Raw genomic sequence first — 132,573 nt, forward strand, 5'->3', positions numbered from 1 at the left:
TGTTGGCTGCTTTTGGCTAGTTTCGTGCAGTGCTGGAAAGACCACCCTGACTGTAACAAAGATGTGATATGCAATAAGATTCAGTGCTCATTCATCTAAAGAGTTATACTCTCATCAAGAACTCTCGTGACAAGAATAAAACTTCATCCTTCATCCAGCTTGATCCTTTCTTGTATTTCCTGTCATATATACATTGTGAGAATGGTGGATGCCAACATTCCAGACAGTGAAGCCAGTTTATGCTCCCTGCTAATCCCTGCAAATCAAAAGTTAAGGCTTCAGACTGCTCTAAAAATTTTGAAGCAGTTTTTCCCCCTTCACTTGGCTCCATGTGATGTCAAAAAGAGCAGATATCCTTAATGTGGTCATCTAAGCCCCGCAGTTCCTGTTGTGAGCACACAAGTCCCACCCACCCGCTTCCTGAGTGAGGGGCAGCCAGTCAGAAGAAAGATGCCCTAAAGAGTTGAGGAGCTAAAAGGTCTTTTGTCAGGCAGAGGATAACTGAGGTCCTGTAAGGTAAAAAAAAAAGAAAAAAAAAAAAGAAAAGCCAAGCTACTCTAGTAGAGTCCAAGATTTTTTTAAAAAAAAGCTTGACGAATAATAGCTCCCTTTAATGACACTGCACTCTGGTGGAAAGTTTTAAAGTCTGTCACCCTTTTCACCACACTTGGCATCACTGTGAATTATGCACCACGAAGACTGCAAGACAAGAAACTAAGCCAGGAGAAAACAGGCTTTCCAGTTGCTGTTAAATTGTTTCTTTTTCTGGCATATCCATACCTTGGCATCATTTTGATAATAGAAACAGACAAAAACAGTAACTAACTAACTAAAAAGAGTCGATACGGACATTAAGATCCAACTTTTAACTGTAACTACTTATATGCAAGCATTAATAAGTATATGTTAATGAGAGGGGTTTTGGGAAATCAATCTGAGAAACTTGTAATGTGGTAATAAGTTATGAGAATCTGAATCAGATTACTTTGTTAATTCTGATTCTGATTAATTATAGAATTTTAATAATCTTAACAAAAAAAAAAAATATTCTCCTGAAAATAATCCGGTACAAGGACTGGAATGAAAATGGGTAAAAAAACCAAAAAAACCCAGCTAATTCCAAAGGGGGAAAAAAGACCTTCAGGAACCTGGAGAACTACTTCTCAAGACCTCTTTTTAAAAAATTACAAGAAAGCCTCATAATGAGGGGTGACATATAGTATGTGAGAGCAACTAGAAGAAGTCTGGAAAGCTGGAAATCAGGAGTCACTCAGAAACTCAATGACACCAAAAATAAGTGAAACGGCACTCAGAGAAAACATCCTCTACCAAGGTCGAGAGATGCAGCCACATTTTTATGAAGTTTTTTTTTCTTTGCCTCTACCTCTTGAACAAGTTTAATGAAAAGACTTATGGACTGAGCATGGCAAAGCCAAAAGTAAAGCAATCCTGGGTGGATTTGTCCGTCTGTCTACACATGCTGTGTGGTATTTTGTGTTTCCTCCAAAACTGAGCCAGCATTCACCCGCAGACAGATCTCAGACAGCAGGAGAAATGTTAACGCTACTGTAGGATGGAATAACACCCGACACATAGACACACATGCAGACACACACTCAGCTGTGTAATGTATCTGCAGACAGACCTCTAATATGTCTGCATTATCTCGCTTGATTTTAATTCTATGTTGAATTATTGAAAATTTGCCAGCTCACAGTAGCTCTCTTTTGGCCCATTCCAGAGGCTGTCACTCAGTAGTCAGTCAGCAAAGGCTTTGTGACTGTGAGCTTCAGGTTTATTGGTTGTAAAGGTCTCTCTGTGGCTGCTTGGAAGGAACTGGGAGCATTCGGCCGCCTGTCTTGGGGCTTGTGAAAGCAGCACAATGAGGGTTCAGTGGGGACTTGCAACGGTTCTGCCTGTTTGACCGTGCTTCACGTCAGAGCAGTGGAAAGTTGAGAAAAAATAAGCAATGAGGTAGTTGGTGCTTGACAGATGTGAGTTTATGATACGAAAGCTCATGTTGTTTGGCTGAAATTGTATCGTGCCTGGCTTTCCTAACCTAAAAAATATATATATATATATATATGAGAAGCTGCATTTAGATACTTCAGGAGTAAATATTTTTGTGTTTGTGTGATGTATTGATATAGTTGGACCTCAAATTAAAGTTTGCACTATGTCATTTAGCATTTGCTAATTAGTGAAAGGCACAAAATAAGGCTGAGGCTATTTGTAATTACATTTGCAGTTATTTAGTCATGAAACTGAGTACTGTGTCATTTTTATTTAGACCTGAATTAACTGAATTACATAACAAGTCAGTGTAACAAAAATGTTGCCGCAATTCACCCCGAGGAGAACATAAATGTCTGTCAGTCTGTCTATAAAAGAAGACTGTGGCCAGTGTGGTGTTACAGTTTGGTTTGGGAGTACAGCTTTGAAGCCTGAGAGTTTTGCTTTTTGCACGTCCTCATGTTGATTTTTAGAGGCAGATATGTCTGCATTTAAATAATAAAAATGGGTACTGAATTATCTGCTAGCTTGGAAGGCAGGAAACATCTGTAGACTGTGTAGACTTGTGTGTTTTGCTGCTAATTAGCCCTCACTTATGAGTGAAATAATAATATGATGTCATTTATCAAAATAACTGGTGCATGATACCCTATTCAGTAAGTATCAGTCCAACAATGTTTGATCCCCTTCAAAGAAAGTTTCGATAATGCTGCTTAACAACAGCTAACAGAGGCTAACAATTGCAACAGCGCTTACCAACAGAAAAGTACTGTATACACAATAACTTTACTTCAACAGGCAACAGTTCAAACAAAGCTGAGAGGTCCAGTTTAGCGTGTTTTAGCCTAACAGCCAGTCCCTGAAGTGCCTTGTGTGTGGACCATAGATAAGTAAAAGTTAATACAATTTGAATTATATAGAATTCACTCTTGTGGTCATAAAGTAGGATTTAGTGATAGAGATCAAAACAGTTTAACTACACATGGCTACAAACTGTATTCCTGCTGTAAAGTTGTTCATTTTAACACAGAGATCAATTGGGAGCCAGCCTTAAGTGACCATTTGAGGGACTGTTGGGCATGATTCAAAGTTACAGATGGCACACAAACACATTTACAGGCAGACACGTGCACAGTGCAGACAATATAACAGTTTTGCTGAAAGAAAAGTCTTCATTCAACATTCATTTTTTCACAAATGAAGAACCTTTTGAGATGAATGATTCATACTTTCTACTCGCTGTCTGAAGTTATTTTAGCTCTAAACACATTTATGTGACCAGACACAGAGGGTCTTTCATTCCTCAGTGAGCATTTCTAAGTGATACTGCAGACTCATGATGGCCTATTTCCATTTTAGCTGATGCAATAAATAAAAGTGCTGGATATAATGAATAACACGGAGTATATGTGTACAGTCTGGGGGGGAAACGCAGCGGCATATAGAGGCATAATTAAATCCTCAATTCACTCTAACACTTGTGTCACCACTTCATATGTATTTCTGGTCATAAGATTTTAAAAGTGTGTGTCATTTTATATCCCGTTTTACCTGACTTGTGAACAATAAATAATGCAAAAATTGTAAAAAGGCTATGAGCATGTACACAAATGCGATTACAATGTTGGCTGTTCTTCAGGTAACGATGACCCCCTTGTTTCTGCTGTGTGTGTCCTTACCACTCATCTGGGCAACAATATCTTCTGAAGACCATGATAGTAAGTGGCCAAAATTTAATTGCTCCTCTTAATGCCTCTTACAAACTTTTTTTTTTTTTTTCCCCAATTTTGACCCCTTAAAGATACTTTTTGTAAATACCCTCTGAAGAACTTTCACCACCAGGGGGAAGCATTTTACCAGCAGTTATATTAAGAGTTATGACTGTTAATGTTGAATGGGAGGAAAGTCCATGACAATTTGCACTGTTTAGGGTTCAGTTGTATTTGACCAGACATTTGAAATTTGAATTCAAAATAAAAAGTAAATAATATTTTTTGTTAAATACTGGTATGTCTTTGCCCACCCTAAGAAAATAATTTATTTTGTACCAGATAGTCTACTAGTCAGCCTTCTTTGGGCAAGACGTTTGCTAATTTATAGTCATGTTGTACTTATCTACCAACTTTGCGATCTTTAAAAACCTTGATATATTAATCTTCTGATGGTCATTTTTGATTTCAGAGAGTGTCGTGTACTGTTCGCCTTAGAGACCTTCAGTTTTTAAAATGAAATATTGATTTGCTTTTAGAACAAAGGGAAACTGTCTTATACAACACACCACAAACATACAATATTTCCCGAGAACATTACCCCAAACCTAAACCCTACAAGTCCCTTTTCTCCCCCTCCACACCCCCCGCCCTCCCTACCAACACATATCACCTTTGCAGCACAACCATAACATTCCAATGACACTACAGGTTAACATAATGAGCAAGGAGGAAGGTACAGAGACCTTCAGTTTTGTTTTAGATTCCTGATACCTTTACCTATTTGTGATGACACTTCACCCCCTTTCCCCACTGGTCCTTAATAAGCAGTATCATTATTACGCTCTCGTAGAGCTGGGCGATATGAGATTTTTTCATATCATGTTAAGAGATTTTCTACATTATACATTATAACCAAATCTCTATAATACAATATAATCAAGTGTGCCTTATATTTTGTGTGTTCATATATTTTCACATAACCAAGCTTATTGTTAAAGAGAACATAATGCATTCCTTACCTCAGTGTGTGATGTCAGATAAGCATGATATACTTCTGCATTGTTATTTTCAGTGTATGTGTGCAAGGTCAGATAAGCTGAGATAATGCCTGACCTCTCCCTTTTCAGTTAAAAGAGGAAGTACTATGTAACTTACTTTCACTATAAATAAAGCAAGCAAGCCTGCACTCGGTGTGTGTGTCTTCTCAGAGGCATTCACCCGTGCGCACGTCTTCTAATACTTTCTGAGTCGGTCTGCAGTTGTCTCATTTCTCTTATCTGTGTTTGAACAAATGTCAAACCCCTGACATATCACGATATGTTTTTTTCATTTCAGTCGATAACGATATCTATCACGATATAAGCCAAATAACTATATTTGTAAGATTTAAATGTGCCGTTGCTCTCAAGTAAAATGTGAAATAATCAGCAGCCTGTTTTGATTTAAATATTTATTTCTCATAATAAGTTCAACAGGGTAGATGTACTTAAGGAACATGAGACTTTTTCAGATAAATAAAGGCAAATATTGCAAACTACACAAAAGGCAGCCGCTAAAGCGTTTAAGTTTCAAAATAGAACAAACGAAACAGACTAAATTGTCAATTCCACTTAGAAACAAAATATTAATTCTAAAAATAAATCTTAGTTTGTTTTACAGAAGAACAGACAAAACTGACTAACTTTTGTCAATATCAAATAAACTGAGAACTAAAAGGAAATACTCAATCTCTCCTTGTTGTATAGCTTAGCTTTTCAAACAGTTTTAACAGTTACTTTAGTCTGACAAAAGCCGAATGACGAATTAGCGCTTCCAGTCAGAGACTGAGGCTACGTCCACACATACACGGGTATTTTTGAAAACTGAGATTTTCCGTTTTCGTTTTAAAAAATAATCCCGTCCACACATAAAGGGAGAAATGAAGGAAAACGCTGCTATGAACATGCCAAAGCAGCAGGTGGCGCTAGATTCCTAACCGTGCAGAAATATTGGCCAATCAGAAGTCTAGAAGCCTCGGTGGGAAAAAGTAAACAAAGCTGGGGCATAGAAGCAGAACAGAGTCGTATGTGTGGACGGACAGTAACTGTGTGTATATGTAAGCATTTAAACACTGCAGAGAGTAGAATTAACAGTATTGTAGAAATTCATTTCACCGAAACAATAACGTGGCGCACAGTGTGACGCATGCACCAGTTTATTGTATTTCCAGACTTGTTTTCGGCACAATTTACAGTGCACGCTACTCTGTTTTTTGTCAGACTTGAAATAGCCGAAATACCTTCACACTACGGAACTTCTATGGCTCTTCCGTTCGACAATCTCTCCGGCATTGGAACCATCATCTGTTTTCTCTTAAGGTCACGCTCGGTTGATTTTTCTAGTCGGCGCACTCATTTCCTCCATTACCCGCTGGCTGCTTCCCAAACAAACACACGTGCGGCTTGGCACTTGTGCTGTACGTAACAAGTCACGCGACGTGACGCTGCGGCTGTGATTGGTTCGGCTCTGCGCTACTTAGTTTGGATTGGCTAAACTTTTATTTTTTTTATTTTTTTTTATTTTAAGAGGACAAGAGCGGCGAGGTCTATCGCGATAGCTTAATTTCTCTATCGAGTAAAAGTTATATCGCGATACATATCGTTATCGTTCTATCGCCCAGCTCTACGCTCTCGTGAGGTTTCAACCTTGTCAGTGCCACAAATTGGTTAATATTGATTCGTGGTCTGTGTTGTCTTATGTTTTGAAATGTCTCTTGTTGCTTCATCTGTCTTACTATTTCACACTTTGCATGAAATTTAACAGATGTTTATTGTGGTCCCAGATTTTTTGACCTGACTGCATCTCTGCACAGTATATTAAATTGCACCTCGAACAATTGTGCCTATCTTTATCCCAGATGTTGAAAGCACATTACATGTCAGCATCCCTGTGGAGATGCCTCTTCGTCCTCTCCTGGGGGGAAAGGTGGAGGTGCCATGTTACTTCTTGGATAAGAGCCTCAATGACACTGGAGCCCTGACCGTCGCTACACTCTCCCACCGCATTAAATGGACCTACATCACCAAGGACAAAGTCGACACCATCTTAGTGGCATCGCAGGGCAAAGTTGAGGTCAAGCAAGATTATTTGGACAGAGCGATGTTGGCTAACTATCCGCTGTTTCCCACTGATGCCACCCTGGAAATGACAGAGCTTAGGTCCAAAGATTCTGGCATCTACCGCTGTGAGGTGACACATGGCATCGAGCACAACTACGATACTGTGGAAATGCAAGTTCAGGGTACGATACGAAACCACTAACAGCTTTCTTCACTTTAAAAGGGTGTAAAGCAGTAACCAATCATTGTTTGTGCCTGTTTCACTCAAAGTGAAAGTTGCCAACAATACACTTTGTTTTTATCTGAGAACTGCCCTCTGCTAACTTTATGTGTCTCATAGGTATTGTGTTCCACTACCGTGCCATCTCCACGCGTTACACCATGACATTTGAGAAGGCCAAGGCAGCCTGTATCCAGAACAGTGCCACCATTGCTACCCTAGCCCAACTGCAGGCTGCATATGATGATGGATTCCACCAGTGTGATGCTGGATGGCTTTCTGATCAGACGGTCAGGTAGTGTTTACCCTTTTTAACCATCAAATGTTGAAAATACTTATCACAGTTGCAGAAGATTGAAGAATAGCCAAGCACTCAATGCAGAGAGAGTACAAGAGTACAAATAGAGCAGGTCCATGATAAGATTCTGTCTCTGTACCTGTCCAAAATTATAAATCCTGATTCACTTTGATGTTAGAAAAGTCCAGTAAGAGGTTTAATGCTTTTATCCTTAACAGCTTCAGAAGAAGTCATGTTGAACCATTGCCTAAGATTTCAATGTGCAAATAAGGCAATGAAATCGAGAAAAGTATTTTGTATGTGGAGGTAAAATTCCATAGCAGTCATCATAAATGTTCAAATATTGGACTTTAACATTTTTATCCAAATCAGAGATGATAAAGCAGAACATGTTGTAAGATTTGCTGCTTTGAGGTGGAATTAGCCTCAGGCAGCTCTATAGTTCAACAACACAGGTTTTGGCATGAATGACTACGGTCAATTTAGAATCACCAGTTTACCTACCACAAATGTCTTTTAGTTTAAAACTGAAAGCAGGAAATATGTGGATGGATAGTTAAATTTAAAAAGTGTCTACTTTGCTGGGGACAAAACCACTTAGAATATTTACCTGCAATACGTTTCTCAGTTATTTCTTTTCTTTCCTCAAGGTACCCCATCCATCATCCACGAGAACCCTGCTACGGAGACAAGAGAGAACTTCCTGGTGTCAGGACCTATGGGGTGAGAGACGTCAACGAGACCTATGACGTGTATTGTTTTGCTGAAAAGATGCCAGGTAGGCTAAGCAAACAAGGGCAAGTTTTCAAAGCTCCCCATGATTCACAGAAAACCTCATAGCATAAATAACTCCATCCGTTCACATCACTGTGCTTTCCTCTCTTCTTCTACCCTCCTTGCTTCCAGGCAGAGTCTTCTACTCTATGTCTGTAGAGAAGTTTAGCTTTTACGAGGCAAAAGATCAGTGTGCTAAACTTGGTGCCAGACTTGCCACCACAGGAGAGCTTTACCTCGCCTGGAAGAATGGTATGGACGTGTGTAATGCTGGCTGGCTGGCAGACAGGAGTGTACGATACCCTATCAACATCGCCAGGCCTCAGTGCGGAGGGGGCCTCCTGGGAGTGAGAACCGTCTACCTGTTCCCCAACCAGACTGGGTACCCCTATCCAGACGATCGCCATGATGCCATTTGCTTCCAAGGCAAGTACTCTAGGAACTCTAGTACCCTACGCTGGTATCATGTTCTTTTCATTGAATGGTGTCTGTGGTCTGCTCCAAGCATATCAACCTGTACTGTGGCCAAACAACCCTACGTCTGATTCAAATCTCTAGAGCCCATAATTCCAAGAGGCCTGGTCATGGATGATTTTTGTTTTTTTTGTTTTTTTTCTTTAGCTGTTGAGTTATTTTTGGAATTCAATAACTTTGCCTCTAAAACAGGTCACATTTGTATTATCGCTGTCAGTAGATGTGAAAGTCAAAGGCACATCCCATTATTATATTTTGGGTACTTGGAGACAGACCTTTCCATCAAGTGGTATGCTCTTGGGTTGAACTTGCAGAGGTGGCCAATCAAGCTACTTTTATATTGGTTTCCTTAGAGTTATGGTGTTTAAATCTATTCACTAACAGCAAAGAGACCCTAATACCTAGGTTTGAAACAGGTTTCACATCTCTTGCTTTAGGTTGTGATCACTAGCACTTAAAATGGCACTGCTCATTCTAATTTTGTCAAAATTTTATGTTTAAATACTTCTATAATAGCTCCTTTATGTTTTAGACACAGTTCCAAATACAGAGCACTGCTTGCTTATTTAAATGCAAATTATGAGAACATCAGTATTTCCCTGCCCTTATTCTTTTACTTGACTATATTGCTCTTATAAATTTAATAAATATGTGAGGTGTTTTTCTAACTGGATGTGTAAATGTCTAGATGTGCTGACTACTAAGGCTATAATAATTTGTCAGTAATGCAATTTTATTTCCTTAGCCGATGAAGACAAAGATGCCGTGCCTGGGCAGACCACTCCATTCCCATACATTGTTACCGTGGCGCCTCCTGCTCAGGTGCCGGGCATCATCCCTTCATCTGAAAAAGAAGAGTCCAAAACTGGGGAAGTAGTTACTCTGCCTCCACTACCTATACCTCCAAGTATGACAGATGTAGATGCCCCTATGGCTCCGACTGGTACGCACTTACACGTTATAATCAATAACAGAATCCTCTGGAACATTTTTCCCTACATTTTAATAGGAAATTTCAGAGGACTACAATACAAGTACAAAAAAGTGAGGTTGCCACTGTAATCCTGTAATCTTGTCCCAGGTGTGGTGTTCCACTATCGACCCATTACCGGTCGGTATACTCTAACGTTTTTGAAGGCTCAGCAGGCTTGCCAGAACATTGGGGCAGTCATTGCCAGTCCTCAGCAGCTGCAGGCAGCCTTTGAGAAAGGTCTACATCAATGTGACGCCGGCTGGTTAAGCGACCAAACTGTCCGGTGAGACATGTAGCATAGATATATATCAAAATATACATTATCTTTGTCATACAGTACAGTGAGTTTTAGTTTGAAATGTTTTACTTTGAACTCTGGATTGCAGCCCTCATAGTGACATCAAAAGAAATAAAAAAATATTTCATATCATAATTTTTATTGTACAGCAAACCATGTCCTTATTAAACTGCACTTACACTCTCTTTCTTCCTCAGGTATCCAATTGTGTCACCCAGAGAAAACTGTGCTGGTAACCTTCTAGACCTCAAAGGAGTCAGATCCTATGGCCTGAGACCAGCCACTGAACTCTATGATGTATACTGCTATGTTGAACGTTTGACAGGTGAGGAGCTTTAATCACTCTGAGGACATCAAACTTCCACTTCTGTGTCCTCTACAACACTCTAAACAAAACTGTAACATCTTTCTAACAGACTGTTTAACCACTTCTGCCTGTTTGTACTTTCTGTTAGGTGTGGTCTTCTTCACCACTGACTATGGCAGATTCACTTATGAGGAGGCTGTGCATCACTGTGAGAAACTTAACGCCACCCTGGCCACTCCTGGGGAGCTCTATGCTGCCTGGAATCAAGGACTTGACCAGTGCAGTCCCGGCTGGTTAATGGACCGCAGTGTCCGCTTCCCTATCACAACCCCCAGGTCTCACTGTGGAGGCAACCAGGTGGGAGTCCACACCATCTACACCTACCCCAACCAGACAGGCTTCCCCAGTGAGGACTTGCAATATGATGCCTACTGTTTTAGAGGTAGGAATGGGTTAAGTGTGGATTCATTTATGTGCAAAAAAAAAGCATTAATTTCATTATTTTCGTAAATAAACCATTGATTTTATATATTTCAGTTGCATTTTTTCTCAGAATGATTGCTTCATGTTTATTGAGGGTGAAGAATCTTTTTTATTGCATGGAAAGACAGATTTCACTGAGGCTCGTTTGAATAGAAAGATGCATTGTTAATCAGATGTTGAGTTGGCAATAAACCCTGAACATTGCCACTGTGAATCTTGACGTGTGCTATTATACACTGGGAAGTTATTTAAAAGTAAGAGATACATGGTTTGAATCAATTAAGGTAGGGATCAGTTGTTGATGGATACCTTAAAGATTGGAAAAGTAAAACATAATTGATAAAGAGGTAAACACGTGAAACAATATAGATGTGATCTTGTTGTATAGTCTGCAATGTTGATATTTGATGTTTTACATTTTTATTATAATGATACTGATACAACGTTTTATCTGCATGTTTTAACCATCCCAGAAAACTTCATCTGCTCACTGCAATTTGTTTCTTTCAGCTGAAGTTCCCGTTGTTTATGTTAACAATGAAACCAGTGTAAATTTGACCACAGTGACTGAGGATGTTATCAACAAGACAATAGCTATCACTGATAGCACTGGTAAGACACATGCATGCAAATAGCACTTTAAAATCCCTGCTCTTTTCTTGGCTTATTATTACAGTTGTAATGTTTGGTAAACAAAACAAAAACTCACAAAAATAAATGTAATATGGCCTTGCTTTCTACTGTGAATGCAGGTAAAAATTTCTGATTTTAAACCTTATTTTGTTTGCTTTTAGTTGCAACTACTGTAGACTACAATGAAACTGAAACCAGTACAAACATTACTGATATTGACTTTGTCAATGAGACCATCATCACACCTCAAAAAGTTATTCCTACAGGTAAGACAGCCATAAACAACTTTGTCAATCAATTAAATCAACTGACTTAATGTTTAATTCTACCTATTAATGTCTTGTGTCAAAATTTTGATGTAATAATTTAATACCAGGACTCACTTTTAAAGTCGTGAAGAGTTTGAGATACTTATTTGAGTTTTTTAAATACAAACAATTAATATATTAGGTTTTTTTTTCTTGAATGTCACATATATGTGTTACTAAATTGTCTAGTAATCACTTCTAAAGCCATTAGAGTATAAGCCTTATATAAAATATTTCTTATTAGAAAGTAATACAATAGGTTTTGTCAAACTAAACACAACAGGTAACTTTTCTCACTAAGCTATAATAAACTAATTCTTGGATTCTTGTCTGGATTCTTACGATTCCCCACAGTCAAAACCATTCCGGTACCAGTTGATTTTTCGGGCTCTGGTTCAGCTGAACATTCAGCCAATGGAGATTTCTCTGGAGAGTCTGGCACCTCCACCTCCAGCGGTGATGGATCTGGGTCAGATGTGGAAGTCAAGTTTAGCGGAGACAGTGATGTCTTCTCTGGAGACCAGTCTACCTCTGGAGAACAACAGGAGGCAGAAAGGGGAAGTGTTGACATCTTCACATCTGGAGAACCTGGTAGTGCATCTGGAGATCTGGGTAGTGCATCTGGATATCTGGGTAGTGCATCTGGATATCTGGGTAGTGCGTCTGGAGATCTTGGTAGTGCATCTGGAGATCTTGGTAGTGCATCTGGATATCTGGGTAGTGCATCTGGAGATCTTGGAAGTGCATCTGGAGATCTTGGAAGCGCATCTGGAGATCTTGGAAGTGCCTCTGGAGATCCTGGTAGTCCATCTGGAGATCCTGGAAGTGCATCTGGAGATCTTGGTAGTGCATCTGGAGAAACTGGCACGGTATCTGGATCTGGGGAGGGGTTTGACAAAGAATACTCTGGTTTTATTACATCTGGATCAGATTTTCCCAGTGGAAGTGGGGACACCAGTGGCAGCAGCGGAAACTCCATAATAATCATGTTAGATGGAAAGATGGTGGAAGTTTTACAAACCCAGCAAAAGGCCACCGAGCAGGAACTAGGCCGAGCAGGATTTGATATCTTGGAATCAAGTGCATCTGGGTCAGGAGGTATGTCTGCATCAGGTTCCCAAGAGTTTTCAGGTCGCATTGACTTGACGGTCCTACCATCTCTGGAGAAAGAGTTGTCTGGATATCCCATTGGATCAGGGTTTCACAGTGGCTTTTCCAGTGGTTTTCCATCTGGTTTTTCTGGCAGTGGCTCTGCCTCTGGACACTCTTTGCAGCATCACGATGATGTTATCTACTTAACAGATGATGAAATGGTAGAAATGACTCTACCAACACTGGCACAACATCCTGAGCAGGGCAGGGGTGTGGTGGAGATAAGTGGGCAAGGAAGTGGTTCAGGGAACAGAATTTTAGATCAAATCTTGCAGCCATCAGGAAGTGGCACCACTCTGAATTTGGAGGAACTGCAGATTTATTCAGCTTATGATCAATCGGGACATGAGGAAAAAGTCCAGGAGGGGAGCACACCCTACATCAGCCCAACCACGGTACCATCTGTGTCTTTAGTCACTCCTGCTGTTGTGGAGGAGCCAGAAGTGAAGAAAGGTATGTTCTTTTTGTCTGTTGACATAGCCAACATTTTGGGAAAGAACCTTATTTATCAAGCAAAGTGACTGCATAATCACTCATGTTAAAATGAATGCCTATTGTTCCTCGCTATAAACTTATGTAGACACCAGTGATCCAAACCCATGGAGCTTAGGATCTGAGTCACTGAACAACAGCACGCAAAACTGAAAAAGTTGAAGAAGCCAGATATCTTTAGTGAGACGTATATTTGTTTATTTGTTTTTAAGATTTTTGTCCAAATGTGTGTAGCTGTGCAGGACTGTCCCGATGACTGGGTGAAGTTTATGGGCAGCTGTTACCGGCACTTTACAGGGAGAGACACTTGGGCTGAAGCTGAGAAACACTGTCAGGAACTCAATGCCCACCTGGTCAGCATCAGCTCCCAGGAGGAGCAGCAGTTCCTCATCTGTAAGTAACTGTTGGAAAGATGAGTGACCAGCCTTCGACATTATACAGGGTGGGCCATTTATATGGATACACCGTAATAACATGGGAATGGTTGGTGATATTAAAGTCCTGTTTGTGGCACATTAGTATATGTGAGGGGGCAAACTCCTCAAGATGGGTGGTGACCATGGTGGCCATTTAGAAGGCGGCCATCTTGGATACAACTTTTGTTTTTTCAATAGGAAGAGGGCCATGTGACACATCAAACTTATTGGTAATGTCACAAGAAAAACAATGGTGTGCTTGGTTTCAACGTAACTTTATTCTTTCATGACTTATTTACTTATTTGCAATCACCTGAACGATTGTCATTATTGATTAATTCTGCTGTCTACCAGAAAATCCTGAAATCAAGTCAAGTTAATTTATTTGCATAGCACATTGAAGTATAGTAGAACAAAGTGCTGCAGAGCAAGTAAGAAGTAAAGAAACAGTACAAATGATTTAATTTGTGCCCTGATGCTCAAGTGCATTTGTGATATAAATATCAAGTATCCAAATACGTTTTCACAGGACTGTATTTGCTGTGAGCCAAAAGTGGTAAACCACTGCATCACGTCACATCAAAGGGCTATCGACATAAAACATGGGAAGGTTAAGTCATATTTGTTTGAAAGGCTAAATTGACGTTGTCACTTCCCAACAGCTAACGGTGAGGAATACCAGTGGATTGGACTCAGTGACAAAGATATGCAGAATGTGTTCCACTGGACAGACGGGAGTCCCCTGGTGAGTTTGGTTAGAGATTCAGTTGTGTACTCAGGAAGCCATAGCACCTTCTGGACAAACCTGATCTTTCTCAATCATATATTTTTTTTTTATGAATTTTATGAAGATTTTGTATAGTTAGAGAATTCTTACTTTTTACTTAATTTTAAAGTTTTGTATTGGCAAAATATTGTTCTGTAATCCTTTTAGACCTTTGAGAACTGGAGGCCCAACCAACCAGATAACTACTTTGACTCTGGAGAAGATTGTGTGGTTATGATCTGGCATGAGGGTGGACAGTGGAATGACGTGCCCTGCAACTACTACCTTCCCTTCACCTGCAAGACTGGACCCGGTCAGTTTACTTGATTAAACATCTCGATTACTAAAACGTTTAGCTTTCTGTTTTTAGAGGTAATGTCAGTGAGGTAGCTTTATTTCGGCCAATCATAGCACAGAAATCATAACTGAAAAACATTGCAAGCACAAAACTCTTGATGGGGATGGGAATTGATAAGTATTTAGTGAATCTGATTCCATTATTGATATAACTTTTTCTTAAAAATAATGCAGGAGTCCAAGGAGAAAGCAATTCCTCATACGTTTCTCCGTAAAATGACCCGAAACACACTGTCTCACAATTACCATTTAACAATATAAAGCTGAGGCTATGGTCCAACACACCAGCACAAATCTCTACTCCAATGAGGACACACACACAATCTTTTTCTTAGCATTTAGATACAAACACAAAACTGACACAACAAAGCGAATATGAAAAGCTGAAGTTGTGTTAGCAGCATAATGCAGTTGTTTCTGTCCTGAAAGCAGTCTCCACTGTACCATCTCACTCTTGTCATTTTGTGCAATAAAAATAAAAGTATCCACGTTGGAGACTGCACCACTACCTCAGGCACACAAAATCAAATGAGCTGACTGCAAGTGCAAGTGGACTCAATAAGCGGGATCTGTAGGCAGGCACGCAAGCGATTCCAAGGAATTAGACTACTGGGAACCAATTGTGTATACAAGAACTGTTCTCGATTGTCATCCGTAATCAGTCATGTTAGCCATGTTTTAGAGTGAACCAGGAGCCTCGATTACACTATGATAACACCAGACTTTATTTTAAATTGTCAGCTCATTGAAATATTGTTTTTGTTTTCATTGTTTATTTATCTCTGTCAGTCATGTGTGGCCCTCCCCCTGAGGTGGAACATGCCCAGCCGATGGGCAACATCACGCCACGCAGCCCTGTCAACTCTATAGTCCGCTACCAGTGTGACGCAGGCTACAAACAGCGCCACCTGCCTGTCATACGCTGTATGGATGACAGACAATGGACAGAGCCGCAAGTGGAATGTACAGAAGGTGATTTATCATTCGTTTCTAACTTGAACCTAAAAGAGTTGGGCCTTACAGTCACAAAAAGAAAAACAAACCTGGCAGACTAACATAAAAAAGACAAAGGCCTAAACATCATAAAACAATGCATTATAATAAAATTAAAATTAGTTTTTTGTAAGACCCCTGATTGAAGACACTTGAACAAGGAACCTTTACAGTTCTCTGGATCTGGCTGAGTTTGTAGTTGTGTGTTAAATAGTTATGGCACCGTTTCAGGAAGCTGCTCTGGCTATGGCAGCAAAGTGATAATGGAAGTGATGCAGCTCTTAAGGATAGGCCAGAGTCACTTGTTTTTCTTGAAACATATAATTATACAAAATAATTAAAAGACCACAAAAAAAATGTTTGAAGTCTAAATAAAAAGCAAGCGATGGCAAGTTTAGTTAGAAAATTGCAATCCCAGACTATGGGTGCATCAGACTAACACACATGCCTGCTAGTTAGTTACTGTATCCAGTAATAAAATACTTAATTTTGACAACTTTCAATACTTAAATTGTACAGCTACACAGAAAAACATATTATTAGTTAGATATGTGTAACTATAATTCCCCAACAGTGCAATCACTGTGGAAAGACCAAGGTCAGTTACTACAATTGGAATTTGTGCCGTGACAGCCCTTACACTAAACAAAGTTTAAAAGTGTGAGTTGCTAATTAGCTGCAGTCACCAAAATCGCTTTTGTATCAGGGTGTTAGCAAGTTTATTTTTGGATTAATGGTTGCATTTGAACATGTGGATTTATGGGAAGTGACTGTTTTTTAAAGCCGGCTTCAAAATCTAATATGCATCTGTGCCAAGATATTAATTAATCTCTTGCATGAAGCATAGCCTGAAATCTGTATTTTAAATCTTTATGCAGTACTTTCTAAATGTAGACAATACACACCACCCTTGTAAGAATCATAGTTTGTAAGTTACAGGGCTGATTGTCCATTTCAACCAAAAAAAAAAACACTAAACTGACCTTGAAAACCTTGTTGGACGTAAGACAAATTTTAACATATTGTTAACATGACCCCACTCTACACCCCTACCAACAAATTCATTCAAAACTTTTTGAGCTATCATGTTTACAGATGCATGGAATGAGATATGGAATCAAACTGAATTAAACCTCTAGCTCTGGGTGTTCCTAGTGTTTTAACTAGGAATGCAAAACCAAGGCAAACAGAGAATGTATATCTCGAGTGAGGCAGGAGTAATGTTTTGTGCACAAAAAGTGTACCTCCAGTAACACTGACACTCTACCATTACACCGATAAAGATTTTCTGAAATGCATTCCTTAACCACACCACTGACTGCACGATAATTCTTAAAGTCTTCTGGCAGCTCACATTTATATGATGAGCATGTGTACCTTTTCTTCTGCTCAGCTGGTGCCAGCCATAACAGGCTAAACAAAAGATCCCTCAGGAGAAGAAGTAAAGGAGTGAGCACCCCGTGGGAGCAGAAACTGCCCTGAGCAGCACTGAAAGGACATACAACAGAGAGCCACAAAGGACCCCTCGTGTAAAGAAGCATGGACACCAATGCAAATGCCTGACCAAAACGATAACATGCCCTCCCCCTACCATGGATATCCACCAACTGAAGCACATTTAGACTGATAGTGTAACTAACTGATGTTTTGGGTCTTTAACAGTCACTCGTCAACTTCTTAAGGCACTTTTCTTTGTATTTATAACATTTAATTTATAGCTATTATCCGGTATTTTAAAAAAAAATCTTAACGCAAAATATTTTCTGCAATGTGCTGCCAGCACTGCAGACAAGGTCAGTCAGATGAAACTGTCCGTCAGTCAAGAGAGGCTGAAGAGTAACATGTGAAGTCCAAAACAGCCCAGTACATGTGGTTGACTCTCTGAAGTCAGATTCATTGCTAGTATAGGGTAAGTGTTTTCCAAGATCTGTGTTTCTTTCCTTTTTCTTTCTTTTTTTGTCTTTGGATCTAAAGACCGAATCTGAGTGATTCTGAGAACTGAAACAAACCTTTTTTTTTCTTTCAATCTACATATACCAGCAGAGTGATGATTAAATCATCTGGTCGTGACAGCTGTTCAGAATGCAGTAAAGTCATTTCATCTGAATTGAGGAGGCTTTGAAAATTAGAATTTTTTTTTCTTAAATATAAGTAAAGTCCTGGCAACACATTGGTACAAAAGAACTCAATTCTTTAATCCTGTAGACCTGTGGTTCTCAAACTGGAAAACACCTTCTTTAGAAGCCAACAAAGGTTCCACCCCCCCCCCCCCCCCCCCCCCCAAAAAAAGTCAGGATTATCACACCAGCTAACTCTTGTCTCATTTTTTCCACACTAATATTTTTTAAAAACATTTTAAAATCAAAACAAACAAACAAAAACAATAAACAATAAAAAAAACATTCTTTCATTTTAGTTTAAATTCAGTTTGACTATAGTTTGTCATCCATCCAGTGCTGCCATAATTTGAAATCATCTTTCAAGCCTTAAATGATTTTGTCACAACCTCCTCAGTGCTAACACATCACCACAGCTTCAGATATACTGAAATGAATGTGCTGTTGTATTTGGTAACGAGAAAGTTCATGATTGAAGTGCAACAATCCTGGACTGAAACAGCAGGCACTCATGCACTTTGGAAGTTTTTGCTCATTTCTTTGCTTATCATTTGAATCCAGTGCGCCTTAAATTTAAAAAAAAAAGAAAAAAAAAGTCACCTCAACAACAGTGTGACCTGCCATCTGCTGGTGGAAAAGATGCTCTCATTGTCTTTAAAGTTGGGTAGATTTCTTAAAGGCAGTCCTTAACTTCTGTTGTTTTTTTTTAAAATATATTTCTTACTGTAAATATTCTCAGCAGAATTCTCTGAACAGCAGGATCTGTCATAACTTACAACGCGCACGCAGTTTAATTGTTTTGATTTATTCATCATCTACTTTTTTGTCAGGTTGTTAGTTAGTTAACTGGAAAGTTACACATATGCATCACCAAACACATGGGCGTTTGACAGCCACCAGTACAGAGGAAGAAACAGGCTGGGTTTTTTTTCTTTGGTTTGTTTATTTTGTGGAGGTTTCTGGCTGTGTGTCAAGTAACAGGGTATTATCGACAGACATTCTTAAAAAGAATAAATTAGAAGCAGCAGAAATTAGGAAAAATAATGACATGTAGGGTTCGTTTTGGGGTGGATGAAACGATTCTGAAATGTTGACCATGACCTGTGAAGGTCAAGATTTGCTTCACCTCTGAGACATTGCAGTTATTTTAGTGCATATGTGACCTTTTACAGACCAGCTCACAAACACTGAAACCTCTTAGTCGCTCATGGACAGGCATACAAAAGTAGATCATGGAACTCACAAAGCAAACGCTTACACATTTTTAGGTTTTTTTTAATAACATTCAATTATATGAATGAAATCCATTGATGCTCCCTCTGTACTGCAGTACTGTACATAATATGTGCAAAGCTCAACCTGAAGAGTGAGTCTGTTTCAGTGTTTGTGAACTACTGGTTCTTCCAACAACTAAAATATCTTAAGAAATAAAGCAAAATGATCACATAGATGTAAATTCTGCTGTAACTGTTCAGATCCCAACTTCTGATGTGAACATACAGTATACCGTAATGTGCTGTACTGAATAAAACTTGGAATCATCTGTCTCCTGGAATTTTTGTCCTATTCTTAACGATTCAAGAGTCATCAACATTTTCTGTTTGAAAAATTTTTTTTTTCTTTTGGTCGTTTTTATGGAAGCATCTTTCCCTTAAGCGGTCGAATTTGAGGTAAAGTCTCTGGAGCCAGAGGCACAACCTGGCATACAGTTTGTTTTTACCTTCCTGTGGAAATACACTGTGAAAAAAAGCACACGATAAATAGCTCCTTCATCGGCCACTACAGCAGCTACCTTCATCACTGTAGTCACAGCAAACAGATCTGCTCTGTGTATTTCTACCAGGCAGTGTAGCTGTGTGTATATTTCAGGCATGTATACACATCCGTGTGGTGAGTCTGCCTTCGTGGTTACACGACACATATGTGTGCAGTGATCTGAGGTGTATGTTCCAACCTGTGCAGGCATGAAATCTGTATGTGTCCACTCAGGTAAATAGGATGTGTTTCTAAAATCCAGTGGCAGCATAGTCACTAGAACGTCTGTTCCCACCCACATGCAGGAGGGCGTAGCGACATGTTTGACTCCACTCATCTAAAAGCACATAGTGCCCAGACAGAGTGGCGCATGTTAGCTTTACATAAGGTGCCTGTTTTGTACGGCTCAGGAACCTATTTCAACTCTCCCGTTTGAAGAGTAAAGTGAAACTAAATCAGTACCTAGTGAGCAGACTTCTTAGTGGTTGTTTGCAATCTACAACAAACAGGAAATTCAATGAACAAATCATAGAAGGTGTTTCAGAGTTGCAAATCACACAATATTAAAGGATATCCAAAATATTGAAACATAACTAAGAACCACTCATTGCCTTTCACACTTTCCGTATTTTTTGATAGATAGACATATATATATACACACACATATATATATACACACATATATATATATATACAGCAGCTGGATAGCGTAGTGGTTAGACTACACGCCTTTGGAACAGAGGATCACAAGTTCGATTCCTGCCTATCGAAGCAAGCCTACCGCAGACATGAGCGACACAGATAAATATGAAGGCATGCCGGCTCGGATGTCGCCCGGATCAACAAGGTCCGCATCAGGTGTTGAGGAACCAGGACACCCTGACGAAAAGTGGGCTACTGGAACAAGAAGGCATCGATGGGCGTTGTTGGAATGCTACTACGCAAGTAACCCCGCCGGAAGGGGCTACATGAATAGGATGAGGGACCTATGGATTCTTCGATACCCAACATTCACAATGACGGCAAAAAAGGGCTCAGAGAAGAGCTCGAGAGGATGTGGAGGGTGAAGGGAGTGGAGGATGTGGAGGGTGAAGGTATATATATATATATGAAATAGGGGAAATGATTACTTGGTCCCCTGCTGAATTTCTAAGATTGCGTCATTGATTTGCTCAATTACAATGAAAAAAATTTAATCAGATTTTTATGGTAGTTACAATTTAATAAAGAAAGATAAAATACTTACTCAAAAATCCAGAAAAAAAATGTGTTACATAAAAGTTAATACATTTATTCACATGTCACTGAGTGAAACAAGTATTTGAACCTTACAATCCAGACAGAGTTCAGTCTCCCACCTATTGGCTGTGTCTCACATCACAATCAATAAATCATCAAGTATAGATAAAGCACAACTGTCCACAGAAAAATCCTGAGTATGATCCAAAGAACACCATCCCCTCAGTCAAGCACAGAGGTGGAAACATTATCCTTTGTGGCTGTTTTTCTGCTAATAGTACAGGACGACTTCATCACATTCAGGAGCCAAAGTTGGGACCACATACTGTAAAATCTTGGCCGAGAACCTCCTTCCTTCAGAGGTCTAAAGATGGATGCGTCTTCCAGCATGAAAATGAACCAAAACATACTGCCAACAAAGAAGTGGTTAAAGAAGGACAAGTTAAGGTCATGGAGTGGCATAGTCACCAGACACTCGGCCTCAATCTTACAGAAAATCTATGATGCGTATGCAAACCTGGTGAACACCTATAAAAAACGTCTTCCTACTTCCAGCAGTTGCCATCAAGGGTTTCTGCACCAAGTACTAAGTCGAGTTTTCCGTTGGGGATCAAATACCTTTTTCTCTTAATGACATGCAAATAAATTTATAACTTTTATATATTTTGTGTTTTTTCTTGATTGTCTATCTCTCTCTCTTAAAATGAAACTACCATAAAAATGAGAGAATGTTCATTTCTTTAGAAGTGAGCAAACTTATTTCCCCTTCTGTATATTCCTTTACAGCACTAGATGCTCATAATAAATAAAGCCAAAGTTTCAAATGATGATATGAGTATGTGTAAAGGTAATCTGTGAGTCAAAGACCTATGAGCTGCTTCACACTATCCTAAATGTTCAGCTTCTGACACTCTTTTTCTATTTTGTATACCCCTGCGTGAATCAACACCGCATCACGGTGGAGGGTTTTGTGCAAGATTTCATGAGCTATGGCCAACTTGCCCCTGATACGGTCTCCCATGTCTCCCTGGTGGTGGGGCCAAACAAAGAGTGGTTCAGCAAATCCGGGTGAGTGGAACAAATCAAGGGTCCAGTGTACCCTGCCTGAGCATGGTTACTGAGGTCCTACCATCAGGGGAAGTGGTATTCTACATACACCGTTGACAGTGGAGATGGGACACTCCTGACTTCGACCGAGAATATAGTTAGGAAGAACACCTTTAGGAGATCCTCAGTACCATGCCTTCTTTACTGTAAGCATAGTCTGGGGAGGAAGTGGAAAAATCACCCATCACTGGTGTTGAAGTCGCTGATGTAGTTAAACAATTGAAAATGTTAACGTAGGTTTTTTAACAGCAGGATTTAAAGGAATTTGTTTAAGTAACACCACCCACATAAAAAAAAATGTTACTCAAATGAAAGTGTATTCACAGCAGTATTTTTATTAGTTTGTAGAAAGTAGTACAAATGCACAGACATAATGAAAACAAAAAAGGTATGTTTGTATGTAAATATTCTTTGACAATGAACATAAATAGGGTAGTGTAATACCGAGAACCAGAACTTCCTCCTCCAACAGAGAACACAATTCCTAATCAGCCTTTAAAAATAAAAAGAAACACATTATATTTGTATAAAATGTTCAAATGTAAGACAGAAAACTGCAGACCAGCTGGAAAGATCTTAGAGGGAAATAAAATCTACTCCCTTAACCATTAAGATGCTCCACAAAAGCCTGTGGTTGTGGTATAAAGCTATTACAACTGATTATTTTTTTAATCTTTGTATTGTTTTGGTTAAAGGGTCAGTGCAAACTTCTGAATTATATGGTTGAGAAATATAAACGAAAGCTATGATTGGACACCAGTGAAATACTTTGGATGGGAAGAGGACTTTTCTGAGTCTGTACACCTTCCCTGAGCTTGAAATGAGTCATCAAATGAATCAGTATTAGTGGTGGATCAATGTCAAAAACCTTCAACCAAATTTCAAAATAGCTGCAGAAAGTTTAAAGTTAAATTAGCAGAGATGGAAACTGACAGCACAAATCATTTAATTGCAGGAATAAACAATGGCCTTGTGCATTTTACTGCAAGATTTTGCTGTGATTGAGACATGTTGCACTTAGCGGCAAACAGTATATGAACATTTGCTTGTCTGGGTACTTTCATGTTGTTTGGTGTCAGGCTGAGTTTATGGTCAAACTTACTCTCTGCAGGTCAAATAAATGGTGCCTCCAACTCTAATGATATATGTACACATCTACTTTTTTGTGCTAGGTATTGCCAAAGTCCCAGTGCTGGGACTTTGGCAATACCTAGCACAATGGGTGAGCCTTGAGACAGTGATGATAACCCCAACTAACACCTCTGAGATAAACTGGAAACCCAGCTGTGACCACAGACATATCAGCATCTGTTGTGTACCAAACAGGAACAACTGTCAAATGGATAGTGACAGGTGTGAAGGGAAAAGCGTGATGGAACAAAGAGTGAATGCTCTTGCAGCAACATAATAACACCCATGATTTTGGATTTACATGTTTAACAATGACATGTCGGCAAGACTGATGTCCACAGTTAGTTTAACAGTTGCTTCATAGTCAATTGTGTCATTGGTCTATTTGAGATGGAGAGAGATAAACCAAATTCCATTACTTTAAAATAGCTCAGAGAGGAATAAACTGGCTAACTGCTAATTTGCATCCAGGCTATATCTAATGCTAACCTCTCAAGCAGAGCTTTAACCTGCTTCACTATTAGTATGGTTTAATTTGTCCCGCGTTAAAACAGAGCATCGACCGATAACAGTAGACACCGAATTTCAGGTACTGAGGGGGGAACCCAAAACTACGCACACCTGGTTGTGATGGACCACAGTTAGCCCGGGCCTTTGTGATAGGATAACGGACACTTCCATCAGCCAACCAGCCTGCATCACAGTGGTCCAATCCCATCAGTTTCCATGCAGCATACAGCTGGCCCACTTTGGCAATCTGACTTCCATCACTGGAACAAGCCTGGATTGCTTCAGTGAAGTTGAGCTTGGTTGTGTTCTCTAAGAAGTAAACTGTCCCTATCCAGAAGAGAATAATCATTGAAGAAACTGTAATGACCTGGAATTTTTAGATGTAAAAAAATGAACTCAAACATGCTCATACTCACCCTTAACAGACGCAGCGAAGCAGAAAGCGTCATATCGGTGAAGGACACGGTCTCGTTGTCCATAGCTCCGTAGACCAGGAGCCAAGTTCTTGCCCCCACAACCATCACGTGGGATTGTGATTGGATACTGCACTGTACCATCAGCCAACCAGCCAGCATTACACCAGTCTAGCCCCTCCTCCCATGCTGTAAAGAGCTGCTCAAATGTAGCCAAAGTAGCATCCTGATCCTGGCACTCTTTTTGGGCCCTGAAGAAGTTATAATGGTAGCGTCCTTTCTGAGAGTAGTAAGGAAACACCACACCTGTATGTGAAGGAACAATGTATTACAACAGTTTCTCAATGAGTACATTTCTTTTTTAATTCAACATGATCAGAAAACCCCAAAATACAACTCAAATAATGCTCATGTCAAATCTTAAGTATATTCTGAAATGTAGAGTTCAGAAAATCCTCTTTTTTTTCATTTATGACTGGTAAAAAAATAAAGTCAGCATTTTTCATTTTTGTTTTGCAAATTTAAAAAAAAGAAGATTGTTGGATGGAAATAGGTTACATTTGACTCCCATTTATAAAGTGCCATTTCACATGAAAACACCTCCAAGTAGGGTAGTAGTCCCCCACAGCAGTCATCAACAACACAGAGTGGGCATATTTCACCCTGGCCTCAGATGTGGAAGTGCTATTTCTCCCCCACACACAGCTCAAGCTGGAGCCTATCATTTGATTATGCTAAAAAAAAAAATCATATCATCTATAAAAAGTAGAACTAAGATCCTGAGACAAGACACCCTCCGCAGCATGACTGTGCCTTGACAATGTGACAAAGGACAGGTCTTGTGGAGTCCAACATGCACACAGCTATACCACAAGTTTCACGGGAAATGTAGGGTCACCAAAATACATTATTATATTCTTAAAATACATCTACAAACAAGAGCACCTTATAGCCTATAAAGCTGCTATGAAAAATAAATCCACTTATTCATTGTCCTTTTACAGTGAATCCTCTCTTAAGCTTTCACTTTGTTTAACAAGTTAACGTTTATCACAAACTTTGTCTGCATAAAAATAACAAAACTGCAAGTCCAATCTGATACTAGATACTAGATGAAACTAGATACTGTTATTGTTAATCTATTTGATGATTTCAAATACTATGATGTCTCTGGTACTCAGGGCTGTTGAAGGCCCTAAAATAATATGCATAATCTGCTATTCTATGGTAATGTGATTAATTAAATATTTGTTTTGCAATATGTACTGTTGGAGATCAAACAGAACTTGATACTGGGCTCAGATTTTAAACCCATTTATTGAAAATTGCTCATTCAGCATATAAGACTTGGGCTTCATTTCACTTATTTTGTACATTTTATATGGTCCTATGGAAATGTTTTCAAATATAAAATCAATTCATAATTTAGGAAACAAATAATAATTTACTTTTTTGCTATTAGAAGTACCATTATTATTTGGAAGCGTAGAGCCTAATCCAGCTATACGGTAGGGTGAAACCATAGAGAGGTCTCCATTCTAACACAGATGATTGATTTGATTGATTTATGATTTTATTGAGTTCAGCTCCCTCTTGCTCTTGGAACCAAAAGTCCACAGCATTTTTTGTGGCCCCCACAAGAATTAATCCAACCTGACTCACGTTGAGGCCCAAACTCAAAAACAAAAATCTTACCCCGTAGCTCCAGATCCACCGTCACACTGTCATCCTCCAGGCCATCAATCACTTCACAGCGATATCTTCCTGTGTCGTTGACCTGTAGCTCATTGATTACTAGAGACATGTCCCCTGGCGCTGAGCGTCGCAGGCGCACGCGGCCACGGAAGCTGCCGTAGCTGCGGTGGCGGCTTCCCATGGCAACCATAACCTCAGTCTCCTTGAAGAAGGCATCAGCAGAAACTTGTGGAGTCATGGTGTTGGCAGGCAACCAGGACCATTTGACACGGGTCTTGCGTGGTATAGTCAGTTCAGGCTCATAGTGGTAGTGACACGGAAGGGTGACAGTGCTCCCCCTAGTGGCTGACACTGAAGACTGAGGGGATTCCACGTGGAGACGAATCCCATTAAAATAAACTAGAAAAGTCAGAAGAAAGACAACATGTTAAAAGGCCGAATTAAAGCAAACAGAGCCAGTCTAAATGGAAGGTTTTTATCGAAATTTACCACCATCACAGCAAAATAAACTTGTACCTTCCCCCGTTGTCCTCCTGTATGAAGTCTATGAAGGTCAATTGTGCCTTCACCCAAATGGTTTATATTATTAGCCTGTATTTTACAGATAAAAACTATGATAATCAGTGCACAGTCGGCATGCATGTTTACCATTTGCCAAATTATTTTGAGTTTCATAGTAACAATGCAAATCTGATTAGACGATACTCAAGTCTGTAAAGTCTGTTTAGAGTTACAGAAACATGGATGTGTTTACCGAAATGTGGAGAAAAGAAGATAAAAGAATATCCCAAAAACACATGTTACATGTAACACAAACACACATCGCTCACTACTAACAGTATTTGTTTTGTTAGCCCTGGATGACTGCCTGTAAATTCATAAATTACACCTGCTTTCCCACATCCTAATTAGTTCCGACCAGCTGTGTGTTGATGCATGTACCACAGAATGTGTTAATCATGTCCACACAAACACACGGACAACCTACTCTCTCCGTGTCCATTCCCGTTGCTGATGTCCTGGTAGTGAAAACCATTGGTGTAGCCGAGGATCCTGCCCTGACAGCCCGGCAGCAGCAGGAGATACACGCAGGTGACCAGAAGGGGGCGCGGTAGACTGAGCATGGCTGCAGCAAAGCTCATTCAGCTCCTTCAGCTTAAAAGCTGTCGAAAATACCCAACAGGACTATCACAATTAAGCTGAGCGCCACAGATTAAACGCTCTCGAACGATCTATATGTGTCTGTGCTTGAGAAAGTTACACACTATCGGTTAAAACGCAAGTCAGAATAAATAAATAAGATTTATTAGGAAAAAAAACTGTCTGCGAAACACTTTCAATGAATTTGTGTAAAAGTACTCTCATTGATCCTTTCACATTTCTTGGCGTCAAATAAAGCAAATGCACAGACTGAAGAGACGGAAGAAACTTTCCCTAACAGCTCGGTCGTTAGACAAATGCCGACAAATCTCTCATCGTATTAGCTTAAACTTTCCTGAGTAACAGAAAACTATAAGCCTTCTTTTATCTTCACGAAAACATTAAAAGGTTTCAGCTCTGAAACCGGCTATGTCACCTTTATAAGTAAAGCCTTCTGTTTTACCACCTGAATAAAAGATAATGTTCATGGGACCAGTTATAAAATACAAAAATAATCCAAATCTCACTCACAGAAAAGCAGTTGTCCGCTGAACGTGTCTTCGCTTCACTTACTCCTCATCCTCTGTCTCTGCTCACCGGACCGTCCTACCAGCCAACCAGTCAGGGGGAGCGCGCGCCAACGTCACGAGCTGAGGCATCTCGAGCAAAGACCTCATCACCGATGAACCAATGAGATCGTCCTGCAATGGAGACACCGCCGCCGCAGCACGTCATAACTTTTTCTACCGACTCTGATGCGTCAACACAAGAGTGCCAAACTAATGCTAGTGCATGCAGCCTAGTTTGCCTTTGCAAGTGAGCCAAACTGCTAAATCCAATGCTCAAAAGCCTTTATTATAAAAGAGAATATCTCTGTGTGTAAGTATAGAGAAACTGTTTTCATATTAAATGGAAAATACATTTGGAAAGTTGGGTCAACTCAAGTGAAGTAATCGATTTTAAAATAAAACACGAATAAACATGTAAAAGCAATCAGAAGACTTCCTGGTTTAAAGCACAGAGAACAAAAACGGGTTTTAAAAAGGTTGGGATGTGATCGTGATTTACTACTGCAAAGGCCTGATCTTCACCATGTTTTAACTTGGACACCGTGAAAACTATGAGCATCTGTTTTGCAGACTTCAGTGATCTAATGGGAGTGTCCAGAGTTAAAAGACCAGGGCGTTGACGGGGTATCAGCCTCGCATGTTGTAATAAATGTGATAATATCCAACATTTTTTGATTGTAATCCCTTCATTGCACCTCTTAACTGCCCAGATTTCCTTCGGGGGTTTCAGTTTAGCTTCCACATAACTCCTTTCCTCCACTTTAAGTTTAATTTCGCCTATTTTATGTCCTAAAAGTAACAACTAGGCCACATTAATATTGTTAAAAAGAAATTTAAAAAAACAACCTTAGCTTTCTAAACTGCCTTGGATTAGGAGCAATATTGTAGCCTACTATTATAATATTTCTTTTTCAACTTAATTACTTTTAAATCAAGCTTCTTGCTTTATTTTTATTTTATTTTGTAGCATTTTATCTGTCTAACCTTAAGTAAACCTGAGTAGTGAAGCAGTTTTGCTTGAGAAAAGTTATCCAGTGAGCAGTTCAAACATTTTGACCATCTCACACAATTTCAATAGTAAAAGGTTGCATTAAACATTCTTATGTTTATGATGCCACATGGAATAAGATCCTAAACAGTAAATATGACTGCAGCACACACGTAGTGTACTACATCTTGCATACAGATGGAGCCTGCTATTTGAAAAAAATTTATAGGGGTCAGTTCAGTCCAGTCAACCTCTTTAAGACCTCACAAAAATGTGCTCAAATCCAACCAGACAAACCCAAAATTTAAAATAAAACCAAAACCTGATCTGTTATTACACAAATGTAGCTGTGTAATAACAGATAACAACTATGTTATCTGTTATTTCGCAGAGTTTAAGTATAGCTTGAAGACATTGTAGCTTCATGTAAGCATTCATTCACATAATCACAGCTAAAGTTTAGAGCAAATTCAAAACAGAGAAAAATCCTCAAAGCCTAATTAAAATTTAACAGTGCAGGTAGATTATATTTGTAGTAGTCAGTGCAAGCTCTAAAGAAAAAAATCCTCAAAATCTGGTGCCTTTAAAGAAGAGCAAAACAAATAAGTTATTTATATCTTATTAACACCTACAGACATGTAAAAGCTGCCTAGTCTCTGCAGTATTGTAAAATTAGTCATTGTCAGCTTGTGGATTCGTGTATAATGAGGCTGACAGAAAATATTCCATGCCATGTTTGGCCCTGACCTCAAGTAAGATGGAAAAAATATTGCCATATGAACTCATATTTCAGTCACTAGCTGAAACAAAAGGAGACATTGTGGGAAACAAGAGCAATTCCAGTTCTCCACTGAGGCCTGTAAAATGTGCCGCCTGAATATCTGAGTGAGGGCTGAAGGTGCATATGGAAGCTGCCCTCTTGACACTGCTACACGGTGAACCTTAAAACTGCCCTGGCACGACAGCACCATCCTCCAAATGATCATCCTCCAACAGAGTCCCTTCAAAAAAATAATCTTCTGCACGCAATGCTTTCCTCTGTGGGCAGCCCTCTGCAGCCACTGATGTTTTTCTAGTGACTTCACTAACACCCAGCCAGCATAACAGAAACCCAAGCCCGCCACTATTCCTGCAGATGGTGGGGGGGTGTGGTAGTGGATTTGGGGATGTTGAGGAAAAAGTTGACCCAAATCCCTGGAAAACATTAAAAGAATGGATTTTAATGAGTAAACAATGTACATGCTAGTCATACAATTTGTTTGTTTTTCCACAGTCGCCACACTGAGAATGACACCGAGGGCCAGACATATGTAGTTTAAACACACGCTTTCATTTTAGTCAAAAATGTATGTCTCAAAACTTTTTCACATGTAATTTGGTTCACATGAAATGCCCAGTACAAAAAATTTATCAGCTTTTGTGAAATACGGTTACTGTATGGAGAATGTAACCAAACCATATCCATTCAGATTTAAAAGCAATATAATTCAATTCAGTTTTTTTATACAGCTCCAAATTACAACAACAGTTACCTCAAGCTGCTTTATATTGTAAGTTAAAGACCTGACAATAATACAGAGAAACCTCAAAACAATCAATCAGATGACCCTGTGTGAGCAAGCAAATGGCGATTGTGGGAAGGAAAAAAGCCCTTTTAACAGGAAGAAACCTCTGGCAGAACCAGCTCAGGGAGGGGCGGCCATCTGCATTAATGTTTTTTATGTTCTTGTACGTGTATTTATTTCTAAAGTTTACATAGTTTAACTGTTATTGTACATACCAGCCACATAAGTTGTGACTTCATCAGTCTGAGATTGATTGTTGATGGCTTTCTGAAGCCTCTACACACCAATATCATTACAAAGTGTCAGAGATTTACAGTTAACAAACAGTCAGGTGAGTAAACAACACTGAGACACTTAAGATTGACAACGTGTGGCACGGGTGAAAAGCTCAGAGCAAATCACACCGAACTGCAGTATTCGTTTATTTTTATAGGTTACATCGTCAATATGCAAATATAATCACATTTCCTGTTACGCAGGTCCTGATGTCTGTCTGCATGCAAGCTGTGTGTGTGTGTGTGTGTCACAGAGTATGTGTGTTGCAGGTCAATTTCTAAGAATAATATAATGCAAGTCAACTTCTGCGGATATGTATTTCTGTGCTGGTCTCTTGTCAGTGTCACAGGGTCAGCTTCCTGTTTCTACAGAAAACTGTCTGGTGAAATATGTATAACATAACTTTTGAAGCATAAGCAAATAAAACAATAAAAACTCCCTAACACAAAGGTTCCCAGCTCTCTCAAAAATGCCTCCAGAATCAACCCCTTTTTTGCATTACTGCTTAAAGCTAACTAGTATACAAGTAAATGGTATACTTAACTGGTAAGATAAGAAAGTTACCATTAAGAAAGTGCACTTTTGTAAGTGGAGGAACATTAACTGGACAAATCAGAGTTTTGACTTGATAATGGACCCCCCAGGTCTGTTTGATGGCCATATTAGGCCCATATATACACTAAAAGGAGATAATATACTTTTGGAGTCCAAATGTTGTATATGAATTATCAGTTCATTCCCGCAATAAATTTTTTGTAATTAAGGTAATACGCACACACACACACAAATCGGTGTTATGGTCTCAGTGATGGAGAAAACAGAAGAAAGGAGGAGGTATTCTTTATTACCTCTAAATGGTACCATTTGTGTGTGTGCATGTAATCATTCTGTCTGTAAACATGATAGCTCGAAAAGTTTTGAATAAATTCTGATAAAACTTTATAGAGGTGTAGGGCAGAGTCATGTAGACAATCCATTAAAATTTGTTTTACATCCATCAATGTTTTTAAGGTCAAGCTAACGATTTATTGGTTGAAAATCGACATTGTCAACAAATAGAAAGTACAGTGTAGGCATTTAAAATATCATCACATTTGACCCTTGACCTTTAGTTCAGGATCAATAAATTGATCTGAAGGTCAACCTGATAATAATGATATATGGAGCTATTTAAGACTCTGCTTTTTACTACCATTGTTTGCATTGACAGCTTAAAATTATTTAGTACATGATAAATGACGATTCTATGCATCATGTTATTTTACAATGACATTATAGTTGATGTATGACATCAAATTACGGTAAGAAGTTATAACTGTTTCAGTAAATAATAATTTGACAATGTTAAAAACAGAATAAACTTGTGATGAAAAGCTTTTTTGACTTGATATTTATTACTGGACATTTAAACAAATTAACTTAACAATGAAATAAGTGTTACACATTCACTACATCCACATAAAATAACAAATAATTGTAATCAAAATTATGTGAAGTATATTAAAATGGGTTAGAACAGGCAAAATAACAAAAGCCTGCATTTTGTGCTTGTTTTAACTGGACTACAAACTTTTTTAAAAGTATATTTGATTACAACGCTCCTCCCTTAAAAGGAAATTCTTCCCAGAGAGCGAGCTAGCTTGGCAGATGTTTGTGCTCTCCAGGTGCTGGATGTTTTCTCAAGTCTTCAGAGTCTGACATTGATGTAACTGCTAATTTCTAAATTTTGCAATAATGTTGCGTCTTCTTCTCTTTTTCATGTAGCAACATAACTGAGATCAACGAGATTAATAATGGATTGCATTTATATAGCGCTTTTCTAGGCACCTAAAGCGCTTTACAATTCCACTATTCATTCACTCACTGGTGCAGGCAAACCACAGTTGCAGCCACAGCTGCCCTGGGGCAGACTGACAGAAGCGAGGGTGCCATATCATGCCATCAGCCCCTCTGACCAACACCAGTAGGCGGTAGGGTAAAGCGTCTTGCCCAAGGACACAACTACCAGGACAAAGAGAGCTGGGGGATCGAACCGGCAACGTTCCGGTTACAGATGAACTTCCCAATCCCCTGAACCACGGTCGCCCATAGACAAGACTTCTAAAAATCATGCAAAACCACAGATCTGTGTGACAGGGAAGTTTGACAAAAATGTTTTGTCACAAGTAACAGTCAGGAATTATGAAATATATTTTACATACTTTTACAAAACCCTCTTTAACTGCCCTTTTAGAACTTTCAGAATGTCTACTGTACATAAAAGAAATGGTTTAGGTGCACAAAATACAAATGGAGGCATTAAAAGGTATTCCTGTATAAAACATAATGGCAACATTAATGACCTTAACCTTCAAGCTCAGTTGCTTTAGTGTTATTGATCCATTCTGTGAGAATCCCAGCATGTTAGCAAACCACTTAATTGCTTTGAGACATTTGCATCGAGATATTTCATTTCAAACCACAAAGGGCAGAGAATAACCAGAGTCACACTTATTGTCTGGGAAAAGAAAAGTGAAAGGTTTGCCACCAGTATTAGGATATATGGAGAACTGTGCCGGAGAACAACACACAGCAATCCATGAAGTTTTCAAGAAGCATACATTTTCACTTTGCGACTTTCTAAGAACTCACAGACATTTCAATGTCAGTAGTGAATTTATGTATCTTTGCTAGCTATTCAACTGCAATAATATCACAGTCATGGCTGATAATCATCTAATGGCAGAAATCCCAGATCCGGATCACCAGGAACATTTCCTGTGGTTTGCCCACATGCCAGTAAACCCTCATCCTGTTCCTCCTCCTCCTCCCTTCTTTCCAGCCACAAACCAAACTACTGCTTGTTGTATTTGAGACAGTTATGTTATTACTCACGTTACATTCACATTATTGCCCAATGTCATGAAATACTTTTTTTTTCTAAATTTTCACAGGTTTTTCATATTTGTATGTTCCCCCCTATAATAGGGCTTTTTTGTACTTATTTCAAGCTCGCACCGTCCTGATTTTTCTACCATTGCCTTCACTATGTTCATTACCATCAGAAATATACTCTGGTTTCAACGTAAATATTTATCTTGGGCTCAAAAGCGGGGATCGGTTTCTTTATTGGGACTGCCGTTTTATAGTGTGCAATAACAAAAAGTGAATTTCTACCTCATCTGTGAGGCTCCACAGTGGGCTGCTTCAAGGAACAGCACACAAACATGAACTGAATGACAGCAAGCAAGCAGATGTTAATAAGCCTCAGGTAGAGGGCACAAGCTTGAAGGACAAAGACCACCCACAAATATATGACATTAAATAAGGTGACCTTAAAGGGATTGTGAAAGCTACTACAAAATGTGCAAACAATGCCACGGTATACTCTGTCAACGATGTTACAACATCTCACACAACAACTCATGTTGAGCAAGAGTCATTCATCTTTTATAGAGCGTGAACATACATACTTGCAATTGTTGGGATTCTTTCAGTCTGGACCAAAAAACACAGAATGAAACTGACTAACACTGGCACCCAAAAGCAGCTCCAGTGGTGTTTCCAGATAAGTGTTTTGAGATCCAGGCTCAGTATTTTCTCAGAATGACATTTCTGGATTCGTGTTAAGCAATAAACTTACTTAGCTCCCAAATTAAATCGAAGCTCCTTCAGTTTTTAGCAGCAGTCCAAACAGTCATCAATAAGCTCCTACAATCCAGCAAACCTCTCCTCAGTGTCATGCTAGCTCATGCAGCCCCCACTCTCAGCCAGTGTGACAGACGTTTCCCCTCGTTCTATGTGTCTCTAAGTCATTATCTCAGTGTGTTTGAAGAAACCAAAACAGTGCTCTTCCTTAAAAAAAAAAGATGAAAGGTTTTAGCCTGGGGCCCCAAATGCCATCAGCCCCTGTGAAATGCTGGGAGACTAAGGCTTTTTCTGGGGTATAATTTCAGCAAGGCATCAACATTCAGGCCCAGAGGTGAGCAAAGCTTGGACCCAGAGCTCCGGGAAACAACATGAAAGAGAAAAGGACGGCTGTGTGGGTTTAAGTTTGTGGTGTTCGATGGAAGAGCCAAGGAGATGATGGTGTCAGTATGAGCAGTCACGCACTGTCATTAACAGTGACTGCTCACAGAAAGGGACCGTTAGTCACAAGAGACGTGTGTGAGAGACGGTTTCAGTGTGACTGTAGTGATTAGAGACGAAGGCTTCAGTAAAAGGTCTGACAGGAGACTGAAGCGCAGGGCTTAAAGTGAGTTTCCAACTTAATTAATAGATAGAGGATAAAATGAACGGCAATAACAAATAAACACTACAATTTCTTATGTTTTTATACACACAAATGCAAAATCAGCGCCAATTAAACATAAAATGCCAAAATAAGGGGAACATCCCTGTATAAAAGCCCTTCATCACATGCCAAATAAATACCTTCTAAGATTTATTTTAGAAGAAACAACAAAGCTTTTCCACTCTTTATAGATAACACTCCCAGAGAAGTTGTCTGTGTTGTTACAGACCTGATTTAAAATAGCTGTTGTTTTCCAGGAGTGGATCCTTCCTCTTCAAACCAAATGCGGTGCCTCCAGTTTCCTACCAGCTTTGGCCCGATGCCATACTCAGCTTTTCATACCAGGAAACCAAACAGAGGGAAGTGGCAGCACAGATGCTGATGGGGAAGCTGCTAAGTGCTTGTATTTTCCAAGACAACTCAGGAAGATATAATTTACTTTCATTCCTAAAAAGTTGATTCTGTTCATCTGGACGTAGCGTTTCCTGATGAACAGAATCGACTTTTTGGGATTTCTTTATCTCCGTGATTGACCATGCATCAGGACAATGGACTTTCAGGTGTAGAGGATCTTGTGTTTTATGACCATGATAATGAGGATGTATGATGTTTTCTAATACTAAGGGGATAATCAAGACAACAACAAGAAATGCAGGTGATTTTAGAAAAGACCATCTTAAAAAAAAATAGGATGACATTAATAAAGGATATCGTCACACATGGAATTATCGCTTCACTGTCACTTCAGCAATTAAGATGTTTTGTTCAATGATGGTTCAAATATATAAATGCACCTTCAGGAATATTTGGTTAAAGGCCCGTTACCAAGTTTCACATTGACCAGCTGATTTGGTACCCATCAACAACCATCTGCCATAATACTGTCTGGATATTTGACCACTTCTCTTGACTTTTCTTGACCTTGAACTGTCATGGACCTGGTTTTCAAGCAAAACCAAGAGTTTTCAGTAGGGTTGAGGTCTGGGCTTATTCCACTTAGGGCCATTCCAGAATTTTATCATTAGCTTGCATTCCAAAACTAGATTTGATATGTGTTTGGGACCATTGAGTTGGAACACCCAACTGTGTGCAAATTTCAACTGTCTAGCTGTTGTTGAGGAATTTGGAGACAGTCCGTCTACACTATTCCATCCACTTTGTCCAGTGATGACCATCATGCTACCACCACCATGCTGGTACAGCTGATGCAGTCTTCTTAAATTTGAAAGTTTCACCGTTTTACTCCTCCAAAGATACCTCTTGTCATTGTGGCCAATTACCTAGATATTTGTTCTTCTCCTGAAGGCATTTGGCTTGTTCATGTGGGGAGCTGAAAAGCAAAAAGGTGTTGATTTTGGAGGAGTCTTGGTCAGCACCGACTCAGTCAGTAGTGATGTAAAAGTCACTTTAGTCTGGACAATGACAATGGCATTCGAGATGTTTTCTGTTCATGGCAAGCTCGAGCCTTGGTGGCTCCTGGGTTTTTCCTAACTAATTTTCTTAACTAATTTCAGCTTTCTCCTAAGTACCATAAGTTAAATCATTAGTTCTGCCATTTTTCTCAGTATCAATTTTCGTTGTTAAAAATTAAATGTACATCGGGCACAAGCAATCAAAATAACTTATTCATTAAAAATTGTCAGTATTACTGAAATCTCTGTAGACTGTGCTGTTCTTGCATGATGAAGATCCACACTGCCACACAGGAGAAAATCACAAACCTAAAGTGGTTTTGGAGTGTATCGGGTGGATTGAAAACAGAGGGGAGATTAGCACTTTTTTCACAATTTTAAAATACTTTTAAATACAATTAGCACTCCTTTATCCCAGACTAGAAAAGATCAAGCACATGGAATTTTCCACCTCTGCCACAAATTCTGAGCATCCTACAATTAAATGTTGTTACTCTTGCTGAGTCATACAAATACCCAGGCATTTTTGTTCACAGTAGACTTTGATTCAGAGTTCATAAGGTTCATGAAAAGGTTTGATACACGTTGGAAAAACCTGCTATTCATTCCTTCTCTCAGGATTCTCTTTGTTTGTTTGTTTTTGAATTACTCATAAAATTATGAAACAGTTCCAGAAAGATTAAAGAGGTGGGGATGGCCCTACTTTTAACTGATAAACCTTTGAAACTGAGCCCATCTTGGGAGAAAACAAAAAAAGCATGACACAGCTCTCCTATTAATAATCAACTTGAAATATAATATTTAATGTTCTCAAGAAAATAACAGAAAGCCTATTGGCATCCAGTTAAATGCAATTTATTTATAGTGTGGTTTTCAGCGGTGGTGGAAATATGCTGTGTCAAGAAAGCCCCTGTGATAATGTCTTCAAACCACATTAAGTTCTTCTTTCATTTAAGTTTAAACTCATTAAAACTGGTTTCATATACCACGCACCTTTAAATGTCAACAACTTCAAACTGCCCTTGAATTGGAGATTTAGCCCCCACGTATAGGCTTAATCATCTCATGTTTTTATCATTCTTTCAACTGCATTTATTAACACATTGTTTACTCTGTTCCGCATTTCTTTGTCTGTTGTTTGTGTTTTTGTGACTCATTTTTGTTCTCAGGCCTTTCCTGACAAAGACATTAATCTCACTGATTAAAAAAAACATAGGATCAACGTAGGGATTTTGAAAGTACTCTAAAGGTTAATAAGTAAGAAATAACTTGTAAAAGCAAAGTATTCCCTCCGATAAAAATGTTTGTATATAACAAAGTATATATATGTGGCAAAAAACAACAACAAAGAGACAGGTTCTCAACTCACACCATAGCTGCCAGCAAGACCAGAGGGAAAACAGCTGGTTTACTTGGGAGGGCTGGTCGTAACTGGATTTACTGCTTTTTTTACACAATTAGCCAGAATTTACTGGTTAAGCACAAAAAACATAGTATTCAGCTAAATTTTATTATATAGGAGCAGTTCACAACAACAATCATCTGAAGGTTTTGCTGGAGTAATTTTCCACAACATTTACCTTTTGTTTGTTCAGTTCTAGCAAAAAAAAAGCCCAAACCGACAAGAATTTAACCGCCACCGTGTCACCATGTGAATGTATTTTCATATGATTGCAATTATGTGGGTCAAACCTTAGAGGGATTTCCCTACTTGGGAGTGACCTTCACAGGCTGTAATGAGAAAAGAAGACATGCCCTCTTTGGGTGACGATACATTTAAACAGGCAGAGTGGTAAAAAGAAAGACCCTTGGGGTGTTTAAATGCTAAACAGGCAAAAACAACCCTCCACGCTCCTCATCTTTTGATCTGCCACCTTTTTAAATGGAAAACAGGTCCAATTAATTCAGCATAATATAACCTAAGTCTGCCACCCAAAGACAGATTTAAAGGTTGCTGCTGTAACAGTCAAGTAGCCCCCAGTCAATTCACCATGACAGTTTTTCAGTTTTCTTTATTTATTCGTTCATTTTAAAAGATACAAAGGCCAAACACAAGGTCCTCTTAGAAACACAAGACTGGAATAATAAATTTTTTTTTTTTTTAAAAGCTTCAAAACCAGCCAAAATTCAGAGGTCAACAGTCAGTAACTCATAATACATAAAACACATCAATATCATCAGTTTCTTTTTGATCAATCAGAAAAAAAAGCCAGAACAGGGGAACAAGATATCTATAACTTCAATGCTGATGACTATCTAGAAAAAATGTCACCAGTAAAGTGGAAACTTAAACTGAGCAACTATTAACCAATAAAACGCATGCAGACGTGGATAAGAGGGCTGCCTGCTGCCTGGAATCATCTGCGCCGATAATAAATACTGTACAGTGTTTGACACCGACATCTATCCGCGACCTCTCAGTGGCACTGCTGTCCCCTCATGCATTTTTTAGGGATCCTGAATTAATATTTATTGTCATCAAAACTAACACAGTATAATATTGCACAAGCCCATAATTCATAATTCATGGGGTGGAAAGGTTTAGAATACTGTGACAGGGTGGCAGAAAGCTGATGATATGGAGGCTTGTGTCATGTCCAGTGGAAGCGTTAAAATCAGCTTTAATTTGGTATCTTATCAGCAGGGCTGCAGCTTTGAACTGGAGGCATAATGCTGGACCCAAAGTAAATGATCTGCTGCAAACATTAGCGTCTACCAATCCAGGCAGATCCCAGTACAAACGTACTGCGTATATGAATGTTAAACCCAAACCCCTTCCCCCCTACACACGCACACACACCACTTTCAAAACTCAGTTTAATCCAACAGACACTGAACTGCAAACTTGATTTCTCTGCTGCTTACCTCTACACATAACAGCAAAATCTATGTTTGTTCTTCAATGCACAGCACAGTTTTTTTTTTGGTTTTTAATACTTTCAAAACACGAACATAAAAGTGCCATAAAAAAGTGAAACTGTGTGAATATTTGGAGCAGATCTACCTTGACCTGAGACGACATCCGTTTAGTTTTAGGCTTGCATCTGGTAATACATATATTTACAGATTTAATACTGTTATTTCAGTAAAACATAAGTTGAGTAGGGGGTCCAGATCTGAGACTTTTATAACCAGAACATAAATGTGACTTTATAAAAGTAAAATATACCTGCTATAGCTAATAACACATGAAAGACTGCAATAACTGTAAAAAAACAAAAAACATTTTCTGAGTGATCTTAAATGTTTTGAAAAATTTTATCCCCTCTAATGACTGCAGCATGTGTTTGAATGATTTGCAAATAAAGAAAAAAGTGTTGTTTTTGTCTTTCATATATTAATTACCTCTTAATTATCTTAAACCTGCTGTCTTTTGTTTAAAATATCTGATCCCGGGTGTCTCCTCAGGTATTTTAGATCACAAGCGAAGTGACTCTATAGGTTTGTAATGATGGAGACTTAAACACATTTGATTCCTCTTTCTGTTCTGTGTGTCAGCACCAGTGCACCATATACTAGATTTTTATAAATACAACAACAACCTGAGGATGTGCTGGCAAAAAAATATGTGTGGATTGCATCTTTATTTGAAGCATCCAGGTCAAGAATTTACTGTTGTACAAAAAAGGAACACTATTCTGTTAGTGGCTGCTATACTAAAGCTTGGAACTAGATATTAAATAGACATTAAACATCTTAAAGCAGCCCTGAAAAGGAACAAAAGGTAACAAACCAAGAATTTAACTCTTTAAACCACTGGTGAGAAAGACTAGTACTACTCTAAGACTGACCTTGAGATTTCCAGTCTCACATATTTTTTTTTTTGCCAAGCAAAATAAAATATTACAAGCTTTTAGTTTGTTGTGAGTAAATTTGGTCGTTTTTTCAAATAAAAATACATTAAAAAAAAATCTGGTTATTTGCCAATATGTTAATCATATATTAATTATTAGATATTATGTTCAGATTAAGTTTTGTCCATAACCCTCAGTGTAACTTCAAAAGATAATATATATTCTGTGTTTCTTCAGGGGAGCTCAAGGGTTCATTTAAAGGATATGTGCAAGCTGTTTTAATGGAGCGTATATACATCACCAGCTGTGGGTCTCGGAGGTTCCATGTTCCACAAAGAACAGATTTAAGATCAGAGTCCAGGTAGCACCAACTGGTACAGCAGCAGTCGTGTTACCCCTGACCTCAAACACGGGGATTAGGGACACAATAATTTTATTTATATTTTGCCAATAGATTGGATCATATCTGTCCATAGATCTGCTTCCTGAAAAGATCCCAGATTTGGTTCAGGTGGAAAAGATGAATGATCAGTTCAGGAAACAAAAACAGAGGGCACACGTGGACTTCTGGTAACACTGGTTAGGGGCAACAACTCCCACCTCCGGCCAGCCAGGGTTTAGGTCATGGTGTGCTACTCTGGTGTTTGCTGCCCTCTAGGGCTGAGAGCAAGGCAGTGCAGGTGTGGCTCAACAGGGAGAAAGAAAGGAGGGAATTAAGAGGGAAGGGAGGAAAGCAAAGAGAGGGGAAGGAGGTAGAGAAAAGGAGGTAGGGGGGGGGCAACGCTACTCGTCACAGCCCAGAAGCTCCATTCGCAGGGTGATGTGGTCATGCCACTCCCACGGCAGGATGCGGACATATCGGGCGTATAACGGCGGCTCAAAGATGTTCTTTTTGTGAACGTTGTTGTCGCTGTTGCCTGGGAAAATCTGAAGAGAAGAAAGTGATTAATTAACACAACAGTTTCACATGTTGTTGCAACAGTAAAACCGCCTTAATTTACTGTGTAAAGTTATTAAGATCCATTAAGATATTTTAGTTGCAAAAGTAAAAAGGAACATGGGATCTAAAACCATTGTCAACATAAAACACAAAATTCAAAATGAGATCATAAAGTCATAAATGTTTTATTGATTAAATCAGAGCCACGCCTCAGTGTGACCTAATCTGGCCGTATACTGCCTGCATCTGCAGATCAATTGATTTTTTGGATGTAATGGAAATGAATACACACAGAAGACTAATCAGTCCCAGTGACAGCATAACTGGCTCCAGATGCAGACAAGTACATCAAATACAGATTTCGTTGTTATTCAGTTTTTTGCTTTATTTAATTATTTACCGATTACAAAAAACACACGGTTAAAGTAAGAGCTGTTTGGGTACCATGACTGGAAGGTACACAAGATTGGGCAGATGGTTTTGTTCCCCTGTGCTGTTGGACCGACCTTGTCTGTCTTTGTGGTCTCGTCCTTAACTATGGTCCACAACTGTCCATCATCACTGTGGGCGACTTTGAAGGCTGTGACAAACTGGACAGAGCCAAAGTCTTTGGCTCCCTGTGTGATGATTCCTGTGATCCTCTTGGTAGACTGAAGGTCAACCTGAGGTCATAGACAAAAGAAAAGAACCTTTACATGAGTAGAATGCATTAAATAAAAACCAGTGTGCAACTCTGGCCAGTCTTCTCCCACCTGTATCCACTCAGATCGGTTGTTGGTAGCAGCAGTCCAGGCGTTGGTCTTGCCCTGTTTGTCCAGCCGGGCGTAGTGAGGGTGCCAGGTGAAGGCCTCAATGCCCCAGGTGCGGAAGGTGCTGGAGGCTGTAATCTGGCGATCAGACACCAATCTGGACTTCATGCCCATTGGCTCTGAACAACCTGAAGCGTTTGAATACACTGTGGAGGTGAGACCAGGCAGAGAAGAAGAGACAAAGGAAAGAGAGAAAAGAGGAATGGAAAGAAAGAAAGAAAGAAAGAAAGAAAGAAAGAAAGAAAGAAAGAAAGAAAGAAAGAAAGAAAGAAAGAAAGAAAGAAAGAAAGAAAGAAAGAAAGAAAGCATGATAGACAGAGGACGGAGAGGAAGCAGCCCAAGGCCAGCCAGTGATGCAAAGCGACAGACAAATGAGCAAGGACAAAATGTGGGTGTTTCTCAACTCTTTGTTGCGGCTGGCTGGAATCATTTATATTTCATAATGTATTGACCTAACCCTTAGACCAACTACATTTCTTCTACAAGACAGTCTTGCTATTTAGCTGCCATTTTAGGCTAACAACATTGGGCTTTTGTCTAAATGAATGTTTTAATTTCATGGGGACATAAAATCATATACTTGGAGTGCCTGGCTCAGCTCACCAGAGCACTGCCATGTTTGTTCACACCAAGGATAAAGCAAGCTAAAAAAAACCCACTACATACACTTGCCTTCATCTTCATTATGAATACTATTAGTTATGCCCACCAACCCGCAGTTTAAAATTACATGAGCTTCAACTCTGAGCATGCAACAAGATGAATGGCTTATTAGTTTTTTGGTTTTGCTGGGCCCAAAGATTTCTACTTTTCTTTGTTCTATAACGTCTCTGCTCTTACCCAATCACACCTGAGGCTGACAAACACCCACTGGATGAGGAGAACATTAGGTTTTACAGTGACTGGAGGTCCACAGTATTCTTACTTTATGTAATTTTACATGTGCAGAATAAAGACCTTAAAAAAAAAGAAAAATGCGTGGAGCTCAGTGTAATATTTAAAGGCTGTAACAGACTTTTAATGAGTGATGGGTTAGTGGAACAGCTGAGCATGCATGTTAAATGAACAGGGGTCAAAGCTGCATGAAAAATATTTAGCACAAGCACCTGAATATTAAAACAGCATCTTTACAGTTGAGCTGATTCACTCAACAGCGTTGAAGCAAGTCAGTGAATGTAAAACAAACAGTGCTAGATTAGGTAATGAGCATTTTGCATTAAAGTGAATGTGAAAGTATTAGTATGTTGTAAAGTGATTAAACCAAAAACACATGCTGGTCGGGATCTCGTGTTACACAACTGTGGAATCATGCAGAAACTGAAGTTCAGTGGAAGAAGAACACACACTGATAAGAGACAACAAAGAGAAACAGATGTCTGACAGTGCAACGAGGCCAGCAAGACTGAAGGAACTACATGATAATGATAAAAGGAAAAGAAAGATGAATATGCTTCTACTGAAATACAGAAGACTTCAAAGAACCACATGTTACATCAGCCTCCTGGGGTGACAACATTGGGACGATGAATATGATGAGTCTTTTACCAATTAGCATCCAATATGTTGCGGTATATATAATCATATGGTTTTAATAAATTCTTTAGGGAACATCTTAGACTCAGACAGCACACAGCTGCGTTCAGAGCTGGCAAAGAGTATTACCCTGCGCATGACATCGTTTGATCATAATTAACCGCTCAATGCAAAACTGAAATAATTAGTGACAAAACATAGGAGATAAATGCCAGCAGAAAAAAGGCTGTTGGATTTCCCTTCCTGAAAACTTCCTCCCACATTAAGCCTGCATGTTAAAAAGCTTCTTTCAGTCACTAACAAACCTCAATAAACTGAGAACCTAACATGTGTGCGCGGCATGTGTACAGCGGATGTTTTCTTTGTGAATTTACCGTTGAGTTCACAGCCCACCAGCTCCATGCGCAGAGTGCAAGCCTTACGACACACAACGGGAATGATGCGGATGTACTGGGCAATGATCGGGGGGTCAAAAATGTTAGTCTTGGTGCCGTCATTGTCCATGTTCCCCACAAAAATCTAGGAGAGAGGTGGGAGCAAGCAAACTGTGTCAACTGCACCATCAGGTGAGTGTTAGCAACCATTGTTAGTAGCTTTGTGACCTATCTTGAATAAACTTCTGCTTTCAAGCTGATGCAGTCAAAAGTGTGGCATTATAGTAACCGTAGAGTATTACCAGATTTATCTGTGTGATGTGTGATATATTATTTATTTGTAAAGGAAAGTCTTTTATCACTGTGGAATCTGTCTTGTTTGGAACAGTTACTGCAATTCTAACATAAAGCAATGGAAACCAGACTTTTCAACTAGAATACTGTGTGCTTTATTCTTCTGTTGCCTTACATAGTCTTTTCTCTGTCCATCTGTTCTGTACATGGTGTATGTCCTGCCGTCCAGGCTGGAGGCCACCTTGAAGGCCTTGATAAACTCAGCTGTGCCCATGCGACTGGCGCCCTGTGTCACAATTCCTGTGAAGCGCATCTTTCTTTGCATGTTGATCTGGAAATGTAGAAATGGATGATGGTAAGATGAGTCTCCCTTCCCTTTAAATCAAATAGTTTTCAAAATCTCAAAAACATAAGAGGTAAAATGAAGCAGTCCAAACAAAAAGCTCTGCATACTGTGAGAATATGTTAAAAGTTTATGATTGAAATGCATTTGTTCTAAATCTCGATGATTCCAGACCCTAATTTCTCACCAGCCTTTATTTATTATTGTCAGTCTACATGGTCAGTTTTCTAACTGCCTGCGTTACACTCATAATCTACTGTATAACTATTCTCACTTGTATCCATGGGTTCTTGTCATGTGCAGCAGCACTCCAGGCATTAACCAGTCCCTTGTTGTGGAGGCGGGCAAGCTCAGAGCCCCAGCGCTGCAGGCCCAGTAGGCTGTAGCGGACTGATGAGGCTGAGATCTGTGACTCGGCAATGCCCCCTCCCTCCATGCCGAGAAGAGAAATACAGCCTGAAGAAAGAGCCTGGAGTTAGGTTAAAGTTTATTTCCATTTCATTTCTGTTTCTGAGATATGGAGCTGAATAAACATTATGTCACAATGCAGTCTTCACGTTCTTCACGTGGTGCGAAGCCTATGAGATAGTTTTACTTTTACTACGCCTCACTCCCCAGTATCATACCAGTCTTGGGGTCTGATATGTCAGCAGTGCTGCTGCCCTGCGTGGCTACCTGCTGATTCAACTCCTTCACAACCCCAGCATCCATCTGTACTAGTAATCAACCTAATTTATATAGGTGACATGTCTGTGTTGGTAATGTAATTGGCAGCTAGAGGCTCTATAGAAGATTTTCTGCTGTTGCTTTTTAATTCTTCACTTATAACCAAAATTGTGTTTTCTTTGACAACAAAACTGAAATTAGTTTATTATTTATTTATTAAGTCCAAGTGAATGTCTGTATCAAATCAGTACCAACAACACATTTCTCAAGTATCATATTCAGAAGAATTGGCTCAAGGGATGAAGAACTCCCCCCAAAATTCTGCATCTGACGGTCACCAATGGAGAGGCATGTAAAAAGTCAGTATCTGGTCTCACACACGTGATGTGTATGCATAACTTTTACTAGCCTGAACCATAAAATCATTAGGGATGCAGAGCACTGAATCAGCCTAATTGAACAAAGCATTGATTTCGCATTTTGAACAGACCATCTTTATGTTGAGCATTGATCATCATAAAACCCCAGCAGCTTGGCCACCATCCCCTATCCTCTTTAGTGTCGTGCACTTCCTTTAATCACAGTGCTTCTGTTACATTAGCAATATTAAAGCTAAGAAGATATGGAGTTTTTTTATTGCCATCTAAAAAATGTCTTTGTTTTTTAGCTATTTATCCCTCAAAGCATTTTGTCATACCAAGTGCTTGTCTGACACTTACGAAGTTGGCAGTGTTTTCCTACATAAGGGGAAGGGCAGTGGCATTTGAAATCTCCATCCAGGTCTCTGCAGGTACCGCCATTCTCACATGGCTGTCCAGCGCAGTCATTTACATCTACAGGGAGATAAATCACAGTCAGTGTTGTTACAGGACAGGTCAACTATAGGTAAGTTTAAAAGCAGATTATGGTTAGAAGTGTGAGTGAGCTGCATATCATGCTTGAGAAACAGAGTTCAATATTCAATCATCTGATTTACAGTAAGGTCACCTCATGCTGTGCCAGCAGAACTGGAGCTGTAGAGAGGTTAGTGAGACGAGCTTAGTCCTAGGTCAGAAAATGCAAACTTGACAGATATATTTGACATCAAAGAGACTACTGCACATGAGATCGTGTGTTTTAGGTGTAGATTATAAAACAAATCTCCCAGAAGTAAATGTGTCATTATAGGAAATCTCTGACTCCATTTCTGGATGCTCAAAGTAGAATAGATGATCTTCTGGAGAATCATTTCAGTGCCTTGAATGTGTTCATTTTGCTGTAATTCTTTGCATCACCTCTTGATGGTACCCTTACAAACATTATGTGTCCCACTTAAAAACTGTAACACAGAGAGGGGGACAAATCAGCAGAATGAAAATGGGACTAAACTCCTTTTCATCTCACCCACCACAACTGTCAGTGTGACTAAACCGGCACTGAAGGCACTCTATATTGACCACATTCAGGACCAAGGCACAAATGATGCTGGTTGTACAGATGACTGCACACAAAAAGCAGAATTTCAGACCAAATCTCTAAAGCTTTAATCCTGAGTGCTTGTTATTACGCAGGGAAATGCACGCAAACAACTCAGCACATTGATGTAATGTTTCTAACCAACAAACACGCACACACAGCAGCATCTTCCTGCCCACATGCTCTCTCTATAAATAGCTCTGTGTCCAAACATTCATTTTCAAACGTCACAGGAGGAATATATAGTCATTTTGAAATGTGCATCCGCAAACTCTGGATAATGAGGTCCACAGCTGTGACACTTCTAGCTCGGGGAGCTCATCACATAAAACTGACTATTTTAGCAGCTGAATATTTTAAACGCATGTTGCAAATAGCCTCTTAGATCACTTTGTTGTTGTGAAAAAAAATGTTAGCAGCTACCTCTGTCTATATCCAGGCATGCTGGTATTTCCTGTATCAGAGCACTTTTACATTTTACTATAACAATTTATTACAGCATAATTGTTTTTATTATTATTATTGTTTTATTTTTTTTACATGCACTGGATCGTTACAACATTCGAAACTACAGAAACAGAAAAAAGGAAAATAAAATAAAATGTGTAGGATGAATGTAGCACATGGTGTATGAATACTTGCACTTTGCTAATTCATGGGTAGAAACAGTCAAAAGTTAAAGGTCAATCTTCCATTTTTATTTACTTTAAAACTTATTTAAAATCAGACAGCTGTTTTCTGGGGCGAGAGGATTTGTGGGGACAAACTGAGTTCTTGTCACAAATAAGTGAGATGATCTGTGAGGTTTCAAAGAAAACAAACCAGACAACATTAGTAAGACAAACTCTTGTCAAGTTCTGAGGAGCGTCAGCTGGTGGCCCTCCTCCTGTAAGAGGATTGAGGACCAGGAGGACCACACAGCCTTGTCAGATCCAGGCGCTAATCCATTTATCCATCTATCTGATAAAAGGGGGAGGAAAGAAGAGAGGGAGAAAACAGGCAAGGGAAATGTTGCAAAATGTATGACCTGCACGACTAAAAGAAAAACAATACTGACTGTTCTGTGTGTAGTAGCATCCCAGTATCAGCTAACTGTTTGTACATATAGATTTTAGTGGGACGAGTGCGTGGTAGCTAAACAGGCCAGCTCTCTATGGCTGGGATCCAACAAACCCTATCACGTTTAAGGGAAACGGCACACTAGCACAATATTTAGAGTGTCAATATCTGTCTCAGCAGGAAGCGAAAACCAATAGAGATCTCACGTGGCTTGTTTGAAATCTGACCCTGATCGAAGCACAGCCAAGGTCCGCTGGCAGCGCTTTGTGGTGATCACCAAAGCTGTCTGCATCCTGGATCTGTGCTGCAGCAGAGTGGGATGAGGTGCCAGCTTGCATCTGACAGTCCAAACCTGCTTTGGAGTTACTCTTTTAAAAGTGTCGTGTTCTCCATACCTCACAGTGTGAGACTAGACCTTACAAGGTTCTCAAAGTGAGCTCTGAAACTAAACGATTGATGTGATTTTACAACAAAACAGAAACCCTTCTCCACAAAGACAAAGAGTAGCAACACACCAAGGACGTTACTTAAGAACCTTCTGAAACTTATTTATATGAAACTGCTAAACTCAGTATAAATGCTAGCAACGTTCGACCTTGTGATTTTTATGAAATTTAGCACAACTATTAAACAGGAACAAAGTCATTTATTCAAACTAAAGCCAACATGAAGTGACAAGATTACATATTTTAATCACTTCTCATACTGTTGCCATGGTACAGTAACCAAGAGCTGCTCTTAACCCCAGTGGCATTATTAAATTTAAAAAAAAGGCTGAAATGTGTTATTTTCTGTGTGCTGTGAACTGAACAGACTGTTATAGCACAGCCTATAACAGTCTGTCCCACCATAACACCAAAGCTTCTATAGTGAAACATTTTACTATCTATATTACTGCATCTCCACACTCTTGTATGATGTATTCATTATTCATGACTTCATGTCCTTGTGGCTTAAAAGAAAAAAGAAAAGAGAAGGGGAAGTTTGACGGATTTCAAGGTTCCCTGCAAAACCCTTCTAAAGTTAGAAGTAATCTAAAGTTAAACACCACATTATATTTACATATTTACACAAATGTGGTTGGTGTACTTTCTTGAGGATCTTGGGCAAAGCCACTCGACTCACTACAATTTCAAATAAAAACACAGCAGGCTCCTCTAATCTATCATAACTTCATGGGTGAATGCCATAAGTCTAGTTTTTTTTTAAAGCCAACTCGCTTAATAAAATTTTAAGTATTACTCAAATATGTATACTTATTTAGTGGACGGAGAATGTTTTACTTTTGACAAATTCCTTTTACTTTAAAAATAACTTAATGTCAAGAACTAATATAAAAAAAATACATAATTTTACTTCACTTCATCCATCCAAGCTGTAATGTCTTTATTTTCATGGAAGCAACCTCTATGGTTAATTGTGACTACCCACCTTTACTAGTCTGTTTGTTTTTTACCTGTGAGGCTTCAGCCTCTTATCAAAACACCTGACAGCTGTGTCGTGATTCTTAAGATCATGTAGTGATTCCACATAAGCTGCTTTGAGTTCCTTTTAGGTCAACAGGGTTTCTTAAATGCAGACTGTAGAGAACCAAAAAATATATGCCAGGCACAACAGAGTTCATGACGGCACAAACACACATGAAACACACACCCTGTATTCCACAGGGGGCATGTGTCCCAGACTGTCCGCACCACCACATCCTGGGAGGAGTTGAAAACTCTCCCAAAACAAATGAGAGATCAGAACACTCATAGACACACCCTTTTCTGGCCTCCGCACTGATTTCCAAGAAGTCGGAATAACTGTTCGGAAATGTGGGATTTAAAGACTGTAAGAAGAAAAAGACTCTTTCCCGTACTGTTTGCATTAATCTGCTTCGGTCTGAAGTGAAAAGCATTCAACATCCTTCTCTCTCTCTCTGCATCTCTATAACCCCCCACCCCCTCCCCGCCACACACACACACACACACACACACACACACACACACACACACACACACACACACACACACACACACACACACACAAATTCTGTACAACCCATAAAGGCTTTTAGGCCAATTTGATAGGACAATCAGAACTGCTGCAGTCAGACCTGAGTAGTGAGTGTGACATTGTAAGGAGGGCAGACTTAATTCACTGTTCCGCCTCCATGTTCGCTTTTTCACCCGGCAACAGAAGCAGCGCTGACGTTGCTAGCACTCAGCATGGACCGCCACTTTCTGTTGGCTAGACTGGCACGAGGGATAAACCATGTGTGTGTGTGTGTGTGTAAGTGTATGCTAAACAGTCTGTACATGAGATCATGAGCTGCGTGCGGCTGTTCATGTGGGATGTGCAGCCCACACGTGATTAAGCTGTTTTCCAGTAGATTTCTTGTTCCTTTGATGTGTTTCTCAAAATAATTTTAGGCTGCGAATCTTGAAGTGGAGTTGAATGGTGCCATTTTGTACCCCCCATTCCCCGATCAGCCAATCTTCCACTTCTTTTCTGTTTCTATTTATAGTATTTTTTTTCCATGCAGTAGTTTGTGTGCGAACATCATCTCCTACATCTGGCTTCCAGTTTGCTGACACCTGCTTGTCAGGCTTTGAGCTTGACTGCTTTCTGATTAGCACCATCACTCCAATCACAGACTCCCATGCATTACCAATCCTATACAGCCTCACATTTCTGAATATTTTATTTTTCTGAAGTTCTGGCCTCATATTTCTGTCTGAATGTGCAAGTGTGAAGTGAATGTGAGAATGTTGGCTAAATGTTTAACTACACTACATCCCTGGGTTCACCACAGTCACCGGTTTTCTTCTTCCAGACTCCTTTTGCTTCACACAAACCATAGGAGCTGGCTGCCATGGTAGTTACTCCTTGCCCACACACACAGACATATTTTAGAGCACTTAAACTGTCAAACAAGTCATCAGAAGCTGTAAAATGAGGGGGACCTTTATGACCCAGCAGTCCTCAGGGGGGCTCTCAAACAGACATGGTCAAATAAATTCCACTCCTCATTATCCCTGAGGCATCATCTAATTAGTGTAAATGCCTGCCCCATGGAGGGCTCATACTCTGGCAGCTTAGCTAACATTAACTGCCAAATGACTTGTGAATGTATAGATTTTGATGAGCTGTGATTTGTGGTTTTTGAGGGGAAAAGAAAACAGAAACAGATTCCTTGGCTATCGTTTCTTAAATGAAAAAAAGAATGTCTTGAACTTAAATACACTCTGGGGACTGTAAATTAAAATAGATGAGAACTTGGAAGCAACCTAATTGACTCAGCGGGAATGATGCACAGCTTCACTGATATCTGAGCAAATGTTTTAGTATAACAAGACCCATCCCATCAGGGTGGCTGAACTGATTAAAAGTTGGTGGATCTAATGCTAAAATGATATCACTGCTGTTTTTGTGGTTGGCCTTGATTCATAAAGGACTATTTGTGCTGAGTTAGAGATAATGCTGAACTCAGCGGTTCCTTGTCTATAAGTGTATCTGTGAATGTAGCCAAATTCCTCAGCCTCCACATGCAGCCAGAGCGAACAGAGAGAAGTTGGATCCAAGAAGGAAAAGAGATAAAAGTGCAGCAAACACTCCTGTTTTCACTGTTACCTTTCTTTGAATTTAAATCTGCACCTTGGACACCTAGGACAGAAAAGCACACAGGTTCACACAAAAATACACTTTGAAGGTCTGACTTGCAAATGAGCTCTTTGAGCACGTGTGGTAACTGTCACTCTGCTGCCTTCTCCTGCAAACAGTAACCATCTGTCTGTGTGTGCAGGGGTGGAGGCAGCTGCAGGAGCGCAGCACGTTCCCATCCTTGTTTCGACTCTTTCAGGCTGACCCTGTTTAAAGCAACCTGGTCTGAGTGACGTCTGAAAAAGGATGACAACTGTCGGTCTGGTGGCCAGTACTCACAGCAGCTGTCTCCATGTTAGCGTATCACATTACACTGATCAATGTGGACGTCATTACACGTGCCAGTTAATGGCATGGCAAAGTATGTACTGCTGGTAAAAAACAAACAAACACACACACACACAATAGTAGCACAGTGGCAACACTGAGACTTAGGTCTGCTTATTACAATTTTCTCCACAAGTAAGCATCAGTAGAAGTCAAAAAAACTCTTCCAACATCCATTTTTTTTCAATTTTCATTCATAGTTGGCCTTCATTAAGTAGAGTTATTACACTACAGCAGCTCTACAAGGCCCACAAAAAGCCTGCCAGTATTTTATATTTGCAACCTACAACAGTCAAGAGGGAGCACAAACTTACTGTTCTGGCAGTGAACTCCATCAAAGCCTGGCTGGCATTTGCAGACATACTCGCTGAAGACATCACCTCGGCGGGAGTGGCCCGTCACCTCACAGATGGCATCATTCTTACATGGATTGGGGTTGCAAGGTCCTTTGGGTATTGAAAAAAGAGCCAAGTTTAACAGAGTTTAAGCAGTGTTCTATGTAATTTTTTAATGAAAGGGGTTTAACCTTGATTTAACAAAATTAAACTTGGGCTTCTGAAGTGGGGTATGCCAGAAAATGTTTAAGGAAAAACTAAGCAGTAAACTGTGAATCAGTCATCCTGCAGAGGCATAACATACCAGACTCAGTCTCATTGCAGGTTTCTCCAGAGAAGCCATCAGGACAGATGCAGATGAATGGAGACCCTGCCCCGGTCACACAGGTCCCACCATTAGTGCACACGTTCACCTCACAGAAATCACCTGCATATAGAGTGGAACGGTGGCAAGTTGAGTACTACATTTAAAATAAACTACTCTGCACAAGAACTGATAAAAAAGTACGTTCTTCTAGTGGGGAAATTGAATTTGATTTTTTTTAATGAAGCCAGCGGTGGTTTATTTGCTTCATTTCACATTTATAAATGCTTGACAGTTTACTTTTTCCCCTCAGCAAACATCTGATATCTCCAGGAGAATATTTCAGGACAGAAAATATGCTCACATACAGTAGGCAGGTTTAGCATTGGCTTTATGCGTCTTTACAATGAAGAAGCTATCCCTTTTTCACAAAGGAGTAGCTCCATATGTTAACATATTTTTAATAACAGATGCCTTCCTGACACAACCCCAATTGGATTTTTTGGTCTCGTCTTCCTTACAACAGGGATCCTTCACTGTTAGGTGTATGTGCAAACCACCACACTATGGAGCCACTATACATGTTTTTACTAATATTAAATTTTTGCTCATTTTTTAGCATTACAACTATAGTCTAAAGCCATTCAGTAAGAGTGTAACAACAATTAAACAACTAAAATGATGTTGTTCTGTTATCATATTTCCATTCTATTCCCATATTGTGTTTCTGAAGAGTAAACACCATGCTGCAGGCTGGAAGTGAGGGTTTTAAAAAGCTGAGTAAGCCATCACTACACTGTAAACACCACACAAACACTGGATGCTTCTACCAGAGTGTAACTGCTGCCAAGCCTGGACCTGACAATCTGGCTGCTCTCTGGGCATGAGGGAAATCATGTCAGTTAGTGTTCGGCGGAGGGGGAAAAAAGAAACAGAGGGTTTGTTGTGGTGTTTTAAGAGCATCATGACTGAATCAGGTCTGATTTACTCGCAGAGTTTTAGTCCAACAAAAAAGGGATGCCTCTAATTCAAACTATATGTTACGTCTATTTGAGAATTACACCAGTGAAAAAAGTACAGTGAATTAACAATGAGCAAATGGGTATTTTACTTCCTGCATGCTCTATCAAAGCGCTTTTTCCTCCTCCTAAAGCAAACTTAGCGAGAAAGCATCTCACACAGCCATCAGCCCTTTATAGGGTTTAAATAACAAACCACATGTAATGACAATTTTCTGCAAATTGATACATAGTATTTTGGAAATCAACTTTAAAAATGACAACTCTATATAGCTATTTTGACACTTCGAATAATACAGAGGAAGTCAATGATTTAGCGTCTTATAACACCCAAGAAGACAGAGATGCCTTTTTAAGCAAACACTTTATCATCATTTAGATAATTGTTAAGGAAACTGAGGTTGGACCCCTTGAGACAAACTAGTGGTTTAATCACCACAGAGTCTGCCATACAGGCTAAGAAAGGAGTTCTGACCCTGTGTTTTGGTGGAGGGAATAAATATTTTTCCCCGCCTTCTAATATAAAGTTAAAGAACTGCATTTTAGCTATGCTGAGGGTATAATTATCATAGGCCACAGGGCCATAGCTAAAAATGGTATTTTGGAGAGACTAAATTTAATGCGCAAGGCCGCATGCTTCTAATGTGATCACACACATCCTTAGTTGTTCTTAAAAACAAAAACAAAACACAGAGTAACTTATTCAGTGCAAACTCTAGCCAACGTCGGAAGCACTACTCTTCAACGTGCACAAATGAATATTGTGTAGTCTGAGTATTGCGTAGTCACTTATGACAATATGGACCTCATTTGTTATTACCAGCAAACAGCACTGAGGGAATTGCAAGAATCAGATCCATTTTACAAACATCCTGTTTGACTGTTTATCCATGAAGTGCCCAGCCCACGAATATCCCAGGTTATCTGTGCTGCATCCAGTGTCACGGCCCTTGAGTGCTTTCACATCTCGTGGGATTCTTAGGAAACAGGCCTGCCTGGCAGCACTAACAAATCCTTATCAAACAAAGTTGCTGCCTGTTTATCTTTGGGAAGGAACACATCCTCCCTTCCTCTGGAAACCCAACAGATAAAAATGAATAACAAAATATGTTTACAAAAAATCAAATAAAGTTTGCAACCATCGGCATTTTATCTGTCTGTTTGTGATATGATTTGACTTATTCAGCTGAAAATCTGCCTGGGTGTATTGAGGAAATGAAATTAATGACGCATCAAGTTAATGTGGTCCGCAAAGAGGCAGTGACCCAACCTGAAAAAAATCCCTACAATGACACCGTTGTCAGTAAAAGTCACTTTACTGATGAGTGAAATGAGTGAAACTTTTGTTGTTCACACCTATTCATTTTAAGTATAATGAAATTGAAGAGTCACAAAGCAAACAAGTCATGGCTCTGAACTTAACCAGTTATATAACATATTGTTATATGCTGTGCAAATGCAACCACATGAACCCCAAGCTCTGTTATACTCTTCCAAGATACTTAAATCTTAAAAATATGTTTAAGTAAATGTTTTCTGTACTACAAGAGTACAGATATAGATGCATAATATTTGCTACAGTTATTAATGCAGTGAAAAAACAAAAAAGTACACCACTTCTACAAGTACCCAACATGGTGCCCCACTAAATCTAAACCACAGTGACAGATCAGGAAGGTATGTGGAGTGATGTTTGGCTGGAAAACCCAATTCCACAGGGCATTGTTTCTCTCACTTTTTATGAGTCACTGTCTGTGCCTTTCCCATGATGCCCCAGCCCTAGATTGAGGTCCAAACAGGGAGTTGGCTTTGGTATGAGCGTCTGTGATAAGTGTTGTGTTTACTTGGGGGGGGGGGGGGGGACCAACAGATATTTCCCACATCACAGAAGGAGGAACCTTTACAGTTAACCAGCAATCTCAGTCAATCCTCTGTACCCTCTGATCACTATACAATTCAGATGGATAGACTGGAAAGAAGATGAGCACTTAACAAGGATGAGTAGGCTCCACAACAAGGGACTTTTTGGACTTACTGCATTTAATGTGCACCTTGAACGAGGAAGAAGACAGAGGAGTCATTTGAGGACATTAGGAATGTGGTGGACAAACTGAGGACACTTAATGAGTCCTCAGTTTGTCCACCACATTCCTAATGTCCTCAAATGACTCCTCTGTCTTCTTGAGGTAACATAAAACTCTGGCCTCCGCACTGATGTCCGATCCATTTGTATTCCAAACTTAATCATTTGTGGGGACTGCACAGAGCATGCCATTTGCTGTGCACAAAATACACATAGCCAAGGGCAAAAAGTTTCTTTCATCCAAATTACCCCTGAGTTATCAAAGGAGACTTGGAGAAAAAAAAAACAGTGGTGCACAAAACATAATACACTTAGACAGGTTAAAAAGACATTAAGGAATTACCTTATTAAATGTATTCAAAACAGGAGCTATCTGCAGCCATATGGAAGTAACTTGACTGTGGTCTGAGGGGTGATTAGTCTCATAAGCTGTATGTTAAGTGCAAAGAATGAGCGAGACCTGTCAGAGGTCAGGGGTTTGGAAGTCAATAATCTCAAAGGTAATGTCTCCATACTGTTGATATGCATGGTGAGAACAGAAAAACAGAACAGAAAAAAGAAGCGGACATGAGAAGTTGTTTTAGTGCAGGACAGAATGCAGCAAGGCACTGATACCAGTGTGTTACTGACGATATAACAACCTCATTTCTGGACCCAGGCATCTCCTCGACTGTGTGAGGCTCACAGCATTTCAACATGATGCTGTCAATGTTTCACTGTGGATATCATGCTAATACCAAACCATGCAGCAACATATTAACATGAGATCATGTCATGGATCTCAGGCGTTCTCTGTGGGGTTTTTTGTTTTGTTTTTTGTGTTCTTGCCATATGCCATAAGCACTCGTCCACTGTGGACCCTCAACATGTAGTTCTATTGAGAACCCTCCAAATGTTACTAGTATTTCGTTTTCTGGCTTTGTTTACATGCAAAGTTATATAAGTGCTGTACTTTCAAAAAACAAAAACAAAAAAAAACTTAACCTTTACATCAAAAACAGGCTCACCTTCAAATATCATACAAATCTACAAAAAACAGATTTAAATACAATCATCTTTACACGTTAACTAACTGGTTCATTTACCGTTAACGTCTCATGCCACTAAACCTAGCAAGCCTTGGTTTAGTTTACTATAACACCTAGGAGAACAGCTACGCTGATTGTTCTAATGGAGCTAAAAGAATTCAGACCATTTTTTAAACTTTCAATGGCGTCTCAGTGCTCATTTTCTATTGGGAATTGGAGGACCATTTGGACTCAGAAATGGCTAATGGTGTTGGTCTTAACAACTGGACTGAAAAGGTCCTGGGGTTTGAAAACAGCAAACATGCTGTACGCTGCTCTGACGTCCACACACTGGCATGCCAGGTCATACAGGCTGGCAGGCGAGTGTGGGAACTCAGTGTACCAGAAGGAGAAAAGCTTACATCATGTCCACACACACACACACACACACACACACACACACACACACACACACACACACACACACACACACACACACACACACACACACACACGTCCAACCCTTGTTAAAACAGTTAAGGATGTGCTGAACTATAATAAAAATTCCTGTAGTACTGAGTGCTCAAGGAGCAAGCAGGGGAAACCTAAACACACAGGAAGTGGATGTGTTATGGCTGCCCAAAGAAGGTCCTGTGATAACCCAAGCCTTTTCAATATTAAGAATCAGCGGGACTCCAGCTGCAGGTGAGGTTTCTGTAATCTGCATTTGCTATTCTAGAGCACAGCCATCTGCTACTGCTCCCAAGAAAACAACAACGAAGGCCAGCCGCTAAAAATACACACTCAAACACACAGGCACACACGAGTCATGCACCATCAACAAAACAACACGCTCGTCTGTAGCTGACTACAGCTGAAATAGAGATAATAACTCCATAGTAACAACAGTCTTAACTGGATTACTCATTGGAGATGTAACCTTTGTGGCAATACCGTCAATAATTTGGCGTTCTTTTCTCCGACCATATGAATACAAAAAGTTTGTATAAACAACTCCTGATCTTGGATGCAAATCCCATCAATTTTCTACTTGGCTCCAGTGCTGAATGCACAAAAGACAGCGTGTAAAATATTCAGCATGGCAGATTGGAAAGTGGGGCGACAGACACTAATAACGTGTCCCGAATTAGATGATATTCCATATTGTTATGAAACATTGATTAAGGAAGCTATTCAAAATTCATATGGAATTTAAAAGAAAGAAAGAAAGAAAGAAAGAAAGAAAGAAAGAAAGAAAGAAAGAAAGAAAGAAAGAAAGAAAGAAAGAAAGAAAGAAAGAAAGAAAGAAAGAAAGAAAGAAAGAAAGAAAGAGCCTGTCCTGTCCCCAAGGGATTTGGTGGGAAAAGGAATAATAAAGTCGTCACATGCTGAAGCAGACAGACGCCCAAGGGGAAGACCCAGAACGCGCAGATGGTTAGACGGAGCTTTGATATGAATGAAGATTTCCGTCACACATTCACACACATGGAGATGAATAAACTCCAAAAGCAAAAAAAAAAAAAAAAAAAGGACATAGAATATATAAAATCTGACAGATGTTGTCCTCCAAAGCTCTGTGTTGGACCAATGCACAGCCATGCCAGTCCCCCAAGACAAAGGATGTGTATAAAACACGGATGTAGATTGTGAAAAGTGAACCAAACTGAACTGTCTTAAATCTGTACTTTTTCATGGCCATCAAGGGAGAAACTGATGAGTTTTCATAAATATTCCCAGTCCTATAGAAGTCTATGGGAAACACTTTCCTGGTGAGTTTATATTAAAAAGCAAAAAAAAAAAAAAAAGAAAATAGTCCATCTATCCATCCAGTAAATTTAGTTATGCTCATTCTAAAAGCCAAAAAGTTTATCCAGGGTATGCTCACTGGGTAGCAACTTTTCAATCACAAGTTGTTAGCCAATAACAACAACAACAACTAACTACTAAGTAAGTAGAACCTTTTTAGCAGAGTCAGACCAAAATATATGAAAAGGTAATAAATCCAATGTGCACTGTTATGAAAAGCTGTTTCTTTTATATTACTATTATTATTTCAACACAACCATGCAGAAAAAGTGAGAATGGGCTGGAAAAAGATACTTGGGTAAAAGTAGTAATGATGCAATCAGAAAGTGTGTAAAGAAGTCCAGAAGGTCAATATACAATAAAAGATATTCCATGGGTTATATGTTCTTTAATACAAAATAAGATGTTAATTAATATTAATAGCAGAAAAATATTGAAAAATAAAAATAAATAAATATATATATATATATATATATATATATATATATATATATATATATATATATATATATATATATAAACAATCCTAACTAAATTATTCCGGAAAATCTCTTCGTGATTTTTTTTCTGCAACTTCGAAGAAGGAACATCATCACTTTAACAGGAAATTAAACTCCTTGTTGAGATCAGATATCTCACATTTAGTAAGACCAATATCTACCTGATCTATTAGCAATTATCTCAGACTCACAAGAAAATTTGTAAAAGGAAATTATTCATACACACCTGCCAACATGCACAAGTTATACACATACACACACAGTGTCCTGACTATATTTAGCCCTGGTTCCGTCAGCTATCCTAAGTGGTCTTGTCATGAGAAAAAGATTGCCTCAGCTCTGACAGAACTCAATTTACCACTTGTCTTCCATCAGCAGCTAATGAAGAAGACAACCAAAGCACAACCTGCTGAAATGAACCTAATCAGGTCAAACGCAGAGTGGGAAAAATCCACTCAGCTCTTATTATGGCCTCTAAACATTTTGCATGACACAGCAGCAACAAGTCCCCCCCCCCTTCATTGCTGTCTGTAGCAGAGATTTGAGCAAGCGCTGGTGTGGGTGGAAGTTCGCTGGCACGCTAGGATCTGGAAAATTGACTTCACATTGTGGTTGGGTTAACTACACCTTTTCTCCGCAGCTGTCCTGTCTGTCAGTCTTGAGGACTAAGAGAACACGGAGATGTGCACTTCACTTCATTCATTTCGGTTTTAGCAACAGACGTAGAAATGTTCATGAAACATTTGTGCAATACTGCACCTGGGATAAGTAAGAGGAGTTGCTTATTATCCATTAATTTCACTATCCTTCAAGTCAGAAAAAATATGGTTCTCTTAACTACCAAACAGAACATATCTTCAATTATGTCTTGCTTTTTCCACAGCATGTGTTTCCACACAATTGATGAGCGAAAGCACTAAATCTACAAAACAATACAATAAAACTCACTAAGAAGCACTTAAGCACAATGTGTAGTTCGGATGTTATATTATAAGCAAAGCATAATGCATAAAGTATCTATTATAGGATTCATGTTGGCTCATCACCAAACACAAGCACCATAGACACAGCCAAGGCACACTCTGTTTCTTCTGGCTCAAAACAGCTATTTGAGGGGAGACTTACACATAACAGCTAGTTCAGTCCACCTTCAGTAAAGCGAATGAGTCTTTGCTACTTTGACAGGAAACAAAAGTGTAATTTCCTGATATTTCTAACTATCTTACAAAGAAAAGCATGGTTTATGCATTAGTAAACTGCAATTTAAAAAGTACAATGCTGGTGATTTACCTCTGGCTCTGAACAAAATCTCTGGTGGGTGTCAAAAGGCAGGAAAAACTCTTGACACAGAAGCATTAGGCAGATAGTGAAACCATGACAAGTACAACAGTCATGCTATACTGTGAAAAAAGTAGCCACTTCTACGCTTCTATTTTCAAATCAATCTAACTCTGTTCTTTATTAGTTTATTTTTATGCTTTCCAACATATTTTCAAATACATCTGTAAAGAAGAAGAAACTGCTTTGACCTGCTCTGATACTGAGTTTCAATCCCTCAGGAGGACTAAGCCAGTGGCTCACTGACAGCTGAATAGACTATAAATCAAAATGTTTAATCTGGAAAGCAATGTACTATTACACAACAGTAATCCAAGTTATGAATTTCCCTTTTTTTTCAATATGCAAATGGTGGAAAATGATCCTTTTTTTTTCTTCCTTTTTTCACATTTGGAAAATACACCATCATACCAAGGAAAACACATGTGACTCCTTTTCCATTTGTGTGTGAGCAGAAATGGAGGCAGTGGAAGTCAGGCCATTTCAGCTTTTGTCCATCGGCCTAAATGTATTTGATGCGTGGACAAGCAAACAAAGACAAGCGCCAATGGCATAAGGTTAACACTGGATAAGTATAATAGCCACCGTAAGTGTGTGATGCTTCTCTTTTTAATAAATAAAAAAATTAATAAATTAAAAAAAAAAAAGGGGGGGGGGGGGTTGTCAATGCGCACATGAATGCCTCCAAGCGTTGACTCTGTAAACCATACAAAACCTGGAACACATTTAGATCTCATCAGCTACAGACGCTTAGTTGTTTTTATGTGATTATCCTTACAACTGCAATCCTCCCGTTTCACAACCAGCCAGTGTCCCACTCACCACATTCCCACACGTCCTGTCCACTTATTCAAGGATTGCTTGAACTTGCACCTACAAATGCCCACAGCTCCATTATTCTGGCGATGAAGTGAAGGCACCACTTGTGCCGGGGTGTGATTAGCGCGCGCACACACGCACAAAAAGGGGGGAGATAGGGGAAAAAAACTGAGGTGTCAACAACTAATTTATACTGTGTAAAATCAGAAGTGACGAGAGGGGAAGCAAGCAACCAACTCAACTGAAACAGTCACGGTACTGGACACTGTGGGCTGCGGTCTGAGCAGTAAGGACTGTTGACAGTAAAGACTGGTAGTAATAGAACAAATGTTAAAACAGAGAGAGGTAACTTACCGTTTACCCCAAACACCAGACAAGCTGTAAAAAGTTGCAGCCAAAGGAAAAACCGCGTCTGTTCCTTCATACTTCTTGTTTTTGTCAGCCGTTAAATAGCTGTAGTTTGTTAGTTTGATGGACAACTGTACGGTTAGAGTGCAACGACAGTCTGGACGTTGTTGCTACGGCGGCTCGAGCTTGTTGTTCGGCTCTTACTCCCAGAGAGCAGGCGTGGAGAAGGAGCACGTGTACCTTGGCTCTCGGCCAATCGCAGCCTGGCATTTAATTGTGACCCCGCCCCCCGTTTAAAAAAAGTCACTAAGAAAAGTAAATTGATCTGCTATGGAAACAAAAGAAGCTATTATAGCTAATGGGCTGCACTATATCTAAATTTGATTTCATTCAATTTTTCAATACCCAAACCTTGAGGAGAAAATCATTGTTTACATTTTAGTAACATTTATGTATTACGAAGGTGAATAGGTCTGCCAGCCCTTGTAGTAAAATGCTTTTCTCTGAGTTTGAGGGACATCACAGCACCAAGAACCACGCATCTTTATTTTGACTTCAGATACCAAGCCAACAGCAGTAGTGAACTTCAAGAACCAACTTCTGATAGCATCACCTTTGGCCACCAAAAGGACGTCCTTAAACTCACACTCTTTCCTTGACAAACAGTTTGATTACATTTTCACATTGTATGAGAGTTACAGCTAACAGGGACAAAAACAGCAATGCGTGCTGACAGAAAAGTTCAGGATATACTCAAGAACTCAACTCATTATTACTGCTGTTGGACAGAAGTAAGCTCACTGACCCTTTGACCCAAATTAGACTTCATCAAAACGTTTTACAGCCTCCTCCAGAGTAAATAAACATGCACACATATTGACCGCTAAGCTAAACTGTAGCTACGATGATCCAATTCAATTCAATTCAATTTATACAGTGCCAAAAAGTCACACAAAGGTGCTGTGTATTTTAAGATAAAGACCCTACAAAAATACAGAGAAAACGAGGTGACTTCCTATGATTAAGCACTTGGTGACACTGGGAAGGAAAACCTTCCATTTAACAGGAAAAAAAACCTCTGCCAGAAACCAGTTTGAGGGAGGAGCAACCATGGGTTGGGGGTGAGTGAGGTGAACTGGGAGGTGTAAGAAAACAGAATGTATTTTACTGTAATCTACAATCTGATGAACTCTAGTGGTAAGATTTTACTAACTTTAACAGTTCAATCAGCATGCATTAGCATCATTTGGTTGTTTTATGGCTAAAGTCAGATTTGCTGTATGTGAATTCATTATACATACATAACAGCTTTATATGATTACAACAGGATGGATAACAGATGGGAAAAGGAGCTATAATCATGTAAGGCCTAGACCACAGCATTCAAAAAAATCCATATGAGTTTTTGCTTTAATTGTAATGTATATATCATCTATATGATATATGGTCTAAAATGTCAGATTTACTATAGCATGTGAGAGAGTTCATTGATTCTTAATGTTCTGAATAATGTTTCTTGTATCCAAAAATGTTTGAAACACACTGAAATATTTTATAAATATTTGTAATATTTAAATGAGTCCCATTTTTCTTCTAAAACAGAATTTACATGCATTTAATTTGCGTCATCATCGTCACCATCAGTACAGCTTTAGTCCGTAATGTCACTCTTTGATGGAGCCCTGTTGATGAATTGCAAGTCTATTCACAAAAAGTTCTGGGAAAATTTCCATGATGTGCCATGCATGAAATTCTCTTCTGACATGCAGATTAAGGCCAGAGATTTATTGTATCAAGCCATCTGTGGGTGTTTCTGGAACTGGGATCCAGCAGTGGGTCAGAGTTGATTTTTGAGCTGTCAGAGGGAGTGGTCGTGAGACAAATAATTGGTTTTAATAGGTGTGAGACTAAGAGTGATGTCTAGGAGTGGTGATTCTATCAAGCTCCCAATCTTTCACATTTATCTTGTGTGGATAAATGTAACTTATTTGTGGCTCTTTGGGCGACTAATGCAACTACATTTGTTTATGCAACACTCCATCTATTTTAGAACTCCAGTGCCTGTAATTGATTTTTCGAGGGTGAACTGAGAGAAAAAATAATAATGAAGGAGATTACATTTCTCTTTAAGAGGTAAGTAAATGGGTGGGTGGGGGGTGGGGGGGGGGGGTAATAATCTTTCCCCTTTTCAAGTTTTAATATGAATTGCAAAAAATTACCACTTTTCTCTGAAAACACAGATGCCACTGTATCATGTACACATCAGGCTGACTGACATTCATCAGTGGTCACTGTGGTGTGTGTCTCAGCAATGACAGATTTCTCAGATGTTCCTCTTCCATGCGACAAAGCTTCTTCACATGACTGACCTTCAGTTAGTATGAGCTGGGTTAATCGTCACAAGATGACAGTTAAATGAAAATTTAATGTGACAGGACCCTGTTTGATCTTAATCCGCATTGCAGAGAGTAGCATAATCCTGTAAACTCAAATCTTGAGAACATGTGATACCCTTAAAGGGAAATGCTACTTGGCGAATTTGGCACAGGATTCATGAATGTATAGCTGGTATGTATCAGTGATGTTTCACTTCTGTCTCCCACACAGAAACAAGAAAAATTGGCCAAGATGTCTTTCACTTCTGTCTCCCATTTGGAAATGAGACTGAGGATTCATCATAAACAGCACCAGATATAAAGAAATGAAAATAATTGATAGGAGTGGAGATGAGCAGAGTTTCATTTTGACATTCTTAGTTTGTACAGCTGTGTATGCTCACAAGGCTCAATGATTTTTTTGCCAAATGGGGCTTTCTGGTGTATGTTGGACTGTGGAAGATATACACATGACAATAATTGATGAATGTATATATTGCCAAAAGAATTCTATTAATTTTAGTTGTTTAAGTTTACATCGTTGCATCATTGTCGCATAAAGTATGCTGAAAATCCCATTTCTTAGAATTTATTTGAAAGAGTTAAAGATTTGGGAGATGTGATGAAATGTATGCATAAAGTATTGAGAGTGTGTATGTTACCGATCTGTAAAACTATACTTTTTGATGTCAAAGTTAAAGCCATGTCATCAACACATTAAAATAAACAAATATTCACTTATTATACATGGATATATTATATATTAGTAGAAACAACATTTAAAGCATGGTTAAGCCGCTATGAGTATACAGTCATTGATTTTGACCCAGTGTTTCCAGTTAATCAATGGCGCCCTCTTGTGGCTAACACACTCAGTGCAAAGTTTAGACAAATCGCTTGAAAATGAATGACATTTAAACTAGAGGAATAACGTTTGTTGGATTTCGTTTTTCTGTTTGTATTATTATTATTTTTTATTATTTGTCAACGTAAGCTAGGGTTTCAGTTAAGTAGGAAGTAAGTGGCTATGTTTGCTGTACTGACTGCTGATATAATCGGAAATTTCAGTTTCACAAAGCGAAGGAGGAGACTGTGACACCGAAATGGAGAGTTTCATGTATTATATTATGACTATACATGACAGGTCTAACAAGTAGAACGTAAAATAAGATGGACAAAAACGTGAAAATAGAACGTTAAAAAATTTGAATATACATATTTTCATTCGCAATTGTAAATTTATCATTTGGTTGCATTTGGGATTGCAAAAATTCGGAGCTTTTTCAGGTGGCATGAAGGCATCCTGAGCGAGCCGCTGGTCAGTCAGTTTCTCCGCTGTAAACAGGCGGTGTTAGAGCGTCAAACTTCGGGTGGGTCCGGGAAAAACCTAGTGAAACTTCAGAAAGTGTAATGGTAAGACCATACATTTTAATTTTATGCTCAACGCGTATTGCGTTCTTTACGTAAAGTGCCTGTTGTGTTTGGTCGACATCTGACAGAAAAAGTTTTACCTGAGTGACGTGACAAAGGCAACAAACTGAGGCACTTTTAAGCTAGCAGGCAGTTTCTTCTAACCTCCCTATTTCTCATTTTGTGTAACCGCACCGCAAACCACATATTGCAAATTACTCGTGTTTGTGTACTCTTTTGTTGGTTAGCTTTGGCCATTTAATTCAATGAGATGTTACTTGCGTGTTTTCCCAGCTCTGAATGAAATACTTTCTTCTGGCAGCAAGGTGAGTAAAAACCGTCAACATTAATAGATGGTGTCACTCCTGGATAACTCTATCATGTCTTCAGTGGATTTTTAGTTATTTATTTAATTATTTTGAGATTTCATACTAGACTCTACTGAAAGATCAGATCCCAAATGTCGCACAGCTGCCTATAAGTTAGAGCACCATGTAATTTTATGCTGTTGTATGTGAGAAGCTGCCGTTTTAGCAGAAATTTACAAACATATTTTATGTTTTCAATATTTCAGTTTCATTTATGAAATTTGACTTTTGTAAATGTACTGTGTAAAAATAATCCATTTGCTGTTGGCTTTTTGCTTGTGTAAATTATATGTTTATGCACACACAGCGGATCAACTCACACATATAAAATGACCACCACGGAGGGCGGTTACGTACACACCTTTGGCCCAGAGCTGCCTGCCATGTTTGATGGTGTGAAGCTGGCGGCGGTGGCTACCATCCTCTATATCATTGTCCGCTGTCTGAACCTCAAGAGTCCCACTGCACCACCAGAGATCATTTACCAGGACACCCTGCTCAGTCGCTACCTGCTCGAGACCTGCCCAATGCTGACCAAAGAGTGAGAGATTTTAATATTATATTAAAAGATCTGTGATGGCACTGAGATGACTGGAATGTGGACTTAATCATGAACTCCCGATTCTTACCTTAGATACAGGTGCACCATAGACTCATCAGGCATAACATTATGACCACCTGCTTAATTTTGTGTTGGTCCCCCTTTTGCTGCCAAAATAGCCCTGACCCATTGAGGCATGGAGTCCACCAGAACTCTGAAAGTGTGCTGTGGTATCTGCACCAGCAACAGATCCTTTCAGTCCCGTAAGTTTTGAGGTGGGGCCCCCATGGATCCGATTTGTTTGCTTTGTGGCGTTATCCTGCTGAAAGAGGCCACAGCTGCCAGGGAATACTGTTTCCACGAAAGGGTGTACAGGTAAGCAACTCACGCACAGCTGGCCATCCACGTGATGTGAAAGAAAATGGGATTCATCAGACCAGACCACCTTCTTCCATTGCTCCACGGTCCAGTTCTGCTGCTCACGTGCCCATAGTTGGTGCTTTTGGCAGTGGACAGGGGTCTGACCACACGGGCCAGCCTTCACTCCCCACCTGCATCACTCTGTCGCTTATTCACCACCGTTACTTTCTTGGAACACTTTTGATAGATACTGACCACTGCATTCCAGGAAAACCCCATAAGAGCTGCGGTTTTGGAGAAGCTCTTACCCAGTCGTCTAGCCATCACAATAATCAAACTCGCCCAAATCCTTACCTTGGCACATTTTTCCTGCTTCTAGCGCATCAACTTTGAGGACAAAATGTTCTCTTACTCCCGAAAATATCCTGCTCACTAACCGGTGCCATGATAATCAGTGTTATTCACTTCACCTGTCAGTGGTCATAATGTTATGCCTGATCAGTGTATTTATAGTGTGAGCACAGTGTATGATATACACAACATACAAAAATCTAGAAAATTTAACAACAAAAGCAAAAGAATCAGAAAACAGTCATCCTGAAACTGTTCCAACTCTGTTCTAAGACGTGGTTTGCATTAAAGTTGGTCAGTTACAGATTTTGGCTTACGTAGATGTGAATCCCACTCTCACAGGTCCTCGAGTCCTATGTTGAACTGACTGAACCACTACTTGTGTGGACTTCTGAGGTCTTTATTCGCCTTTATGTGACTCATTGTAGGGGGGGTTGGAAAAAAGCTGTTATTGGCCAGAGTCTCCCAAGAAGGACTAGATTTCCTAAACACTGTAAACAGAGCCTAGAGGAGCAGCAGTCTTTTCAGATACGTTGTAAGGGAGAGATCCATTCTCTCAGCCCAGCACCCACAGAGGCAGGCAGTGGCTGAACTAGGAAACATAAGAAAACCATGCAGTGTTGTTGCATTATAGAAGTTTAGGGGGATTTCAGCTGTTTGGAGACATAACATCCATTCACGAATGTACTTTCATTTCTCTTACTCTGACCATAATGTGAATAAACATGCCATTTGTTCTCTGGTGGAATGAGCCAGGAATTACAATTTAGGCTGAGCTGATCCATTAGTGAAACTGTAATTTTCCACATACATGGTAGGAAAAAAGCTTCCCGGGGAGAAAGAAAACTTTAGAAATATTTTTTTGGAGGAAATTTACCAACCTTTCTAAGCATTTTCAATACATTTGAGTCAATATCTATCTATTGATAGAGAGACAGGCAACAGTGGATGGATGGATGGATATCCTCATTTATTTAGATATTGGCCTTAAAATAAATGCCCCACTAGCAGCCATCAAGTGCTGCTAAGTGGTTGATCCATAGTATCCAGATTATATCAGATTATATCAGAGATAGTCCACAGCTTCTTCTGCGTTGTAAAAACCTGGGCTCTACATTACTTTCAGGGCTGCCTTCAACCCTGAAAGAACCCTGAAAGAACTTACAAAACATCCTGTCCTGTTATGTAAGTGTTTCACCTAGAGCAGGGGTGTCAAACTCAAATACACAGTGGGCCAAAATTCAAAACTGGAACAAAGTCGCGGGCTAACATTAATATTTATCGAAAAAAAAATCCTCCTCCAGATATAAGAATGAATCTTTTCTTATGGTCTCAAATACGTTTTGCTGGAAAACTGAACATGGAACAAGCAAAGCTTAATACTAAACAATATATATATTAGCTGTATAATACCAGTAGGCCAGCTCTAATAGTAATTTGGTATGGCTTCGCGGGCCAAATGTAATTAGGCTGGGCCAGAGTTTGACACCTATGACCTAGAGTGTGCACTGGCCATGATAAAAATCTAGCTAGTGGTTGGGTAACAGTTCTGACTCACTCACCAAAGATGACAAAACATACCTCACACCCCTGCCAATAATGTTGCACAACTATTCAAAGAAACATGTCATTCATTAGAAGGAGTGTCTGTGGATGGGCTAAGCTAATGTAGCCCTGATCCACAATCCATCCTAGTGAGGTTTGGCGATTTTCTCCAAACCTCCAAGTTTACTTTCAGTTTTTTTAGGTTGTTTTTGTTTTTCTGTAAAGATTCTGTTTGCACAGTGGGTGTGCTGTTTTTTAGTACACACTATGAAGTAGATAAAGATAAGGAAAATTCTCAGCTGTTTGTTTTTGGACAGGAAGGAGCGGTATGTTGGCCAACCGCATACCTGATGTGAACTTAATTTCTGCTAAATGTTATTTGGCTTCATATTTTTGGCACTCTTCATATTTAAGCACGCTGGAGTCATGTAATTTGAACACCTAAAAAAAAAAAAAAAAAGCACTCTCAGAGTGTGCCTGGCTTGTCAGACTGATGATCTTCTGAAGCATCTTCCAGTTACATAATATGGGCCTTGTCCTTCTTTTCAGATACATTCCTCCCTTGCTGTGGGGGAAGAGCGGTCACATCCAGACGGTGCTCTACGGGAAGATGGGACGTGTCAAAACTCCAACGCCCTGTGGGGTTCGCATGTTCCTCCCAATGCAGGATGGTGCTACGGCTACCTTTGACCTCTTTGAAGCTATTGGAGCCCACACCACTGGAGGTCAGAGGCAAAAACTACTTTGTTCCTGTTAAACCACCAAATCAGCTGGTTTTCGGGGTATTTAATTACACAACGGCTGATGTGTTGGTACTTAAAGAGCTTCCTGATTGTTGTTTAGTTGAGGTGCTTTTCTTTTCATTTCATTCCTCCTGAGTTTTATGAGCTTGTTTGGACCGAGAGAACATCAGTCTCATGTAACAAGCAGCTCCTGCTACACTTTGAGCGACTTTAATGAACTCCCTCGAGGAACGATGCCAGCAATGTAGTTCAGTGGGGTTAAATCCGCACACACACTACAGTGCACATGACATTGACTTTTACACAAGCTCATGACTCCAATTTAAATGTAGTTGCACATCCAGACTCTTTTGTGTCTTTGTGTGGGTGCCAGATGACATTACCATGGTAATCTGTCCTGGGATTGGTAACCACAGTGAGAAGAACTACATCCGGACCTTTGTGGATTATTCCCAGCGGCAGGGTTACCGCTGTGCTGTCCTCAACCACCTGGGAGCCCTGCCTAATGTTGAGCTCACCTCGCCACGCATGTTTACATACGGTAAAAAGTTATTGCCACATTGTCTGTTTTTATGATATTTTTTAACATTACTTGGATAAAAAAAAAAGAACCTTATAATGTGCAATCCTGCCAAAATCAATCTTTTGACAAATAAAACCAGATTCCCAAGAAGCATAATGTTATAAATATATATTAATCTGTCATATCGAGTATATATTACTGCTATACATTTGTAAAAGCAACTCTTTTACTTTCAGGTTGTACCTGGGAGTTTGGAGCTATGGTGGACTACATAAAACGCACTTTTCCCCAGACTCTGCTGGTGGTCGTGGGGTTCAGTCTGGGAGGAAACATCGTCTGTAAGTTCCTGGGGGAAAACCAGTCAAACCAGGACAGAGTGCTATGCTGTGTCAGCGTCTGCCAGGGTTACAGTGCCCTCAGGTTGGTAAACTGACTGAAGGATTAACACAATTAAGACTAATGGGTCATGTTGTTGTCGCCGTTGCTCTGCCATCACGAGTGAAACTGAGGTGATCATGTTGAACTCTGATAAATACTGAAACGGGGTTTATTTACTCTGAAACACAGGAAAGAAAGGAGACTGAGAAGACTCTGTTATATCAGGACTATCAGAGCTTTGAAAAGAAAAAGAAAAAAGCTTGTGAAAAAAGCATCCTAGGTACGGTTCCAGTCAGAGACTTTGTTAGAGAAGAAGACAGCGCTCAGTGAAACCTAAATTGAATCTTAGGGAATTCTGCAGCGGCAAAGATGGTGATAGAGTTAATTTCCAAGGGGGTAAAAATGTTAATAATGCCTCTTTAAGGGGAATGTCAGTAAATTTCTTAAGCAGTTTTTATCAGCTTTGACTAGTGATCTTCTACATGCAGGGACCAAAGAAATGACAGTTAATTTAGCTGTTCTTTAAATCAAGTTCCCAAATAAGTTCCTAAAGTTGTTTCCTAATGGTTCTTGTGAGATTTGCTTCAAGAAAGTATTACACGTTGTCATGTTGCCATTCACCCTGCTTCACTGAGTGAATGGGTTAAATGCAGAGAGGAATTTCCCCACGGGGATGAATAAAGTAATAAAGTATACATTATTCAGAGGGATTATTTCTGTGGTAAACAACATTCAGTGAGTGGTGATCATTTGGCAGCATTGAATTCACTTAAGCTTTTTTGGCGATTAGACCAATGAGCCGTCATAGCAGGCTGTCAGCGCTGATAGGCATTACGAGTCTAGGCCCTGATGGGATTGAAGATGGAGGATTGGATGGAGGTCTGAGTGACCAGGGGGAGGTGGGTTCCACCAATCAGAGTCAAGAGGCATCAGAGGAAAGAAGATGATTGGATTAGAGTAATGGTGTCAGCAGTGGATTTGAAAGCGTGGAAGTGATGAAAGAAATAGACTAACAGCCAAACATCCATGAAAGCAGGCAGATGAGTGATTACAGATCTTTCTTATTGAACTGAGGCATAAGCGTCATTACTGCGCTTGTATATGATCGTATTAAGCGGACCCATTACATTTGTTTTGGATTGCTTGGAGGTAGTGAGTGCAATATTAGGTTGTATAACTTAACTTAAAGTTTTGTGTTAAGCAGCACCATAATAGTGTTGGGGTTAAATAATTTGCAGTGTTGATTTTTACAATAGTTAAAATATAATAGTGATATGATGGATCAGACTACTGCTGTAGTGACTTTAGTTTGTAATGTGGTTCCACAGTATGTTTGTATTCATGTGCATTTGCTTGTGTGTGTTTAGGGCTCAGGAAACTTTCCTTCAGTGGGACCAGTGCCGGAGGCTCTACAACTTTATGTTGGCGGAGAATATGAAGAAGATCATTCTGTCGCACAGGTGGAGCAACACAACAGTTATTGATTAATGGTTACAGATACGTAACACTCTTAAATTTGATCAGAATGTCATTTAGTCATAAAGTACTGCAGCTTTTTGCTTTTCTGTAGCTCAGACACAAGCATGAATCTTTTCTCTGCTAATTGTTGGAGTGGCTTTCTGCAGACACAAAATTTTCTCGATTATCTCTGTCTGATAGAGTAGAAATTCTTAAATGTTAGCGTAATTCTGAAAAATTTGCCAGAAATTCCTAAATCTGTTATCTAAAATGTAGATCTGTGAGTCATTTGTGGAGAATCAGATGAAAAGCACTTCTCAGCCAAACAAAGACACAGTCTCCCGCGTTGGTTGTGTCTAAATGTCATATTATTAAACAGGGACAGTTTGCTGGCCATGCAGTGCAGCAACATTGGCGATGGAGAGCTGAACAGACTGTATGCAGCCACATCTTTGATGCAGATTGATGACAGCATTATGAGGTGAAATATTCTGGGCTTTGAATATGATGGGTTGCTCTAAATTCTGTGGGCCATCTCTTTAACTATGTTATCGCATCATTTTTCACTTCAGAAAATTCCACGGTTATGACTCACTGAGAGAGTACTATGAGAAGGAGAGCTGTGTGCACTACATCCACAAAGTGAGTAACAAGTACCTATCCGTGTATGTAACAGAGCTCAACACATCTATCCCTCTATTACTACTTCTGCAATGACTTCATGTTTGGACTACTGTTAAATACTGTTGCTGCTATATTTATTGTTCACCTGATCTAGCATACTTGGATAGCAATCATACATAATTAAGTCCAGGTGTGGTTGAATACTACTTCTCTTATCACTGTTATATTATTCTGTTATAAAAGTGTAATGGTAGACAATATAAAATGTGGGCGTAGCTTCCAGGTTTGAAAAGTGACATCAGCACAGAAGTGCCAGTGATGGTTACTTCTATCTTTTGTACTGTCTGCACTAATAATGTGTAAATAGGTATTCTAAAAAATTAATAAATAAACTGGACTACTCTTTTTTTACAGATCACTGTCCCACTCCTCCTGCTAAACTCCTTGGATGACCCACTGGTTCATCCATCACTACTGGCTGTTGCACGCACTCTTGCAGGTTTGTGGTTTTTGTCTAAACTCCTTCTGCAGTGTGAGTCAGTGGTAGTTAAAGGTTGTCTTTGTAACAGGCTAGCTTAAAGCTGGCTGCCATGATAAGTAGCTACCAATTTGCCCACGTTAGCAGGCAAACAAGAAAGATAGCTCGTGGTATGTTTTAATTATAGATAGCTAGCAGTTTATTAGAATAGAAGAATTGAATAGTCACTTGATTCTATTCTATTCTGACAAGCTAACAAGGATTCCTCCTAATAACACCTGTAACTGTGTCTATGTTTGATATTTGGCATGTATGGTTTTATTTAGTGAACGTGGTGAAGTCTTGGCCAGTGGGCATGTTGAAGTAAAACTGGGTAGGGCATTCACAGAGCAACCTTTGTTTTAATTTTGTGGAGTTCCTCAAGCTAATTTTTTATCACTGTTGTTAACTATGTAATGTTTTCTTAGCTACCTAGCATATGTGGCTAGCTGGCTATTCAGATTTCTTCCTGCACAATGCTTGAAGAAGCCAGGTTTGTTTGTTTTTTGGGAGGGGAGTTGTGATTGTGTTGTGTTGTACTGGAGGCAGGCTGTTGGCGTGTCTAACTTGATGTTAGCTAGTTATCAGTCAGTAGTTAAATTGTAACAGAGAAGAGGAAATATGCACTGTAGTGAATATGAACATTACAACCTGTGGATTTACATGGAACATTTGAGTCTTCAACATAGAAAACATGTTGTTGAAAGGAACTGAGAAAGTCAAGGAAAGTATTTTTTTTAAGTTGTTTTACACCAAGTTTAAAATATGCTTCCATACAAACCTTTAATAACAAATATTAAAGATATTATTTCATGGCATGCAACACAGAGGTGATGTAGAGTCTGGTGAAAATGCTGTCCTCACAGTGGTGCTAACTCAGAGCAGCATGAAGCGAGTTAACAGGACACTCGCAACACAGTCTTAAGTGTTGATAAAGTCTTGATGCAGCTATCTGCTCAACACACCCTCCCCAGACAGTCTTGTTGAATTTTTCAGGGCCATGTGATCCACCTGAGCTGTTGGGTTATATACAGGGACCTGTGTGTGTGTCTGGCCTCAACCTGCTGCCTTGTCTTGCCTCACATGGGAGATTCTTGTTTTGTAAAAGTCTTCGTATTCATGTAAAGTTTTTACGCTTCAAGTAGTCATGAATTCTATTTCTTTAAATTTTTGTCTACTTTTCTACTGGTTCTGTATCAAGATTCAAGTTATAATCTGTGCAGTCAGTTTCTTTTGAAAAACATGATCATCTTCGTGGTTGGATATTTGGACTCGTCACAGCTTTGGCGTCATTTAGCTTCTTAAAAATTGGTCTTTGACGGGAACAGATTTTTGGTGAACTGAAACTTTATACTTCTCTCTTCCTAACTGTCTTCCCCTTTTAGAGAAAATGCCCAATGTGGTATTTGCCCTGACTCAACATGGGGGCCACATGGGCTTTTTCGAGGGAGCTGTTCTGTTCCCTCAGCCCCTCACCTGGATGGACAAGGTCATAGTGGAGTACACCAACGCCGTCTGCCGCTGGGAGAAGAAGCAGTCGGTCTGTCAGAGTAGCAGCGAGTAGGACATGAACTTTTTGTATGGAAGCACGCAATACCACTCTGCGAGTTGCACTTACATACAAGACCAGAGACAAACGCACAAAGACAGCTTGCTGTACCTGCTCAGCTTCAGCACTTTTGGCCTTACAGCTACATGATTCTGGAACTTGTAGATGATTAGACAAGGCAGCCTGAGTGGAAGTGGTTAAACCAGATTAGAAATAAAAACCTACAGAGGTGATCGCACAGGTGAGTGTAATGTGATCCCAAGCAGAAGTGTTCTTTCTGCTTTTGTTCTTTTTATCTCTCAGGTTAACAATAGTTTGCCCTCTGCTGGTTTTTGGCAGGTACTTCTTTCTTTATTCTCTAAAGCAGGGTGCGTAATTTGAATTCTGCCATTAGAAAGAAAAAAAGGTGGACTTTTTTTTTCAAGTTTTCAAATAATATTTTAATGATGTTTTGGTTCTGTCCTGTTCTGAAGTCCTTTAATTATAATAGTGCATTTTCACTAAGAGGATGTTGCTGTTTATTAAAGAAAAACATCTGATAAGAATGTGATTTAATCTCTCAAATCAGGTAATGTTTTACAGATATTTTTTGGTAGGTTTTCATGCTCAATTTTCTCCAGTGGACTCTGTCTGCATTTAGGGTAGACAAAAACAGACCCAACTGAACATTTCTGGTTTGTTGAAACATGTACTTGTAGATCCAACCATTCCATGAATCAATCAATTTACTGTAAAGCCTCCTGGTGTAGAACTCTGGTTACCCAAAACTTATAAATAACTAATAACTCCCAGTGTAGAAATAATTTAACTAGAAGTGGCAGGTGTGGTGGTATAAACGGCTGTTTACGGTATGTTTCGAAGGTGATAACATTTTGAATGTGTCTCTTCTTGGTCACGATTATGTTCCATATACCAGGCGTGGCTTCAGTTTAAACACTGTAGTGACTTAATATTAAACTTTAGCATCGATTACCTTTTGGGGGAGGATGTTGTTGTTGTTCATAGCTGTTCATTGCTGCCTACTGGATGGTGGTGTTTGCAATATAAAAGGTAAAGACAGCTAAGAGTATCGCTCTATTGAAGATGATTAGTGTCACTGACAAAAAAGGACAGTGGGGTGGATTTTTATATTTTTTATTTTCTGAATTGTGAGAAAGAAAGAAAAAACACTCCTGTACTGTCATGGTACTGTAAATTTCCACCAGAATTATGTGATTTCAAAGGTTTCAAACACCAGCTAAGCTGGTGAGGGCACAAATGCAATGTTTTTGCTGTTTTGGTTTGCTTGTTTTTAATATTCTGAGCTCTTATTATCATGTTAAGGACTTTTGAGGTTGGTCAGTTTCCTGTGAGTTACATTCTCAGTGGACTCCACCCAGTCTATGTAGCCTCCAAATTATGCAACTTATATCTGCTCTGCAGAAGTCAAATGTCATGCAACAGCACCACAAACATGTCCTGACTTTTTCACTGTTTGCTCGCACTTTATTGTCTTCAATGCACTATGTAGAGTCATTGACAATTAAAAGTAAATGAACACATTTTTATTGGTGTGATATTATAAATTAAGACGTTTCAATTGTCTTTTCTCACAATCATTTTCTGATGGGGTATTGTGCATAGTGTAAAAAATTACTCTTCATTAACTTGTTCCTGGATGAATGAGTTTTTTCAAGTTACTTGACAAGATTTTTCTTTTTAGTCTCATTTCACATAACAGGGGCTTGTCTGCATTGTTGAATATATGATTATGATGTAGAAAATGAAGGAAAATGTGGGTGTTTTCATGGTGCGCAGCCTGTTTACAAGTGATTTTCACATATTGTTTCCTTTTGTGTATTTCTACATCAACAAAGTCACAACACTTTGCATTTATTAACAGTTTATTGTACATGTATTGACATTGTTATTGGTGCACTGGGTAGCACAATGGGTCAAACTTTATTATACCTTACTGAAGAAGTCTTAAAAAAAAAAAGAAAGAAAGGAAGAAAGAAAAGCAGGAAAGAGAGGCACTTGTTGGAATACCAGCCTTGTGCAAGAAGATGATCAGGGATAAGAGGTTGGGTCCTGAGAAAGCTGGGGCCTGCCAGTAATAAACCATCTGTGTGGTGGGTGAATTTAAGTCCAGAGAAAGCACAGTTTGACAAAACGGAGACATAACATGTGGTGTTCAGAGCCGGTCAGGATTGGCAGTGTTTTTGCGTAATGGAAAAACACTGTATGTGATAAGATAATCACATATATGACTTTTATTTTATTTTATTTTTTTGGTCCATAATCATAAGCTTCTGTACACTTCACACCAGTACCAAACCATGCTGCTTCTTCTGCTTCTTCTTCTTCTTCTTTTTCTTTTAAGATTGACAACTGCCTCCAAGGCAGCCAGTCATTCAGTCCATGTACTTGGGTTTGGAATGAACTAAAAGTGATTGTCACAGCTAATCCACCACTGTGTACATTTACTTAACTGCATTTATTTATTTATTTATTTATTAATTTATTGGTTATGGTTCTAGTGATAAAAAGGGGAACCCTGTGACAAGATTGATGCTAATTGGACTAAAATTTATCTTAATTGCACCAACGAAAAAAAGTCCTGGCCTGAGCGAGATAATTTGGACTGGACTGCTTATTCTGCTAAAAAAAAAAATACAGAATTGGCAAAAAGTAAATAAATACAAACACTAAAATGTTCACTGTAATGAGTTAGAAGTAAGTTTTACTTATCATAGGACTGACTTTCAAAGAAAGACAAGCAAATACATGAAGTGTATGCACTCTGTAGTTATTTGGAGCATGTATGGCACTTTTGATGGTCATCAACTAGAAAATTCAAACTATACGGTGTCACTGGGATGGCTTGTCTAGTTTTTGTCTTGAATGTGCTTTACCAGGACCTGTGCAGTACAATATCATTTTACCTTCTAACACAGTCACGACTTTCATTCATAACTTTAGTTCCTACAACCACACAGCTAGATTGGGCGTTGATTCTTCACAGTCTATAGGGTTTATAATACGTAAAGGCTCTCGACCTCATTGGCAAAAGGACTGAGGATGTCTAGTCAAACAGCTTGGCTGCTGTGGCCTTGCCGTCGTACTTGGGACCTTTTCCGTCAAACTCGGCAGGGAGAATTTCGGCATCAAACTCCTTGTAGTAATTTTCCGACTCGTCTCCGTGCACGAACACCTAAAACGAACATCCGCAGCTGTTAGAGATGCTTAAAAGTGTGTGCTATCCTTCAGCAGCCAAATGTCAAAGTCATAAATTAATTTAATATCCTTGTATCGAATATCCTGACAGACTCAAACTTATTGCTTAAGCGCACCATAAAACCAATTTTTAGAGTGGCATTATGGTTATTAGATTCAGCTCTGTTAATCAGAGTGAAACACACATCAAAATCCTTTCAGAAGCAAACTGAAGGATCCAGACCAACACATTATTGAATTAATACAGTGGTACTTGACTGTCGAGTATGTATGAAAGTCTTGTTTTATTAGAAAAAATGCAAAACTGTTTTTGCTACTTTTTGCCAAGCAGGTTCATGTCAAGTCAGATGCTGTCACGTTGCATATTACAGCTCTCCTGCACTCAAACCAAAATATAAAGGATATCTTGAGCTTGGCTGATGATAGGTTTATATATCAGAGACTTAAGGGGCAACAGTGGTCACAGTTTGAATTGCAAACCCCCTTAATGTCTGCCATTAATGCTCTCTACAAGGACTAAAACCAATCTATGTTGTCATTGAATATGATTCATTTGACTCACTCTCTCCAGCAGCTTGCTCTTCATGAGAGGTTTGACCACATTATAGGTGGTAGTGAAGTACCAGGGCTGGTGGATGAAGTGCACAGCTTTGAAACGGGCAGGGAATGAGTCCTGGTGGAACACAAAGAGCAAGATGAAGGGCAAGGAATCTAAAAATCCCATCATAAATGAATGCCAAGTCAAAGTGTTGAAACTTTGTTTGACTACTCTATTATACAATGGTTTTTGAGCTGTGGACGCTCTGCTTCCACAGACGAAAAGCAGAGCGTCTGTGGAAGTCCACCGGTCTGACTGTCCATCGTGAGCACTTTAAAGACCTACTTTACCTATATAATGAATCAGTCAAAGAGGCCAGATCCTCTTACTTCAATAATCTTATAAATCGTCATAAAAATAATTCAAGAATTCTATTTGATACCATCAACAGTATTGTTTCTCCTCCAACCCAGCATGCTCTGTTGCTTTCTGATGAAGATTGTAATACTTTCCTTAATTACTTTGTAAATAAGGTGATGGACTTGAAATCCAAAATTTCCTAAAGTGCCTCCCCTTATGAAGATACCCCTTGCTGTCTTGGATCATTTACCTCCTTTTCTCCAATCACACTAAATGACTTAATTATAGTTTTAGGTAAAATGAAATCCTCATCATGCTCTGTAGATATATTACCTCACTCTGTCCTGTCTGGGTCTATCACCAGCATTGGTCCCACATTACTATCCATCATCAACAGTTCACTGAGGCAAGGCTGTGTTCCATCTTATTTTAAACACGCTGAGGTAACTCCTCTGTTAAAAAAACAGAATCTTGATCCTAGCTCTGCTAGTAATTACCGACCTATTTCAAAATTGCCATTTGTAAGTAAATTACTTGAAAAAATTGTTGAAAATCAGTTCAGGTCTCTATTATGTAAATTACACATTCTTGACCCTTTTTCAGTCTGGCTTTCAAAAGCAGCACTCTACAGAGACCGCTCTCTTAAGAGTCTATAATGATCTATTAATGGCATCTGACGCAGGGAACTGTTCTGTGATCATTTTGCTTGATCTTAGTGCAGCCTTTGACACCTTCGACCACAAAATCCTACTTAACAGGCTCAAGGTTTTGGCTGCTATATCTGGCTCTGCCCTAGACTGGTTTTCTTCCTACTTATCAGATAGGACCTTTTCTGTTAGGACTGACAGGTTCACCTCTGACATTGCTGCCCTGACCTGTGGGGTCCCACAGGGCTCAGTTTTAGGTCCATTACTATTTTCTTTAGCTGGTATCATTCAATCTTTTAGAGACCTGTCTTATCATTTTTATGCTGATGACATTCAGCTCCATATGTCCTTTAAGCCTCATCAACTGGATAGGCTGTCCACCCTAGTCCAGTGCTTAACCCAGGTTTCTGATTGTCTTTCAAGCAACTACCTTGTTCTAAATACTAACAAGACCGAGACCATGATCATAGCTCCTCCTGAGCTACATTCTAAAATCAGTCAGGTTCTTGCCTCTTTCTGTCCATCTGTCAAGTCAAATATTCGAAATCTTGGAGTAATATTTGACTCTTCTCTGGGCCTCGACTCTCATGTAAAATCCTTGTCTCGTTCCTGTTTCTATCATTTAAGAAACATATCTAAACTGCGACATATGGTTTCCTCAGCTGAACTGGAAAAACTCATTCATGCATTTGTGTCATCACACTTAGATTACTGTAATTCCCTTTTTACTAGCTTGGATAAATCATCTCTCTCTCGCCTCCAGACAATACAAAACGCAGCAGCCAGATTACTAACTCGCTCTACCAAGCGTGTTCACATCACTCCCATCTTATATTCTTTACATTGGCTCCCAATAGAGTTTAGAATTCGCTTTAAAATTCTTGTTTTAACATACAGAGCACTAAATGGCCAGGCTCCAGATTACTTATCCAAGCTTCTTTTAAAATACACTGCTGCTCGTCATCTCCGCTCACAGACTCAGAGTCTCTTAGTTGTTCCCCGTACACGACTGAAGACAAAAGGGGACAGAGCCTTTCAGTCTGTTGCACCAAGGCTGTGGAACAGTTTACCACTACATTTATGTTTGCTTGACTCTGTGGATTCTTTTAAAAAACTGTTAAAAACTCTTCTGTTCAAACAAGCCTTTTGTTGATCTACATATTTTATATTTTTTACATTATTTACATTTGATCTTTTACATTGTATATAATGTCTATTGATTTTATTGTTTATTTTAATATTTGTGTACGGCGCTTTGTGATTGTCTGTCTGTGAAAAGCGCTTAATAAATAAAGTTTACTTACTTACTTCTCCTCTAAAGTAATTCAACCAAAATAATGGATTTTTTCCCCCCCACCTGTAACATGTCCACCATCTTTTTGAGCTCAGTGGGTTTGATTCCTGATGCCTGCTGCATGGTGAAGCCCTTGAAGTTTTCAATGATACAGAATCCATTGATTTGAGTTTCCTCGTTCTCTAGAAGCTTCTCAAGTATCACACAGTAGGCGCGCAGGATCTGAATGCACACAGACAAACATGTTTTATATTTATAGTATCTTCTAGTAAGCTCCTGTCAGAGATAGGACAAAAATACATAAGCTTCCTGTGTAATAAAAGAAATGAGTCACCATACCTCGTCAAAGGTGATCTCCTCGTAGTCCCAGTTCTCGATGTTGAAAAGCAGGACCACACGGCCGTATTTGTCTCTGCTATGCAGGATGCCGGGGTAGCCGGCCTCGATGGTGCTGCGCACGGCCTCAGGGGTCAGGCTCTCGAACAGCTCGGGGTAATCCTTCCTAAAACGCACATAACCTGAGTAGAAGCACAGGAATCCTATTAGATTACATTTCATCTTTGAAAAATGCTTTTTTAAACTACAGGTGGTAGATTTTTTTTTTTTTTTAATTTCTTTTTTTAACCTGGATCCTTATGATAAAATCATATGTTTGTGAGGCTACATGACTTTTCAGAATTGATACCATAATGACGCTTAGATGCACAGAGGAAGAAATGATGTGCATGTATTTAGATCTGCCACTTTCAGCCGCTCATTTTGAACATTTTACCCTTCATAAGGTCGAAAGCCCTGGGCACGTCGTACTTCCTGGCACGAATGAAGCGGGTCAGCATGTTGTCTGGTTTCTCCCCGAAGGTGTCCTGCACCCCCTTGGCCAGATCATCACCACCTTCTGCCTTCTCCTTAATAATTGCTCGCAACTCCTTCACTGCTGACACCCGCTTCTCATCGGTCTCATTCAGCTCATCCTTGGCCTGCAGAGAGGAGCCAGTCCAGGCAGTTAGTTCACAGATTATATTTGAGTGGTCCTGGTTGTATAAGGGTTTATTTTCATAAATATGGTCCATGTTTCATTTCACTTATGCCCTTAAAGTTGGTCGTACTGATCAAACCATTGTGTTCTACCAGATACAGGGTGATAATTTAGATAGGATAGGGTAGTGGTCTAACCACAATTAAGAATGACAAGCCAGCTTTAAGACCCGAACTCTTCCATGGCATGCATTTTTAATCTTTGATATTTGGGCTGATTGGAACCCGATGAACGTAAAAACAAAGAATCACCAGATTTTTATTTTTTTTTTACTTGATTTCTTTTCCAAGAAAGATGAGAGCCACATATGAGGATATTCGTTTTCAATTTTGATAAGACAGAGGCAGTATAATGTCCTTGTAAGTGGATATCAGGCCCTTGTAGAGCAAAATTTTGTATTTTGGTCTAAATAACCCAAAATGTGATGTCCACATATGTGGATGCCAGGTCCTAGGAGGTTAAAGTCACTGCTTCCAATTTGTAACTTAAGACAAACAATTGGAGGGCTACTATCCCAAGTTTTACATTTCTGGTGCCACCTATTGTTGTGAAAGGGTATTGCACATCCTAATGAAGCCTTAATGTTTTTTCCCAATTTGGAACACCAACACAAAGATGTACCTTCAAAAAACTGGACATTGTTAATAAGTAAACCATTGAAAGTTGTATATTCTCAAACTTTAATTTTATTTATGAAAACAAACTTCAATTTAGAGTTATTTATCTAGCGTAAAATGGGGTAAAGACGCTACAATAATAGAGGGATAATGCCAACAATCAGATGACTCCCTATGAGCTAGCATTAGGCAACAGTGGGAAGGAAAAACTCCCTTTTAACAAAAGGAAACCTGGAGGTTTTACTGGGGTTGTTCTGGCATTGCATTACAATTCCTTTGCTTGTTAAAGAGTTTTTTGTCCTGATGTGACTCTGATGAATCTTGATCTTATTCCAAAGATTTCTTTGATCACCTTCTGCATTGTGTGGTCTGGCACGTTGGTGCAGGGTCCAAAAACTGGTCCGTGGTCCTTGACGGTCAGACGCTCCAGCTTGGCCCTGAGCGCCTGCTCCTCCTCTGACACCATACGGTAAGTTCCACTCTGAGGACAGAAGATATTATTACAGCTTGTCATGGTTGCTTATAAATGTTTATTTATAGTGAGAAAATCTATTGGTCCTGTAATCTCAAATTCCTCAGAAACATTTAAAGACACTTAATCAGGGAAACAAATGGACTAGTAAATCAAACGACCTCCCAAAGTCCAACTTCCAGTCTGGATTCGGGAGACAGACACGTTGTCTTCTTTTAAGATTAGGCTTAAAAATGTTCCTTTTTGATAAAGCATATAGTTGGGACTGGATCAAGTGACCCTGAATCCTCCCTTAGTTTCTTAGTTATGCAACAATAGGTGCACATGATGCACAAAGTGTTTCTTTTTTTATTCACTTCTTTAAACTCACTATGTGTTCATGTTTATACACAACTTTGCATTTAATCTTACTTCTTAGCCTGCACCTATCCACTCGAACTCTGCGCTCCTCCAGTCAGATGCTTTTATTAGTTCCACACTCCCAGTTCAAATCTAAAGGTGACAGGGCTTTCTCCAGTGGCCTTGACTTGACTAATCTCTGGCTCTCTTCCACAGTGTGTCTTTTGTCCTGTTTTCCTGCCCTCACCCACCACCCTCACTGAGCATGGTTCTGCTGGAGGTTTCTTCCTGTTAAAGGGAGTTTTTCCTTCACACTTTTGCCAAGTGCTTGCTCATAAGGGTGGCCTGGTTGTTTTCTCTGTATTATTGTAGGGTCCTTGCCTTACAATGTTGAGGTAAATGTTGTTGTGATTTGGAACTAATTGAACTGAACTGAAGGGCAGCGGGTGGCGCAGTGGTTAATGCTGTTGCCTCACAGCAGTAAGGTCCTGAGTTTGACTCCACCATCTTGCCGAAGTCTTTCTGTGTAGAGTTTGCATGCTCTCCCTGTGTTTGGGTGGGTTGTCTCAGGCCTCCTCCCACAGTCCAAAGACATATGGTGGGACTTTAGGGTAATTGATGATTCTAAATTGGCCATGGGTCTGAGTGTGAATGGGTGGCTGTTTCTCGGTGTTAGCCCTGTGACAGACTGGCGATGTGTCCAGGGTGTACCCTGCCTCTCACCCTATGATTGCTGCGATAGGCTCCACCACTCTACACCCCCAACACCACCACCCCACTGCAAAATAAGGATAAGTGGAACTGATCTCAATTCAAAGCTACTCTAGTTGTGGTCAAGAAATGAATATGAAACTGAGCATGCTATATCCACTTTAGTAAAGATTAAATGCTTTAAACCAACAGACAAAGTTGTGCTTTTGAACACAAACCCCAGTCGGCCCAGTTCAGAGCAAACATTTTATCATAGTAAGAAGGCACAGGTATGATTACCATCATTAAAAATGGATGCATTCCACTTAGGTGTGCCATTTCCAGGATCTTGACATTATGGATGTTCACTGGCTTAGTGGCACAGGTGAATGAAGCACATTCATTTTTAATGGCAGCAGTGTCACCTGTCAAAATTGCTGTAATGGGGGAGACTAACTAAAGATGTTGCAGTTTGTTATAATGGCTGATGGAAAACCGTTTCCCTGTGAGCACAAAGATGTTTATGTTTCACGTGTCTGCAGGAAAACTTTTAAGTTGCGCAGCACTTTGGATAAAAGCCGAGTACCTCGTCATGTCAATTTAACTCTCTCACAAGACTGGGTTTTGCTGTGTGAGCTTTAAAACACGTCTAATCCACGTGAGACAGGATGCCTGTCCACCAGTGTTGCAGGTCCGCAATCAATAGACTTCAGTGTTTTGGTTAATCTCCCTCACATGAGTCCTGCAAAGCTTGTAAATACATGGTGAGGACCACTATTCGACCTGAAGCAGGGATCAGAGATTAGCAGCTAAAGAAACTGTGGCTATCGCTGGTGTCTGCAACAATGGGCCTTTGGGAAGTTTTGAGCTGCAGCTGAATCCATCTGAGATGGAGAATAGATGTTTGTCCTTATGAATGCTGTCCTGTTTGTCTGTTTAAGAGTGTAAAAGTGGAGATACTCACGACTACAGCCATGTCTTCTCTTTAAAAATGTCCTTGTCCTGTCTGGAAGAAAAGAAGAGGTAACTTGTGATTCTTATCAATCCCACTTAAATCTTAAAAACTGACACACTGTAGTCCTTCTAAATCCCTTTTATCCCATCCTCTCTGCTCTCACATGGTACCTTTTTGGCTATATTTAGCTTTTGCCAATCCTGGGTGACTTATCAGGAGAGTTAAGCTTGACAGCCTTTTAGTTTCATAATCATCAGGCTCACAGTGGGTGTCGATGGGCAAAATGTTAGATATAGAGCAAGAAAATCTTTAATTGGTACAATGGTGCATACATATAGGCATACATACAGTATAATACAGCATGCAACCACTTGATGAAGGAGATTTGAACAAAAGTTGAATAGCTAACCTAGTTGCGGTCAGTTATTTACTTGAAAGAAAATGAAAGTGCAGTCTAATAGTCTATTAAGCACTTATAAAATATATTCATAAAGACCAGCAACATCCATATGTCTTTATAATACCATGCTACACAGCCCAAAGCTGTGGTATTACGAGTGCTTGCATTTTTATGACTCTCGGTCTCAGTGGAAACGCCTCAAACCTAACCACTGTCAGCCCCATGATGCACCCACTGCACAAGATTTGAGCTGGAATGATCTGCTTTTAGATACCTCGAGATAAAAGAGAAACAAGGCAGCAAAACATCCATAATTTCATCCTACTACATAAGATGAAGTCTGTAAAGCTGAGCCAAATCCACTGCCTGGTAACAACAGGAGTTAAGGAACTGAATACAACTGGAAGCATCATCTGAGCAAAGAAGGCCGATTCCTACCTGAGGCAGACGTGAAGTAGCTGGCGGGGAGTCACAGGGTCTGTGCTGAGAAGTGTCGATGGGAGCTATGATTTGTAGTGTTGGGATTAGTCGCGTCACAGCAGATTACACCCAACAGGCTCCTTTTTCTTTTCAATCAGTATAAAAGAGGCAGTGAGTGTGGAAAGGGGGGGGGGGGGGAAGTAGCTGTGATGGGGTTGCTTTTTTAACCAATGGTGGACGAGCTCCGGTGATGAAAGGCAGGGCCAGGATGATGTAAAGTTAAGTGTACCCTTCAGTTCAGAAGTGATTTAAGGAGAAGAGGGATTTGATTGCATTCCGAGGAGACTTGAACGGAGTGAACAGAGACCATTGTGAGTGCTGAGTCCCCAGGATGAACACACTGTGTTCAAATGCTCTGTTTCACATGTTTGGAGGTATAATTGAGAAGACGTGGTTAGTCTGGGTGTGCAAACTTAAATTGCATAATTTATCACATTTCATGCAAGTTGTTGGGGTCGAGCAGAAACCCAGAGAGCTGAAAAATTAAGCCACCGCAAAAGTGCAACTAAATTACAATTTCTCTGTTGGCCAGTCGCTGAACTGAACATCTCTGTGTTTGTGCTGTTGGTGGCTTCTTGAAGAAATGTTAAAATAAATTATCTGACAAATCACGAGACATGCCCCATAAACCTAATAACAGGTTGAGCCACTCTCAGCAAGCATTTGCAATAACTGGAAATGAATCTTTTACAGCGCTGTCGAGGAGTTTTGGCCCACTCATCTTGGGAGAATTGTTGTAATTCAGCTACACTGGTTTCTGAGCCTGAGCTGCCTTTTTAAGGTCATGACACAGCATCTCAATCAGATTCTGGTCAGGACTTTGACTAGGCCACTCCAGAATTTTCATTTTGTTTTTCTGGATCAATGGTAATGAAAATATTAATGATCAAGAAACTGACCTCACAGCCCGTTGTTTGCCAGGGAGCTAGTTTCAGTCGTTATGCAAATATTATGTTTATAAGGTTGGGGAAACCTGCAGTCAGCTGAGACTGAAGAAGTCACTTGGATGGGTGACGAAACATTTCTCCCACTGAAAACTCTACGTCCAGATGAACAGAATGAACTTTATGGGAGTTCTTTGGAAATCCCAAAACCCCCTGTAAACCCATGACACCTTAGAATATGGGGTTCCATGGTGCTAATGACATTTAACTTTATTTAAAAATCAAGGGGTTGCTTTCAATTGAACTCTGTGCTATCATCATACCAAAACCTAAAGAACTCTTAAAGGCCTTCAGACAAAACATTTTAATGTCCATGAATTAGTAAAATGTTTTTTAACTACTATAAGAAAGATCATCTACAAGAGGTTTATCTTTCAAACTGCAGGCAGTTTGATTTCCCATCCCAGTAATTTTATCCCTAAGTGCAGATCGTCTGATGGAAAACAGTCTCCAAGAACCCCAAAATTATCTCGGGGTACCTGCAGGTAACTATTACAACTTTTGGTCTCAAAGTACATGTGTTCACGATCAGAGACTGCAAAGTTTGAGGTGCATTATAGGTGTGCCAAGAAAAAACAACAACCTTTCTTGTACCAAAACACACTTTTCCACTAAACATACAGTACGTGCAAAGAATACACATTTTGGAAAATAATGTGCTGTAAAAATAGTAATGCATGGGAGTGGAAATGTGTCTCTAGTTGTTTCAGTGGCTCAGCAACTCGAAATAGTGTTTAAAGGTCATGGGAGGCCATCTGTGCACGCTCTGAAGCCGTCTTGGAACAGGATAATAAACTCAAGTGCACTCGAAACATTATCCAAGGAAGTGAATTTTATATAGAAGAGTGGTTACTAATCTGAGGAAGTTGATGCAGAAATTGCTGGCCAATTTTGCATAACTCTGTGATTGTATTTTCTTGCGATGTTTAGTGTATCGCCTTCATCTGTAGGTAACATTTCAAAAAGGTTCATATGGTTGATCATCCTCTGAATGTTGCTTTTACACGTGAAATACTCAGAAAATCTTATCGCTATAACCGAAAGATGACCAAGAGCAAAAAATAAAAGCAAAAACTGTCAGACATCTTTTCTCTATTGGGTATGTCACACGTATGGAATAAAGGAAGCAGCTAAGATAATGAATAAGGTTCAAAATATACACCATTTTCTTGCATATCTGCACACACAAGCCCACAGATCTGCCTGTAGACATATGTGCGGCCACAGAAGATCTTAAACTTTCCACACTGCTCTGTGATCTGATTAGTTCTCACGCACACAACTTTGCATGAAACAGTCACTTTCTTCATTTTGCGAGACCAATGTCTAAAGTTATCTTTATGCAGCACAGTGAAGCATGATCAAAAAAAATTATTGGCGATTTCATTTCTCTGTTCAAACATGAATAATCTTGTGTTTTAGCTAAACAGAATGACCCCGACCGTGTTAACGTCACTGATGATGCTATGACGAAGGTGCAGGCAGCCAACCAACCAGTAATCTGCTAATTCAGGTCTGATCTGCTAAATAAAGCGATTTGTGGAGCAAAATTAGATGGATTGTGCAAACAATGCTATGCTCTGTTCTTCCCTTGTTGCCTGAGCTTTAGGGCCAAGTCCAGCCTTTAGGTGTGTGCATTTGTGTATGTGTGTGTATAAAGATGCTTGAGAATTAAAGCATGAGATGTAAAAACATATGTACAGCTCTACCTGCAGCTTAATGCACTCGCCTACATAAAGTAAATTGTGCACATTAGTTAAATCGCTGTCTGGAAACAAGTATGTTTCCTTTTGTTTGGCTTATCCTCTAAAAACAGCTTTTGCCAAGTTAAATGAGGATACTGGGCCAGGTTATGGAAGGGGTTTTGTAACCTATTTGGCCAGGGTGCCATCACATCGTTTCACATGCTGAGCCTGTATTTGTGACACTTAATAGTAGGTCTGAATGATCCCCAAATTATTTCCCAACACTTAAAGTGAGATTTCATTATGTAATGCTACTGGTGCTAACAGAAACCCACAACCTGAACTGATATGACACAGTGTGCTTAGGAAACCAACCTGAAAGAAGAATGTACAGTAAAGGTCTTTCATCATCAGGGAATGACTTTAGTGAGGCTGGAGGTGTCTGCATTGTGAACTTCTAAAATTATCCTCACAAGCACTAATATCAAACAATGGGACTTTTTGTTTTTAAACATGATGCAGTTTTATTAGGACATTTCAGAGCAGCTTACAATGTGAGATGATCAAAATACTAACCGAACCCTGCTAAAATCAGTCCACATGACCAATATCAGCTCATAGTAATATTTGTGATTTCCAAGTTTTTCTATCAAGGCAGTAACTAACATTTCAAAAGCAGTCATTCATCTTGTGTTTTCAAGAACAGCTACATTTATGTCATCTTTTCCAATTAATAGATGAATTTTTCAAGGAAGAGCAGATACTTGTTAGAGAACTGCAAACCTCAAATACAAGAGCACCAACTCTTACTTTATAAATACAATCAAGTCTGGAACGACTAATTTGATCAACCATTTCTACAGACAACCAAAAGTCTTTTGTTAGAAGCTCTGAACATGTTTAACATGTTAAACGCAATAAGTTAGAAAGTGTTTTTGTTCCACATTTTAAAGGCATTTCTCTCCAAAGTGATTCAGGACACCTTCAATTTAACATTTCTAACATTCATTCAGATCGGACTTCCATTAACTCTCTGAACCTGCTCTGATGACTACGAACATCATCACGCAAAAGGAGCCTGCTGAGGTATTTCCCACTGTCCCACCATTACTTTTCTCCTATTAGCCATCAGCAATGATGTCATCCGGCCAGTACTCGTCCTGCATGTAGTGCTTTGATGAGGAGAAGCTTGGCTCGAGTGGAGCGTCGTCATCCCTCAGCTTGTTCTGCACCTCCTGCTCCCACTCCCCCTCCACCAGCTTGTAGAGGTCGAGCGCAGCCTGAGCATCCTCCACTGAACAATGACCTCGCTTCCCAACCTGAGAGAGTGATAGGATCCACAGGATTACAACAACAGTTACACGAGCATATTACTAAATCTAGTCTCAGATACCAGAAAATAACTTCAGTGAAAAATGCTGTGACCTGAAAGGAACAATTTTCCAAAACAGCCGCTCATCACTTGTTTTGGAGCGTCCTCTCATCTCAAGCTCTCACCTGTATGCTCCTGTTCAGCAGCTTATTTGCCAGCGTTCTGAGGGAGGGACAGCATTTACTGGGGAAACCGGCCAACCGGCTGAGGAGACGCGTTGTACTCGTGTCCCTGACCATGTGACAGGGATGAACCATGTCCAGTGCCTCAAAGTCATTATAGATGGAGTGGCCCACGACCACTTTGCCTTCAAGTATACTGAGGATCTAAGGTAGAGAGTGAGAATCCATGCAAGGGAACAAGGAGGAAGACAATTTACTTAACATTTAATTTTTTTTTTTTTTTTTTTTTTTTAGACTGTAACAGATTCAAATAAGTTTACTGAAGTAATTCCAGAATTCAGGGGTTAGATTTCTGCTGTCATGCATTTCATTTGTAATCTAATTTGCAGATTCAGTCTCTCTCGGCTCTAGCTTGAAGTCTTCATACTTATGTCCTGTGACAGACTAAGGGCTCTAAACTCATCATAAAGTCAAGTGACAATGTTTTAAGTGCCCGTGCGCTGCAGCAGTGCTGTTGTGGAAGGAAAGCTCGACTACACACAGTCTGCATTTAACTTTGTTTTCTGTGAAATGCTTTTATATTTTTTAAAATCTGTTTCAGTCCTCCTGTTTTGCAGTTCGCACTACGTTCTTCTTCGTTAGTATTGAGCTTAGTCTTGGCAGACGACATAAGCGGTACTGCCCCGATTAGCTTCCAGTAGTGCATTGCATTTCCACATTTTTTTAACATGTTAAAATAGACAAATAAAGAGCAAGACCAAGCATGCTTACACTTTCAGCCTGGTACTACACAAAACAAGGAAGAAAAAAAAAAAAAGAAAAGGGATGATTCATCGAGATTTAAACTTGGCCAAGAGTTTTAGTTAATGCATCTATTGTGTTCATTTGAGCACCACCCTATTGCACTGCCGGTGGGGTGACGATAACACCAAGGTTATCGGCTGAAGGGAAAAAATTAAAAGTTAGGATTCCACTTTCTTCAAATAAAAACTCAAGTTGGGCACATGCTAGAACAAAAGTCTGATATACAGTCCTCCTCCCCCCATGATGACAGAGTGTCCTAAAATGATTAAACTGAAGTTTTTCTCCTCAATCCACCAGATTATCCCAGGAGAACAGTCTCTATTTTAGAGCCCAGGTTAAATCTTTCATCACTGTTGTCTACAAACACTCAGACGTACCTCTTCTCTGGCTTGAATGAAGGGTGTGGCGTTGAGGAGATGATGCCTTCGGATGCCGCTCCAGCGAGTCCTGAAGTCTGTGACAGGCTGACAGGGTTTCACGTATTTATCATACAGCACGTTCCCATGATAGTCCAGGATGCTGCAGCGGGCCAGCTCGCTGCAACGTCCTCCAGACCCTGTCCCCACCATCTCACAGTCCAATGCCACCACTGTAGTCGGGCAGGAGCTGAAACACGGCGAACTTCGACCACTGGCTGGAGGACTGGCTTCAGAGGAGAAGCCACTGTCCATCTCCCACCGATCTCCAAGGGCCGCAATGACAGAGTGGTGGTTAGCTGTTCCAGACACTGATGTATGTTTGGATAGATCAGTGCTTTCAGAGTTCAAAGTGCTTTGATTTTCCTGTTCTGGAGCGCTCATTTTAGACCTTTTGATCAATACGTTTGTATCAAGTGATTCATGGTGGGCGTCCGTTCTTTTCATCTTCATGTTGGCGATTATCCTCTTTTCCTGATGCCTCTTCCTGGCTCTTGCATTCTCCATGGCGCAGAGCACCATGGCTTTTTTACAGAGATACCGATAATTGCTGAGAAGACCTCGTGAGGAGGCTTTTCTCCTGTTTGATGACTCTGCCATCATTGATTCGTGGAACAGTTTTCACAGTCATGTCTGAGGAAACAACACAAAAGTCAGGATAGTGATGACCCTTATTAAAAATGTGGCTCATCATGAACTGCAGATTATTGAAATGATGTGAAAATGATTTAAAAAAAATTGTTAATGAACTATTCCTGTACAATACACAGTACATGGGGATTGACAAGTCATTAGCCGGTTAGCATATCCTGGATAACCCAAGGAATACACCAGGCACAAATTAGCACCATGTTTCACATGCAGTTTAGTTTCATCCTTTGCACAGCTTCCCTCTTTATCTGCTTTTTACACAGCATCAATAGAACCAGCAATATGAAGCAGGTCTGGTGGAATCACAAGCACCATCTTAGGAGGAAATGATTGGCTAAGGCAGGACCACACCCAGTGTAATTCCTAATACTAATACAATAACCAGAACTTCAAATTTCATCTGGAATGACCTGAAACTAGAGACTTTGAGATTGCGGTTTGAGCATGAGCAGGAGAGTGAATATCTTGGAGAAGATGAAGCTGTAAGGCAGGAGGAAAAGAGAAAGACCACAGAGTAGATTAATTATGTAGTGAAAGAGGACATGCAGAGAAAGGTCTGAGGTGATAAAAGAGGATCCTAGGAATTGTGTGAAATGAAGGGAGATGTGGTGATCCCTAAATGGACCCGATCAAATAAGGGATGAATGAATTAATAAATGCAAATGTAAGGCATTTTGCGCACTTGCTCCACTTTTCAGACCCATAGGCTGTATCGATGTTCTGCAAACATGAGGAATTCTTCACGTTTTTAGGATTGGAAAAACACCCAAGGAGGACTGTCCCTGCATAGTCGCATTTTTGGTACACCTGAAAGGGAATTTTAGCCAATGCGAAAGTAAATCACTTTGATATAGCCCCGTTTTTTACTTCATGCACTATGAAGACAATAAAGCAAAAAAGTTTGAGACTAACGTATTTGATACCACCTGAACATCGTAATTCTCCAGCTACAATAATCTGGACACGTGGCCATACTTACGGGTGCCTTTAAGGGCCACATACCTGACACTAACACATTACAAACACCCCATAAGTGCAGAGTTTGACTCTTCTTAGTGGCATAAATATGATGGTGGTGTCAAGTTAAAGTTTAAAAATTTTTTCCTCGCCAGTCTTCATGTTGATAAATAATAAATCCAGCATACAATTCAGGCTGTATATACAAAGCACCCATCATCCAAACATCATCCGCCTGGATGATCCGGATATGGCGAGGCCTTGAAAGATTGTAAAAGCTTACAGTTTTGTTTTGTTTTTTTTACAAAAAACGCGCTTGGCACTTTTGAAATCAAACACTAGCCGGTAACATTTCAGGAAAAAAAACTGAAGCTCATGTAAAACGAGTTTGCATGTGACTAAATTCAGCTGGAAATTCCACGTATTTAAACACAGTTTGTCTCTCAGTTTGATTATAAAAAGAAAAACCCCAGCGAGCCGCAGAAAGTCGCGTTAAAAATAAGACAACGCCCCTTGAGATCGATTACAAGCATAAACGACGTATTTCTGAACGCTGACAAACACGAGAACAGAAATGAATTGAGAAAGAGTAAAAATATCTTACGTTACCTTCTGAAACAGCACGTGTAGGGTCTGAACATGCCCGGACAAATCGCCTCTACTCTTTAATCCCATTGGTTCAATCTCTTCTTCTTTAGTTTACTCAGACAAACTCACATGCGGAGTCGCCGCCTATTGGTTGGGTGCGTACCCGTGCGTTGTCTAATATTAAACTTTGTTTGATGATGTAAAACATGTAAGCGTGACAAATATGAAAATAAATAAATACACAAGAAAAGTCTGAGAATCCATCAGCGTCTTCATTTCCTCCAGAGACTCTAGGTTTTTGCTATTTGCAGCAACATCAGCAATCAGTTTTGTATGGGACTGTAGTTGCTCTCTGATCTCCTACGGAGATGATAAAGTGATCTCATCTTGTATGTTATATACAGTCCGTAATTCGGACCGCTGCCAAAAACACATGAAAAAAAAAAAAAAAAATAAATAAAGATTTTAGCATTAGCTACCTGTAATATAGCCTAAGGGTTTGGAAATGTCCCATTAACAAAACACCTCTCTTTCTTTGCACTCAGTGGAGAGGTACTAAAATAAATCTCATGTGAATCCCACATTATTAATTGTAGGACTATAAATGTCCCCATTTACAAAAATGCGGTGGCATTTTAGCTTCTAATCAAGGTTAACATCTAGATTTCCAACATGTGAACTGTACCCCCCCCCCCCCCCAAAAAAAATAAAAAAAGCTACAGATCAGTAAATATCAGAAAAATGATGTAGATGCACTGATTATTTGGCTTATATTTATAGTATTTTGTGATTGGGATAACTTTCTCCAGCCCAAGAGGCTGGTTTAGTGATATTTAAGGTAAATAACCAAATAACTCAAATTTGTTTTTGAAGATGTTCTCACACACACACACACACCTTGCTTAAGTCTCAGTTTCACTACAGATACATCAGTTGTTCACATTTAGCCACCAAATATTAATTTCCAATTAAAATGATCAACTATGTCTAAGTGTGTGCCAAACAAGCGTTTGAGTTGATAGAAAAGACTTCAGAGTTCATTTTGGTTTTGTGGGCCTTTTTATTTCACAATCCTTCCAAATGTACAAAATCAAAGGCATGTTACAAAAAAAAAGAAAAAAGAAAAAAAAAGAAAATAAAATAAAGAAAATTTCACCATTACCGTGATTCCCCTTTGATGACAACAACAAGAAACTAAAGCGACAGATGACAGACTGTATCAAACCAAAGTGCATCAGCCTGAGGTGTAGTAGACAAGACCAGGGGAAATAGAAATCTCATGTTTTAAAAAAAGTCATCCCATCTTCCCTAAAAATTGGTTTGTTTTGAAATATTGGGCAGACCCTGGCCAAAACCTCTCCACCTTCCACAGCATTCCCAGTGCAATGAGGACCTAAAGGAAGGGCCACGTCTTTGACTTCAGACCATTCGGTAGTTCACTAAGAGAGAGGAATATAATTTAGTTCTTTTTCTTCCCCAATCCTCCTGTTGTGGTGGTGGAGGTAGGGAGGGGTGCTGCTGAGTTCCTGTTTGGAGCTTTTATAGCTCTGACTTCTTCTTCTTCTTCTTCTTGGACTCCTCCTGCATCACCAGCGGGTTTGAGGCCTCCCTCTTCAGGTAGGAGATGAAGTCACTCACCTCGCGACCTCCCTGCAGCAAAAGCAGAGGGTTCATCAGCAAAGCACAGACATCACTTTGCCACTGTGAATGGCACTTTAACAGACACTCACCTCATATTTCTTTGGGCTCAACTTGTGTCCAGCTGGAGAAAAGTAGATTGTAGGGAATCTAGAACAGAGGTTGAGGACAAAGATTATGATTTCATGTATCAAACTGCACAGGTAATCACACATGCATGTTAACCTGAGTTCCTTCACCTTTCCCAAAGTCAAGCTTCTCACATAGCTCACAGCTAATCATAATCAGTCTGTAATTAAGCTTCAGGATGTCTGCAGTTTCATGTGCAGTGTTCTGCTCCCCCCCTTTTATCAGTGATGAAGATATGTAGCTGAGAGAATACAGGAACAGTCTCCAAGTTATGTTGAAGGGAACATACTGTATGCTCTGTCATCATGGCAGACAGATATGGTCTTTAAATTCACTCTAATGTCACATACAGGACTCAGCGTGAAGCTTATGGCTGACCCAAATTGTACACCTTCACATGGTACAAGAATGTCCTGACTGTTCCGCTTAAAGAAAATCTGCAATATTGCAAAATTCTGTCCCACATACCTCATCCCTCTTTTTTTTTTTGTAAAATTAAAACATATTCTAGCTGCTTTGACTGCTACTAAAGAGTTTAACAATTCACCACACTCAGCTGCTCACTTTCACTGATGCTGCTCATCTTGAACTGTCCACAGCATGAAGTTGGGGGGGGGGGAACCATAAACCTTTAATTTAATTAACAGCCCAAGCCTTATCGTCACATTAAATGACTCAGCACTCACCCGCTGACTTCATATGGAGATGGCACATCATTGGCTGTGGCGTCCATTTTGGCAATGACGACGTTGGGATCATCGGCCAGCTTTAGAAACAAACAGGGCAAATTGTTAAGTCTTTCCAAGACAATTCACTAAACCTTAACATCCACACGTTAGACTAGTCTACAGGCTGGGTGATGCAAGCCAGAACAAAAGCAAGCTAATCCAGGAGGTCACATGACTTAAAGTTCTGGATAAGTTACTTAAGAACATGTTATTGTTTTAATGTGAAAGATCTGAACTAGCAGCAGTTCAGGATCGCTCGCTCACCTTCTCTCCCAGCTCTGTGTATTTGGGCTCCAGGTTTTTGCAGTGCCCGCACCACGGAGCGTAGAATTCAATCAGCACGTCTTTGCTGTCATCGTTAACGATGGAGTCGAAGTTTTCAGCCACCACAACCTGAAGAGACATTGCAGGTATTAGAGCTGGTTCTGTACTGCAGCCATTTTCCCACCTGAAGTACCCAGAACTTCCTCCACTCAAAGGCTATTGTCTGTTTCTACTAATGTGCTGATGCATGCTCAGTAATCCAGATGAGGTAAGATGATGAAATCATTGCTTCCAAATGAACTGAATGATCTTTCTGGTTTTTGAAAACATTTTTACCTCTGATTCACTACTTTTGTACCTCACCAGAGTTGCAGTCTCATTGATCCATTTAATTATTATCATTTTTTTTTTTAAGCCATCTTGCAAATTTGTTCTGCTGTTCCCAATCGAGAGTGCTGGGTTCCACTGTTAGGAATAATCTGACTGACAGCTCCTGCAGTGGACAAACGGCCTTAGGCTTTATCTCTAGTCCTAGGCAACAGTAAAACTTAATCTCCGTTAAAGCTGTCAAAACATGAGGCAAGAGTGTGAAAGGAAGGGGGTGGGGGGTGTTGTAGACCGATTATATGAGTTGTGATTATGCGTTGTCACTGAATTAAGCAGAGTATCCAGGATAATTGCACATCCTCACGGTGCATTTATACACAGCACAGAGCTCCATCCATCCACGGCTGAAATCTTTCAAATAAGATGTAGCTACTAAAAAAGAAAGTGGACTTGAAGGCAGTTCACCTCAGAGACTGGACAAACTAGGCAACTGCACTAAACCTCAGCATGACAATCATTTCTTAAATGAGTCAAAGCTACTCCAGCCGAGGCAGAGAATAAACATTTGCAGCTGTAAATGATTATAGGCCCCCTTTAGCCTTAATGTACGTTTAAAAGCATAAAGCATGTCCATGATACACAAAGAAAGTGTTTAGTACAAATCTTACAAGTGTCAGAAAAAAATTGATCTCACCTTAACAGGTCCATCGTTGTTCTCTGGGATGGGTTCTGATTTGAGATAGCGCTTCAGCTTGCCATCAAAGTAGTCCTGCAAGAAACGCTCCAGAGCTTTTCCATCACGACTGTTGAAAGACATTCAACGAGTCAGTAAAGTCACAATTCTCCTTGAGCTGGAAGTCATTAACTAGGCACCGTTCTTTTAGCAAGCGCCTCATCTACCGATTAGTTTCTTAGGCAACCGAGGTGGGAATCAGACACTATGGGTATCGCTTAGGTTTTATCCCATAAAGAATGAGAACACAAAATTGGTCCAAAAACCTCACATGTTCAGCTGTTTTTTTGTAAAAAAAAAAAAAATAACAATGTTAGTCTTTCCTGAAGCTATGGGGCATATATGGTATCACTCTTGGCTGGAAGCAGTGCTTAAACAATTGGAGGAAGAAACAAACAGACAAAAAAAAAAAAAAAAAAAAAAAAAAAACCCCACAAACTTTGTCCAAAAACCTCTCATGTTTAACCGTTTTCCACTTTTTCTTTGGTCATTTTAGCCTTTTTGGCCAGGGTGAAGGGAGTATCTGCCATCAAACAAGAGGACAGCCGCATGTAGCTATGATGATGTTTGCTAGTTCACCTTACATGCATTAATGTAATAACGTGGTTAGCCTACTCAACGTAAATTACACACGAACAACATTAAGCTACTGACCCAGAGAAGAACGGCTGCTGCTGCCATCATCATCTGTCATCATTTCTGCTACACTGGCAGGACTAGGGGCCAGGACTCTAATCTTCGGGTTTTTGGGGGATGTTGCTAACTCCGGGTCCGATAACAGGCAACCCACCCGCAGTAGATGTGCTCGATGTGAGGTCTCACAGCAAGCTATCAAATACGGCGCATTTCTCGGCTTTAAAAAATAAAAAATAAAAACGCTATGCGTCGCCAGCTGTTTAATCGGATTCTTGGTGTTACCTCCTTTGACAGTATCACAGTATCAGCTTAAAGCACTTGTTACAGGCTGCTGAGTTTGCATATTTTGCTGTGAAGTACAGCCAGACTTTCGACCGCTTCGCCTTGGGCATTTTTAATCTGTAGCTCTGCTCTTAAAAAAAAAAAAAAACTAAAAAAAAAAAAAAACTAAAAAAAAAAAAACTAAAAAAAAAAAAAAACCGCACGGACCTGGACCCGCCTACTATCCTTGGAAACTTAACTCATTCACTGCCATTGACGTCTATAGACGTCAATTACGTTTTTCAATGGGAGGGGCTAGAATACAACCTCTGGCAGCTTGTCAGTGAATTTTATTTTTTCATATATTTGTAAATAAATTGTTTTGATAAAACAACCTTTCTCAGTGTTATTTCTGTTTTATAGAAGTGAAAAACTATTTTATATGTTAGAGGTGTCACAAAGCAAGAAATATTAGTGTCAAAGGCACTTTTCTGCTTGAAATGTATTTTTCACAAAAAGCTCGTTTTCTCCCTTTTTTTGGTCAAAACAGGCATTTTTGGTGGAACCCACCTCTCTTCTACAGCTGATTACTAATGAATGGAAAATGGTAGAAACAAGCTTTTTTTTTTTGGATGAATGCAGAGAGTCTGTTCTTCATTTTGGTAGGTTCAGCGTTTATATGATCATAACACACAGTTTTCTGTGGCTCTTCAAAAATGAGTAAAAATGCTCAAAAACCCTGGCAGTGGGGAGTTACCCGATTTGTAAATGGCTGGCAGTGAATGAGTTAAAATGATTGGTTAGAATCTAAAGTGTATCACAGCTCAGGAAAGAGGAAAAAAAACAAAACAAAAACAAAACAAAAAACCCACTGAAATAAAGCACCGAAATGTGCGCTGCTTTTCGGTCTGTTACTACCAGTACCCATCCCTAATCACCACATTTATACATTTTGTGATAAGGCGAGTTGTGCAATAAATACTGTGATATCACCTTTTCTTAAATATAAATTTTAAAGTTTAAACTTTGTCAATATCAGTTTTATCCAATAAGGTCAATTTCTTACTTCAGATATGCTGCAAATGAGACAGAGCTTAAACAGTTCCCAAATGCTACCATCTGTAACTGAATGGGGGTCAAATTGGCAATTACATGCAGTCTTGTTCATTATATTCCCAGATTACTCCATCACAAAACTACACTGTTTAGAGTTATACTCTATGTAGCAAGGGTTCTATTAAATCCAACTAGCAACTTGTGACGTGATCTGTGTGTGCACTGGTGGGGAATTGTGGTGAAAAGTTGTCCTGGACTTACGAGAACTCCTCAGTCATGGTGTATTTGTCTCCTTTGGCGGTGCGGATGGCCACCACAGGCAGTTCGCCACTGGGATTCAGGCCAAACTCAGACAACTCGTGGCTGAACATGTTCTTGTTAGCTACAGCAAAGTTCAGCTTCTTGCCCTGATCCAGGAAGCCCTTTGCCACCTTCATCACCCTGAAAGATGCCAAGATGGTTTTTAATCATGCTGCCAAAAACAAAGATAATACTGTGGAGGATTAAATTAAGGTATTAAAAAAAAACAGAAAGATCTGGTCTCATTTTCGTTTCTTAGCATGTGGCTAACTGCCAAAGGGGAGGTGCATGGTCTTGTACTAAACAGAAAACAAAACTTATGATATTCAAGATCGATCTGAGAATCAGCCATCTCTGCACAGTGCAGATTTAAAGTCTGCAGGGAAACGGCAGCTTCAGAAACAGAAAAACACCACAAACCTTAAATGAGCTTCCCCCCCCCCCCCCCAAACACCTACCTGTTCCTCCAATAGTTGGAGCCTTTAGGGTTTTTCTCATAGTCAACATCATAATAAGCCACCAGAAGGTCCTTCCCTTTCAGCTGGTCCTTGTTGTTGTCATTCATGTGGGGACAGAATCCAAAGCTGAGAAAAACAAAGAACACACACAAAAAATAAATAAATAAATCAAAGTAGAGCTTTGAGTTTAGCCTCCAAATCTGCGATGCTGAAGCAAAATGAAATAACAAATAAATAGGAGTATCCTGCATTGTGTGCACATGGGCTTGGGTTAAAAAAAACAAACAAAAACACTACATGTGTAGACTGGTTATAGCAGGAGCACTTGTAAACCACGCGGAGGAGATAAGCAAACAACTGCTCTCTGCAGGTGCGTCAAATGTCAAAGTTATTACCCAAAATAAAACCCATATCAAGTCCCTATTATCTGTAACGCTGTTGCAGTGGTGGAGGTGCATATCTGAACACCAGCTTGCGCTAAACTACTTTCAGGTGCATTCTTTTCTTCTCTCTGATGTCAGTTTAAGTGGATACCCTTAAACCTTTCTCAGGTTTCTGCAGCTACACCCACCTGCAGTTCAAACTCTGCAAGGAGAGCCAATCACAAAAAGGCTTGCTTAAAAGGGAGACCAACTGAATCTGCTTGTGTCAGACAGAACTGAAATAAGGGAGATCTAGATCCCCAGATAGGATAATTAAAGCCCATTTTGAAATGTGAATCATGCAAAGCTACTCTAGTACCAAAATCCAATAGTATATATAAAACTAGAACGAGCATGATTTCCCTTTAAATATTCAAACTGAAGGGACAGTTCAAACATATTAAAAAAAACCAAAGTAAGCTTCATATTAATGAGCTTCAGAATTATACAATTAAAACCATGTTGGGGGGGGAACAAAACAAATCTGCCTGGATCAACTGCATGTACTTTATAAAGTGGGTTGAGGTCAAACTCACACTCTGAATATAAACAAGACCTCAAACAGCAGAGTTTCCATCTTAGCTGATCCCCTTCAAGACTGATTACACAATGGGTCACAAAATCATTTTTTCCTTTAACTGAAGATTCAATTATCTACTGGTGTTATTACACTTTGAGGCCAATTTACTATGAAGTAATATTTATTCAGTGCCAAACTCTTTGCTACTGCCAGAACTGAACTGTGTCCCGAGAGGACAACTGCCTACCAAACAAGTTCCTGTTGGCACTGGGCCAAACTTGTAAATATGTACCTTTGAATGAAAATTGACTTCGTATTTAATCCTAAACAGATCAACTATTTATAGACTGATTATTTTGATGCCTCTACAAAGTGTCTCTTCTAAAAAGCAGGACTCACATGTTGTCCTGGATGAATCTCTTGATTTTGTTGCTGGTGTATTTATCCTCACTGAATTTGACCGAGCTGTCTTCAAACTTGTTGTTGAGTTGGGGTGGACGGAACAAAACGACTCCCCTGTAAGCCGAGAAAGAAATATTTCACTAACAGCAGATACAAAGGTGAGACCAAATGTGCAATAGTGTTATTTTTAAATGGTTTGGTGAGAGACGTCTAAAGAGATCTACTCACTCTCCCTCAATGTCATGGCTTTTGAGGAGAGCCTCAGAGTTTGTGTGGGCGAAGCGGTAGTTGTCCCTCAAGGCGCTCGCTGCCCTCAGGAACTCAGCCTGTTCTTGGCTCTTGTCATCAGCAAAGAATCCTGGGAAGGAATGGTCAGTCAGACCAGGATTCAATATCAGCAGCAAAAAGCGGCAATAGTGTCTGAACAAAAAGTGAGTAACATAAAATACCCTAAACTTTAAATTATGAAGAATGTTACTAGTGAAGAGCTTTAAAAAGACCTTTAGAAAAGTTTCCTTAACTAGATGCTTACCAACAACACTTGCATCTTGATCTGCAAGAAACTTTTCTAGGTCTGCGTTATCCTTGAGCACCACAGAAGCTGGACCAGCCTGCTTCTTCAGGAAGCCGACAATTCCATCTGCAAAGAGAAGTAGTGAGGTGAGAAGGATGCAAAAAGACAACGAAGAGCCACAGGACCAGTCGCCTGCTCATTTGTACACTGATTTAAGATGCAAACAAACTGAATGAGTGGGTGATGTGGCAAAGAGATCAATTCACATCTCTTGTGGTAGAAAACTTGCTGGTTTTATCTTGAAAGTTCAGCTTAACAGAGTACGAACGTTATGCTCTTTTGTATACGAGGTTCCAGTTGTATGAATTTTATGTTGAAAATTCCGTCACTGTTAGCCATGTCTTGTTCCTTTACCTTTAAAGCTGGTGTTGTGGAAAACTCTGTATCCTTTAGTTACCTCTCCACATAGCCCTCATTCCACTAAGGATATCATTTTCACATATAAAGAATTCCTCCAAGAGGCAGATCGAACGCCAAGTTAAACACCTAACTCTCAGATCTTCCAGTGCTAAAAGACATGAGGGCAATACCTGCAGTTCTGGGACCATCATAGGGACCAGATTCATCGCCATCCCTGAAGATCTTGAGGGTTGGGTAGCCACTGACGCCATATTTGCTGCATATGTTGCTGTTGGCAGTGCAGTCAACCTAAGCAGAAAAGCAAATTATTCTCACTTTTCGATGAGACACAGAGCACTGCAGTTCAGAGTGCAGAGAAGCCACACTGAAGTGGACAAAGTTAAGTGATCTGTGTTGTGCAGTACCTTGGCCAGTGAGACGATGCCTTTCAAACGTGTGGCTGCTGCCTCGTACTCAGGTGCCAAACGTTTACAATGGCCACACCTAAAGTCAGAAGATATGGATTAGTCAAACAAGCAAAAAAACAACAACAAAACTTTAGGGCCTAGCCAGATGAAGACCTCAAGGTAGACCTAGTGGAATCTGATGATGCAACCTAACTATGTTTGAATAAATGGAAACAGGTGTAAGTACAAGCAAAAACATGAAAAATGTACTGAAGATTTAATTAGCCACATATTGTTACAGCTGTGCTTCATGTTTTCTCAGGTACCTATATAAAAGTTGTCCTTAATATAAGACAGACCATTATTATAATATTGCTTGCGTTTTCTGTAGGTCGAAAACCCAAAGGTTTAGATTATATTGAGAAAATAAAACCAAGACTAAATATTAAATCTTCATAAAAATTTGTGAATATTTGCCTTTTTCAAACAATTACAGAGTTTGAAAAGACAGCAGACCAGACAGCACAAAATGTACTCGTTAGTGCTTTATTATAAGGAATACTGTACATTTTTATTTTATTCAAGTTTAGCACAAGGGTACACGTCACATTTCCTCTGGGCCAATCCCAGGTGGACACCAAAACTTTCCTGGCCAATCAGAAGGTTACAACAATGAATGGACACACCCCCTAACTTCCTCAGCCTCATTCGCACATAATCTCTTTTTTCTTTAAAAAAAAAACCCGGAAACTAAGCGGAGTTAAAATACGACTAGTTAGTCACTGTTTAAGGTAACATTTTCAGTGTGCCACTAAACTGCAGCACCTCTTAAAATGCGACGTAAAATAAAACGCAAAACACATAGCGAATTAGCCTGTGCCTTTCGACTAATAGCTAACATGCTAATGCCTGGTCCTACGCCAAGAAGCGAGCGAATTTGACAGTTCTGCCTCCATTAAAGTTAGCAACAAACAGCGATGCAGTTTGCACAATTAATTGCACGTTTCCGACAAAACGAAATTGCCCACTGACATCCACGATACTGAGAGTTCTGCAAGTGGGTACCGCTCAACTGTTAACCGCAAAGAGAGCAAGCTAGGATTCGCGTTTTTCACTTATGCAAATTTCTCCGATACTTCGGAGAAAACATGTGACAAGACTCACCAAGGGGCAAAGAACTCCACGAGAATTAGCTCATGGTCTCCGATCCTGCTTTCGAAATCATCATCCGTGTACTCAAGCACATCACTGGCTCGAGAGAACCCGGCGAGAGCGGCCAAAAAGATGAGTCTCAACATCGCACACGGCGCTTACTGAGTCCTTTAGTTACACAGAACGGTTTTAGGATGCAGATGGGGTCTGTAGAAGCGCCCCTCTTCAGCTGTGCTGCAAGGGGAAAGCCAAGGATGCGAGTTCCTCAGACAAGGCCAAGCGCAGACTGGTCGAAAGAGAAAGGAATGGAGGCGGTGTAGCCCTTCACACAGGCTGCGAAAACTCTCATAACCACAGTGTGGCAGCCTCTCATTGGTTCATTTACACAGTCACTCTGCCTCGATTATCCAATCAGAAGGAGGCAAATAAGACCTCATCGTCTCCAATCAGGAATGGGCAAATCATGGCTTTTTAATGTCAACACAGCGACCTGTCCAGGATGTACCCTGCCTCTTTCTCTATGACAGGTGGGAAAGGCTTCAGTCTCCCGTGCCCCCGAACTAGTTAAAGCAAGGGTGTTAAACACAAGGCCCGGGGACAGAATCGACCCGGCGAAGACCCTAACCCAGGGGTCGGCATCCCTACACGCGAAGGGTTAACTGATGGCACGATCATAGCTGGACTGGCCATCCGGCATACTGGGCATTTGCTCGGTGGCCCGGTGACTTTTTTTTTTTCTTTGTAACGGTATAAACAATGAAAGGTGGTGGATTGGCCAGATGCTGGTCGGTGTGTAAAAATAACTCAGTTATTTGGTGGTGGCTATGACGGTGCTTCCTCAGATTCAGTAAAATTAGCAAGTGGTGGAGGCCAGCAGGTGGATGAGAGAAAGGGGAGGCAGGAGGAGAGCCTCGAGGCAGCCGCCGAGTGTCAGGTGAACTGAACTTCAGGTAAGAAGTTAAGACCTGCAGTCTGTCTGGGTCAGATATAAACCAAGTTTAGGTGGAGTTTATTTTCGTTGTGCTGACTTTTTACAAATTCAAATTCAAATTTCAAATTCAAATTCAAATTCAAATTTTATTTGTCACGTACACAGTCATACACAGTACGATATGTAGTGAAATGCTTGGACAACTGCTCGTGACCTAAAGAGAACAAAAAAGGAAAAGGCTATGAATAAGATAGGAAATAAATATGAAAAATTAAAAAGGGTAAATTTAACTAGGAAGGAATAGAATATAAATTAAGGTTAAAAATGAAATAACTGTACAACACAAATTAGAATGAAGGGTAAATTTAACTGGGAAGAATAAGATAAATATATAAATTAAAGTTGAAAATAAAATAACTGTACAACAAAATACACAATACACAATATAGAACTATATAAGAATGTATGAAGGAATCTAAATATAAATAAATATATACACAATAACAGCAGCTGTACAAGTATTAACCGGAAATGAAGAATATAGTGACCAGTGTTGTGCAAAACCAAAGTCCAGAAAGTCCAGTGTGTGTGTAAGAACTGTATGTGTGGGTCAGTACTGTGTGGTGGTGTGATTGAGAGACCGTATCGCCTGCGGGAAGAAGCTCCTCCTCAGTCTCTCTGTGTTGGTCTTCAGGGAGCGGAATCGCTTTCCTGACCTCAACAGAGAGAACAGTCTGTTGTTGGGATGGCTGAGGTCCTTCACGATCTTCCTGGCCTTGGTCCAGCACCGCCTGCTGTAGATTGAGTGCAGGTCAGGGAGCTCGGAGCGGATGGTGCGCTCAGCTGACCGCACAACCCTCTGTAGAGCTCGTCTGTCCTGCATGGTGCTGTTCCCGAACCAGGTTAAGATGTTTCCCGCCAGGATGCTCTCTATGGTGCACGAGTAAAAGTTCCTGAGCACCTTGGAGGGCAGTTGGAAGTCTCTCAAGCGTCTGAGGTGGTAGAGACGCTGTCGGGCCTTTTTCACCACGGTGTTGATGTGACAGGACCATGACAGGTCCTGCGTGATGTGAACTCCGAGGTATTTGAAGCTGTCCACTCTCTCCACTGGGCACTCGTTGATGACGGGGGTCTGGTAGTTCCTCTCCTGCTTAGTGCTGAAGTCCACTATCAGCTCCTTTGTCTTACTGACGTTTACAGTCAGTTACAATAACTTATACTGCGTACTAGCTAGCATGACGGAGTTTCTATACAGCTGGGTGGGTGCTATGATGTTACTGATGTTGAACTTTATTTAATGCACAAGGTTAGTTAGTAGAGTTGCCAACCGTCCCGTAAAATGACGGAATCGTCCCACATCGAGAGGAAATATTACGCGTTTCGTGTTGAGGTGAAAAGGGACAGTTTGTCCCGGACTTCAGCTAGAATGGATAGAGACACAAAGTTCATCAGAGCTGAACAGGTGATGGAGAAACAGGTTTACCTTTTAGGTGACATGAATGAGTTGAAGGGAAGTTATGAACTGTTTCTGAGAGACAAATAACACCAGGATCCTTTTTTTATATAGCTGACAGCTGGTAACTGTGCAGGGGCGGGTCTAGCAAAGTTTTGCCAGGGGTCCAGGTACGGCATTAACGGGGAAAGGGGGGCACAAAGAAATACTTTCTTATTTTCATTTAAAATGTCTTGCTTTTATTAAATAATTATCTGAAGCTTACAACCAAAGTTTTTATCTGACGTACAATGTATAGAAATCATACATATAACATCGAAGCAGCTGGAATCCACAGCTGTGCGTGTTCATGGAGCTGCATTTTCACCTGCTGGACATCACTACCTGACAAGTTTAACTGTCTTCAGAACATTGCAGAGGCCTTATTGACAGTATTTGGCTCTACATATCTGTGTGAGCAGATTTTCTCTCACATGAGTGTCCTCAGGTGTCCTCTGAATGCTGGACACTTGGAGACCTGTGTCTCTGAGTGGGAGACCAGAGATCAGAGTGTATTAACAGACATGCCATTATTTTTCTTACCATTGTTGTGAGGAGACCATAAATAGCATTTGCATTTTCTGTTGTACAGTTCATTTGCTGTTATGGAGTACTTGTTATGGATAAAGTGTCTTTTTTTTGTTTCAAAACAGCTGATAACTATTCGCTGATAGCTGCTAACATCTGCGAACAAATATAATTCTATAAAGTGGTCCTATATAGTGTGTAACCGTTAATATAGAGCGTTATTAAATTTATTGCTAATGCAATCATATGGCACACTGACCTCTGAGGAAATTTTAAATGGCACTCCTCATCAGAAAGGTTGCCTAACCCTGCCCTAACCCATTGGATGGCTTTGGAAAATGAGAGAGGAGGGATAGATTTTGGACTTCTCCTGTGTTTTTATAGGTTTTATAGCGTTTCGTACTGATTAAGACCGCCACCATTGCCATCCATACTACACCAGTTTAGTAGTGGTAATAAATAAAGAATACCAATTAAATACAGTTTTAAAAAATCTATCTACAATAGAAATGTCGGGGGGGGGGGGGGGGGGTTTATAATAGTTTGAATGAACAGTGTATGCGAGAAATAATTTAAAAATAAATACTGAAATGACCAAAAAGTCAGACTATTTAACTGTTGGGAAAGGTAGATTTGAGAGTAGATTTTAAAAACAGCTTAAAGTCATGTGATTTATGTATTATCTGTAATATATAGGGTGGCATACTAGAAATGTTATCAACCTTTCACACATTTTCACTCCTTTGTAGAAATGCTGGCTGTACCCCACCAGGAATAGCAATTTGAAAAACTGGTGGCTTTACTGCTATTTTCAAACTGCTTTAATGTTTCCTAAGGTCACTTTGAAAAACTCTGCTAGGCGATTAAAAACACTATTCCCTTGTCCTTTGTTGATGGAGTGCGATGGAGATCAAAATCTACCATGCTGCTCCAAAATATTCAATATGGTGCTTCAAAGGACATAAGATATGTATGAGTCATGTCCTTTTCGAACTCATCAAACAACTGTAATTTATGAACATTTCTGTCTCACTAGAAAAAAAAAATCAGCACAGGATAAAGGTTGTTATTCAGAACTGTGTGCTAATTTAATTTACAGTAATCCTTCTCTCCAAGTGGACCCGAACCATGCCAGAAAAGTACTTATGCAGCAATCACATAACCAGTGTCAATGAGGAGGACACTGTCTTTGGAGTGAATGAGCTTATGAGATCAATCTTCAGAAAGTATTCTTCTTCTTTCTTTGGCACTCAGAAGAGGTCATTCATCATCTTGTGCAGCTACACTATGGACAGAAGTATAACCTGTTAATCATTGAATTCAGGTGCTTGCAGTCCTATTGCCACAGATGTACAAAACCAAACACCCTTTCCATGCAGTCTGGCTTTACAAACATTTGTAAACAATCACTCATTCTACAGAGCTCCTCGATATTTCATGAACAGCTGTAAGTGGCATTATTTCAGAGTGGAAGTGTTGAGGAACCACAGCAACTCATCCACAGAGCACCAGGGCAAGGAAAGTCACAGAGTGGGCTCGACAAGTGCTGATTCACATAGTGTGTAAAGGTCAGCAATAGCTCTGCTGACCCAATAACTGCAGAGCTCCAGTGCTATCACCACTCACTATTTGTGTTGATGGCATTAACATCAGAACAAAGCGTGTGCGCCAAGTGCTTCATGGGTGGTTCAGGGCTCCCATGGCTGAGAAACACATGTAGGTGTAATGTGGAGGTGGCTCAGTACTTTTGTCCATAGGGTGTAGTTTTAGAGTAATGACTACACTCGGAAGTTGCAAAATATGGGTCAAAGATCTTGTGCGCTCACAGTCCATTACCCCAGGGTGTGGTGAGGTCATTGATCCACTTGTGCACCAGATGCAAAAAGGGGCATCGGAGAGTATCCACTGGTTTTTGAAATCATAGTTCAGTCATGTAGCAGATTTATTCAGGCCACCAAACTTTTCATTACAGTCTTGAAAGGGCCCCATTCTGACTCAAAGCACTCTACACTACAACCCACTTGTAAGCACTCATTGGTACAGCACTTCCCGAGGTACAGAACCTACTGTATGCCAGGTCCAAAGCCAGTTTAGTATCAATTAACTTAATGTGCATGACTGTGGACTCTGAGAGCAGGCCCGAGTACCTAGAGGAAAGCCATACAAGCACACAGGGAACATGCAAACTCAATCCCAGCTATCCAGGAGATTCAAACTAATGTGAGAGACAACATGGAAGAACACAGTTAGACTGCGATGAGCATTTTTGTTAGTTCAGAAAAATGAAAACACAAGAAGGGAGCTGTTGTCCTCACACATATCTGCACATTTAAAAGGGCATTTTACTTACAAAAAATAAATAATTTTGTTTAGTCATTGCATTTCCTGCAATTAACACAAAGATGTGACAATATTTTAATTAGTTCAAAGAACCCACATTGATTAAGTGAGAAACTAAATCCTGCCTAATTATATTGTACCTTCATCCTCATGTCCAATCATCTTGAATTCCACCTGAAGTACACGATAAAAGAAACCGCATTCCTCTGGGGGCCTCTGGATGTCTGGAGTTTTGATCTCCTCCATAATGTTTCATGCCCTGGAGGACGGGGCTGTGGCCCCCCCACAACCTCTAGCAGATCATTACATGAAGGAACCTTTTTTTTTTTAAAAACAAGCGCGCTCATGCTCACAGGTGTACACACGGGTGATCACACCCACAAACTACACCCTTTTTGGCTCCTACCTCAAAGCACACTGTGTTCTGTTGATCTTATGTGCTGCACAATAATGTTTAATATTTAGTATTTACTGTCATATTCCCATATATCATTGTGATGTTGTTTATTCTATTACTCTTGTTCTGTTCTGCTTGTTTTCTTTTTTCTTTCTCAGCAGGTGATCCAGGTGATTGATATATGCATTTTTTTTTCTGCCCGTTCTGTTGGTTTTTGCCCTTCTCCCCCGTCCCTCTTCTCAGCTGTTTCTCTTTCCCTCTTTCTTTCTCCCCTTCTTTCCCCCAGTCAAGTCTGTCCCGTATTCAGCAAGTGAAAATAAAATAAACAATAAAAGGTGAATCAAATGGACCATTATGGCAAGGCTGGGATGGTCAGTTTGGTAAAGTAAATCCGTTGGGCATCTTTCTTTGCCTTTAGACAATAATTCTGATGGCAAAAGAGCCAAAGGGGACAGGCAGAAAAAAAAAGAAAAAAAAAAGAAAGAAACCGCATTCCTGTGAAGAATTAAAAGTCCCTAAATTTAATGTACAATACTACGGCTTTAAATTAAAAGATTTTATTTCATTCAGTTGCATTTCCTTCAGTTGCACCTCCGGCCTTTGGCAACTATTTTCAATTCAAACATGCTTTTAGTTGGACAACTATATAATACATACAACTTTTAAAAGAAGTAACGAATTTTATGAAAAGTTAAAGGTGCCCTAGATTTTTCATTGGTTGTACCACCTGACATGGAAGTGTGTATGTATAACTCACACCAGATGAGTAAAAGTTGCTTTGAAAACTATTGGATGTGGTATGAAAAAGAAAGATTTGACTTTCTCAGTGTACAAATTAACTTGCATAGTACACACATAAGTTGCATAGTAAAGAAAAATGTAAATAATAACTTGAGCTATTATTCACAGACATAATATAGGTAGAGCCTTGGCTCAGATGTCAGAGGAAAGGTCAAACAGACTCATCGCCATGCTGATGTGCAGTTCTGCTTTTTGTTTTTATGCCACATATCTGTTGTGGAAAAAGCCATAACTCCTGGGATTTAGTGTGTTGAAGTGTGACTTTGCAAATATAATTAAAATTGGGTAATTTTCATTCTGGAAGTCAAACACTGTCCCCGTTACAGCAACAGTAGATGTGACTGCTGGACAATGATGATAAATCATCAGTTTCCATTAAATGATTAAAAGCTGACGTGTCACTTTGTTTTGGTAATGTGTTGACCTGTAAGTTTGCTTAGATATTTTCACAACTTCAGTGTAACATAAGCTACAACAAGACCTCCATTCTGACTAAATTTGGGGACCTGTAGAAAATGTCATTATTTATTTTCAAAAGTCATTATGTTAAATCACTGTACGAATGAAGTCAGTGACAGTGTTATCATGTAAAAAAAATAGACTTTATGTTGTATGCGTACAGAACAGATTAAAGTTTCTACTCTTTTGAGACATAGAAAGTGTGTCTGTTGGGGCTTTAACATTAGGTATAAAAATTTCTTTTGTGATAAAGCTTAAAGTTAGAGCTGAATCACGTGATCCCTAACTCTCTCTTAGTTAAGCTGCAATAGAGTGTTTCTTCTTCACTTACCTTTTTCACTCTCTACGTGTTTATACACCACTATACATTTAATCATTGGTTATTTTTAATCTCCGGCTCTCTTCCACAGAGTGTCTTTTGTCCTGTCTCCCTCCAATCACCCCCAACCAGTCAGGACAGATGACCTCACCACCCTGAGCCTGGTAAGGCCTGAGTTTTCTTCCTGTTTAAAGGGAGTTTTTCCCATTGTCACCAAGTGCTTGCTGACAGGGGATTGTCTGATAGTTTGTGTTGAAATGAATTGAAAGCGATAATAAAACTATAACACCTTCCAGTCCTGGTCACATGCACACCCCACCACGTTATATGGATAATTTCAAGCTGAATGCTATATATTTGAACAGTGCCATTATCCAGCAACATCTATTTCATTATAAGGCGTTTTTATTATCAAATACACACAGACAAAAAGAAACCTCAGATTACACAACGTAATGTGATAATACAATAATAATAATAATATACACAGTGAAGTATTTTTGTGTGTATTCGTGCAGAAATCCTGTTTGAGATGTAAACCGAAACGTTTTCCTAACTTGTAAGTCTGCCGTTATATAAACTCTCCACCAGAGGTCTGTGAAGGTTCTCAGTCACCAGAGGGCGCTCTTTTACTGCAAAGGGACATTGGTATAACAATTAACCCTTTATTGTTTCCCCGTGTTTTTTCTCAATACATTACTTATTTACTTTCTATATTTCTATGTTTTCTATATTACTTTCTATACTTTGTATATTGCGGGTGCCCAGTATGAAATCTCAAAATGCTTAAATCTTAAGAAATTCAAATAACTGCAGTGCCGTTTAGCAATGTTTCTTTTGGACTTTTCAGTCAAAATGCAGCCTTAGGGGAAAGAGACTAGCTGATGTAATGAAAGTTTAAATATTAAAAACTCTGTCAAGGCTCAAATTATATAAAAATAATTCACGTATGTTTAAATAGGATATAATCTGGCACTGTAAATGAAGACGCTCTAAATTGTTTAGATTAGTTTATTATTCTACCAGAAACTTTGTGGCAGCTGTCATAAATGATGTTTAAATGCTTAAAATGAGACTTTTTACTATTTCATGAAAAATAGTAAGCTCATTTTGAAGGTCAAAAATCCCGGAGCCAAGGTGTCACCATTTCTCTGACTGGTCACTTGTAGATTCAGCTTTTTAGATCGTATTATTATTATTATTTTTTTAAAGAACTTCTGGAGAAAAGCAGGATGGTTGAAAAATCTGTTCACACTGGATTTCCTCATACATTCATCATTAAAAACCTTTGACTAAGTTCCTTCCTTCTTTAGACCCTTCCCAGCTGTGTTGCCCTCCCACATATATACTGTCACAGGTTTGTCACAGCTTGCTTTCATGAGAATGCTGCATTGACAGAACAGGTCATGCAGGGCTCAATTTCAAGCCTCAAGCAGAAGGCTTACAACAGGAGTAGGGGTTTGCATATCACAATTCTCAGTTTATAGTGTAAGGTAAAGACCCCACAGTATTCACCAGAAAACCAAACAATCAGACATCCTACTGGCAAGAACTTTGTGATGATAGAGGGAAAAACTGCCTTTTAACAGGAAATCTATAGCAATGAAATATTTGCCCAAATAATATTATTAAGTCACTACAATACACAGTGTATTGTAATGTACTGCACTGCTAGATTTAATGATTTAAAACACCAACAGTAAAAATGTGAACATATAGCATATAGCAGAACATATGAGCATATTCCTCTTTTTACTTGTAAACTTTGCTTCTTAAACAGACCTGAGGAAGACTGTTATTGCTGTGGCTCAGACTGGGGAGCTGCTTTTCTTTCATCTGTTTACTGTAAATTGATGGCTGTGATGGAAATCACAGAGTTAAGACATGAGAAATACAGGGATCAAATGAGGTTACAGCATCCTGAGCAGGTAGAGGTCTACGGTAATATATATATCTAATCAATATGTGATCACACTTAACTCAGTCTCAGTATTAAACATTATTTTATTTTGAAATCCTGCATTTACTTATGCAATTACTGGCTCTCATCTGTGCTGTACAGATTTGCTGTCTTCTACCCACAAAGCCTCTTCCTCCCCCCCCATCAGAGCCCCTCTTCCCTCTGTGAAGTTGTTGCCATGACAATCTGCTTGCTCCTCAGTCATATCTGGAGCAAGGAGAGGGAACGTCTGCAGCATTATGCCAGTGACATGCTCTGACTACTGTGAGAGACACAGTTCGAGGGAGAAGGAGGAGCGAGGAAGTGTATTCAGTACATCAGAACCTTCCTTCAAATCCAGGAGGGGAGAGAAATCAAGTCTTCCCGTTTCAAAACACCCACACTTGACATCTCAGCCGGGTCTCCACAGAACACTGAACGCCTTGTTGTCCCGTCAGCTCCCCGGACCAAAACACAGGAAAAATTGTTGCTTATTTCACTGCTGGAAACAATAAAATGCTATTTATTCACAAGGGGACAAAGAACTTGTTAGAGACTTCCTTCACTGCAGAGAAAACACTCACGTCTTCACAAGCTTCTTTCAAAAATAATTCCCTACAGCAGCGCTATTGACTGCCCTATATTTGTCATGTTGTTAGTAATTGAATGAGCTGGATGGGGCCAGTATATATGGGACTGAGGAGACCGATCATGTTTCATGTAATACTGAAAGATAAGTTACATTTTTTTTAGTAGTTATTACACACCAGTGAAAAGGAAAAGGGTATCAGGCTTTATAATCACAGACAACACGGGGGGTATCAGTTTGTTGTTAGTTTGGGTGTTAATTCGCTAACATACCGGCCTTATCTGTTATCTGATATAAACAAAGACTGCCTCCGGTCTAAGTAAAGGTTTGGCTGTAGAAGAGGCCTGGGTGTCGAGATCATAGCCTTTATAAAAGATGGATGTAGCCACTGTGATGTCAGCCTTTGGCTTTAGACTGTATTTCAAAGCGGTTGAATGCTGCCACTGGAGTGTTAAATTATCAACATACTAGAAACCGTGGTTATCCATCCAAAAAACTGAATGCAGTGCAGAAACACATTTCAGCTGATTAGTGCTAAGTAAAGCCTAATAAAATTAGAGAATAGAAATTGACTCTCCAACGTTGAAGCATAAACATGTGGTGCATCACACAGAAGGGCTAATATCTGTGCGATTAAATCAAGGCAGGCCTAAAACTCCTCTATCCAGAGGAAAAGAATTACCCTATGTAGAGATGTTATGAATGGGGAAAGTGTAAACATGCTTTTTAATGCTGTAAGGTTGGTTGACTTTACACTGAAGTCTACAGAGATTGACTTGCTTTTGGAGCGAGCCTCAAGTGGCCACTGGAGTAAATACAGTTTTTGGTAATTCAGTCTCCACTTGGTCTGGATCCCTTTTTTTTTCTTGGAAGAAAAGTGATGTCCTCAGAAAAGCACAGTAATAAATATAGTGTGATAATACAATATTAAATAATATAATAACATACACATGGTATACTGCACTTTTGTGCTCATTAGAGTTTCCAGACAAAACATTTTCAAGATTTAGTACAAAAAAAGGGTTGGCCCAATGTGTCCCATTCACCATTTTCCTTCACTATGCCGAGGTGAATTAAAAACAAAGGCTATGTTATGTGTAGTTCTTTATTTCAACCACCGAGTAGAAAGAGACATATTTAGGGTTATTGCCAGACTCAAAATGCCAAATTGTTAACGGGCAGCCATATTTTCTAACACACATTTATCGAGCGGGTCTTTCAACAGTTCATATTAATGTAACTTGAATTTTACTTAATACGATTTCTTTTGTCCCCATTATACCATCTCTTTGAAATCAAAGTTCCTGCAGGTGAGCTAAAATATTTAATCACTCATTGTTGTTTTCCAGGTCTGGGCTCCATGTGAGAATATGAACCCCGTGTACTGACCTCTTAAACATAATACAGTTTTGTTATGCTTCCAACTAAACATTGTCACATGACACTATGCAACCACACTGATAGAAATCATGCCACGCAAGCTTGGTTACTATGGTTACTCAAAGCTCTGGATTCATATTGGTAGAAAACACCAAAGAAATTGCATTTAGCTCACATAGGACCCAAAAAACATAAAAAAATAAGAGTCAGACAGTGGAGCAAATACTGTTAAATAGATGATTTCTTTAATAAAAGACATTAGAGCGTGACATTCAGTTATAAACTCAAATGATATTGCTTCAGTAGCATACAGTACAGAGCTTAACTGGACCAGTGTGAATTATAATCTGACACCAGCATGTCACCAAACAACCCACTCATTCGGAGAACACATGGGTCTTCTGTCTTCAGCTTGTTGGTCTACATTCAAACCACTTCAGAACAGTTAAAGTAAACTATGTACACACAATCCACCCTCCACGGTGAGCACAGATGGATGAACTACACAAGCACTAGCTAATAGGCATGAACAGTGAAACTACAGAGATGAGAGGAAAGGGGATGTGTGTACAGGACATGCGACAGGAAGGGAGTAAGCCAGGTTTGGGCAGGCTGAGGAGTGCTTTGATAGGAGAGCCAGAGATGTTGGGCCATGCAGAAAAGGGCATCTTATAACAGCCCCATAATTTGTGCATCCTTATTCGTATCCACTGCTATCTTAGAGCAGGATTTAGATTTAAGCTTAAATCAAACTTTGAATTTACTGCAGTAGGCTTCACTCACTTAGGCCCAAAGCAGTTCTGGGAGCCTGAAGCTACATCTAATATAAAGAGATTATATTCTAGAGAGGTATGCTGTGGGGTGGGATGGTGTAATTAGTAGTAATAAATGAGGCGATGAAATAGATATTTGTAATATCTATGGGCACAGAGAGCGAGAGGAATTTGTGCATGTGTGTGTGCCCAGAGGTCTGTGTGGGGAGGTGAGGGATCAGTGTCTACTTGGACAGCTTGATGGGTGGGGGCACCTTGATGTCCTGTCCTCTCTCCAGTCTCTTCTCACACTCAATTAGGTAGTTGACGCCATCAACCACTGTCTGCACCAGCTGGACCTGAGAGGATGAACATGCCACATTTTAGTAATAAAAGTGAACAGGAAAGTGCACAGAACATAAAAAGTAGACACTATTTTTGCAATAAGGAAGAGTAATTTTATCAAGGTCAAAGCCAAGTGACATTTGTGTTTGGTAAGCCACACAAGACAGAAATTATTAACATGACCAGAAAACATTTGTATCTTAAAGCAAATAAAATAGTGAAAGCCTAATACAGGGTACTTCTAACAGCTTTTTCTTTGAATGCTGTCAGAGGCTGAAGATACAAAACAGTCTGCAGCTATAAACAAACCCTTCACAACCAAAATGCCACCTACCAAATAAGGATGAGCAGATATAAATACAAGCAGCCTGTACTCTTGTTGATTCTGTCTTATGGCTCAGTTAAGACGCAGAATGTGTGCCTCCTCTAGTGCTAAGTACAGCCCACCTCAAAAACAGGCACTTCTCAAATCTTCACAGGGGCTGATGTATAACACACAACCCAGAAATATCTATATATTTTCACAGCAGGACGATGCAACAGTGGTTAGAACGGTCACCTCGCATCAAGAAGGACCTGGGTTTGAATCCTATGTCTGTGTTGCTTCTCTCTAGGTATTCAGGCTTCTTCCCATAGTCCAAAGACATTAGGTTAGTATGTGGTTCCAAAGTGGCTGTGAGCATGAATTTGTTTGTCTCTGTGTTCTCACCCTATGCAGCTGGGATAGCTTCAGCCTGTCCTGATAGATAGTTTCTATTCTGTTGTGTCACACAGCAGTGTCCTCACAGTGGTGTCATGTCTGTGTCAAATTACAACCTGCTGAGGGCCTAAAAACTAACAAGAAACTTTCAAGTACCCGCAGAACTGTTTGTTTGTTTTTTTTAATTAAAATGAGGATTACTAAATATTTATTTTATTTAGTATTTCTAAATTCTGTATTTTATATCATATTAATTCAACAACAACAATACTTAGACACATCTATGGTATCAGTTTCAAAATCGTACGTCGCCTTGGTCTCATGTTATCTCATTCATAAGCTTTTCTGAAAACCTGACCTTTGACCTTGTCCAAGGCTCAGTCGAAGCACCCGTGGTATGAACTTCAAACTCCTATGTGGCCTTGTTTTTGTGTTATCACACTAATGAACTTGCGTCTAATTCTCCGTCAGCCTTTTATGACTGAGGGGTAAAAAGCATCGAGTTAATTTTACTTCCTCAGACTTCTGCACAGGTTTGTGATTTTAATGTTTATTTTATTTGCATTATAAGGTGACCTTGAGTGTTTTAAAAGGCACCAACATATCAGACTGAAATCTGTATTTGTTAACATGGGCTTAAAGAGGAACACCTCCTTGTAGTCCTCCTGCACTTTTCCCCAGCTGCTCACAATTCTCTCATTCCTCCATCCTTATTCAGATTTTCTCTTTCCTTAACTCACTGACTCCACCCTTGGAGGTCAGCTTCCAAGCCTTTCAATAATCAGACAATATTTTAAAGAAAGAAAATTAGATGAGTGATTCTTAATCTGTACCAAACTGAAGGCTAATTTGTACACTGCACTTCACCCAGAAACAACAAAGAGCCCCCGCCTCCTCTGATGTCATCAGAATAAAACACACAACCATGCACTCACCACAATAGAGAGCTCCTCTATTGTACTGTACCCATGTGACGCTGAGGCCAAGGACATAACGGAGACAGATTACATGTACAGGCCAAACAAGAAGCTTTTCTTATGCTTTTGCAGTTGTGAAAAATAGCTCCAGCTATACTTACTTGGAGTACTAACTGTACTCCAAATAATCCGACTCACCAAATATTTGTTTAGCAACAGTTTACATTGTGCTCATATTTTCTAGGTAACACGGTTAAGATGGTTAGCTTTTTTTTAGCCTCACTGAGAAAGCATTGTCTTTGCTTATCCCGGGATAATTTATCGAGGTATTTGTGGTTAATGAACAACACCTGGAAAAACGGCTTGACAGGTAATATCTGCGGTGTACTTAAAGGTTAGGGACGTAGCCACACACTTCATTTACCCTACCTCAGACTGTCCCAGGCGGTCTAGGTTGGAGATGTCAAATACACCACCCACAGCTGCAGTATCCACACCGCCTGTCCCTCGCTTCTGCAGACGCAGGTTGTCCAGGATCTTACTGAAGCGAGGATCCTGGGATGAAGCAGAAAGGTGTTATTTCACGCCGTTTCAAATCACCAACCACAATATTATTAAGGGTGAATTAATCTAAAGATTCCTTTTGTAGACTTGAGAAAAGAATTGATGATGTTCACAAAGCAGACGATGGATATCCAAAGTTATCAAAGGTGTTTTAAAGTGTCAAGAAGAGTGAAGTATCATCAACAAATTCACAGAGAGCAACACAGCGCAGAACAAGCCTTGCAGAGGTAGGAAGTGAAAGATTTCAAAGACTCTGGAAAGAAGAACAAGAGAGATGTGTCTAAAAACCCCAGAAAAACTCCCAAGACATGAATGAATGACTTAGCCAAGTCAGGAACTGTAGTCTCAAAGAAGACAATCGCTAGAACCATGCACAGGAAACTTAATTCTGGAGAAGAGAACGCCATCCCCACAGTGAAACACACAGATGGGAGTATTATGCTGTGGGAAGTGGGAATCTTGTCAAGGTGGAAGGAAACATGAAGAAAGAAGATTTTGCAAGAAAACTTCAAGTAGTAATTGCTTGTGGATCGTTGCGTTGTCTTCCAACTTGACAACGACCCAAAACATGTCGCTCCTGCTGAAGAACTACCTCCAGAAGACCAAAGTGAAGGGTATTGACTGGCTTGCTCAAAGCCCTGACTTTATTCCCATTAAAAATCTGTAATGAACTGAAGACCAAGATCGGTGGAAGAAGACCATCAAATCTAGAGGAGCTTGAGAGATTCATCAAAGAACAGTTGTTTGGGATTGCTCAGGAGACATGTGAGACTTGTGGAAAACTACAACAAAAAGTGGAGGCTGTTATTGAGCAAAAAAAGGTACACATCAGACAACGAGTTAATAATTTTTGATAGTTTTTGTTTTTTGTGAACAAAATGAATAATGTAACATAATGAAGATGTGCTAAAATGTCCTGAGTCTGTTTAACGGCACTCGGGAAATCCTTGCTAGCTTAATTTTAAAAAGCCACACACAGTGCAAATCTTGTGCTTTAAATGTGACCCCAAAACCCAATAAAACACATGTATGGAAACAAACGTATGGAGTTTCTTTACAAACATTAAACTCACCTTGCTCAGCAGGGGCAGCTTGACGTGGACACCGGCCCTCAGTCCTGTGCCCAGGTTTGAGGGGCAGGTAAGGACGTAACCAAGCCTCTCGTTCCACATAAATTCCCAGCCTCTCTCCTGGATCAGACGCTCCACCTAACAGAGGAATATGGAGTCAAACAAGACAGTGAGTGTGTTTCACTCCCAGACTGCAATAACTGCCACACCTTTGAGTTTTCATATTTTGTGGCTGACAAGAAAAGAATAGCGAGTTGCTCAACTTCTATAACTGTTCAATGAACTCTGGTGGGAGTGGAATGACAGATAACCCAGTGCTAATGTAGAGCCAAGGACTGCTGTTGAGGGCCGTCACACATTTAGTACATAAAAGCCCCAGATGTTGTATTGCTTGTCTTTAGTGCTTTCTCAAAAGGGGAATTTGGCCTGCTTTTGGATAAACAGTTTATCCCAAAAAGTTGATTGTATTCATCTGGACATGGTGTTTTCAGTGGGGGAAACGTTTTGTTTCAGCTCGCTGTCTGACTTCTTCAGTCTCAGCTGACTGCAGGTTTCTCCAACCTTATAAAAAGTACCTCTGCAGACTGACTGAAACTAGCACCACTGGCAAACAACATGCTGTGAGATCAGTTTCTTGATGATTAATATGGAAATTGTCATGACCATTGATCAACAACCACTGATCAATGGCCATGAGTACCATTCACAGAGTTGAGGAATGGCTGGAATCACAGCATTGTAAGATGGTGAAATAAGTACCCTTAGGCCCCCCTGCTTCATTCAGAGATGGTCGTTCCCTTTTCACGTAAATCTCCCCACTCAGTGTTCCTCCCTGTTCAGGATGTGTAAACCCTCATTATGGGAACATATACTTCCTGGACAGGATGACATGTACATCCTCTTTCCTTACCTGGGCGAATGAGTATGCATCAGGACATAAACAGTTTATGTTTGCCCAACCATTTTTGGGCATCTGTCAACATGTGAAGTCAAAGTCTAGTGTAAGCAGTTTTTTCCATTCTGTAAGCATTCTCTACAGTGATGCTTTTAGACTGTATTAATTATCTTGCCAGGTTTATTAAATCCATAAAGCCATCAAACTGCAGCAGACCCACAGTTTACCATTATCAAATTTAATATCCAATACTTTTATTAAATCACACACAGCCAACATCGTGCAGTGTATCAGATTTGCTGGCAGTAATTTCTTATGGTCCAGGATCACATTTGCACAGAGATCACAACGGAGAAAAACACCATGCCTGCTCAACTCCCCAAATTCTCTATTTAGTTCTTTTCTCCTTAAGCTGTTTCAAATTATCCCCTTGCATACACAAACACAGTCTTACCTCCTTCAGGCCTCTGCAGAACCTCTCAAAGACTCTCTTCATGTTTCCTCCCTTCTCCATAGAGATGACTCTTGTGTGATCCTCCTCATTGACCCAAATCAGGAATGTCTTCTCAATGTTGTGCCTGCGCATAGATTAAGGACATAGATTATACAGTATTCATGTTTGTGGTTGATGGTTGCCCAGTTTCTGTAATTGCACTAGCATATAAAACAGAAGTGGACAGACTATAGACAGTAAAAAAAAACAAAAACCCCAAATGGTTATGGGCTGGAAAATAAAGCCGATCCAGAGGTGCCTTAACCCTGCATTCTACCTGAAGGCCTCCAAACTATGATAGCTATGGTTGTAAAGAAGACCTTTGGTCCTATAGACATTTATAGGAAAACAGCCTTCAGTCTTGACCTCTTTAAACACTTTCCTGACGAGTTTATGGCCTCATTCACTCTTAATCAGACGGAATAAAATATTGAGTCTATTTTATAAAGTTTGAACATGCTATGTTTCAAATTGGAGAATTATCTGACCATTATTACGATTATCTAATTATCTGAACCCTCACCCCTAAGTCTTTTACTACCGCTTTGTCAAGGTTTCAATGAAACACTAAAGAAAGCAGACATGTTATTAAACAGATAAAAGAAAGTAAAGTCTACCTGATAAAGAGTCAAGCCTGTCAGTGATACAAACAAGTGTTTATTCACATTAATATTTATACTTCTGAAGATATAACCACGACTGCACAGATGCATGTTCCTATTCCAGACTGAAGACTGTCTAAAGCTATTACAAAGTGCACACTGATTGTACTCCGGAGAATATATATTCTATATACTAATGTTCAGTACCAACTATACATGACCTACTGTACACGTCACTTCAAGAAAAGACTCCCTCATAGAAAGGCTCACACAGTATGAGTCATTAGAAGTGCCAACTTTTCATGCATAATGTTATAAAATTTTAAGTCAACGCATAAGACTACTGTGAGGTAGTCTTTTCTCTGTGCTTATTACCTTAATGGTGGCAGACATTTAAAAAGGGTAGGGAGAGAGAGAAGGAGAATACAGTGATGCAATAAAAAGGAAGAAAAAGAACACGGAACAGAAGCAAAAAAGGATTAAAAAATAAGCAAAACGATTCACAGCAGAGCTGAACATAAGGTTAGTGAAAAAAAGAAAAGATCAGAGAGCCAGAAAAAGAGAAAGCTGAGCTCCTGAAAGAAGAGATGATGAAGGAATGACGTGAAGGTGAATTATTAAGGAGAGCTGAGGACAGGTTGGCTGATATGGCTGGCAGAGGGAGAGAGGAGGGAGGCTGGTGATTGATTTTGGCTGGCTGACACGTTGCACTGGGTTATTCCTGAGTACATGCTGAAACTCAGTGCTGAGGGAGCATTTTCCGCATTGCTAATACACCTCCACCAAGGATCAGTGACGGAGAAACGCCAAAAACAAAGACAAAAAAAGGCCCTTCTTTATTTAGAAAACTGTTAAATATGAAAACTAATCATTAAGGACTAAAAGAGTGGCCTCACTTGGGAGAAACACGTTACATAACTGTTTGTATGACCCACTTCCAGTTTGTAGCAGTAAAGAAAAACGTTAATTAAATATCATAGTGGGTCACCTCCAAACACTGCATCACTGTCATCCCTCAGAAAAGAAGAAAATGTTATTCTTAAATATAAATACAAGATTAGTCAACCATCAGCAGCGCCTTGTGTAAATCCAGTACACAGCAATGATCTAAATCAGGGGTAAAAAACATAAGGACCACAGGCCAGAATCGCAGCGGCAAAGACGCCGTCCGGCCCACTAGACCCCCCTAGATAATGTGAAATAGGGCAATCTTTTTTGAAACAACTGTATTTCAATACATTCTGCAGCTTTTCTGCCTGATAAAGTCCAATCATACTACACCAAAGTAATTAAAGATCAGACAAAAAAGATCAAATGGCAGAAAAATTCTGTTCTGTGTATCTCCTATACAAATTTCTGTTTTTTACAGTGGATGCACAGAGGGGAAAAAAGGGTATTCTCTGTGAATTAACAAAAACTTTCTGTTTTGTAATTAGACGGCATTCTGTGCAATGAGATAATAAAACTTTCACTATTGTTTAACACATTTACTTTTTATTTCAGTTTAAGCCCATAGAGTCCCGCTGGCAGATGTTTTTCATTTACTACAGCAGCATTTCTTTATCATGTAGAAAAAGTGAGATATACTGTTGTTGCACTTCTTTTTTGGTATATTATGATAGCTCAGAGATTAAATGTGTAGTTAAACGTCTTTATTCTGACAGAAAGGGGAGTTTCACTGTTCTGGTCCACCTCAGGTCAAAGTGGGACATGTTATTTGGCCCATAATATAAAACAGGTTTGACCTCTCTGACCTACATGAACCTTTACCAAGGTATTTAGGATCTCTTTATTTCTGGAATTAACAGATGAAGAAGTTTTGTTTACCAGCCTTATCCACTTACCAAATACCACGGGCATCTGGCCAGTCACGAGCCATCCCTGCACACGTGAGGAGGGGGGACACCGGCTTGTCAAACAAGAAGTGGTCCTGTTGGAAATACAGAAAAAAGGATGATTTATACTCAGCTAAGTCCAGAGTGTTTGTTGGTAAAGAAAACAAAATGGGATCAAGAAATTAGAACTAATTACAAATATAAACAACATCAGAACATTAGAAATAATATCTTCAATCAACTCAATAACCTTAACCCAACATTCAATCAAGAGTTCTTGCTGCTATTTCCATCACTAAAATGCATGCTGGGAGCCATTAACAATGAGGTAGACCTGAGAATTCAATACTCTGATCTTTTCTCATTGTGAGGAGAAAAATGCTGTGTCAACCACAACACGCCCACTCCTGCTTATATGTGATAAAATTCTCTTTATTTTTTCTTCTTGTAGGTCACGTAGTGGAATTGTAATCACATCAACAACAGGCTAAACATAACAAAGAAACATTAAGCTGATGGCCCAGAGTTTTCTGGTTAAGTGTGCTAAAAAATTCCAGCTTATAAATATGTGATCAACTGACGGATCTTTTCTTTCAGGCTAACTATATGAAGTACAAAAATGAGAGAATGCATCCTCTGCCAAGGCCAAGTATCAGTTTTGCAATTTTAGTCTGGATCTGCACCAAAATGAAATGGGTTATTCTTTTGCTTCGTCTTTCTGCCAAGTTTGATGCAATTCTATTGGTAAGTACACTTGCTAAAAGACAAGCAAACAGACAATGGCACTGAAAATATATCTTTCCTTATAGAACACCTGTAAAATGTAGTAAATAAAATATAATGCTTTAGTATAACTTTGGTTTCCAATGTGAAATTGTATACATTAACTTACAGGATGTTTTTTCTAAGACAAATATACAAATAATTAAATGAGAGCAGAGGTAGCTAAAACTTGACTTTTTCCAAATGCAAATTCCAAATGAGTCAACAGCACGACGTCATCACTCACATCAATGAGCTGTTGCTGCTCCTTTTCTGTCATTTGGGTGAGACTGTAGTACTTCCCTGTTAGGTCACCCTTCAGGCCAGACAGGGCATCCACCACCACTCTCTCCACCTCCCTGCGCTCTGCCCTGGTGCAGGCGGGTGGCAGGCTCAGGCCGCGGATGCTGCGGCCTGTCCTCACCCTGGACGACAACACATATCGCTCATCGAAATGACCTGACTGGATCTGAAACAAAGATGGGGGAGGTTTAAGGCTACCTGTGCAGGTAAATCAGATCATATAATGTATTTTAAAAAAAAACAGTGAAAGAAATAAGAGGTGAGGAGGAGGAAGAATTTTATACTTCTCTAGACTGGTTATTGTAGTATATAAAGAGAGCTAGAAATCTAACTAGGCACTTTGCCTTCACAATTTAAACGTACATATTTAGAGTAAAATGAGTAGTTCTTAATTTTTTGATGCTTTTTGCAAATTTTGCTTTCAAATACCCAGCCCACGGAGTAAAATACTACTTCAGGCACTGTCAGTGTTAGTAATACCTTGCTAGAATCCAGATCAGTGGGGTGCTTCATGACGCGGGGGTCATAGCCATTGTGCCTTTCCTTGATCACAGGGTCCAAAAGGTCTGCAAATACCTAAACCAGAAAAAGGAATAAAGAATACTCAGACATTGCATGTATAAGGTTTACTAATGAGTTCATTTTAAAAGTCTATTTTTTCCACCTTTAAATATTTATTATTGCTCATTTAAAATAAGCAACAATGAAAAGGAATAATTAAAAAAGATTTTTCTTATGCCTGGTCTGGAGTGATTGATAAGCCAAGTAGAGCGAACAATTAGGGTCATTTATTAGTGAAATTGAGTCACATGAATTATTGAGTTGATAAAGTTAAAGTAATATAATCATTGTTATTTTGTTGTCATTTGTTGATAAAGCAGGTAATACATTTTCCAAAATGCATGTTGCAGTTGATTAGCTTGTTCGAATCAGTTTATGTTCACTAGCATTAATTACCATAAAACAAGCTCTAAACAGTAACTTAAGCACATTTTTACAGCACCTGATATGCCTTTAAGTCTGATCGGCCCATTTACAGCACAGTCAGTAAAATATTTGAATTGCTGCGTTATTTCTGACCATTTGATAAAGAAAAATATACAATACACTTGGATACCTAACATCACTCAACTAACTAGTGGAAGAGGGGATTTCCTCTATGAGAATAAATCTAATCGGTACTTCAGTAGTGAGGCATGGTAGAGGCAGCATCACCCTTTGAAGGTGAGAGCGGGGAGAGAACTCAGAGAAGATGCTAGGAGGAATGGAGCCAAATGCACAGAAGCTTTTAAAGAAAATCTAATCCAGAGTGCAAGCAACCTGAGACCAACAATGGATCAATTTTCACAACAACAGCCAAGAGAATGCTGGATTGGTTTCAAGACAAGTCTCTGACTGTCCTTGAGAGACCCAGCCTAAACTCAGACTTTAACCCCCCCAAATCTTTGAAGAGACCCAACGGTGGCTCAAAGCTGATGACAAGGCTTAAAAAGATCTAGAAGGAAAAACTGGACACACTGCACATGTGCATGTGTGAAAGGTTGTTACACTTAAAACTATATCTGCCGTAAATGGGGAGAAAAGATGATTTCAGAGACTTTGAACATTGGTGCAATACGGGCTGAGTATTTCAGGAACTACTAGGATGTTCCCCCCAACCATCGCTACGGTTTTTAGAGAATGGCGTGAAAAAAGAAAATATCCAGTGAACAGCAGTTCTCTGAGTGAAAGTACTTTGTTGATGTTGGTAATGATGAGGATAATGGCCAGACTGCCTTGACCTGGTAGTAAGGCAACAGTAACTCAAATAACCACTCTTTAAAAGCAGATGAGCATCTCTCAACACGTCCAACCTTTGGTAAATGGCCTGTATTTGTATAGCGCTTTACTTAGTCCCTATGGACCCCAAAGCGCTTTACAAGTTCAGTCATCCACCCATTCACACACTGGTAATGGTAAGCTACATTGGGGCGCCACCGGGCTCTCTGACCACCACCAGTAGGCAACGGGTGAAGTGTCTTGCCCAAGGACCGAGACCGAGACTGTCGGAGCCGGGGCTCGAACCGATTCCGTCTTCCGATTACAAGACGAACTGCCAACTCTTGAGCCATGATCACACCTTTGAAGCAGATGGGCCGCAGCAGCACAAGACCAACCCAGGTGCTACTTCTTTCAGATAAGAAAAGGAAATTGAGGCTATGATTCACACAGGCTCACCAAACTGGAGATATTTTCTTTGACACACTTTGAGCCCCTGAGTACCAACTGATGATCATTTAAACACCACAGGCTACTTGAGTATTAATGGTGACCACGTTCATCTCTTTATGATCCATCTTATGATGGATCATTTCAGGTGGATAACATGCTACATCACAAACCGCAGATCATTTCGAACCTGAACTCAAATGGCCTCCACAGTTACCAGATCCCAATCCTATCAGTCTCTTAAGTCCGAAGTCATGAACCGTTTCCGGGTCCAAACTGTCTAAACTCTCTTACCGTTAATAAAATGATTAGTGTGCTCCCAGGTGTTACAAGAAAGTTTAACATCCAACCATCCATGAAAAATAGAATTTCTGAAGTTCAACCGAGTTAGAAGGTAGCAAGATGTTAGATCACTGGTTTCCATCTAAACATTATACACCATGTTCTGAATGAGGAATTTTGGAAAAACTAAAACAAACAGCTCTGCTATCACTTCACATTAAATGAAGATAGAAAACTAGCAAATAGTTAGCTGATGGGCTGTAGTTCCATTGTAAGGTTTTAAACTGCAGCAGATGAATAGTACTACAGTGAGGTCAACAAGTATTTGTTCACAAATAAATTGTTCAAAAATCATATAATGTGATTTCCGGATTGTTCTTTTTAGATTCTGTCTCTCACAGTCTCTCTGTCTCTATGCTGAAAATTGTAGACCAAGACTGAGTAAGAGAACTTGCAAAATGACAGGGTGATCAAATACTTATTGACCTCACTGTAATAAAAACCCACAGAGCCCAACAGTGATCTCTCATTATTTTTAGGGGTTTGTTAAGATTAAACAGAACAAGATACAAAGCCCTGCAACATGTTAACGATACAACAGTATCAGTAGGAGTTTGGACCTGGAAGCAGGGTTTACACGTCATCACTTAATAACCAGAAAGAGCACTTGTGCGGTCTGATGAAATGGGAGTTGCACAATATGGATGCGTAGCAACAAATCTACGCGATCGTGGCTCAAGAGTTGGGTGTTCGTCTTGTAATCGGAAGGTTGCCGGTTCGAGCCCCGGCTCGGACAGTCTCGGTCGTTGTGTCCTTGGGCAAGACACTTCACCTACCGCCTACTGGTGATGGCCAGAGGGGCCGATGGCGCAATATGGCAGCCTCGCTTCTGTCAGTCTGCCCCAGGGCAGCTGTGGCTACAACTGTAGCTGCCTCCACCAGTGTATGAATGTGAGAGTGAATGAATAGTGGAATTGTAAAGCGCTTTGAGGGGTCCCGAAAAGCGCTATATAAATGCAATCCATTATTATTATTATCTACTGCAACTCTGTGATCCCATCATATCAATATGGACCAAGCTTTGAGAAATGTTTTCAGCACCTTGTTTAATCTGTGAACTAAGACTAAGAATTCTGAAGGCAAAAAGGGATCCAACACAGTACTAGGAAGGTGTGGATATTTTTGCAGTGCAATCTTCTAGCCAACATTTTATGACTGAAAAAAGTGGAAGGGTCTGAAATATCCTAAAAAGACTCTGTCTCTGAACATTGAGTAACTACTTTACCAGAAGTCACTGACATTCTGTTGTGTTACAGTAACGCCATACCCTGAAGTGTTCAAAAGAAACTCCCACACATGTCAAAAGCTGGGAGTATATGATACATTGCAAAGGTATGTATTCATATTGTTTAAGGAAAATGCTTACACAATCACAAGGAACAGAAATGTCTAATGGTTGACCTGCAACCTTCAGCATTACAGATTAAATACTCATTATTCTCCTGATCCATAGTTAATATCACATTCAAAGACACACACACTGCTGTCAGCAGTTCCAAGATATTTCTGTAGCTTCTAAATGAAGTAGGCAATTAAAATGAAAATGTACTGAAGTATCCTCATTTTAGATATTGAGACATCCCAAAAGACATGTCCCAGCTAAAAACCCTGCCTCAGTGACACTGTAATACTCTGTGTATGCATGTGTGAATGTCACAAAACATACTTGATAATGAGGGTGGGAACACTAACAGGGTAGTGAAGACCCGAGGACATACGTCCCGATGACAGCTGCATATGCAAGTACATAATAATGAGTCTTCTTCCGCATAAGGAAGGATTCTCTGTTACCTTGTGATTCTTTCTAAAACCTATTAGACCCAAAACCCTGTTTTTGTATGCAGAAGGAAGCCTGTATGTCGAAAAGTTACTATGACGTCTGACCTCATAAGACTCCTCGTCCCCTGCCACCATGCCAACGGTCTTGATGAAGGGGTGCCCAGGGTTGTCCACGCCCGTCTGGATGGCCTCGTCCAGTGTGAAACCATTGGGAGTGGCCCTATCACACAGCTTAGCATAGATTGCAGGTGTGAGGTTACTGGCCATGCAGTTGTTGTGTTTGCGCAGGTCTGGGAACTCCGCACTGCACAAACACAAATGAAAGATTATATGTGAATGTGCTGCTATTGGAGAGAGAGAAAAATTACAGGAGTGTAGGCGATGGTTTACTTTTTGCCCTTGGAGCAGGGGCACAATGAGTGACTCACTCAAGGAACTGTTTTTCATTGCACGTACGCAAGTGACTGGTGTGTCAACCTGTGACTTTCTGCTAATACAACACCCTGCCGGCTAACAAAACACCACTAATGTAAGACACAGAAGGACACGAGCATTGTACTATAAAACATGGCACAGCGGTACCATTAATGTGCATTCTTTGGTTAATGTTCAACTATTCATGAGATGGTAAAAGTGCCATTTATTTCATGATGATAGAGGATGCAGAATTAGATTAGACACTACAAGCTTTTCAAATGAACATTTAGGCTTTCACAGACGCTAATGGGAAAAAAAGAAAATGCTGTGAAAGACCAGCAAAAATTAATACTTGTTGCCAAGAAGTCTGAAAGATTAGCACTGCCGTAGAAGCACAAATTAACGTGTGTGTTTTTGTTACACTTTGTCTCAAAGCATAGGGCTAAGACATCAAAAATAAAAAACTTTCACAAACTCATCTTTATCATAGACAATCAATCCTTTAGACTTTCCAGCAAATTCAACTTTATGTTCCAGAATTGTTTTGTGTATGTGTATATATTTTTTATGGCATAGCGCAAAAATGAAACAGGCAAATGTTTTCTAAATTTATTGTTAAACCATTTTTTACATCATTTTTATTGGACAAAAACCAGGTTCCGTAATAGTAGTCTGTGTCTGTGGAGTAAATGTGTAACTGTATGTTCAGAACCATTTACTAGAAAAATTATTTGTCGATCAAATGTCCTTGGATTAAAAAACAAAGACAAGCATGTTTTCTTTATTGCAATAATCTGACAGATATTTATTCCTCTGTAAGGGATGATCTGGCTAGAGCCCTATTGTATGTGGAAGCAATGCCAACATCTGTCTACAGTTTTTGCCAACACACCACGACCACCTACTGCACCATTACTGCAAGGTTTCAACCATAATCACTAGCTACTTCTAATTTGAAAACTTTGGGACCATCACTTAAAAAGGATTATGATTTTTACTTTTAAAAAATGGGTCGAAATATTAGTAAATGATATAGTCCAGGTGATTTTCCACATTCTATTTAAATATAATTAAATATTCCCATTTCATGCGGGCCACCCCACTGAACCAATCTTGTTAACGCCCCTGCTGCAGGAGCTCTTTAGGTGTGACCACTTGTATAACAGTGGGCAGGGTTTTATATCAGAATACCAGTAATCATTTACTAACCTATATATGGTGTATGTGGTGCATTTTTAATGCATGCAGGCGTGCACTGGGACACGTACGCACCCCGCCTCGGCCTCTCCGAGTCTTTTGATCCCGCCAGTATCCATGTATAACAATGGGTGCATGCATGAAACCTATATTTATGGCGCTAAACCATCTGCTCTGCAGGCTGGTGCAAGGAGCACAATTATAGCTGAAGGAAGCAGAGATTTGAGACATAAGGTTGCATACGTGCGATGGTTATGAGCGATATTAAATCTAATTTTACTTCACGTAAAAAGCATCACTGAACCAAGTATTTTTGCAAGGACGTTAGGATTGTGCGTGATCCCTATATGCTGCCTCTTGCACGATTAATTTTAATTATGTTGATGCAAACAATGATATTAATAACATATTAATATTTCACAAAAAAACTAAAAAATAATATAAAACATAGCATTCGCGCTGCTTTACTAATAACTAATAATCTGTGCATTACATCACAAAATATGTGATAAAGTTATGCTAAATGCTTCTAAAAATAATGGCTACATTTGTGTGTAGTTGTTGTAGTATTGAAAAAAAAAAACGTTACCTCGCTGGGTACCTCCTGCGAACAGGCACTCCGGCGCTAACATGTTCCCGGTGGAGGAGAAATCCAGCCGTTACCGAGCCTCCCACCAAAGTCAGGATCCCGATGTGTCGTTTGGAGGAAAGGATTCTCGAGAAACTGCTTGCCATTTTTTATCCTCCTTGTATTTGGGTTTTGAAAAAAATGAGAAAGGTCTTTTTTTTCACGGCCACGGGGAAGGAGGGTCAGGTGGACGGGAGTGTCGGTAAAGAAGTGCCCGTGATGGAATGGAAAGGAGTAAGATTGAGAAGCAGCGACGTCAAGATGGAGGAATACACGGCGAGAACGGAAATTCAACTGCATCTTCAAAATAAAAGCACAAGATTAAAACGCCTAATGTTCCTCCTGCAAATGAGGACACACAACCTTCACCCCCAAATGTGACTTTATCATTTTTTCACAGTATATTTAATTTACTCTAGCCTAATTTACTCTAATTTTTATCAAATGTATAGTAATTATACTTTTTTTTTCAAGGAGCAACGATGATGATTTCAGTTTACTGCTTTTTATATTTTACTCTGGCAGTCATTTCAGCTGTATACCTTAATAATGAACCACATGCAATATCAAAGTCAATCTGAATGCCTCTGGTTGTACACTGTTACTAGTCACTCTTGTGAAAGAGTTCAATTAGAAACAAACAGTGCCTATGAAATATATTACTCCCAACTAGATTTGTTTTAGTGTTTTACAAAAGTCAAATACAGTATATCGCACTACACTCAGTCAAATGCATTCAAATTATTTTGTGAAAACCTTTCAAATATAACTGAAATCAGGATGTCATAAGAAATGTGATTACAACCGACTGTGTGCTGTGCAGACAGCAGCTATTTAACGACCAATTATTTTATTTAACGACCAAATCCAACACAGTGATGAAGGAAGCATCAGCAGGTAAAATTATAGCGAACCTCAAGTCACAGTGCACGCCAAATCAGAATTTGGACGGTATTTTTGCCTCGTCTTGTGCAGTTTAATTGCAGCTATGGGCCTGACAGATAATGCAGATGTACAACTAAAACACCGTGCATGCATTTATTCCCATGTCATTTTTACTTGCATACCCAAATGTCGCGAGAGAAAAAAAAAAAACAAGCTCTCCATAAGGGCGGAATCTGCTCTGTGCAGGAAGTCACACACGCTTATATGGGCTAACTTGACCGTGTTGGAGCGGTGCGTGGTGTGAATACTGAAGGACATCGGTGAATAGGGCTGCAGCACTGAAACGCCTCACATCACCCCAAGTACTACTCCACAACCCCCAAACACATACACACACAAACACAAGATGCGCTCCCTCCGCTCTTCATTCAACCCGGAGGACAAGAAGCAGCCAGAACGCCTTTGTCTGGAATAAGATTACAAGGTTACTCCAGCCACTCACAGTCTACCATTAAAAAACAAACAAACCAGCAAAAACCTCACTGCAACTTCCTCATGGCGATGCGTCAAGAGTGACTTACAGGGAAAATGTTCAGTTTTTCTTCACGTGGAATCTGAGATGAATTCGTCTGGTGGAAGTATGAATGGAAAAAAATGGCAACACTGACCTTAAAATCCCAGACCTCAGTTCAGTTTCCATTTCTTCACTGCTAAGCGATCTGACATAGTCACATATCTGTGTGCATACACACTATGAGCAACTTCCCACAGACATTTTATTACCAAGATCAGTCTACAGCCAACATTCTTTAGAAAAAGTGGTTAAAATAAAACTGTAACTGATGCTTAAAAAGTGCTATTGGCTGTTTTTCCCCCTTTCCCCCCATTGTCTCCTGGGTCACTTCTGAAACCAGATATGACTAAAAATGCATTGTGATCACTGATTTTCTGCAAAATGGCCCCATTTGGAGGTAGGTGCTGTTGATTTTTAGATGGTTACTCTTTCCAAACTAATCATCCAGTTTAGATGAAACGTGGATCATTCCATAAGAATGTTGCCACTAATTTCCACCACTGTACAAGTTTGTGTGCAATTTGCCATGCCTCAGCATTTTTTCCATGTTTCCTTCCCTTAACATTGGCTTGTTGACAGCCACCCTTCAACTGAGGCCATTTCTTATGAGGCTTCAACAAAAGATTAATCAACTGAAGAGCCGGGTGCATCTCTCAGGTCCTGTGCCATGTTTTTGTTGGATTTCCCTCCTATTTCTATAAGGACATGACTTTCAGATACAGTTCATCAGCTGTAGATTGTTTCGTTAAAGCCGATCACATGTTCTTTTGTGCTCCACTTGTCCAGTTACCTCGAGTTTTTTAAAGGCACAGTGCACACTAGGCTGAGATATTCCAGGTTTTTAGCTAATAGCTCTTTGGATTTCATTGTGTTAGCACACAAATATTTTTTCTGCCTGTCAAACTGAGTAATTTGTGCTAATTTTCATATATTCAAGCAAATAAATGGGAACAAAATGTTTTGTGACCTGGTTGTTAGTGACAAAATGTCAAATGACAATCTAAATTTGGCTGTCTGGTATGTGTAGACAATACTGATTTATCCCTTGAATTAGGTGCGTTTTTATGCTTTGATGTTAAGTGGCTTAATAAAGGAGAAGAATAAGAACAGCAGCAACAATTCTTCTGAAAATAGTCAAGTACAAAGACTGGATTGATAATAAATAAAGCAGCCAATATAAAAAAAACAACAAAACTTTAAAAGGCCTTTAGAAAGCCTGGAAAACTATGGCTTAACTGCAACTGCAAGAAAGTTTAGCTCCTTGGAAGCAAAATATATACATTTTGTCTCCAAAACAAAACTGTCAACTAGTGGTATTTTTGTATATAATTTTTTTTTTTTTTTTTTAGTGAGTCTTTGAATATTTGGAAATGGAAATCAGATCTGTGCCACACACTATTCATGCTACAGTCAGAAAGAGGAAGCCCGTTTTTACATTCACTCTGAGCTACTTACTCAAGATAATTCAGTAATCTCTGGATTATAGACGAAATAGTGGTCATACTGTACTGGGACCAAAGTTCACATAGCTTCCTTATGGGATCATTTATTAGTTTACAGCACCATGATGTATTTAGAACAACTCCATTAGAGAGGAACAAAGCTGGCAGTACTTCTGTGTTGAATTGAACTACCTCCAGGATTAAAAAGGGGGAAAAAAATCTAATTTAAAAAACAACAACAAAAAATAAAACTACAGTGGTA

The 132,573-nt window shown here is 39.7% G+C and overlaps 8 protein-coding genes across 15 annotated transcripts; 2 read left to right on the forward strand and 6 right to left on the reverse strand.

Moving 5' to 3' along the window:
- The first annotated feature begins 3,655 nt into the window (after positions 1 to 3,655).
- acanb (aggrecan b) lies at positions 3,656 to 19,428 on the forward strand. Of its 3 annotated transcripts, none has more exons than XM_085412854.1 (17): positions 3,656 to 3,731; positions 6,622 to 7,005; positions 7,164 to 7,338; positions 7,992 to 8,119; positions 8,248 to 8,541; positions 9,335 to 9,532; positions 9,671 to 9,845; positions 10,058 to 10,185; positions 10,316 to 10,609; positions 11,161 to 11,262; positions 11,445 to 11,549; positions 11,946 to 13,196; positions 13,470 to 13,628; positions 14,314 to 14,396; positions 14,586 to 14,730; positions 15,564 to 15,746; positions 17,161 to 19,428. In XM_085412854.1, the coding sequence occupies exons 1-17, from the start codon at positions 3,659 to 3,661 to the stop codon at positions 17,247 to 17,249; spliced, it is 3,966 nt and encodes a 1,321-aa protein (XP_085268980.1). In that variant the 5' UTR covers positions 3,656 to 3,658; the 3' UTR covers positions 17,250 to 19,428. The 3 variants fall into 3 exon arrangements, with proteins under 3 accessions (XP_085268980.1, XP_085268982.1, XP_085268981.1); XM_085412856.1 differs by lacking the exon at positions 3,656 to 3,731 and adding an exon at positions 4,683 to 4,976; XM_085412855.1 differs by lacking the exon at positions 3,656 to 3,731 and adding an exon at positions 4,995 to 5,820.
- Positions 19,429 to 23,512: 4,084 nt separating this feature from the next.
- Positions 23,513 to 34,040, reverse strand: hapln3 (hyaluronan and proteoglycan link protein 3). 2 transcript variants are annotated; one of them, XM_085412858.1, is made up of 6 exons: positions 33,895 to 34,040; positions 27,406 to 27,575; positions 26,723 to 26,897; positions 25,735 to 26,133; positions 24,043 to 24,345; positions 23,513 to 23,947 (listed from the first exon to the last, which is right to left on the reverse strand). In XM_085412858.1, the coding sequence occupies exons 3-6, from the start codon at positions 26,874 to 26,876 to the stop codon at positions 23,637 to 23,639; spliced, it is 1,167 nt and encodes a 388-aa protein (XP_085268984.1). In that variant the 5' UTR covers positions 26,877 to 26,897; positions 27,406 to 27,575; positions 33,895 to 34,040; the 3' UTR covers positions 23,513 to 23,636. The 2 variants fall into 2 exon arrangements, with proteins under 2 accessions (XP_085268984.1, XP_085268983.1); XM_085412857.1 differs by having other exon boundaries at positions 23,513 to 23,953; positions 33,895 to 34,037.
- A 3,914-nt stretch (positions 34,041 to 37,954) lies between these two features.
- On the reverse strand, positions 37,955 to 60,953 carry mfge8b (milk fat globule EGF and factor V/VIII domain containing b). Of its 4 annotated transcripts, none has more exons than XM_085412861.1 (11): positions 60,762 to 60,953; positions 51,836 to 51,958; positions 51,511 to 51,642; positions 50,840 to 50,872; positions 45,430 to 45,543; positions 44,319 to 44,500; positions 43,877 to 44,032; positions 43,408 to 43,552; positions 41,444 to 41,628; positions 41,198 to 41,353; positions 37,955 to 40,678 (listed from the first exon to the last, which is right to left on the reverse strand). In XM_085412861.1, the coding sequence occupies exons 1-11, from the start codon at positions 60,829 to 60,831 to the stop codon at positions 40,535 to 40,537; spliced, it is 1,440 nt and encodes a 479-aa protein (XP_085268987.1). In that variant the 5' UTR covers positions 60,832 to 60,953; the 3' UTR covers positions 37,955 to 40,534. The 4 variants fall into 4 exon arrangements, with proteins under 4 accessions (XP_085268987.1, XP_085268985.1, XP_085268989.1 ...); XM_085412859.1 differs by having other exon boundaries at positions 41,444 to 41,646; XM_085412863.1 differs by lacking the exon at positions 50,840 to 50,872.
- Positions 60,954 to 64,435: 3,482 nt separating this feature from the next.
- LOC146665278 (monoacylglycerol lipase ABHD2-like) lies at positions 64,436 to 79,562 on the forward strand. The gene is made up of 11 exons (XM_085412864.1): positions 64,436 to 64,543; positions 64,835 to 64,866; positions 65,216 to 65,449; positions 68,255 to 68,430; positions 68,822 to 68,989; positions 69,208 to 69,391; positions 70,717 to 70,809; positions 71,187 to 71,288; positions 71,380 to 71,449; positions 71,846 to 71,930; positions 73,334 to 79,562. The coding sequence occupies exons 2-11, from the start codon at positions 64,841 to 64,843 to the stop codon at positions 73,510 to 73,512; spliced, it is 1,317 nt and encodes a 438-aa protein (XP_085268990.1). The 5' UTR covers positions 64,436 to 64,543; positions 64,835 to 64,840; the 3' UTR covers positions 73,513 to 79,562.
- rlbp1b (retinaldehyde binding protein 1b) lies at positions 76,551 to 84,622 on the reverse strand. The gene is made up of 8 exons (XM_085412865.1): positions 84,500 to 84,622; positions 83,671 to 83,712; positions 81,558 to 81,686; positions 80,325 to 80,529; positions 79,892 to 80,070; positions 79,616 to 79,774; positions 77,276 to 77,386; positions 76,551 to 76,690 (listed from the first exon to the last, which is right to left on the reverse strand). The coding sequence occupies exons 2-8, from the start codon at positions 83,680 to 83,682 to the stop codon at positions 76,562 to 76,564; spliced, it is 924 nt and encodes a 307-aa protein (XP_085268991.1). The 5' UTR covers positions 83,683 to 83,712; positions 84,500 to 84,622; the 3' UTR covers positions 76,551 to 76,561.
- A 3,046-nt stretch (positions 84,623 to 87,668) lies between these two features.
- On the reverse strand, positions 87,669 to 92,240 carry isg20 (interferon stimulated exonuclease gene). Of its 2 annotated transcripts, none has more exons than XM_085412867.1 (4): positions 92,102 to 92,240; positions 89,846 to 90,517; positions 88,668 to 88,868; positions 87,669 to 88,489 (listed from the first exon to the last, which is right to left on the reverse strand). In XM_085412867.1, the coding sequence occupies exons 2-4, from the start codon at positions 90,485 to 90,487 to the stop codon at positions 88,292 to 88,294; spliced, it is 1,041 nt and encodes a 346-aa protein (XP_085268993.1). In that variant the 5' UTR covers positions 90,488 to 90,517; positions 92,102 to 92,240; the 3' UTR covers positions 87,669 to 88,291. The 2 variants fall into 2 exon arrangements, with proteins under 2 accessions (XP_085268993.1, XP_085268994.1); XM_085412868.1 differs by lacking the exon at positions 92,102 to 92,240 and adding an exon at positions 91,218 to 92,075.
- Positions 92,241 to 93,247: 1,007 nt separating this feature from the next.
- On the reverse strand, positions 93,248 to 102,747 carry pdia3 (protein disulfide isomerase family A, member 3). The gene is made up of 13 exons (XM_085412866.1): positions 102,439 to 102,747; positions 101,293 to 101,371; positions 101,059 to 101,176; positions 100,487 to 100,594; positions 100,183 to 100,312; positions 99,952 to 100,068; positions 98,611 to 98,736; positions 98,114 to 98,293; positions 95,861 to 95,969; positions 94,840 to 94,968; positions 94,534 to 94,613; positions 93,811 to 93,868; positions 93,248 to 93,730 (listed from the first exon to the last, which is right to left on the reverse strand). The coding sequence occupies exons 1-13, from the start codon at positions 102,570 to 102,572 to the stop codon at positions 93,620 to 93,622; spliced, it is 1,479 nt and encodes a 492-aa protein (XP_085268992.1). The 5' UTR covers positions 102,573 to 102,747; the 3' UTR covers positions 93,248 to 93,619.
- Positions 102,748 to 113,793: 11,046 nt separating this feature from the next.
- LOC146665282 (creatine kinase U-type, mitochondrial-like) lies at positions 113,794 to 130,631 on the reverse strand. The gene is made up of 9 exons (XM_085412870.1): positions 129,372 to 130,631; positions 127,274 to 127,472; positions 123,320 to 123,415; positions 122,784 to 123,005; positions 121,784 to 121,869; positions 119,299 to 119,422; positions 117,953 to 118,087; positions 116,745 to 116,870; positions 113,794 to 114,712 (listed from the first exon to the last, which is right to left on the reverse strand). Exons 1-9 carry the CDS (start codon positions 129,515 to 129,517, stop codon positions 114,599 to 114,601), a joined length of 1,248 nt encoding a protein of 415 aa, XP_085268996.1. The 5' UTR covers positions 129,518 to 130,631; the 3' UTR covers positions 113,794 to 114,598.
- Between the last annotated feature and the right edge of the window lie 1,942 nt (positions 130,632 to 132,573).

This window comes from Rhamphochromis longiceps, linkage group LG7 (genome assembly GCF_057381845.1).
Source record: "Rhamphochromis longiceps isolate RC_006_pf linkage group LG7, R_longiceps_female_GT1.1, whole genome shotgun sequence".
In the NCBI taxonomy this organism is placed as follows: Eukaryota; Metazoa; Chordata; class Actinopteri; order Cichliformes; family Cichlidae; genus Rhamphochromis; species Rhamphochromis longiceps.

Excerpts from the sequence above, each read along its gene's own strand:
- acanb (XM_085412854.1), top strand. The coding sequence starts at position 3,659 with ATGACCCCCTTGTTTCTGCTGTGTGTGTCCTTACCACTCATCTGGGCA. Across the intron at positions 10,186-10,315 it reads CTATGTTGAACGTTTGACAG|GTGTGGTCTTCTTCACCACT; the intron begins GTGAGGAGCTTT and ends ACTTTCTGTTAG. Across the intron at positions 13,197-13,469 it reads GGAGCCAGAAGTGAAGAAAG|CTGTGCAGGACTGTCCCGAT; the intron begins GTATGTTCTTTT and ends AAATGTGTGTAG.
- hapln3 (XM_085412857.1), bottom strand. The coding sequence starts at position 26,876 with ATGAGCTTTGCTGCAGCCATGCTCAGTCTACCGCGCCCCCTTCTGGTC. Across the intron at positions 24,346-25,734 it reads GGTGGATCTGGAGCTACGGG|GTGTGGTGTTTCCTTACTAC; the intron begins GTAAGATTTTTG and ends CTTCACATACAG. Across the intron at positions 23,954-24,042 it reads CTTCGCTGCGTCTGTTAAGG|GGACAGTTTACTTCTTAGAG; the intron begins GTGAGTATGAGC and ends TCTTCTGGATAG.
- mfge8b (XM_085412859.1), bottom strand. The coding sequence starts at position 60,831 with ATGAAGGAACAGACGCGGTTTTTCCTTTGGCTGCAACTTTTTACAGCT. Across the intron at positions 50,873-51,510 it reads TGGAGTTCACTGCCAGAACA|GTGTCCAAGGTGCAGATTTA; the intron begins GTAAGTTTGTGC and ends TTTCTGTCCTAG. Across the intron at positions 44,501-45,429 it reads AGGAAAACACTGCCAACTTC|GCTGTATTTCTCTTCTCGGC; the intron begins GTAAGTGTCAGA and ends CTCTTTCTTCAG.
- LOC146665278 (XM_085412864.1), top strand. The coding sequence starts at position 64,841 with ATGAAATACTTTCTTCTGGCAGCAAG. Across the intron at positions 64,867-65,215 it reads TACTTTCTTCTGGCAGCAAG|CGGATCAACTCACACATATA; the intron begins GTGAGTAAAAAC and ends ATGCACACACAG. Across the intron at positions 69,392-70,716 it reads CAGGGTTACAGTGCCCTCAG|GGCTCAGGAAACTTTCCTTC; the intron begins GTTGGTAAACTG and ends GTGTGTGTTTAG.
- rlbp1b (XM_085412865.1), bottom strand. Across the intron at positions 80,071-80,324 it reads GGCTTTCGACCTTATGAAGG|GTTATGTGCGTTTTAGGAAG; the intron begins GTAAAATGTTCA and ends GCTTCTACTCAG. Across the intron at positions 77,387-79,615 it reads AGATGGTGGACATGTTACAG|GACTCATTCCCTGCCCGTTT; the intron begins GTGGGGGGGAAA and ends GTGTTCCACCAG.
- isg20 (XM_085412867.1), bottom strand. The coding sequence starts at position 90,487 with ATGATGGCAGAGTCATCAAACAGGAGAAAAGCCTCCTCACGAGGTCTT. Across the intron at positions 88,869-89,845 it reads TCATTCAAGCCAGAGAAGAG|ATCCTCAGTATACTTGAAGG; the intron begins GTACGTCTGAGT and ends TCTCTACCTTAG. Across the intron at positions 88,490-88,667 it reads TGCTGAACAGGAGCATACAG|GTTGGGAAGCGAGGTCATTG; the intron begins GTGAGAGCTTGA and ends TCACTCTCTCAG.
- pdia3 (XM_085412866.1), bottom strand. The coding sequence starts at position 102,572 with ATGTTGAGACTCATCTTTTTGGCCGCTCTCGCCGGGTTCTCTCGAGCC. Across the intron at positions 101,372-102,438 it reads GTGGAGTTCTTTGCCCCTTG|GTGTGGCCATTGTAAACGTT; the intron begins GTGAGTCTTGTC and ends TTCTGACTTTAG. Across the intron at positions 100,069-100,182 it reads AGCCATGACATTGAGGGAGA|GGGAGTCGTTTTGTTCCGTC; the intron begins GTGAGTAGATCT and ends CTCGGCTTACAG.
- LOC146665282 (XM_085412870.1), bottom strand. The coding sequence starts at position 129,517 with ATGGCAAGCAGTTTCTCGAGAATCCTTTCCTCCAAACGACACATCGGG. Across the intron at positions 121,870-122,783 it reads AGCAGCAACAGCTCATTGAT|GACCACTTCTTGTTTGACAA; the intron begins GTGAGTGATGAC and ends TATTTCCAACAG. Across the intron at positions 118,088-119,298 it reads TCTGCAGAGGCCTGAAGGAG|GTGGAGCGTCTGATCCAGGA; the intron begins GTAAGACTGTGT and ends TTCCTCTGTTAG.